Source organism: Diospyros lotus, chromosome 13, assembly GCF_014633365.1.
Source record: "Diospyros lotus cultivar Yz01 chromosome 13, ASM1463336v1, whole genome shotgun sequence".
Lineage (NCBI taxonomy): Eukaryota > Viridiplantae > Streptophyta > Magnoliopsida > Ericales > Ebenaceae > Diospyros > Diospyros lotus.
The window spans coordinates 32634736-32778914 of NC_068350.1; the positions used below are offsets into that span (position 1 = coordinate 32634736).

The window sequence follows — 144179 nt, forward strand, 5'->3', positions numbered from 1 at the left end:
ATAAACATAATCAAGAAAAAACAAAACTTGCTGGTGGGACTATTTATTAAACTCTTAGTTGATTCGCACACCTAATGTTCACCCATTTCATTTCACGTGTCAAGTACAACCCACTTTATTTTTTATTCTGCCACTTTCTCAATTGCGAAGCGCCCCAACAAAAAGCAACGTTCATATTTTCAGAGAGCTGCAAGTTGCCACCTGTCCATTTATTTCTTTTCTCTCATGGGCCAATGGGTCAAATTGTTCTCGAATCTTTCCGAATCAGCAGCACCAGGCAGGCTCCTGCAGCTCCACGGCAGAAAATCATATCGCACGCAGCCCGAGATGTCGCCACGTCATGTCACGTTGCCACTCCCATCCTACGTGGTACTGTTGACGTGTCATACGCTCCACCCTCTCCCCCAGTCCCTATTTAAATTGCTCCAACAGTCACCTTTCTCTCAATTTCCATAGCATTCCCAAAGAAAAGGCAAATCCCAGTCTTCATCTTCACTCAAACAAATCAAACCTTCTCTCTCCCTCTCTCTAGATCGATCGATTTGGTTTTCTTACAAAAAACCCATATCCGAATATCCTACTTCTTTCACAGGTATACTTGATTTGAGAAATCTGTTGATATATAGAGAGAGTACATATACATAGCAATGACAGAGAGCTGTAGTAGAAAGCTCATGGTGGAAGTCTGCAATGCCAAGAATTTGATGCCCAAGGATGGCCAGGGAACGGCGAGCGCTTATGTTATAGTCGATTTTGATGGCCAGAGGCGGCGGACGAAGACCAAGTTCAGAGATCTGAATCCGGAGTGGGACGAGAAGCTGGAGTTTCTGGTTCATGATTTGGATGCCATGGCTACCGAAGTTTTAGAACTGAATGTTTACAACGACAAGAAGACAGGAAAGAGAAGCACGTTTCTGGGTAAAGTCAAGATCGCCGGCAGCGGCTTCGCGAAATCTGGGTCGGAGACGTTGGTGTACTATCCTCTGGAGAAGAGGAGCGTTTTCTCTCAGGTTAAAGGAGAGATCGGACTGAAGGTTTGGTACGTGGACGAGAATATTCCTTCGGCGGCGCCGGAGGGGCAGGAACAGAAGTCGGAGGGTCCGCCGCCGCCTGCTGCTGAGGAAAAGCCGCCGGAGAAGGAAGAAGAAAAGAAGCCAGAGGAGGAGAAGAAGGAAGGTGACACGCCTGTGGAGGAAGGGAAGAAAGAGGAAAAGCAAGAAGAGGAAGCCAAACCGCCGGAGAACGTGAAAACAGAGGAGGCTCTGGCAGTGGCGGCCCCACCAGAGAATCCCCCACTGGCTCAGTCTGATAAGCCGAATGAGGTGAAGGGCAAGGAGATAGCCGGAAAACGGCCCGATGTGGGCGTGCACGAGCTGGAACTCCGATCTCTCGCCGGCGATCGAAACCGCGGTTCCTACGACCTCGTTGATAGAATGCCGTTTCTATTCGTTCGCGTCGTGAAGGTGAAACGAGCGAACCCAGAAGCCGATTCATCGGTTTACGCGAACCTGGTGATTGGAACTCACAGTATCAAAAGCAAGAGCCAAACCGACAAGGATTGGGACCAAGTCTTCGCCTTCGACAAGGAAGGCCTCAACTCTACTTCCTTGGAGGTTTCCGTTTGGTCTGAGAAGAAAGGCCCTGACGGTAACGTTACCGAGAATTCTCTAGGAAACGTTTCGTTCGATTTGCAAGAAGTTCCGAAGAGAGTCCCGCCGGACAGTCCGCTCGCTCCCCAGTGGTACACTCTGGAAGGCAGTCCGGAGAATTCATCAGGAAATGACGTCATGCTCGCTGTCTGGATCGGTACTCAGGCGGACGAGGCCTTCCAGGAGTCATGGCAATCGGATTCCGGCGGGTTGATTCCGGAGACCCGAGCCAACGTCTACCTCTCTCCGAAGCTGTGGTATTTGCGACTAACGGTCATCCAAACCCAAGATCTCCAGCTAGATTCGGGCACCCAGCCTAAGGTTAAGAACCCCGAAATGTATGTCAAGGCTCAGCTCGGCGCGCAGGTTTTCAAAACAAGCCGAACAATCGTCGGCTCATCCAGCTTGTCATCAAACCCCACGTGGAACGAGGACCTCATGTTCGTCGCAGCCGAGCCGTTTGAGCCGTTTCTGGTCATAACAGTCGAAGACGTCTCCAACGCTCAAACCGTCGGCCAGGCTAAGGTACAGATGGCGAGCATCGAACGGCGAACTGATGACAGGTCAGAGCTGAAATCCAGGTGGTTCAATCTGATTGGAGATGAGAGCAGACCCTACGCCGGGAGAATACACGTGCGAGTATGCCTGGAGGGCGGCTACCACGTGCTGGACGAAGCTGCTCACGTGACCAGCGACGTCCGGGCGGCGGCGAAGCAGCTGGCCAAAGCCCCAATCGGATTGCTGGAAGTGGGGATCCGCGGCGCCACCAATCTGCTGCCGATGAAGACCAAGGACGGGACACGTGGCACCATGGACGCTTACGTGGTGGCCAAATACGGGCCGAAGTGGGTCCGGACCCGCACGATCCTGGACCGGTTCAATCCACGCTGGAACGAGCAGTACACGTGGGACGTGTACGATCCCTGCACCGTTCTGACGATCGGGGTCTTCGACAACGGAAGGTACAGGCGCGACGAATCGGGCAAACCTGGTAAGGACGTGCGGGTCGGGAAGCTACGGGTCCGGCTGTCCACGCTGGACACGAATCGGGTGTACGTAGGTTCATATTCCCTTGCGGTGATCCTCCCCGGCGGGGCCAGGAAGACAGGCGAGATCGAGATCTCCGTAAGATTCTCCTGCTCGTCGTGGCTCAGCCTCATCCAGGCGTATGCGAGCCCCATGCTGCCCAGAATGCACTACGTGCGCCCGCTGGGCCCTGCCCAGCAGGACATCCTGCGGCACACAGCGATGCGGATCGTGACGACCCGGCTCGCTCGGTCCGAACCTGCTTTGGGCCAGGAGGTGGTTCAGTTCATGCTGGACTCCGACACCCACATGTGGAGCATGCGGCGGAGCAAAGCGAACTGGTTCCGGGTCGTGGGCTCCCTATCAAAAGCCGCCACGTTGGCTAAGTGGGTAGACGGGATCCGGACCTGGGTGCACCCGCCGACGACGATTCTTGTCCACGCTCTGCTCGTGGCAATCGTGCTCTGCCCCCATCTAATCCTCCCCACCATGCTAATGTACGCTTTCCTGATCGTAGGGCTGAGATTTCGCTACCGCCCTCGGATTCCGGTTACGATGGACACGAGATTATCGTGCGTCGACGCCGTTGGTCCGGATGAATACGACGAGGAGTTTGATGGGTTTCCGACCACACGATCGCTGGAGCAGGTCCGGGTCAGGTACGACCGGTTGAGGGCGCTGGCAGGTCGAGCTCAGACACTGCTAGGTGACGTGGCGGCGCAGGGAGAAAGGTTGGAGGCGCTGTTGAATTGGCGGGACCCACGTGCGACAGGATTGTTTGCAATGGCGTGCCTTGTAGCTTCGTTGCTGTTGTACGTGGTACCCTTCAAGGCCATCGTATTAGGGTCGGGTTTCTACTATCTCCGGCACCCGCGATTCCGGGATGACATGCCGTCGTTGCCGATGAACTTTTTCCGGAGACTGCCGTCGCTGTCCGACCAAATACTGTGAATGGGGTGGCGGCGGGTGGAGTAGCCGTTAGGTAGGGTGGTGGGTGTAGCACTATAGGTAATAAGCATTCAATTGAATTTATTATTATTGTTTAATTGATTGGAGGGTCGTTTTGGGGGGAAAGTTTGGTGGGTGGGGACTGGCAGCGGAGGAGAGAGCCTTCGCCTTGAATTAAGGAAAGGTGAGCGGTGACCGTTGGGTCGTGTGGGGCCATTCATGTATTTACTTTGAGTACATCGTTTTCCTACAAAGCTGCTTCTGGATGAATTGAATGGAACGGAACATTCTTTTGTTGAGATGAAAAGTTACCGTTTGATGAATGGTGTGATGGTTACGCAATTTGGATCGGGAAAAGGCGTCTCTTCCCGGAAATCCTATCAATAATAGTTCAAAAGGCTTTGCTTCTTTCATTTCGTGACTGTGCCTTGTGAAGTTTGTTTTGCTTTGGAGCTGTGAATGTTTTTTGTCTTCGCTTATAAGCTTCTCTATATAATCGACCATTTTTGCTTATATGTGCGTGAATTGGGTTCATGTCTTCTATTATGCAGAATTTTGGATCTTCATTACATTCCCTGTTTGGATGTTTTGATGTCTTTATGTTGGATGTTTTTAGTTAGTCAGTTTGTAAGGTAGTGCATCCTAATCATATCAAAAGCTTAATTGATTGTTAATTATTTGGTAAGAAGGTTGGAGAAACATACCTTTTTGTCTTTATGATTTGAAATGGCAAATAATAATAATAAACAATAATGAATAAAATGGTGAAAATAACTTATTTTGTCAAATATTAGTAATTTTGGTCGATTTCATACAAATAAAATTGAGGTAAATTGCCCTTACACCCCTTTAAAAATATCTCTAAATATTTATATAATTTTTTTTTTCTCTAGGGCCCATCTATTACAAATTATATTAATTAAATCTTCTTTACATTAAACTAAATTAATTGTATTATAATTAAGATAAATTTAATTTAATTTCACTAAATATAAAAGATATTTTTTGGGGGATACGTTTTAATTAAAAATTAGTATCTACTCTCTCTATATAAAATATTTTTTAAAAAATATAAATCTACAAAATCCAATAAATATATATAATATATTTAAGTATATTTTTTATGAAACTATTTTTAAGTATATATTTGAATTATATAAATAAAAAAATCACAAATAAACGGTTAGGTTGCGTTCTTTTTACTTTTTAATTTTCAGTTTTGAGTTTTGAATTCATTTTCAGTTTTCTGTTTTGGTAATTTATTTTTAGAAAATTGAAAACGTGTTCTTTTTGTCATTTTGAAAAATTAGTTTTCAAAATAGAAAATTAGAAAACGGGTTCTCTTTAAAATTTTGAAAATAAATTTTTAATGATATTTTATTCAATAATTTGATTATTCAATAAATTAGAAATATTTAATGTTAATTTATTATTAAATATATATATATTTTAAAATTAATGAATTTTGTAATATTTTTTCTCATTACAATAATAAAATATGAATAAATAAATAAATGTGATTTGAATTTAGAGTTTGTTTTGGATGAAAACACTCAAAATAACTTTTTATTGTTTTGAGTTTTCTTTATAATTTTTTTTTTGTTTTCAAAAATATATTTTTAAAAACAGCAAAGGGAACGCGTTTTCATTATTTTAGAAAATCAAAAACTAAAAATGATTTGAAAACAGTAAAGAGAACACAATCTTAGTGACTTGCCACCATCTCCCTTACTCAAAGATAGGTTGCGCTTGCAAGTTTATAATCTAGGTTACACAAAAGTGGAATTGGAAATGGGAAATTAATATTTTTTTAAAAAACAAAAATGCATAGTAAAATTGTAAATAAAGAAATACAGGGGCTTTATTATATAATTTTTAATATATAAAATTATAAAAAAAATAGTTATTTAATTTAAAATAAACATAAATTCATTTCATAATGCATTCAAACAAACATAAATTATCCCAATACAACACAATTAATTTATCACAATGAAAGCAAAAGTATTATTTTACTGTTGTTGTCAAAATATAACAATTAAAATTTGTTATGTGAGAACATCTTGGATCTCCAGAAACGAGCAAGACTGGATGAACAACTGCCATATGATTGCTCACAAGGTGGAATTCAGGTATATCTAAGAGTTCAATGAATCGCGAAGGTTCCACACCTTGGAATTGTAGAGGGTTCATTGGCTTGAATTGTAGGGGTTCCACACCTTGGAACTATGGGGATTCTATGTAATCTATTTTCCCAATGAATCTACACCCAATGACCGAGTTAGAAGGCACGCAGTGATTTCTTACCCGCATATGCCTTCCGACATTCAAGTCAACAATGGTGAGAAAAGATCTCTGGAAGAACCACAAAGTGTAAGGATTTTGTCTGATATACAATAGGAATGTATGTAGACATAATAACTGAGGTCAAAATGCAAAAGTTGGGATCCCTTACCTGAAGGAGAAATGTCCTATTTATAGGCACATGAAACGAGAATCGAGCGAGAGATACATGTCACCTGATCATAACGACACATGGGGCACGTGCGAGGGTTCTTGGAGAAACTCCCGTAGACATGCACGCGAGGGCTTTCGATAGAGCCCCCATGAGAAGCCCCGCAATCATACACGTAGGGGTACTTGAGGGAACCCACAACCTACTCACGCAAGATTAGGGGTGTGCAATCGATTATAATCGAACTAAATCAACCGAAAATCACTAACCGAATTGAACTAAATGTAATAATCGAACCAAACGGACCAACTAACCCTAACTAATCAAACTAACTGAAATCTAAACCGTGATAACCAAATCAAAAATTGAACTAATGCACAAAATAACTAAAGATACCAAATATTAGTTCGACCTTTATGTTATTGCAGCCAGTGACTTCACTGATCGAAATTGATCATTAGATTCCCACAACCACGATAATTCATATATCCAAAAATTAGTTTGATTCAACAGTTGATTTTTTGTAGATTTAAAAATTAATTTTATAGTAAAAAAACTCAAAATCACGTTTCTAAAAAAAATGTTTCCAACCACCATCCACAACTGATTCTGATGATCGAATCAACCATCAAATTTTAGTAGATATAGGTTTTAATGTAAAATAGAAGTTGCTGAAAAAAATACTGAAAGGGCCATCAACGTTGTCTCTGTCTTCGTCTCTCGCCTTTGTCTCCGTCTTCGTCTCTAGCATTAGTTGCGCTTTTGTCTTCGTCTTCATCTCCCACCTTTTGTCTTCGTCTTGGTCTTCATCTCCAGTCGATAAGCCTAGAGGCAAGGGAAGGTGTTGGTTTCAAAATGGCTTTTGAGAGAGAGGGAATGGACAAAGAGAAGATGGCAGAAAAAGGAAGGAAAAGCTGAAGGTGGATGATAGAAGCTGATAACGATTGTGAATGGTTCCAATGATGATAGTGAGGTGAGAGTTAGGGTTTCGATTTGAAATCAGACGGAAGGGACTCACTATCGCCTGTCGGGTGGGGTAGGTGACTCTGACTTAGGTGTCATGATTATTGTAGGCTATCAAGTAAGGAGGGTGAGGGTTATGCAAACATGTGCTGCTCGGTTCGATTGTTCGTTTATTTATAGCAATATAATCAAATTGAACTGAATAATTAATTTTCAATAGAAATTGTAACCGAATTGATAACTAACTTCTAAATAATTGAACTGAACTAGCAAATTCAGTAGGTTGGATTCAATTAATTTGATCTAATCGAACCTATGCTCACCCCTACGTAAGGTCCTTCTATAGGAACCCCTATGATTGTGCAAGTAGGTGTTCGCCTCAAGAACCCTTACGGGTTGGGGCACCTACAACTATGGGCACTCGCGGTGATTCCATTGAGAACCCTCGCAGTTCATTGTCTTGCTCCTATCCTTTTTTAATCTTTTCTCCAAAATCAATGTTATTTTTCTTTATGTTTTTTGCACAATAATTGCTTCCCATTCTTTTATATTACTAAAAGTAAAATGGAAGAGTAAAATTTTTCAAAGTGTATCTTATTCTTCTTAATTTCTCTTTCCTGCGCACTTTTGTATGCGTGTCTTGTGGCTATAAATGGGCCCTCTCATGATGAATCCCCACTTTCACCGCTTTGTGAGCCTTTGTTACCACTCTTTCCTGGAGATCTATCATTCAGAGTTGCTGCCATCAGTTTCCATCGGGTTTAGGTTCGAGGAGCAAGGAATTGCCACGAGTTGCTTTGGAACTCCTACGCATCCTCGTTGAACTCTCGCTATTTTCACGTCAGACCAGCCACGGATTTCACATCGAAACTCCAGCGGTCTACAAGTTAGAACTCTCGCGGTCTACTCATTGGAACTGCCATGGTTTATATGTCGGAACTCTTGCAATTCACATCGAAAATCCCATGGACTATCACAAGTTGTTGTGCATTTATCGAGCTCAAGAACTGCCGTTATTTAGGCTGTTAAACTGCCACGGTTCTGGTCTATTTGGGTCATTGAACTGTCGTGAATCTTCCTTGGTTTCCATTTATCCATAGCAGATTCAAATCGTCGAAGATCCTTTGCTTAGACTTTCTGCAGGCCTTACCGTTGTGATTCAACTTCTTTGGATTCCTCCAAATTGGTTTCATTCTTGGAGATTCCTAGACACAACTTTTCCTTCAAGAGGTAATGGGTGACCATATTTTTATTAATATTAGGCAAAGGGATAGGGAAGAATCAATTTTACTTTTAGGTAATCGCACGAGTTTACATCCGGGCGTTGCAAAAAGGATAAGGAAATAATATAATTTTCCTCCTTCATACGCAGTGAGGTTTTCCTATCATGATGAGACATGTACAACTAGGACCCAGAACAGATGGTTAACGGTGCATGAGGATAGTTTAAAAAATGGGTTGCGTTTTCTCTTTCACCTATTTGCCCTAGAGTTTTTGGATTGAAATAGTATGGCTTCTTCCCAACTTCATCCTAATGGCTAGGCACAATTAGTGGGCTTTTTTATTTTATGTCGGGAAAGAGGGATAGATCCTTCTTTCAACTTGTTTAATTGTTTCTTTTGCTTACGAGCCATTGACAACCAAGTTTGTTGTTTTCACTATTCAAAGGTCGTGTGGTAGGCCAAGGCTATTTATTGATTCCTCGCCAAAGATAGGTCAGTTTTGAGTCTAGGTGGGTTATGGTGAAGCCATCTTAGGGGGGAATGGAATGCTCTTTGCTTGTGGTGCTTCGACGAGTCCTCAATGGGTAGGCCAGTCATGTTCAAACTTAAAGACAATCTTAATGACCTTTTTTTAAAAGTTTCGCTCACGTGAATATTTGGTTGGGTTCTTTGTTAAGGGGAGTTTTTTGGACTAACAAAGGTACCTGCCTCGCTTTTACAGTCAGTGAAGCCTCATGAAGGCGAGTTTGAGAAGAAGAGAGGCAAACAATCCCCTCACAGGATGAGGCAACTCTTGAGGGTTCGCACTTTGTCTCATTTTCTCTCTTTCTCTTATTTTTACGTGTTCTAGCTTTTTGGATATTAACCTTTTAATCTTCCTAGTGTATGGAGGAGGCACTTCATACAAGTGATGAACAAGAGAGTGGAGGAAGATGTCGCGCCAATGCCTCCTCCACCACCACCACGAGCTGAGGTTGCAAAAAGTTAGGGAGAAACAAAGAGATCACTAAAAAGAAAGAAACAAGGAAAATAGGTTGAAGAATGGCCATTCGTGTTTGTAGCACCACTTGTTTTTTCAATTCTACTTCCAAGAAACTCGGTCATATCGCCTCCTCCTCTACTAGCTAAATATGTTCATGGTGTTGGTAGTGTGAATGTTCTTCTTACTTTTAAGGCAGTTCAAGACCATCCAATTGTGCCCGAGAATAAGGATACTTCACACCTTGACGAGAAGACCATTCGTGCAAGTCACAAGATATGAAGGGCTTAGTGCCACCAGTCTATAGCTAACCCCAATTGATGCGATGACATATTTTGAATACCGAGAGATGCCTTCCTCATCTGACTTTATTTCTAGAGTTGCGAGGGGGGGGGGGGGGGATTATGCTTATGAGGGATGAGTCACCGATTGAGAGATGAGAACTTCCAGACCTATCTTGAGCTCATTGATATCAATATGGTGACAGATCTATTTTTACCTAAATTTAATTTATATGAAATTGATCAAAATTATAAATATATGTAATTAATTTATTAGAAGGAATTCAGTATATATTCCAAAATTGACCTTTTACCATATAATAACCAACAACTTAAAATTTTACTAATGTCTATCACTAAAAAAATCAAATAGAAAACCCTTACCAAACAAAAGTGAGTGGAAATAGAAATTAGGAGTGTTTGGCTTCAAATTCAGTTAAATCAGAATTTGATCTCTTTAATTAATTAAGTGTTTGGTAAATTAAAAAATAATTTTATAACCAAACTAAGCCCTCAACCACCAAACTGAATTCACCTCAGCTGGGCTCAGTCACCTTGGCGGAGGCGGTAACTTCGAAGCAGTGGATGGGAAAGCGCATTGTAGATTGGAAAAGCAAATTGCAACTGCAAGAGTTGGAGATAGCGACAAATGGAGGCCCTTCCTTCCAAGTAAGGTATCCCCACTCTTCAAGTCATCTCACACTCATTTACTTACACTCTTCGTCTTCTTTCATTTACTCTCTCTCTCTCTCTCTAATGCTATGCACAGAGCTCGTACTCTGCCATGGCATTGACGGGCGTCAAAGCTTTCACCCTCTCTTTCATCCTATCTTCACTCCTCTTCTCCCTCCTCTACCTCCCCACCTACCTCAGAACCACTCCACTCCCCATTTTCCGGCCAACCAAACCCTTCATTGCTCCCAAATCCGGCGACCCATATCCGGCGACCTTCGCCTACTTGATCTCCGCATCCAAAGGCGACGCCCAGAAGCTCAAGCGCTTGCTACTCGCTCTCTACCATCCCGGCAACCACTACTTGATTCACGTGGACTTCGCCGCCCCTAAGAGCGAGCACGCCGAGATTACCAAGTTCGTCTCTGGAAACCCAACTTTCCGGCGGGTGGGCAATGTCTGGATCGCTGGGAAACCCAACCTGGTGACCTACAGAGGCCCGACCATGGTTGCCACTACCCTCCAAGCAATGTCACTGCTTCTCAGGATTTGCAGATGGGACTGGTTCATCAACCTCAGTGCCTCTGATTATCCCTTAGTTACTCAAGATGGTATGGGGAGTGCCCTCCTCTTCTGTTCATTCCATTTCCCTTTCAGTTTTCTGGAGAAAAAATAAAATCAATTAATCAATGATCCTTGTTGATGTTTAATCTCAGATCTGATTGATGCTTTCTCTGGGCTGCCAAAGGATCTGAACTTCATACAACACAGCAGCCGGCTGGGATGGAAACTGTGAGAGATTTGATTTGATTTGCTGTGAAATGTTTGATTTGATTATGGTTGGATTGTTTGTTTGGTGGGAAAAAATAGTAATGTTTTGGTGGTTGTTGATTAAATTGGGCAGGAATAAGAGAGCAAAGCCAATAATAATGGACCCAGCTCTTCACAGCGGCAATAAATCAGACATCTGGTGGGCTGTCAAACAGAGGACTCTTCCCACTGCCTTCAAGCTCTACACTGGTATTTTCTTCCCTGTTCTTGCATATTTTATGCCCTATTTTAGATTTTATCTTATTTTAATAAGCAATTTACATGAGTATTATGAAGATTGACAAGGGTATTAAAACACAAGTATAAAGGCGAAATTGACAAATGAACAATATGAAGAATAAACTATGAAGAAGCATAAGCAATAGACATAAGGGAAATTCTATCCCCATCCATGTTATTGCTCTCCACAATCCTAACTTAATATCCCTCAACTATCTTGCATTAAAAATCCTTTATTACCCTTCTGACATCCATTTTTCCTTCCTTTCTTATTTACTCTCGATAGTCATTTTTCCAATCACTTGTAGTCATTTCTCCTCTCTTTCTTATTCTCTTTTATTTTTCTCTATACAATAGATGATTATATAAAAATGTTGATAACATGAGAAGAGTTTTATGAAGAAGATGATAATGAACAACAACAACTCGTAGATGACAATGAACAACAATAGCAGTAGCTTGTAGATGTTTTGGTATGCTATTTCATTTGTAATTTTGGGTTCGTAAATGAAATGGATTATCGATGCCGTTGGTTGCCTCGCAAGAAAATGCTTGGAAACGGGATCGCCAGATCTCATTGGAGATGGGCGGGTTCTCAACCATGGGGGGTTGGGGTAAAGGGAGCCAAGGTTCCTCGATCGCCCACGATGCGGGCAGTTGGGAACCCCTTGGGTTTCCCCATGGTGGGCTGTCAGGGAACCCAGGCTTCCTTGACCCAAGAATCTGACCCCGCGATTAGCCACTCGTCGCCAGTTCTCCACGGTTCCTGAGCTTATCATCGGTTCTCGACCCTGACCCAATGTTATCGGTTGGGAATCACATCGGGAAAACTTAGATACTTCCTTGTTTCTGTTTATATCTTGTTTTTAATTTTTAGTTTATGTCTTATTTTTGTTTTGATAATGGGGGAATAATCATCAAAATTTAGAGAATGAGAATCCTTTGACGTTTGATGTTAGCCAAGTTTTTATTAGTAATAGGGTTTTTAGTAATAGAGAAGCACTTATTGAATGAGTTAAGACAGTTGAGAAAGAAAATAGAATGGTTATTGTGATAAAGAGTTCTGAATCTAGGGGTACACGAAGAAAACTTAGAGTTTGTCTTGCTTGTGAATAAACTAGGAAGTATAAACCATTAAAAAAAAGAGATGAGGCAAAAAAGAAACAAAACGTAGGGCAACAGGTTTTAAAAAGTGCAGTTATCCATTTGAATTACTTGGTGTGAAATTTTCAAATGAACACTGTATGTTGAAAGTTGTATGTGGATTGTATAATCATCTACTAGTAGCTCAACTTGAGGGTCATTCACATGCTGACTAACTTACAGAGAAAGAGAAAGAAATTATGATAATAATGTCTAACAATCTTGTGAAGGCTAAAAATATTTTGATGACTTTAAAGATAGAAGATGAAAAAATTGTGAGTACCATCAAAATTATATATAATACACGACAAAGATACAGAGTCATAGATAAATGTGGTTGATCACAAATACAATAGTTGATAAAAAAAATTGAGAGATTGTAATTATATGGAGTGATATAAAAATGATAGATTATCAGATTGTATCACAGACTTATTTTGGGTTCATCCGATAGTTATAGAGTTATTTAAAATCTTTCCACATGTGTTAATAATTGACTGTACATACAAAACTAATAGATACAAGTATCCAATGCTAGAAATCGTTGGTGTGATATCGACTGAGCTAACTTCTCTAACGGTGACAAAACATATTAAGAGTCATCAAACTTTTTAATTTCTCAATTGTCCATGTGTAATTATCCTCATATTCATGATCCATAAATACAAATGCAACAAAAAAAGTTTGATGACTCTTAATATGTTTTGTCACCGTTAGAGAATTAAGATTGATAAATGCAATATCGACGACGGTTGGAGAGGGTTCCTGAACCCTCGATCGCTGCTCGTCGGGGGTGCAAGGAACCCTCGACCTTAGGAGCCCCCAACTCGTCGGGGGTTTCTCGAGTCCCTAACTGCCCAAGGTCGAGGACTTTTGGAGTTTTTGACTGCGAGCTGTTGGGGCCTCGAGGAGCCCTCGACTGCCCGCTGTAGGGTGCTAAAGACCTTGGGTGGTCGGGGGCTCTGCCATGACGACTATGATGGTGGCGGTCGCCCTAGACGCCACTAGTTTGAATTTTTTTAATAAAAAATATATATTTTTAAAATATTTGAATTTATTTAAAATATGTGAAGTTTTTATTTTTTAATTAATTTTTTAAATGTTTGATATTAGAAATGTTTTTTAAATAAAATTTCTGATATCTAGAAATGTTTGATATTTAAGAGGAAACAATGGTAATGACTCCTTTCTTGCTCTTCCCCTTGATTTGGGTTTGGACTTTTGTTAACAGGCTTAACAACTCCAAAAGTGTACGCACAATCTTGTTCATGGCTGGCAGTTGTAGTGAAGTCATCTCTAGATTAACTATTTCTCTTAATTTTTGTTTTAATACTAGCTTCCTTGCTTTTGGTTTTGAATTAAACATTTTATATATACTCTCAATCTCTGGTTTAATACTTACTTGGGATGACACATCATCATAAGTTGATTGCACTACCTGCAATCTTGTCTAATGAGGATGCACAACTGACAAAGGAATTGGATGTCCTTGTATCATGAACTCTGTAATTTCATGTGCACAAGGTAAACTATATGTGCTTCTAATCACACATCTATATGAAACCATATCTATTCCAATTTTATGAACCAGTTGCGATTGCTTTAGCACCATATTCAATACGTTTCTCGATATAACATCTCGCAATTATCTGAAAATTGCTGGCTTGAAGTTATGTTGCACCAACATTAAGCTTTTCTCAAACGACCTTTTAATTTCTATATGTTGCAACCCAATAAGAGTGTTGATAATTGATCATGATGACTAAGTCACCTTGAGAATATCCAAGATGTTTCTTCAGCATTGCATGCATGCATTCTCAGCTCTAGAATGAAAACAAGTATATTAGATTGATTAAAAATATTAAATTAAAAACAAGTAAGGATATATGACATTTGAATTTAAGAAAAATTACCTATTCATAGTAATATTGCCGAAATGCATTATTTTATTTGTCCATACTGCAACAAACTTTTTCTTATAATCATTCAACCATGTCTTTCTCACATAATTAAGTGCGCCTTCATATGCACGGTACTCAACTATTAACTCGTATAGATAATGTTCATACTCATTCTTAGTCGACGCAAAAACAAAAATGAATAGAAATAATACATATAAATTAAAAATTTTTGATTATCATTCCCTTATTATTAAAATAGAAATAAGACATATAAATTACAAAATTAAAAATAACAAGATATGAATAGAAATAAGGAAGCATCTGAGTTATCCTAATGTGATTCCCAATTGGCCACATTGGGCTGGGGTCGGGAACCGTGGGGAACTGGATAGGTCGAGAATTGTGGGATCGAATGCTCGGGTCAGGGAACTCGGGAGCTCGGGGAAGCCTTGGGTTCCAGTACCCCAACCCCCCACGGTCGGGAACTTACCCATCCTTGATCGAGGTCTGGCGATTCCAATTTAGCCGAACATTTTCTTACGAGACAGCCAACGACATTGGTAACTCATTTCATTTACGAATCCAAAATTACAAATGAAATGGCGAACCAAAACATCTACGAGTTGTTGTTGTTGCTGTTCATTGTCATTTTCTTCATAAAACTCTTCCTATGTTATCAACGCTTTTATATAATCATCCATTGTATAAAGGAAAATAGAAGAGAATGAAAAAAAAAGGAGAACTAGTTGGAAGTAATCGAAGAAATGGCTACCGAGAATAAATAGGAAAGGAAGAAAAAATAGCTACTAGAAGGGTAATAAAGGGTTTTTAATACAGGGTAGTTGAGGGATGTTAAGTGTAGATTGTGGAGAGAAATAACGTGGGCTGAAGATAGAATTTCCCTAAACAATATGAAGCATATGTTGGAAGAGTATTTTTTGTTTTGTCGGTGGAATTTACCTTATTGAAAGAGACTAATAATCTATAACTGATATATTTGTTAATCAAGATATGAATTAAAAAATAAGATATAAAAAATATTTTAGATATATTTATTAAATATATCTGATAATTCACTACTGAAGAGAAGTCATTTAATTTCTTATTTATCAAAAATTAGATATTCAAATCTCTTCCTCTATTTTACAAATAAGATGAAAAGACCTATATGCCCACTCATCTTATAAACCCTCATGTTTTTTGATAATGAGAGAGATATTTTAATAAAAAAAATTATATTGATGTTTATTATATGTATTTTAATAAATATATGAAAAAAAATACAATTTTTAATGTATTTAAAAAAACTTAACAAATAATATGATATAAATCTTAAAATACTCTTTTGAAGTATTTCATATCTTGATTTAAAAAATATTTTAATCTTATCTTATATTATCTTCCTGATTTTAATATATATATATATATATGCCAGTAGGAAACTGAACTTGTTTGGTCGCAGTTTGCGTCAAAGAGCCCTTCTCAAATACTTTTGTTGCCACCAAAGGCCAAACCATCGGATCCCTAACTAAGTTTCCAATGTATTGGTTGGTACAATAAGCCATTTTTTCATGAATAGTGATATAATAGTGTCCCATTTGTCTAATCAAAATGATTGGTTGGCATGCTATTTTTACGTTATTGCCCCGGGGGGGCAAGATCGATAATAACGTTGTTTCATTAATATTTATACAATAACGAATTTATTAAAGATATAATAAATGGAGTTGTTATTTTATTTTACTATATTTTTACGTAACAGATACTAATTAAATAACTTGATCAAGATGTGTGCCATTAAAGGCATTCCCTTGTTGAAAGTGGGAGAGAGCCATAGCAATCCTATGATTGATGGGGGTGTTGGTGGCTCTTGGCTGCATGATGAAGCAAATGCACATGCGGCGTTTGGGCGCACGTGCATGGGTTTCTATATTTGTACGAATGCAAAATTTAGGAATTTTATATAATAGAAAATGTTACTTGTACAAATTTAATTACCGAAAGGAGAATTGCGATATTGTGAAAAATGTGATCTTTTGACAATGCAAAATATTGTGATTTTTTGATTGTTTTGAAGGAGTGATGAAAGAGAATGCGTCAATTTTTGTCTAAAAGTTTCTCTCCTCGTTAATCTCCCATCACCTACTATCTCTCTATCCACCACGTCTTGCCATCGTAGCGTCTCCAGCAACTAACTTTCTTCTCTAGAAATTGCTCGCAACTAATAGCTCTAACGTGCTTTCCCAACACTTTCGGTCGCCACCACCCGCTGTTGTTGGTATGACCTAAGAAAACTTGCTTCCTTTATTTCTTTCATACATAGAAAGCAGGTGAAAATGAAGTTCGATTGGAGTTCATACATGGATGAAGTTCAATTCATACCTAATGAAGTTTGATCGAATTCTATCCAATTTTTTGAATTTTAGTAGATTAAATTCTTGATTTGGAATTCAATAGGTTAATGAATTTGTTTCGTAGAATTTATGTATTTTGGCGAAGAGAATGTAGTGGTTGTTGATGAGATTAAAGTAAGGGTGGACAATGAATGCACATCAGAGGTAAGTGAGATCATGCCTACGGTTGGGATGAATTTTAGGGACCATAATGAGGTTTTTCAATTTTACAAAAAATATATTTATAGTGGGTTTTCTTGTCAGAAAAAGAAGTTCAAGAAAAGGTGATGATGGGTTGTTGAAATATATGACATTTGCTTGTAGTTGAAAATGTCGGAGAACTAGTGGTACACGCATTTCTTTGAAGCTTCAACCAACCATTCAAATAGGGTGTTTAGCTAGGCTGTTAGCTACGACAAATTTGACAGGAACATGGTATGTTACCAAAGTCATCTTGGAGTATAATCACCTTACAAGTGTAACATTTCGCTTTTTCAGACATGTTATAACTTGAAAAATTTTGGGCTAAACTATTCCAATATAACACAAAACTTCCAAAATTTTCAACTATCATTCATCTATCTCGAATGAAAATCATCATAAATATCAAATGCAAAAGTTTAGAATCAAACCTCAAAATGACATAGAATTATAACGATATTACATGATCGTTTTTTAAACATAATTCGTATTACATAACATTCTTTTATTTTACAAGACTATTTATCAAACAAAATATAAGTTTCTCAACATGACTAAAACATAACCAAATCTTTATGAAGAAACAAAAAACAGGAACAACTTGCCAACCCCATCGAATATGATATCTCGTGTTGTCACGTCTCAACCACTTCATTGCCTTTACTGCAAGGTCCAAATGAAACGTTTGAATGTTCCAAGGGTATAGTCTAAGTTAGATCTTGAATTAATTATGTAAGGTTCTATTTAATAAAATTCCATGCATGACATGCCAAGTGCAAAATGCATTATCTTTCCTTTCATCATTTCATGCTAATTATCATTTATGCGACCTTACTTTCAATGGTGGGATGAGCTTACAAGATCTATGATAGATTAGCGATATCATCATTCCACATGCGATGCATGCCAAGAAATGTTAAAAATGTACATATGCATTGCAACATATCATATGAATGCATTTCTAAATGTGTGAGGGATTATAACACATGACAATATGACAATTAAAACATTTACGTATTATTTTAGAAAACAACCCTTACCTCAATTTCGACTTAAGTAAACCCTTAACGATTAATTGACCCTGACCTCGAAACGTGTGCCTGAATAATTTATTGGTTTCGGGTATGCTCCTCTAGCCTTATAATTTTTCCCAAATTTTTGACTATTTTTCTCTGTTTTCTCTTTTATTCACAAAATTCAATCTACCTATGCCACCAAAACCTTTCCCAACTGCCTCTACACCATCCCATTGGCCAAAACTAGCCCCAAGGGGTTTATATAGGCATGAAAAAAAGTTGGGTGGCATTCTGGACACGTGGCTCGTCGCCGTGCGCATGGGCGCTCTAAAACGACGTCATTTTGGAGCCTGGCTGGGTTTAAAAAACTCTACATTTTTCCTTGCTTGGTCGTGGGTTTGATCCCGTGACCTCCCGCATGCGACCATCTCGCTTACCAACTCCCTCATTTAATATTGCGCGCAACTTATATTTAAGGTGGTTGGGCCACCAGTTTCCAAAATTACACTTTAATCCCAGAACTCTCGAACACTAGTACTTTCACCCCTACATTAATATTTGCACTTTTGTTTGAATTAACCAAATATCTTCCTATTTCTTCAAAACATTACAAATTAATGTTTTCATAAATATTCCAAAATTAATTATCTTAATTGCCCATTCCCTCAAACCAATATAAATTATTATTTTCTCTTAAATCTCCAAATATTCCATAATTAATAACTCAATGTTACTCGATAAGTACGTTTTTACCCCGATGACCTAACGTTTCGCCCTATAACCACTTCATGATTGATTTTTACATAAGATCAGAGCCTCTTCAGGGATTCGTTGGCTATTCGAAAGTCTCTTATGATTATTCGATTTTTGAAATTGTATTTTAACTGTACCAGAAATTGTTCTTATTTTAATTTATTTCAGCGTTATAAATCTTGTCTCAAAACATTCATCTTTTTTTTAGATATTTACGTTTCGAGGTACTCTCTTCAATTGACTCGACTGGTTAAAATTATTAAACTGTCTTCTAGATTTTTGAACTAGACTTTTTAATATCATGAAATATGAGATATTTTGATATATTACTTATTTTAACTTGTGGTATTACAACAGGTCCTTCAAAATTCAGGATATATTGATGTAATCAACAATTGAGTCAACAAGTGAAACAAAGGCGTGAAGTAAACGACATAATTGGTATTTCAATGCATAAAAGTTATAACTCAGCTGTCGTTGAATATAAGGACCTGTTTATAAATATAATTTTTAGTATAAAAATTTATAAAATATAGTTATATTTAATATAAATATAAACATAAATTCCATAATGCATTTAAATAAACATGAACATAAGTTCTAAACAAGCAACCCAAAATTGTTTCAATATTAGTGTGACATTAAGTTTTTTTTTTTTTTTAACTTGGCATCACCCGAAGGTAGTGGTGGTGGGCAAACATTGCCATGACTTCCTTGTGTTCTTGGGCTCACATTGCCATCATTTTCTTATGTTCTCGGGTGCGAGTCTTCTCTTAGGCTTGCATGTTAGTGCGGAGCACATCCAAGCAATAGTTGGATTTGTCTGGCATTCTCCTCGCGATCTTGCTGCATTCGGATCTAAATGGCCTCCAGAATAAGGCCAAAGCTTACCCCTTCTGGTCTCCGTCTGGGTGGCAACCTCATTGCGGGTTGCGCTTCTTGCTCATTTCCTTCCTTCTCCTCTTTATCAAAGAAACTAGCCACATGTCGGTGCTAAGTAATTTGAGGATAAGATTGGCGAATGGTGTTGTAATTGATAAGGCTAGGTTTTGCTTTTTCAAGCTTGGACGATGATATCGAAACCCGAGCTTTCTTACACAACACGAAAATCAGGGACGAGAAGTAAGTCGGTTTCTTATTGCCTCTAGCAAGGGCAAGGACCATTATTTGGAGGAATATCTGCTCTTTGAAATTTAAGTCATGGCTCTTGGCGATTGCATAGAGTAATTGCATCTGTGAAGGGTAGATTCTGTCATAAGGGAGGAGGGGGCAACATTGTAGGCGAGGATATAATGAAAGATCTTTAGCTTCATGTTTAGCACGTTGTGTAGCACCATGTTGTGAGGCCATTGTGGTGGAATTTTGTCACTAAAATAGAAGTGGGCAATGTGATTCCAATCTGTAATATCAGGCATATTTGTCTCATCCCAGCCTCTACCTGAAAGAAATGTTGGATCTTCTCTGGGCTGAATGGTACCCATACTCCTCGAACGTAGGTGTGGAATGAGTGATTGTTGTTGTGATCGTCAATGTTAGCTAGAAACTCGCACACCGTTGGTGTGTAGGTCTTGTGTGGTTTAGCGTAGATTTTGTTCCACTTCTTTGCATGTATCACATGGGGGACTTTAGTGATTGCAATGCTATTTAGATTGACTTCCCTTTCCTGATTGAGTGTCCATGTGGCAATAACTTTTGCTCGTTCCTCACCATTGACAGTGAGGTAGGTTTCATACGGTCCAACATCGACTCGTACTCTTTTGGAGACATTTGAATTTTTGGCGATTGCTTCGCCTTTATTAGAAACTGGTACATGGTAGGTCATGGGTGGCATTATTGCTTTTGGAATGTACCTAAAGGTGCCAAAAATGATATAGAGTTTTTATGGATGCCAATAACTCCCCTAAACTTAAGCAATCAGATTTCCAAACTAAAGCTATAAGTTGTAGGAGAAACATTGAGTGAGACATTTTATCAAAACACGTGGTATTCCTAAACTAAAGCTCCAACTTATAGGGAAACATTGATTGGAAGATTTTATCAAACACTTGTATCCCCAAACTAAAGCTCCAAGTTGTAGGGAAAACATTAAGCAAAACATTTTATCAAACACCTGATATGCATATTATCTCTACACACATGAAATAGGACATATAGGGTGTTATATACCCTCATATGAAAAAATCACAACATCCATTACCCCTTCACATGCAATCATGGCTTAACTCTATCCCATCCACCATCTTAGCCTAAGAACTAATAACAAGGCAAATATTTCACAAAAGATAAATTTTGGACCATACATACCTTCTTAATCAGAGATTGCAAGGGATGAAAGGCACGATTTGTTGTGATTTGGGGGTGAAATATCGATTTCCTTCTCTAAATGGATGATGCCTTAGATGGAAGATAGATGGTTTGGGTTGCGAGGATTTGGGGTGAGAATGGCCGAAAAAAGGGGAGAGGTTGGGTGAAGGGTTAGCTTTTAAATTGATCCTTACTGCAACAAGGCTGCGAGCCATAACAAGGTTGTGGTTTGTGGTCTTGTTGTAGAATGCATGTTGCGGCATGGACGCGAGCCACACTTCTTTGTTGTGGCTTGTAGCCTTGTCGTGACTGGCTTATACCAACATGTGGCTCGCATGGCCATCGACATGGATGAAGTCCGATCTACCTTGATAGGACTTCATGATCTACCTTGATCGAACTTTATTCATGGATAAAGCTTGATCGGACTTCATCCGTGGATGAAGTTTGATCATCATCCATGGATAAAGTCCACTCGATGAAGCCTGATCGGTTGGACGAAGTCTGATTGGACCTCATGCATGAATTTTACCCTTTATCGGTTTCATTTTACGGATTTCATCGATTAGACTTCATCATCCACTACAAGGAAAATCAATTTTAGTGACAGAAGAATCCGTCACTAAAAATAAAAAATTCGTCACTAAATTTTTAGTGACAGGATAAAAATCTGTTGCAAAAAAAGGTGGGGTTGGACAATCAAGCTGTCCCGTTGTAGATATTTTTAAATAATAAATAAAATATTAAAATTAATTTTAAAATAAAATAATATAAAAAATATTAAAATTAATGTTAATATTTTAAATAAATAATATTATTTATTAAAATATATTTTTGAAATTAAAATATGTTTTTAATTTTAAAATTTAAAAAATTAAAATTATAAATTAAAAATATTTATTAAAATTAAAAAAATTAAAAATAATATTAAAAATTAAAATCAATATTAATTTAATATTAAAATTAATATTTATTAAAATATTTTTCAAAATTAAAATTAAAATTTTGTTTTAAAATAAAAAAATAATAAACAAAATATTAAAATTAAAAAAATAAAAAATATTTTTTAAAATAACAAGAAAGTTTTTATTTTAAAAAAATTTAAATAAAATATTAAAAAGTAACATTAGAAAGAAAATATTAATATTATCAATATTTACATTAAAAATAACAAAAAATTAACATTAAAAAGAAAATTAATGTTAATAAGTAATGAAAATTTTATTTGAAAAATTTTAAATAAAAATTTAATATTGTCAATGTTTACAACATTCAGTTACAATTAATCGTCATTATTATTCTCTCGTTTTGATCGGCTATTGGGTTAGATTCATTCGGAACAGTCGACGGTCCAGTATCTGCAGTAGATTGCTTTGTCAATTGTTGTACTACTGTATTTATTTTTGACTTCCATGCTGTCATTTGTTTTTGCCACTATCGTAGTTGTTGATTCTCAACCCGAAATTGAAGAAGCTCTTCATTTAATTGGGTGACTCTGAGTCTTATTTGTTTAAACTCTATTGACATATTTGAAAATGATTGGTTGGAGCAGTTGACAAATGTAGTTGGATATAGTAGGTTAGCTTGGGAGCCCAGGTTATACGTTCAACCTTTTTTATTCTGATTACTAACAGCTTGATAGAAGAGGTTGTGTTCATTAACTATAGGTGACGAGGACTCTTTGGTACTTGCAGATAAACATGGCCACGGTTCATGAACCGCCGGTTCCGGTTCATGAACCGTCGGTTCCGGTTCAAGAAATCTTTGAACCTGAACCGAACCGCCCAAGGGCGGTTTGGGACGGTTCGGTTCCGGTTCCGGTTCGTGCCGGTTCGGTCAACGGTTTGGACCGGTTCGGTCAACGGTTTGAGCCGGTTCGGTCAACGGTTCCGGTTCCGGTTCAAACCGAATTTTTTTAATTTTTTTTAAATATTGTTGTATTCAATTTTGGTCCTTGTTCCGTTGTTCGGTTCGGTTTGGTTTCAATTTTTAATTGTTAAATGTAATTGTAAATATAAATATTCTCAACCATATTTTTAATAAAAAAACACTACTAAAAATTGAAGAAATATAAGTAATAATTTCATTAAAAATAATTAAAACAACTAAACAAGTATGTAATACAAGTAATTAATTTTTACAAATGTGAAAAATAAAAAATAGAATTAGACTTAATTTCATTAAAAAATAATTACAACAAAAATGTAATACAAGTAATTAATTTTTACAAATGTGAAAAAAAATAAAATATGGACTTGGATCCTACGCATCTTCATTGGAGTCGGAAGTCGCCGTTGTTGAACCATCATTAACCCATTCGTCAGATGATGATGAATGGATAAGTTCTTCTTGACGTCGCATGTTAGCTCTTTCCCAATCATCGAGGCAAACTTGAGCTTCCAATGATTCTGGAGCCAATCTTGATCTTCTTTCGTCCAAAATGTTGCCTCCACTACTGAATGTTTGTTCAACGGCTACAGTTGAAGCTGGAACTGCAAAAAGTTGACTTGCAATAATTGCAAGAGTTGGAAATGTCTCCTTGTGTCTTTTCCACCACTCCAAAATTTCAAAATTTAAACCTGTATCATTACCAAACTCAAAAACTGTGGTTAGATAAGTTTCGAGCTCCGAATGTGAGCTCGATCTAGGTTTTTTCCTCCTTTGATCTAAAAATTTATGACCCCATTTCATTGGTTGGGAGGAAGAGGAATGCGAAGCCATGGATGAAAATGATTCTTCACTACTAGGAGCAATAACATATGCTTCATATAATTGATTGCATAAAGTTCTAACCTTAGAAATTATAATATTCACATCAATTTCTTCATTATTTTCTAATCCTAACAACGAATAATAGTTAGACAAACACTCAATTAAACCATCAAATTTACACCTATGATCAAATACCATAGTAACAAGAAAAATTTCAGGAATAAATTGATAATAACGTAACCATTTTTCTCTCATTTCTAAAACAGCATGACAAATTTCTTCAACATTAATTCCTTCCATTAATACACCGGCCACATTCATTGCTTCTATTAAAAATTGATGTGAAGTTGGTTTATAAACACTACTAAGTGTATGAGTAGCATCATTGAAAATTCGTAAAATATTCAAAATTGAACTACAAACATTCCACATAGTTGGAAAAATAGGATATTGTGAAATATAATTTGCTGCAAAAGAACACAATAAATCTTTATATTCAAAAGATTGATTAAGTAATATAAAAGTTGAGTTCCAACGAGTAGGGACATCTTTTGAAAAACGTTTTGGGGTTTGACCATTGGAGGTGCAAAAATGTGCCCATGCTTTTGCAGTTCGAGGGTGTACCCAAATATAAGAAATAACATTTCTAATTGGATCTAAATAAGAATTAAGTGACTTAATACCATCTTGAACACATAAATTTAAAACATGGCATACACATCTAACATGAAAAAATCTTCCACCAAAATTTGGTTGGCAAATTCTTTTCAATTCATTAATAGAAGCAGTATTAGCCGATGCATTATCAAAAGAAATTGAAAAAATTCTATTCACTAATCTATATTCTTGTAAAATTTGTTGAATTAATCTACAAATATTTTCAGCATTATGACTTTCATCAAAACATCGATACGCAAGAATTCTTTTTTGTAAAACATAATTTTCATCAACCCAATGACAAGTAATACCCATATATGAATGAGTTTGCCAATGATCACTCCAAATATCACTACAAATAGAAACATTAATATTATTGTTTTGAAAATATGTTATCAATTCAATTTTTGAGTTTTTAAACAATTTTAACAAATTCCTTTTCAAAGTATTTCTAGGAATTGATTTAAAACTAGGATTAACAAAGTTTTGACAAAATCGAGTAAAACTTAATTTTTCACCAAAACTAAAAGATAAATGATCAATTGCTACCATTTCAGCTAAACTAGACCTACAATTAGCTTCATTATAATGAAATAATTGAGGAGAGTTTGAAGAGGTAGCAAACCCGGATATTTGTGTTTGATCGCGGCTCAATCCAACCTTGAGCGGGTGCTTTGTTTGCAAATGTCGGGCGAAAGTACCATATCCACCTCCTTGCTTGAATTTGTATACCTGATTACAATAATTACAAGATACATCAAATTTACCATCTCCTTTTGGTGTTTTCTTGAAATGAATATTAAAAATATCAGAAGTAGAAATTTTTCCACCTCCCTTTTGTTGAGTTTCACTCTCTTGTGTTTGAAAATTTTGAGTTTCAAACTCAACATTTTCAAAATTTCTACCTTCACTTGCCATTTTTTTGAAAAAAGTATGATAATAAAAAAATATAATAATGATAAAATAATATAGTAACAAGTAATAAATAATTAACAATATAATTGAATAAATTGATAAATAACAAAATGAGAAGATTGAAGAAATTGAAATTGAAATATTAAATGAGAGACAAAATTGAGAGAATAATAGCTTGAGACTTGAGAGAGAGAGAGAGAGAGAGAGAGAGAGAAAGTGTGAAAAATGAGTGGGGGAGGGAGGGGTATATATAGATAGGAATTATAAAATTAAAAAAAAAAAAATAAAATTGGAATTGGACCGTTGGCTGCCAACGGTCCAATTTTGGACCGTTGGGGGGGAGGGGAGGGGTGCTGCACGGGGGGAAGGGGGTAGTCATGGCCAAAATTGAACCGGACCGGCGGTTCGAACCGGAACCGGACCAGCCGGAACCCGACCCGGAACCGGTCGAACCGGAACCGGACTGAACCAGCGAAATTCGGTCCGGTTCCGGTTCAAGGTTCCGGGGAACCGGAACTGCCGGTTCCGGTTCCGCGGTTCCGGTTCCGCGGAACCGGAACAACCCCCCCTCCCCCCGTGCAGCACCCCTCCCCCCCACCACCCCCCTCCCCCCCCCCCCCCAACGGTCCAAAATTGGACCGTTGGCAGCCAACGGTCCAATTCCAATTTTATTAATTTTTTTTTAATTTTATAATTCCTATCTATATATACCCCTCCCTCCCCCACTCATTTTTCACACTTTCTCTCTCTCTCTCTCTCTCTCTCAAGTCTCAACCTATTATTCTCTCAATTTTGTCTCTCATTTAATATTTCAATTTCAATTTCTTCAATCTTCTCATTTTATTATTTATCAATTTATTCAATTATATTGTTAATTATTTATTACTTGTTACTATATTATTTTATCATTATTATATTTTTTTATTATCATACTTTTTTCAAAAAAATGGCAAGTGAAGGTAGAAATTTTGAAAATGTTGAAAATGTTGAGTTTGAAACTCAAAATTTTCAAACACAAGAGAGTGAAACTCAACAAAAGGGAGGTGGAAAAATTTCTACTTCTGATATTTTTAATATTCATTTCAAGAAAACACCAAAAGGAGATGGTAAATTTGATGTATCTTGTAATTATTGTAATCAGGTATACAAATTCAAGCAAGGAGGTGGATATGGTACTTTCGCCCGACATTTGCAAACAAAGCACCCGCTCAAGGTTGGATTGAGCCGCGATCAAACACAAATATCCGGGTTTGCTACCTCTTCAAACTCTCCTCAATTATTTCATTATAATGAAGATAATTGTAGGTCTGGTTTAGCTGAAATGGTAGCAATTGATCATTTATCTTTTAGTTTTGGTGAAAAATTAGGTTTTACTCGATTTTGTCAAAACTTTGTTAATCCTAGTTTTAAATCAATTCCTAGAAATACTTTGAAAAGGAATTTGTTAAAATTGTTTAAAAACTCAAAAATTGAATTGATAACATATTTTCAAAACAATAATATTAATGTTTCTATTTGTAGTGATATTTGGAGTGATCATTGGCAAACTCATTCATATATGGGTATTACTTGTCATTGGGTTGATGAAAATTATGTTTTACAAAAAAGAATTCTTGCGTATCAATGTTTTGATGAAAGTCATAATGCTGAAAATATTTGTAGATTAATTCAACAAATTTTACAAGAATATAGATTAGTTAATAGAATTTTTTCAATTTCTTTTGATAATGCATCGGCTAATACTGCTTCTATTAATGAATTGAAAATAATTTGCCAACCAAATTTTGGTGGAAGATTTTTTCATGTTAGATGTGCATGCCATGTTTTAAATTTATGTGTTCAAGATGGTATTAAGTCACTTAATTCTTATTTAGATCCAATTAGAAATGTTATTTCTTATATTTGGGTACACCCTCGAACTGCAAAAGCATGGGCACATTTTTGCACCTCCAATGGTCAAACCCCAAAACGTTTTTCAAAAGATGTCCCTACTCGTTGGAACTCAACTTTTAAATTACTTAATCAATCTTTTGAATATAAAGATTTATTGTGTTCTTTTGCAGCAAATTATATTTCACAATATCCTATTTTTCCAACTATGTGGAATGTTTATAGTTCAATTTTGAATATTTTACGAATTTTTAATGATGCTACTCATACACTTAGTAGTGTTTATAAACCAACTTCACATCAATTTTTAATAGAAGCAATGAATGTGGCCGGTGTATTAATGGAAGGAATTAATGTTGAAGAAATTTGTCATGCTGTTTTAGAAATGAGAGAAAAATGGTTACGTTATTATCAATTTATTCCTGAAATTTTTCTTGTTACTATGGTATTTGATCCTAGGTGTAAATTTGATGGTTTAATTGAGTGTTTGTCTAACTATTATTCGTTGTTAGGATTAGAAAATAATGAAGAAATTGATGTGAATATTATAATTTCTAAGGTTAGAACTTTATGCAATCAATTATATGAAGCATATGTTATTGCTCCTAGTAGTGAAGAATCATTTCCATCCATGGCTTCGCATTCCTCTTCCTCCCAACCAATGAAATGAGGTCATAAATTTTTAGATCAAAGGAGGAAAAAACCTAGATCGAGCTCACATTCGGAGCTCGAAACTTATCTAACCACAGTTTTTGAGTTTGGTAATGATACAGGTTTAAATTTTAAAATTTTGGAGTGGTGGAAAAGGCACAAGGAGACATTTCCAACTCTTGCAATTATTGCAAGTCAACTTTTTGCAGTTCCAACTTCAACTGTAGCCGTTGAACAAACATTCAGTAGTGGAGGCAACATTTTGGACGAAAGAAGATCAAGATTGGCTCCAGAATCATTGGAAGCTCAAGTTTGCCTCGATGATTGGGAAAGAGCTAACATGCGACGTCAAGAAGAACTTATCCATTCATCATCATCTGACGAATGGGTTAATGATGGTTCAACAACGACGACTTCCGACTCCAATGAAGATGCGTAGGATCCAAGTCCATATTTTATTTTTTTTCACATTTGTAAAAATTAATTACTTGTATTACATTTTTGTTGTAATTATTTTTTAATGAAATTAAGTCTAATTCTATTTTTTATTTTTCACATTTGTAAAAATTAATTACTTGTATTACATACTTATTTAGTTGTTTTAATTATTTTTAATAAAATTATTACTTATATTTCTTCAATTTTTAGTAGTGTTTTTTTATTAAAAATATGATTGAGAATATTTATATTTACAATTACATTTAACAATTAAAAATCGAAACCAAACCGAACCGAACAACGGAACAAGGACCAAAATTGAATACAACAATATTTAAAAAAAATTAAAAAAATTCGGTTTGAACCAGAACCGTTGACCGAACCGGCTCAAACCGTTGACCGAACCGGTCCAAACCGTTGACCAAACCGGCACGAACCGGAACCGGAACCGAACCGTCCCAAACCGCCCTTGGGCGGTTCGGTTCAAGTTCAAAGATTTCTTGAACCGGAACCGGCGGTTCATGAACCGGAACCGACGGTTCATGAACCGTGGCCATGTTTAGGGGGGGTTGTTCCGGTTCCGCGGAACCGGAACCCCGGAACCGGAACCGGCAGTTCCGGTTCCGGTTCCGCGGAACCGGCGGTTCCGGTTCCCCGGAACCTTGAACCGGAACCGGACCGAATTTCGCCGGTTCAGTCCGGTTCCGGTTCGGCCGGGTCCGGTTCCTGCTCGAACCGCCAGTCCTGTTCAATTTTGGCCATGACTACTTGCAGATAATGAATATGCCTCCATACTGAATCTATCATATATTTTCTATAAAATTAAAACATTCGTGTTATTAATTAAGAAAATATTTTAAAATATAAATTTTAATTTAATATATAAATACATTTGCAGTGATGCCCCTAGATCTGTCATTGACCCACACTTCTTTTCCTTGAGCTTATTTTCTCGTGTGGGTTCTCCTGAATAATTCAAACTCATTGTGCTCAAAATTCAATTCAGTTGACTACATAAGAAATTAATACACAATATAGTAAAATTGATAAAATTAAATTTATTATATAATTTAAATAAATTAGAAAAATACAACTTAGCATAAGTAATTACCAACCTTATTCAAGTCAACGAGAATGGAATGGACTCGCCAGTGTGGAGTGATCCACTGGTCTCGGAGGCATGATTTATTTTATTTTGTGTGGCAATTTTTTTATTGCTTTCATTTGCCCATTTTGCATCAAGTGCCTTACGCATGTCGGGGTCCATTCACATTGTCTGGTCTTCCCTGCTTTTAATTCGATGTATATGACTCCTAAAACTTCGTCTACCTGACTTATTCCATGTGAGTTATATGCGATCATTATTCCCGGGTTGCCAGAAATACGTCTTCTGCATTAAGTTAAGAAACATATATATATATATTTAAGAATTTAAATACAAACTTGTATTAATAAAGAACTATAATTTGACTTGCGCTAAATTCTTCAAGTCACATCCTTCGTATTATTTTTGACACCTTATTCCAATGAATCCATGGTTTAGTATATCGTGCTTTCCAAATCTTTGCTAGTTTGTCTGGTGGGCCATTCTTAGGGATAATGCTGTCCAACACAAAAGATATATATATATATAAACTTATAAAAAAAATATATTAATTTAAATGTATAATAATTACAAGTAATAAATTTAAAATAATAAATACGATATTCACTGATTATACTATTCATTGCAAGATAGGCATTTTTGACCATCTCCTCGGTTAGTGCCAACTAGTTCAGTTGGACTAGGTTCAAAGTGCTGTGCAAAAGCAGGCAATGAATTGGGTCTTTGCGATATCGGCATAAATGTGTATGGGGATAGCCTGTTTGGCATATGAAAAGTTCCCTCAAGATATTGACTAATTTGTAGTACAACATTTGGTGGGTGGGAAGCGGGTGAACACCTTAATAACCCCATGAGATCGTGCCACCATGATATGAAAATTGAGCCATAGGAGCAAAAGGTTGTGGGGGTGGTGACTGGAGATTGAATTGTGTGGAAGAGACAATATGTGTGGAGTCTGGAGAAGAATATTGCGAACCAGAATTGTCATCTGGTGAATCTATAGTTTTATAAGATGTTCTACTTTTACCTCTTCCCTTATCCAGAGGTGTTGAATGTTCCAACATCTATTTTAACAATTATATATATAAAAAACAAAAATATACAAACATCATGATCATCTCATTAAAAATACACAAGTTATTGATATCATACATTAAAATACAAAATGTTATTAATTAACATGCACACAAAAAAAATCTAGTCAATCATTTTTTTCTATATATTCATCAATGTCTTCCCGGTCACTATCTCTATCATCAGATAATACATATTTCTCATCTTCTTTTGAAACAGATTCTTCTTCCACATTATCTTCTTTTTCCTCAATGATATTGGAGATATCAATTTCCTCAACTGGTCTATTATTGTCTTGTAAAGTGCCTATGAGGTTAACATTTACATCGATTATAGGCAGTTGTAATATTTCATTCTCTTGGAAAACTTCTTCCATGTTAGCTTCAAGAGCATTTATTGTATCTCGTGCCTTCGTTTTAATTACAACAATCCAACCATTTTTATCGCGACAGTGGTCAGGGTAAGGCGCGTAATATACTTGTTCAACTTGTTGGGCAAATATGAATAGATCATATTTCTTGTATCTTCTTGATGATTGAATGTTTACAATTCCATATTTATCATGAATTTTAGTTTCTCGTAGACTTGGATTATACCATTCACATTTGAATAGAATCACTCTTTTTATTGGTAAGTCTACATATTCCAATTCAATTATGTTTATAATTTTTTTATAATAATTCATATGTGGAGCTCCACCCCCTAACGCAGACACGCAAACATCACAATTTTCTATTGACCTACTCTGACTACATTCAACAGTATGAAATTTGTATCCATTTATGAAATATATTGGCCAATGTCTCACGTTAGGAGTTAGCCCCCATCCTACACTCTGAATTAGTAGGTTTGCCATAATTTCGTCATTCAAATTCACCTAACCAAATATTTGTGTAACTTTTATGTATACATAATTAATATTAAATTAAGAAATACCTTAAATTTTGTAAACTTACATGATTATGGAACTAAACACAGAAATGCTCATCGATTTGTTTGTTTAATTTTTCGTCACTGATTATTGACGATAATTCACGTAACATGTTTGTGTACACGCTGAAACATTAAAGTTATATATCAACTTAATATGATAAAATTATTATGAACTCATAAATATATTAATATAAGGTTGGGGCCCAGACCTTTGCTTCGTAAGTTAAGTGTACTAGGAGAGGCTCTATTGGGTTAAACCATCCAAGCAAAAATACACGCTCCATTTTGCCTAAAATAATCGAGATGTTCTGTTCCATGACTTCAAAATGTTCAGTTCTTAACACTATTATCATATTTATTTGAAAAACTGACATAACTCAGTTATTGAACTCTAAATCTGATCCGATAATCCTAAAAATGTCGTTGGAAGTAACTGCTCTATGAGAATATGACAATTATGACTCTTCAAGCCAAACAACTTTTCGTTCTTCATATCAGCACATCTGTGCCCATTCTAGATGCATATCCCTAAGGGAGTTTTAAGTTGTTTTATCTATTTTAAAACACTTAACTTTTGCTCTCTCGTGAAAGTATATTGGGCTTTGAGTTTCCAATATTTACCCCAACACGTTTTACTAATTCTAACTCTTTCCGCATGTAATATTCCTTCAAGTCCGTTTCACGTCCATGACTGTATTGAAAAGATTGTCAAAAATGTTATTCTCGATATGCGTGACATCCAAGTTGTGTCAGATTAGACTATATTTTTAATATGACAAGTCCTAAAAAAATATTTTTTTTTGTTCAATTGTGTTGCACACCATATTCAATCATAACACACTCTTGTTGTGGTAAGATAGATGGGACATTACATACTCTACAAAATATGTTTTCTTCGCTTAAGCGATGGGGTGAACAAGAATTATCAACTTTATTTTTTAAAAATGCAATTGTATTCCTCCGAAAAGGGTAATTTATTGGTAAGAATTCTCAGTGACAGTCAAAAAATGATGTCTTTCCACTGTACTTGAGATTAAAAGTTTTTGTGTTTTTATACAATACGAACATGCTAATCTACCTGATGTCATCTAACCAGATAACATTTCATACGTAGGAAAATCATTGACGATCCACAATAGAGCTGCTTTCATCATAAAGTTTTGCTTTCTTGATATGTCTTATGTCAACACTTCTTCATGCCAAAGCAATTTTAGTTTAGAAATTAAAGATTATAAAAACACGTATATCTTACTTTTTGGATTTGATAGACTTGGAATAATAGCCGTTAGAAACATAAACTCTATTTTCAAACATAATCCAGGCAACAAATTATATGGGGTTACAATAATTGGCCAACAAGAGTATGGGCGACTTAATTAACCATACAGAATGAACCTATCTGCACACAAACCGAGCCTCACATTTCTAAGATCGACAAAGAAGTCAAGATGTGTCCGATTGAAATATTTCCATACTTCACCATTGGACGAGTGAGATAATACCCCAAACCCTCTGATTTTAATAATGTCATCTCATGTTTGAAGCAGTAATCGTTGAAGTATAGATTTTTTGCAATTTTGGTATGAGGGGCAAATACCACATTCTCTTAAAAAGATTTTTTTTAAATTTTTTCGTGTATTTTTTGTCGGTCTAAAATGAGGATGATTGCAAAACTTACAACTCGTTCCAAAATTCATCATCCTTATTATAACATACAACTATTTGAACAACAATCGATTTTTTGACAACCAAGTCTAAACTTAGAAACCAACTTCTTATTATGATAAAAGTCATCGGGCACACAATTACCAATTGGTATTGTATGTTGTATAAACTGCATAAATTCATTATAACAACATTCGGGCATGTTGTAATTAGACTTAATACTCAGTATCCTAACTGCAATAGAAAGTTCACTCTCTGCGTCATAACTCGGGTATAATGGGGATTGTGTAGCAAATAACATCTCATAAAATGTTTTTGCATTTTCATTAAGTGATTCCTCAATATTGTATGACTGATGACCACTTTCTTTAACCGCTCCTTGCATTGTAGTAGGCCCATGTGACTATCCTATCGCATCCATTACCAATTGCTCATATGGATTGAACTGATTTTTAAAATTATCTTCTCTATAATATTTATTTATAATAACACTTCGAGGCATTACTGGTATGTTTTCCCTATGGTTTATCCAGTAATAGTACTTTTTCGTAAACCCATGCTTACAAAGATCCATTTTCATCTCATTGACTTATTTGAACTTCAAGTAGTCACATTTCATATAAGGATACTTCAACATTTCTATTCTCATGAAATTTTTTTGAGTAGATGCAAGTTGAATGAACTCATTGACACCAGCATAAAATTCAGGAGTGATCCTACTCTTTCTTGGCATACACCTATTATCAATGCATCGACGATGCAATGAGACTTCAATTTTCAATTCAAAATTGTATAATGAACATGTGCTAATTCCTCACAAGTATATGATTGAATGAATATATATCTTGAAAACTAACCAAATTATATTTCATGACTCTAGACTGTCATAGACAACTGATAAATATGAACAATAAATAAATATAATAATAGACAATTTATTATTCTCTAAAATTTTGTTTATTTAATGTGCATATTTATTAATAAATAAATAAAACATTGAGATAAATTTTGATCTTTTTAAAATACTATATATTTCTAAATTAAATTAAATTTTATAAATAAGCTTGTGTAAACTAAATATTCGAAATATTTTATGTATTACTTGTCTTTTCTCACCCCCATTTCTCTTCTCTCGCCCTGTTTTCACGCCATTTTTTTAAAGTATTTAAGTATTAAAGAAAAATTTAAATAAGTATTTAAGAAAAATTCAATTCAAATATGTAGAACTAAGTAATACAGAAAATATTCTGAATATTTAGTTTAAACAAATCTATTTATAAAATTTAATTTAATTTAGAAATATATAGTATTTTAAAAAGATCAATTTTTTTTCTCAATGTAGTATTTATTTATTAAATAAATATGCACATTAAATAAACGAATTTTAAGAGAATAATGAATTATTTATTTTATATTTATCAATTGTCTATGACAGTCTGGAGTCATGATATATGATTTAGTTAGTTTTTAGGATATATAGCCATTTAATCATATACTTGTGAGGAATTATAACATGTTTGTTATGTAATTTTGAATTGAAAATGAAAGTTTAGTTGCATCGTTGGTGGATTGATAATAAGTGTATGTTAGGAAGGGGTGAGATCACTCCTGTATTTTTTGCTAGTGCCGACGAGTTCAATCAACTTGCATCTACTCAAGAAAGTTTCATAGACTATGAGTGTTGAAGTGTCCTTGTATGAAATGTGAGGATTTGAAGTTCAAATCAATTAATGAGGTGAAAATGGATATTTGTAAGCATGGGTTTATGAAATTGTACTATTACTTGACGAACCCTGGGGAAGACATGCCAGTAATGCCTCCAAGTGTTATTGTAAAAGAATATTATAGAGAAAATAATTTTAAAGATCAATTCAATCCGTATGAACAAATGGTAATAGATGCGGTAGGGCCGTCACATGGGTCTACTACAATGCAATGAGCGGTTAGCAGAAGTGGTTATCAATAGTACAATAGTGAGGAATCATCTAATGAAAATGTAAAAGCATTTTATGAGATGCTATCTACTGCACAATCCCCATTATACCCGGGTTATGACGTAGAAAGTGAACTTTCTGTTGCAGTTAGGATGCTAAGTATTAAGTAGGATTGCAACATACCCGAATGTTGTTATAATGAAATCATGCAGTTTATGCAACATACAATGTCAATTGGTAATCGTGTGCTCGGTGACTTTTATCATACTAAAAAGTTGGTTTTTAATATTGGACTTGATTGTTAGAAGATTAATTGTTGTCTAAATAGTTGTATGTTATATTATAAGGATGATGAATTTGGAACGAGATGTAAGTTTTGCAATCATTCTCGTTTTAAATAGGCAAGAAATGACATGAGAAAATTTAGAGAAATTCCTATTAGAATCTATGCTTCAACTATTATTGCTTTGAACATGAGATGACACTATGAAAGTTAGAGAGAGTTTGGGGTATTGTCTTATTCATCCGACGATCAAGCATGGAAATATATCAATCGGACACATCCTGACTTCTTTGCCAATCCTAGAAATGTGAGGCTTGGTTTATGTGTAAATGAGTTCACTTTGTATGGTCAATCGGGTTGCCCGTACTCTTGTTGGCCAATCATTGTGACCTTATATCACTTGTCGCTTGGATTATGTTTGAAAAGAGAGTTTATGTTTCTAACGGCTATTATTTTAGGTCCATCAAATCCAAAAAGTAAGATATACGTGTTTTTACAGTCTTTAATTAATGAACTTAAATTGTTTTAGCACGAAGGAGTGTTCAGCTTATGATATATCAACAAAACAAAATTTTGTGATGAAGACAGCTCTATTGTGGATCGTCAATGATTTTCCTACATATAAAATGTTATTTAGTTAGATGACATCAAATAGATTCACATGCTCGTATTGTATAGAAAACACAAAAACTTTTGATCTCAAGTATGGTAGAAAGACATCATTTTTTAATTGTTACCGATAATTTTTGCAAATGGATCACCATTTTCGGAGGAATACAACTACATTTCGATAAAATAAAGTTGATGATTCTTGTCCACCCCCTCGCTTAAGTGGAGAAAATGTATTTTGTAGAGTGTAATGTCCCATCTATCTTACAACAAGATTGTGTTATGTTCCGGATATAGTATACAACACAATTGGACAAAAAGAAGTATGTTTTGGGACTTGCTATATTAGAAAGATAATTTTATCCGACACAACTTGGATACCATGCACATCGAGAAGAATATTTTTGATAATCTTTTCAATACAGTTATGGTCGTAAAAGGTAAAACTAAAAATAATACCAAAACTAGAATGGACCTGAAGGAATATTACATGTGAAAGGAGTTAGATTAGTAGAATGTGGTGGGGGTAAATATTAAAAACCCAAGACTCAATATATTTTCACAAGAAAAGTTAAGTGTTTTGAAATGGATAAAAGAACTTAAAATTCCCTGACATATATGCATCTAAATTGGGCAAATGTGTTGATATGAAGAATGAGAAGTTGTGTTCTCATGGAGTAGTTACTTTCAATCGTATTTTCAGGATTATTGATTCGGATTTGGAATCCAATAACTAAGTTATGTTAGTTTTTCAAATAAATATGCTCAACAGCATTAAGATCTGAACATTTGGAAATCATGAAATAGAACATCCCGATTATTTTATTCAAAATGAAGTGTGTATTTTCACCTGGATAATTTAACCCAATGGAGCGTCTCCCAGTACACTTAATTTACGAAGCAAAGGTTGGGGCCCCAATCCAATACAGATGGATATATCTATTTGAACGGTAATATTAATTTTAATTATATAATTTATTGATTTTGTTATATAGTTTATTATATTTTTTTCATAAATTAAGAAGGCTTTTTAATAACTTAGGTTTTTCAACACTTTAAAGAAGAAAGTCCGAAATAAAGCTCGTGTAGAAGGATCTATCTGTGAGGCATATTTAATTGAGGAGACGACCACATTTGGTTCATATTATTTTGAATCAAATATTCAATTAAGAAGGATGAGAGCCCCTCGAAATGATGACGGGGAGAATCTTCGCATGCACAAATTTCTATTTTCAATTATCCAGGCCGTGCGACTGATCCAATGAAAACAAGATGGTTGGATGCGAATGAGTTCCAAGTAGCAAAGTTGTATGTTTTGCTAAATACGTTAGAGGTTGAACCTTATATTGAGTAAGAACTAAAAGTTATATTATTATATTTATGAGTTCATAATAATTTTATTATATTAAGTTGATATATAACTTTAATGTTTCAGCATATACACAAACATGTTACGTGAATTATCGTCAGTAATCAGTGACGAAAAATTAGACAAACAAATTGAGGAGCATTTCTATGTTTGGTTTCATAATTAAGTTTGCAAAATTTAGGGTATTTTTTAATTTAATGTTAATTATGTATACATAAAAGTTGTACAAATATTTGGTTAGGTGAATTTGAGTGGCGAAGTTATTGTTGACCCACTAATTCAGAGCATAGGGTGGGGGCCAACTCCCAACGTGAGATATTGGTCAATGTATTTCATCAATGGATACAAATTTCATACTATTGAATGAAATCAAAGTAGGTCGATAGAAAATTATGATGTTTGCGTGTCTGCGTCAGGGGGTGGAGCTCCGTATATGAATTATTATAAAAAAATTATAGATATAATTGAGTTGAAATATGCAGACTTATTAATAAAAATGGTGATTATGTTCAAATGTAAATGGTATGATCTAAGTCTACGATTAACTAAAATTTATGATAAATATGGTATACATTCGATCATGAAGAAGATACAAGAAATATGATCCATTCATATTTGTCTAACAAGCTGAACAAGTATATTACGCGCCTTACCTTGACCACTGTCGTGATAAAAATGGTTGGATGGTTATAAAAAATGATGGCACGAGATATAATAAATGCTCCTGAAATTAACATGTAAGAACCTTTTCAAGATGATGAAATATTGCAACTGGCTATAATCGATGTAAATGTTGACTTCGAAGGCATTTTACAAGACAATAATGGGTCAGTAAAGGAAATTGGTGTTTCTAATATCGTTAAAGAAGATGAAGATATGATGTGGAGGAAGAATTTGTTTCTGAAGAAGACGAGAAAAAATATATTGTTTGATGATAGGGATAGTGATCAAGAAGGCATTGATGAATATATAGAAAAAGATGACTGATAAATTTTTTTGTATGCATGTTAATTAATAATTTTTGTATTTTTAAAGTGTGATATCAATTACTTGTGTATTTTTAATGTGATGATCTTCATGTTTATATATTTTTGTTTTTCATATATATATAATTGTCAAAATAGATATCGGAACATTCAATACCTTCGGATAGGGGTAGAAGTAAAACATCTTATAGGACCACACCTTCAGTAGATGACAATTCTGGTTCGCAATTTTCTTCCCCCGACTCCACACCTTCTGTTCCTTCTACACAATTCAATCTCCAGTCACCACCCCCACAACCTTTTGTTCCCATGACTTAGTTTCCATATTCTGGTGGCACGATGCCATGAGGTTATTACGGTGTTGCACCCGCTTTCCACGCACTTGATGCTGTATCACAGACTAACTAATATCTTGGGGGAACTTTTCATATGCTAGATAGATCTTTCTCATACACATTCATGCCGACACTGCAGGGACCCAATTCATTTGCTTTTGCACAACACTCTGAGCCCAGTCCAACTGAATCGGTTGGCACTAGCCAAAGAGATGGTCGAAAACACTTATCTTGTGATAAATAGTGTAATCAATAAATATCGTATTTAGTATTTTTAATTTATTACTTGCAATTATTATACATTCAAATTAATATATTTTTTTGTAAGTTTATATATATATATATATCTTTTGTGTTGGACAATTTTATCCTTGAGAATGACCCATAGATAAACTAACAAAGATTTGGAGGGCACAATATATTAAACCGTGGATTCATTGGGATGTGGTACCAGAAATATTACGGAGGATGTGACTTGAAGAATTTAACGTAAGTCAAATTGTAGTTTTTTATTAGTACATGTTTGTATTTAAATTCTTAAATATATATGTTTCTTAACTTAATGTAGAAGACGTATTTTTAGCAACTCGAGGATAATGATTCCATATGAATCATATAGAATAAATAAGATAGATGAAGTTTTAGGAGCCATATGCATCGAAGTAAAAGCAGGGTAGACCAGGTAATGTGGATGAACTTTGACGTGCGTAAGGCACTTGATATAAAGTGGGCAGATAAATGCAATAAAAAAAATTGCCATACAAAATAAAAAAATTGTGCCTTCGAGATTGGTGGGTCACTTTACACTAGCGGGTCCATTCCATCCTCGTTGATTCGATGAAGACTGGTAATTACTTATGCTAAGTTGTAATTTTCTAATTTACTTAAATTATATAATAAGTTTAATTTCATTAATTTTACTATATTATGTATTAATTTCTTACGTAGGCAATTGAATTAAATCGCGAGCCCAATGAGTTTGAATTATTCAGGGGAACCCACACGAAAAAAAATGCTCAAGAATAAGAAGTGTAGGTCGATGACAGATCTATGGCGTTGTTTATATGTTAAATTAAAATTTTTATTTTAAAATATTTCTTTAATTAATAGTACGAATGTTTTAATTTTATAGGAAATCATAATAGATTGAGTGCGGAGGCATATTCATTATCCGTAAATACTAAAGAGTTATCGTCGCCTACAATTAATGAACACGACATTTTCTATCAAGCTATCAGTGGTTGGAATAAAAAGGATCGAATATATGGCTTGAGCTCCTAGCTAACCTGCTATATCCCACTATATTTGCCAAACGCTCCAGTTAATCATTTTGAAATATGTCACAAGAGTTTGAACAAATGAGACTCATAGTCACCTAATTAACAAAGAGTTGCTTTAAATTCGGGCTGAGAGTCAACAATTACAACAGTGACAAGAACAAATGACAGCATGACAGTTAGAAATGAATATAGTAATACAGTGATTAACAAAATAATCTACTGCAAATGTTAGATCATCGATTATTCCGAATGAATTTGACTCGATAGCTGATCAGGACGAGGGTGATGATGAAGATGTAAATGAGAATAATAATGACGATTGATTGTAATTGAATATTGTAAACATTGACAATATTTAATTTTCATTTGAAAATTTTTAAATGAATTTTTTATTATTTATTAATATTAATTTTTTAATGTTAATTTTATATTATTTTTAATATAAACATTGATAATATTAATATTTTTTTCTAATGTTATTTTTAATATTTTATTTATTTTTTAAAATAAATTTCTTGTTATTTTAATTTTTTTAATTTTTAATTTTTAATATTTTATTTAATATTTTTTTATTATTTTAAAACAAAATATTAATCTTAATTTTCAAAAATATTAATTATAATATTAAATTATTATTAATTTTAATTTTAATAAAATTAAAAACATGTTTTAATTTCAAAAAAATATTTTAATAAATAATATTATTTATTTAAAATATTAACATTAATTTTAATTTTTTTATATTATTTTATTTTAAAATATAATTTTAATGTTTTATTTTTTATTATTTAAAAATATCTACAACGGGAATACACGTCGCATATTAGCATATTACTCGTCGTAGATTTGCGACGGGTAAGATGTCCCATTGTAGATTTGTGACGCGGTACACTACCCTAGATCTGCGATGAAATTGTCCAACTTCGTTGCTGAAATTCAGTGATGCCTTTTTTGCGACAGATTTTTATTCGTGGATTTTCTCTTTTTAGTGACGAATTTTTCGTCACTAAAATCGATTTTCCTTATAGTGATAGATGTACGTTCTCCAAGGGAACGACATAAACTCTTCTAAATCCTCCATCAAGGTTGATTGAAAATCCTCTACATTTGAGCATTTATCGATGTCTAATAATAGCATGTTGACCACGGCAAGGTAACCTAGCTTTGGGACATTATTTGCATCTTGGTTATGTCTGGTATTGAGTAGTACCTTTATGTCGTCCTTGGACACAACCTCTTGCTGTGATGGGAATAGTCGCGCTTGTAAGCTAGCATCCCCAACAAGCCTCGCTCGCAAGATTTGGCTATTAATTGGCCCAAATCGAAGTCCATTAATTAAGATGAACTCTTGGTTCCCATATATAACACGCTGCCAATCTCGAACCACATTTTATCGTGATGGACACCGAGAAATTTCCCCTCCTTAAATAGCACTTGATGGATCAATTGTGGTGCACTGATTTGGAGGGACTGGGAGATCTGCAAGAAATGTCCTAGTGGGCCCTGCACGAATCTCTCCACTAGACTATACTAGGTGAGAGCCTCACGAACTGGGCCAAGGTAGTGGATCCCACAGTGAGTAATAGCTCATGTTTCGGGTGGTAGTACCCGGCTAGTATGAACATAAGTAAATTGGTTGGTCTGCTAGGCAGATGGAAAGGACATAAAGGACGAGGATGAGGGGGGGCAAGTGGGGAGGAGAAGAAGATAGGTCTGAGGGATAAAAGGGATGAGGACGAAGGTGGGGCGGGTGAGAAGGAGGGTAGGAAAGAAGATGAGGAGTCCGTTCGTAGAGAGAGGACGTCAAAGGATAGGCATGAGGCAAGACTCCCTTCGGTATGATTATTATAATAATATTTTTGTACGAAAACTAATAGTTTGTTTGTAATTGTTTTTGATTTTGCCTTTTATCGATCACCGAGATGTTGATTGAGGCGTTGCAGTTGATGCTGAGTCTAGACACACAGGTATGGCAACTAGAGGGGAGGGTTGAAAAACTGTTTACCCTTCTACACGACCCGGCTTTTCCAGATTCTCAAGATCATGTCGATGATGGTGATGATCTAGATTGAGATGGTGATGATCAGATCCAGCTTGATCGTGATGATGAGGAGGACTAGACATCTCCATCTATCGTAAGTTTCAAATTCACTTTTATATATTTACACATCATTTTATACTACAATCTTGTAATGGTTAATTTTTGTTGAGTTGGAGGAGGAAATGGGTAGGGTGGGCAGACGAATTATGCAATATCGGTTGCCATTCCAATTTTGTCATCCACCTTACACTAATCCCATTTAACAAAAGGGAATGAAGAAGGGTGTTGTGGCGGAGGGCATAGACTTGGAGATAGTGCCTCCCGGTAAACGATTTGGAGATGATGTCGTCGTTGGGAGCGGAGGGGACATAAGAGAATGTTCCCTCGTCGAACAATGTAGCACTCGGGATGATGCAGATAACAGAGGAAGTATCGAAGCATCACCCCGAGCAAGTGAGGGACGATGATCTTAACTCCTATGAGGGTTACACCGAGTACATACGTTCCTAGGATGAAATTGAGTAGGTATAAATAGTCAGTATCTTTTCTATTTATATCAGTAATACATTCTCACACTTATAATAATTTTTGCTTATTGTAGGTGTGTCATCGAGCACATGCAACATGTATTGTCGAGTCACGTTCGTGAGACAGAGGATGAGATGAAATGGTTTGAGAGGCATCACATTGATAACTATTTGTGTTTCCTCCGATCGAGAAGAGTTAAGACACTTTTGTCCTCTGTATGATACAAACTACATCATTATGTTGACTTTGCTTTTTGTGAGTGTTGAACACATTATATTACTCATTTTTCGTTGCATCTTTATTTCGTCCATAATCAATGTAAAACATTTTCTTCTAGGCGTATATGCACATATTTTGGAGTCAGAACTATGTCGACACTAATAGGAATTTTTTGCCTGGTAAGGCGATTGTCCTTAACGATTGGAAAAGTTTTGTTGCGAGGACAGTTGGCGATAATATCCCTTGGTGGACGATTCCCTACGTAAGTGTTATTTCATTTAATTGATGGATTTTGTCCCGCATAACTAACGTAATATATTACATGCAAGTCTTACTCCCGAGTGTTATATGGAATGAGCATTGGATTCTCGCCAAACTATGTTTGCAGGAGTGAAAAATTGTTATATCTCCATTGCTTGGTCTGAGGGAAGCAAGCGGTCAAGGGTCGAATCTATGAAGTCATTGGTGAGCCTCTTACCCATTCTCCTGATGTGCAGTCCATATTACAAGCATACTTAGACACTTGCACATCTATATAGAGAATGGGAGGTAGGGAGTCTTGATTCATCAAAGGTGCTTTTGCCTTAGCAACCAGATGGGTACTGTATGTATTTAATTAAAATATTATAGTCAATTGAAAACATTCAAATGTTGTCATTTGATAGTTTGACATTAAATTTTGATATTCCTAATACAAAAGCAACTGTGGATGCTTCATAATAAAGTACATCGAGAACATCTTAAGGCATACAAATAATCAATGGGTGTCCTGGCAAATGGATGAGGATGTTTGTACCTTTTGAAAGCAAATTGCAATATTTTTGTAAAAAAGTAGCATTGAACTCGATGGTGAAAAAACTTTGTATAATCGACTTTTATAGATGAGGATTTCTTAGCCAAACCCAATATAATCTCATCGCTTTTTTTTTTTGGCATTTTACTTGTGAAATTTATTAATGTTTTCATCATATGACAATTAGAGTTAAATACAATTTAGGTAAAAATTGATTAATGTGTCCAATTTAATATTATGCGTATCTAATAAATATAAAGTATCACTAAAGCTACAACACAAGAAAACATTTTAGTTTACTTATGTAACTCTAAAATAGAAATTATAAGGTTTGTTAGTTAATGATTAAGAGTATAATTCATGCATGAAGTCCGATCAACCTTCATCTGATCGATGAAGTTGATGAAGTCTGTTTGATGAAGCTGATGAAGGGTAAAATTCATGCACGAGGTTCGATTGGACTTCATCCAGCCGATCGGACATCATCTTAGATGAAGTTTGATCGGGCTTCATCGATCAGACTTTATCCACGGATGATTAAGGAGTGTGCATTCGGTTATAATCGAACTGCTAGATTTTAGCTAACCGAATTGAATGGCCCCTAAGCATATAACCAAATTGAATTGAATTGACTCGTTACACTAACTGAAATAATCAAAATCGAACTAACCGATTTTGACTTTAAGCTAACCGAATTGAAAATCGAACTAGAAACCTATTCAAAAATTAGATCGAACCGAATCTAAACAAAAAATCGAACTAATCGATTTTGACTTTGAACTAATCGAATAAAAAATCGAACTGAACAAAATCGAATCTAAACAAAAAATCAATTTAATCGACTACCCAAATTTTTTAACCAAACTGCACCTAGTCCATATGGAGGAGTATATACTTCTACCTGAAGCTAATCACACAATTACAATGTCAAAGAAATATAATTAATCTATCACCACTGTAACACTCCGTTTTTCAGGCGTGTTATAACTTAAGAAAATTTTGGAATAATATTTTTTTTATATTCAAAACTACGGCTAAACCATATCATCCTTCATATTCATCCTAAAATTTTCATTCATCTATCTCGAATGAGAATCATCATAACATCAAATGCGAAAACTAGAATCGAACTTTAATTTTAACATTAACCAATAATAAAGTTATACATCATCATTCTTCAAAACGTTTAGAATTCAAAGTAGCAGAACTTAAATACATAGGTTACATAAACGTACAACCATTATATCATGCACTTTGCTAAGTGCTATAACATTTCTCTTTCATCCTCATTTCTACTACAATCTCCATCTAGAACGCTTAAATATTCTAGGGACAAGGTCCAAGTTAGATGATAAATCATCTAAGTAAGGGAACAACTACATATTTCATGCATATATGCAAAATGCAATCTGATATCATTCCTTTTGTTTGAATCAATCGCACCCAACTGTTACTCTCCATTTTTACAGTCTCCTTACCAGGTCGAGGTGTATGGGGGTATCCTTGGTAGAGTAACGGTACCAGTCCCTAATCTCAAACCCCATGCAATGCATGACCAATAATATCATCGTGAACATATGTACATTTTATCATAGTATGTAAATGCAATACATGACATATTCATATCAAGACATGATAACATGATAAAACCATTTACATGAAACCAGGTTTAAGGGACTGCTTACCTTAAACATATATCATAATTTCTTGATTCTCGTGTCAGGCATCTAATATACTCAATTCAGAACATTAACGTACCTTAACCATCATATTTATTCAAGAATATCAATATTCTATTTTTCCTAATTTTCTCATACTTTTCTTCTATTTCTTCCTATTTTTCCTTAATAATTCTATACTAAATAATTCCTCAAATATTTTTTCAATTTTTCACTACCATAGTTCTTAAAATAATTTATGAGAAAAATCACTCATCTTGATTTAGCCTCTCAAGCTTTCTCGATATGCATGTTTTGACTTCGAAACACGTGCCCAATCAATTTCCTAGCTCTGAGCATGCTTTTTTAGTTCCAAATTAATTCTTATATTTTTTTTCAATTTTTTTGGAGATTTTTTCTTATTTTTTTTCTATTTTTCTTTATTTTTCTCCATTTTCTTTTCTTTTCTTTTTTTTCCTTTTCCTTTTTTCTTTCTTTCTTTCTTCTTCTTCAACCTCCCGCACGAACAAGGCCTCTCGGCCACCCTCTATGCTTGCTGGTCGCCGCACTGCTGGCCTTGTCGTAGCCCTCCCCGACCTTGTCAATCACTGCCCACGCCCATGCAGCCACTGTTGCAGCCGCTGTCGTGCTTGCTCCGCCGATCGTGGACGTTGCATGCTACCATGGCTGCTGCTTTCGGCCATCTCCGTCGTTGTTGCCCGCCAGACCACCGCCGACCCCCTCCATTGCAGCCCGTGCCTCCGTCGATCGTCGCCCATCACGCCGACCAATTGCTACTGCCGTGGTTGTGCCCAGTTGCTTCATTCTCCATCTTTTCTTCATTTCCTCTTTTGCTCTCAGTCTCCCTCTATTTATAAGCTCTCCACCCTTCTCCTTACTACCTTGCCCATCCTTCTTTGCGTGTAAAAGACTCCACTTGCAGCCATAGAGTTTGCAAGGCATGGCTATGAAATTGCAGAGGCATGGCTTCCCACACCCGGACATGGACAGATATATATATATATATGTAACACTATATATTACATCAATATATATATATATAGGAAATTACACATTTAAATCTCAATTTCATCTCTATTACACGTGGGCAATTCTCTAATTGCAATTACACCCTCAAACCTCAAATTAATTTGTATTACGATACTTAAAATGTAAAATTAATAACTCAAAACTTATTTGATAAGGACGATTTCGCCCCAATGCCTTCACCGGGCTTTTGTTTCATCACAAAACCACCTCATACTTGTTCCTTACATAAAATTGGAGCCTTCTCCAGGGTTCCGTTGATTTCTCGGAGATCTCATATGACGATTCGATTTTTTAGCTTGAATCATAGTTGTATCACAAATAGTCTCAATTTCGATTTCTTCTAATATCATAAATCTTATCTCGGAACGCTCGTCAATCACATATCATTTTTCTTAAATATTTACACTCCGGGCATTCTCTATAGTCGATTCGGTATCTCATAACTGTGAAAAATTATATTATAACTCCAATTTATCTAAAAATTTCACTTATGACCACTTGAGTCTTTTTAAAATTCTCGGGTGTTACAACTACTCCTTCCAAACTCAAAACCAATATTATAATTTTAACATATTTTCAACAAAAACCTAGGGCACACATCTTTCCAAGTATCAAAGATAGAGAAAATTGAAAAGTATTATAACTAATAAGAAAATAGTCAGATCCCATGTACAATTCATGCTTCCATTTATTATAAAATGATAGAAATGGCTTCAATCTAGTAGTACAAAGGCACTCAATTTTATCATCAATTTCCAGATATACATAAAATAGAATCTGATAAGCTAACATCAATATTGTCAAAGGCACATGACACACTTAGGTGCAAAGAATGCTTGAGGCCTAGGCACTACACACAATGTGAAGTGTTTGGGACCATTCTTTTCAATATTGTACTCTAATATAAAGAGATGGATGTAAACTCATAAAATCATAAATAACAATAAATCACCATTTGTGCCCATACCATTACCAAATGAATAATTATAAACCAACTTGATGAGACTGAAGAGACAAGTGTGTTTGAGTCCTCCAAATCACTATGAACACCTCCATCATATTAACCATCAAATCCATTTTCATCATCCCATGATGGCAATGGTCCATAATCATCTCTTTGTTGACCCCATTCCTCTAAAGGCAATATCAGGCACAAAAAATCAACAGAATAACAATATATTAAGTATATTTTATGTATTTCTGTCACATAGAAAGAAATGATCAACGTTTGGGAAGACAAACTGATATGGTTAATGAGCAAGAAAAGATGTCTTCTAGCAAGACAAAATGTCACAATTAGACAAATGTACAACCTCAATTGTTGTATGCAATAAGTTAGGTTAAAATAACAATCATTTTCTCAAAAGAAATTGCATCTCATGGTTACTAAAGAACACCACAAATATAGAAACGTATCGCATATATGATGCAACCAACTATTGTAGTCTTATAGTCCATTTTCTCCTTTTCAATCAATAATAGTACTTGACATATGTTAAGCAGAAAACAATGAGAAAATATTTAGCTTGATTTCTTAGCCTGCAGTTGCCATTTATCAAATGGAAGAGTTCTAAATGTTAGATTGATGACCAAAAATCAAAGGTATGCATAAACAAATACTAGAAGAGCATATGATGGAGAAGAAATGTCAAATATCCCATGGACCTTATTACAGCTACAATGACAAGCCTTAATCCCACTAGGTGGACTTAGCTTACATGAATTCTATCTCTGAAATCATTCATATCCATTGTCATATTCTCTCTAAAATCATTATATTCTATGTCATGTTCAAGAATTTCCCATCAAGTTCTTTTTGTTCTTCCTAATCACTTTTGATATGCCCTATGGTCTTATAAAGCCAACCCCCCAAAAAAAAAAATATCAATAAGCACATACTGAGAAAGAGAGCATTTACCTTATCAGTTCTCCTCATATCCTAGGCGTGCCAAATTTTCCTATTATAACTGCCCAAACAAAAATAAGCAATAATAGCTTTAGAATTACCTAAGGAACAAACAAAAATAAGCAACCCATGGGCGTAGCATGGATGGTTCTAGGGCAGCAGATTGCATCCAAGGATGCAGGTTCGAGTTATGGCAGTCGCAGTGTGGACCCTTTTGTGGGGGTGACTCATTGTGGGCACTATGTACTGTGCCTCCTGCCTTGGGGGCCACCGTGTACCGTGATTAACTCCTCCCACGTGTGTGGGGGCAGTATGTGGGGGGCTCTTAAGGTGAGGGATTTCACCTTTTGCACCAAAAAATAAGCAACAATCATAAGGAAATTTTATTTTCCATACTTGTCAGTCGGGCGGAAGACCTAAGTGACTCTAATATAGTTGATATTAGAGTTAAACCCTATTTGAAAATTAGGGAATAGCAATTTGGAGACTTAAGAGGATCCGATATTGATAGGACCAGTTAATAGGAACCCCAAGTAGAGGCTTAGGGGAAAGAGACTAATGGTTCGTAATATGAAATCACTATTTGGAGATTTGAGGATTATCGGTTGAAGGCTTAGAGGTCATTGGATTTAAGTGCTGTGTAGTGGAAGTGTATGTCTAGGAAAGTTCTGGCTAATGAAAGATTTGGTATTTAAGTGTGCATTTGTGACCCATATCTCTTTTTTGAGAACTTACCTAGTGTACTATTCACGTACAGACACTATTCCAGTATACGGTTACTATTCTCAGTGAATAGTAAAAGTTTGTTAGGGACTAGTACAAGCAGAATGATCTAGCTATTGAAATTAGGATCTGATGATATGATTCGGGGGTAAGGTTGACTTAGTAACCATGATTATGGATTCGAGAGATTCAGAGACTGTTGATTTGAGATCATTAGTCGAAATCCTTACAATGAAAAATAGGATAACTATGGTTATCGAGGATGATTGAATCATTGATGATTAATTTGATGTGACATGGCCTAGCTAAAGAGTTAGGATCAAATGATAAGTATTTTAGAGGGTCATTTAGTGTCTCGAAAATAAGATGTAAAGATCAGGGATCCAACGGATTGGGTCAAGCAAGAGGCTGAAGATGGCCAAATGATGGAGTATGAGTTGCGCCAATTGATGAGGTGACGGTGGTACAACCAATGTGACTCGCAGAGACGGGATAAGGAACCCTAGCAACGTGATGGCATTATTGGTTCGGTGTTCACAGTGACAGATCTGGATCTAGGGACCCACGTGCAGAGGGCTGATGGATGGCTTGTGGTAAGGTACGGGAGACCCGTCGACCAAAGCATCATAAGGGACTGCATGGGAGACGATCAGATGCTGAAGATCTGGGACAACCCAGTAGGGTTTGTACCTTGTATGGGTCTAAGTCCCAATGGTCTAGGGTGCGAGGTGTGTCACTAGCTGAGGTTGAAAAAGGCCAGAAGCTTAGGGAATTAACCTAAAATGAGATAGATTGAATATGGACTGGTGTCCTATTTAAAGAATTGTATCGGGGTTTGCAGTCATCTTGGGAGAGGGTGACACGACGAACAATGCGATGCTCGAGGAATAGAACACCTTGGTGTCTAGTATGGCAATAAGATCATGAGATGGTCGTGTTTGCAACTGCCTCAAAGAAAGAGATGGGTGGCACAAAGGAAAAACTACCTAACGTATGAAATGAACATGGTAGATGCATGCTCGTAAGCCATTTAGGCGCTACCTATGAGGTGATGAAATCACCGGCCGTGATGAGGGCCAAGAATAAATGTTTTTATAGAAGGAGTTAGACTCGGGACAGCGACAACGAAAGATAGTTCTTGGAGGACTACGATGAGACCGTGTAGTTTTCACCCTGGCTAGTCCAAAACCTCGACGATGAGTTGTGAGATGACAATCTCGATTCAAGGGAGGGTTCGGGTACCAAAAAGGCGAGAGTTGCTTGATAGGTCGTATTGACCCTAAAAGAATGATAAGGAGACCTAGTCAATAGAAGTTGTGATTACGGTTCAGTATACTAAATAGATTTGTGGAATCATGTAAAGTTGTTGGTGATTGACCCGACGAGGAGAACTCGGAAGCACCATGATGAATGGTGGATTGAGAGTAATAGTCGCAAGGAAATAGAGTTCACGAAAGATGATTGGAACCAGATATTGTGATCTGATTTGAGATTTTGGAGATAAATCGGTTTGAGATTCTTGAGGAATTTCTTGGAATAATTGATTGAGAATCTAAGGATTCGTGATGAACCTTTAAAGTTTTAAGGAAAAAATCCAGCGAAGATTGGAGTACCGTAGGTGACGTAAATACGTATCCATTCTAGCTGGTAGTATAGTTATGGATTATCGTCTTAAAGATGGTGCGAATCTTGGACGTGATCGAGAGAATCAAGTCATGGCAGATGTGCCGCGATAACAGGTCGTAGTAGGAGAAGTTGTAGACCTAGATCGTTTGAAAATCCAAGAATTTCGATTTTGGAGAATGAAACTCTCGTATGGCTAGACGATTAGTCTAGGTAGCTTAGTGGGCAAATTGGGAGATGTATCGCTGAGTGATGTTAGTAAGTTATAGAAATAAGGAGCCTACTCTGATATGGTATAGGAACATGCGGTCAGTGAAAAATTGTAAAAAAAAATGCGAAATAATAGGATATATTCTCGGAAGATTTATCGGGATTATTTCTTAATGATGATTGCCAATGATAGCTTAGCTTGAGGATATTGGATGCTTAGTTATAAGTGGCTTGATTGAGGACGTAAATTATCAGGCTTTGTAAGAGGAGATAATTAAGAATCAATATCTTTTATCTCGAATTTGATGAATTATAAAACAACGGCAAGAGGCTGGGATATTTATGATTGATGTGCGATCGAGAAATGAGGCATTCCAGAAATTGGCAATGGAGTCATGATTTGATGATTTGACCAAAGTACCATCTGCATTGAAGTCGCGTGGTAATTGTGTTTATTAATGATATTGGTGTACTCCTCGGATAGGGAGACGCATGAGGAACATTGAGGATAATGTTAAGGAACATCATGATAGATGTTGAGAATGGGATTGGCTTGTTAGGTCGTAAGCTAATCGTGAAAAAAATTATGAGAGCACGAGGCTCTATGTTAGTGAATGTGAAATCAAAATTGATTGTCATAAGCACCATGAGGATCGGAGTTTTGAAAGGTCAAATGTCCTGATAGATTTCAAAAGTTGGACCAAAAGTTTTGAATAGAGGTTAGGTTCGAGCAAAGGTTGGTAACCTGAATCAGTGTAACTCCGAAAAGAGGATCGAGGATTCGTGAGAATTGGCGATTTAGACTGGTCCTGAGAAAAGTATCAAAAGTGACAAGAGTAGGGTCAATTACAACTCTCAGAGACGGGACAATGAGGCTCTAGAATGACGATAACACCATGGGTGTGTGCTGTTAACAATAGATTGTAGCCTAGGGACTAAGACAGAAGGCTAGTAATAAGCTTGTGGCTAACATGCCAGAAAAGCTTGTAGGCTGTCTCGCGGTATGGGTTTGGGACAACAGGGTCTGAGTTGCTTAGTGAACTGCCAAGGAGACGGTCAGATGCCAAAGTTTAGGTAACATCGTGAATGTTATGTTTTGACTAGGATCTAAGTTCCAAGGGATTGGAGTACTGTAATAGGATCCCTAACTATCTATGAAATGGTTGAAAGTTTTTGAGGTTGACAAATTGTTGTCAGGGGTTTGTGAAATGAACTCTTTGAAATAGTTGTGTCTATGATAGGACTCAAGAGAGTCAAAAGAGAATGATCTACTAGATGTAATGAGAGCTTGTGATAGTTCAAAGGATCGAGTTGTGTGTAGTGCAACATGACTGAATGTTTGCGTGTGGATCACGCTAAGGCACTGAGTGAACTACCTGATGTAAGATTTGGAGCTGATAGCTCGAGTATGTGCTCTCAAGGTTCTAGAGACACAACCAGAATGGTGAGAATTTTGAGATTTAGAACATATAGGAAGGGAGAATGTAAGAACTCATATTTTCGTGAGGCTGCCATGTAATTTAAGCAAGTTTAAAATGCCAAAAACTTGGCTTGATAGTAGTTATCAATACCGAATCAACTGCAGGGAGTGCCCTGAAACCGAGATGCCAAAGGAAAATAATACGATATTGATGAGCATCTCGAGATAGGATTTATGGTATCGAAAGAAATCGAATCGAAAACGATTTTCGGTACAATTAAAATGCAGCTGCCATTTAGGCAATAAAACCGAATTATCGTAGGGGACTTCCAGAAAGTCAACAGAAGTTTAAGGGGGTTTCAGTTTTTTGTAATGAACAATCATTTAGTGGTTTCGGGATGAAGCGATAGCCCGGTGAGAATACTGGGGCAGAATCGTCATTATCGAGTAATCTTGGATTATTAATTTTACGTTTTCCGTATTGAAATGTAAATTAATTGGTTGTTTGAGGGTATAATTGTAATTACAAAATTGTCCGAGTGATATAAAGATGAAAATTGGAGTTTAAAGATGTAATTTTCTTATATGTAATGTAATATATAGTGTTATATGTATATATATATATATGTAATGTGTGTCTGTGCACACAAGAGAAATGGCCATGACTCTGCAAATGGCTGGCCATACCTCTGCAATCCGAAACCATACCTCTGCAAGAGTTATGGACTAATTCTCACGCCAAGAGGGATGGGTAAGGCAGGCTTGAGGTGGTGGTTTCGGCTATATAAAGGGAAGTGAGCAAGCAATGGTGAATGAGGGAAGAAATGGAAATGAAAGACGCAACCTAGAGAGAGTTGGGTTAGAGAGTTTGAGGGAGGCCGAGAGTTCGCCACAGAGAGAGAGAGAGCACTTGGCTGTGAGGGTGGTCGAGATAGGCCGCGGCAAGGGGCAACAACCATGGCCGCAAGTTGCGGCCATGGCAGCTCGTTAGTGAGCTGGACAATGAGCGAATGGTGGCCAACAATCAGAGCAGCACCTACGGTGGTTCTGAGGCAACACGGGTGGGCTCGATGGAGGCTCGAGAGGTGGCCGTGGGAAGCAGACGCGGCCATGGCAGCCATGGCCGTAGGCGGTTGTGCTGAAGCAGCAACTAGCCGCGGCCAAAGCTAGCTGCGAGCAACTGCCGGCGATGCTGTGCCAGTACCAGGGGTGGCTGACAAAGGCGCTAGTAAGTGGCAACGAGGCTGGCAGGCGGCGAGTCAGCCATGTGCACAGGCGCACCGTGTGCGTGTGCTCAATGAAGAAGATGGTGCAAAGGAAGGAGAAGGAAGATGAATATAAAGGAAGAAGAAAAGAAAAAGAGAAAAGGAAAAGAAAAAAAGAAGAAGAAAAGAAATAGGAGAAAAATAGAAAACAAATAGATAAAATTTTTGAAAAATAAGAAGTGGATATTTATTAATATTCCAGATATTTTAGGCGAGAAAATGGTTTGGGCATGCGTTTCAAGGATATGACACGCATACCGAGAAAGCTTGAAAGACTAAGTTAAGGTAAGTAAAATTTCTTAAAAAATTTTAGAAATTCAGAAATATTATTTTATGAATTGTTATAGTGAAATATTTGAGAAAATATTTAATTTGAATTTATTGAGAAAAAATAGGAAGAAATAGAGAGAAAAATAAAGAAAATATAAGAAATTATGAAAAAAATAAGTTTTAATGCTTATTTAATCAAATATGGTGATTATGATACTTTGAGACTTAAAGTTAAAGTAACTTGTGCGAATTTTGAGGTTAGCACGTAAATTGAGATAATGTATGAATTTCAAGACAATGCGCAAATATCGAGGTAGTTCGATAAGTTTGAGAAGGTAAGTGATACTTCCCAACTAGATTTAATTTTATGAAAAAAATTTGGTTTGTAAGTGGTTCAACCCAAAAACTCAATTTTAAGTAAATGATTTTATCATGCCTTAATATGAATATACCATGTAGATTGCATTTACATGTATTGATGATGAAATGTGTATATGTTCACGATAATATTATTGATCATATATCGCATAAGGGTTTGGGATTATGGACTGACATCGCTGCTCTGCCAAGGGTGCACCCATACACTTCAACATGGTAAGGAGGTTGTAAAAATGGGGAGCAATAGTTGGGTGCGGTCGACTCAAATCGAAATGACATGAAAATAACATTTTGCATTTTGCATTCATGCATGAAATATGTTTATTATTCATTTACTTAGATGATTCATCATCTAACTTGGGCTTTACCCCTGGAATATTCAAACGTTCCAGATGAAAATTGTAGTAGAAACGAGGATGAATAAGGCATGAAATGGTATTTAGCAAAGTGCATGATGAATTGAATGATAAATGAAATGTATGTTATGTAGCCCATGTATTTAAGTTCTACTATTTTGAATTCTGAACGTTTTGAGGAGTGATGATGTATATCCTTATTAATGGTTAATGAAGATGTAATAATTGATTTACGATCAATGTTAAGATATTATATTCGATTCTAGCTTTCGCATTTGATGTGCCTAATAATTCTCTTTCGAGAAAATGTATGGAAATTTTGGGATAGATATGAGGAATGATATGATTTAGCTTTAAGTTTGAAAGAAAAAATTATTATTCCAGAATTGTCCTAAGTTATAACACGCTCGAGAAAGTGGGTGTTACAAAATCTCTCAAAAGCCCTCTCAAACTTTTGCGCGGTCTCTAACATCAAGTATGTGGAGTTCCATCTAATTGCAACATCTAACGACAATAGGCCCTTAGATTCGATTTTTTTTACTTCCACACATTCTTCAAATTTTCTTAGTCTTCTTGGAGATTGTCTAATATATTTAACTGTATCCCTAACTCTTGTTATTGATTCATCTAGCTCTTTCCATCCATGTTGCACAATCAGATTTATTATATGAGTCACACGCATCATGCAAATAATAGCCACTCATAATGCTAACATCCCATTTTGCCATTTTTTTTCCCCCTAAAGTTACCCACAACAACATTATTTGAACTAACATTATTTACTGTCAAAGTAAAAATTCTATTGAGTTTCCATCCTATTAGACACTTCTCAATTGCCATAGCGATGCATCACCCTTGTGACTAGATATTGGACAAAAAATTAAAAAAAAATTCTTCAATATCCAATTATTGTCAGTATAGTGCATCGTTAAACATATATAATTAATCTTTTGAATGGAAATCCATGTGTCAATGGTCAAACAAACTTCTTGACGTAAATTTTTTACCTCATTTATTAATTTTAACCTTTTTTCGTTGAATAATTCAAAACAATCATGAGAAATTGTCCAACGTAAAGGAATCCAAAAATTTGGGCAAATCACATTAATGAAGTGCGTAAACCCCTCACGCTCAACAAATAGCTAAAGCCTTTATAGCAAGTACTAGATCAAATTTTCAATTCACCAATCCTATACTCTCCCCTTTTCTCATACCCCCACTTGGGTCAAAGTTGGTTGTAAGTTTAATTACATTTGGTGGGATTCCAAAGCATGAGGGTATTTTTTTACATGTTCCCATATGATTTCTTAGAGTCAATAGTCTCATTTTTTTTTTTATATCACAATAGAACTCCCTAGAACAATAGTTGCATCTCTCTTTAATTTGACTCGTTGAATTTGTAAATTTAATAAAATGATCCCACACATTTGACCTATCTCTTATTGTTTTTTTCTTTGCATTTTCTAGTGATGTTGCATCTCTATCATCTTGAGATTGGCTATCTTGGCTTGGTACTTATGAAACTATCATCCATACTAAGAATGTTTGTGGCGTGACTAGTGTCTTCTTCTTTTATCATTTAAAATTAATACAATTGTTATTAATGTGTATTGTATTTAAAGAGTGAGTTTAAATATTTTCTAGTTATTGTTGTCATTTGATTTGTCTTAGATGATGAAAAAATCTCACATCATTTATAAGTAAAATAATTGGCAGATCAGGGAATATGTATTTTCTTTAATTGAAACCTCTTAAGTAAACTATCCATTGAGTAAATCTACTAATATTAAGAATGAGATGTTTATATAGAAACTAGGGAGATATACAGTTGAGTAATTAAGAAAATCGAAGATGAAAGAAAGAAAAATCTAAATTTGTACAAAACAATTTTAGATGAGTGGACGAACAAAAGGGAACAGTAAAGAATACAAGTGGTTTAAACAATCTCAAGCAATCTTTTTCTAACACTTTATTCCTTCAAATGGTGCATGAGACAATTTTTTGTCAAATAAAAGCATTTACACAAAAAAAGGTTGTGAGTCATCCTAAATGGATAAAATATATAGAAGGTAAATGAAACTTGATCCAACAAGATAACACTTTTTTATGTTAGTTTCTCCCCTTCATATACTTTTTTTTCTTAATGTTTCTTGATCAACAGTTCGAATATGGACAACGCAAATTTTAAACATAATGAGTTACCTTTTAACCTTTCAAGAGTGGACAGACAGCTAAAATCACTTTAAGAGGTGGACAGATGTCGTTGATATAGTGATATCTGCATAACTAAAAAACTAAAATAAATACAGAGAAATAGAGCAACTAAGAGAGAGAGAGACAGAGATGTGATGACGGAAGAACTACCAAAACTTTCTAACGAATTGACCTATATTGACGCCTGAAGGCGAAGGGAAAAGCGACGGACGACGGAGGCGACAAAGGACATATGAAAGCAACCGACGACGATAGTAGGGGGTAGGGTTTCGATTTCGACCTTTCTCTTATCAATTGGAAATTCAGGGAGTCTTGAATGCCTTTTCCTCGATAGCACGGTGTGTTTAGCCGATTTATATAATAAAACAACATCGTTTTATGATATACAAAATGACGTCGTTTTGACCATTGGTCGATTTAGGTTATTCAGTTAATTGACCAATGAAATCGAACTAATTTTGAATAATCGAACCATTATTTGTTAATCGAATCGATAAGTGGTTAATCGAATCGATAATCACGCTCAAATTGACCGAATTGAACTGGCCAGTTCAGTTTCCTTAGTTTGGTTTAATCAAACCCTTGCACACTCCTATGAATGAAAAATTGGACTTCATCCGTGGATGAAGTCCGATCAAGATAGATAATTAAATCTCATCAAGGTAGATTGGACTTCTTCAATGGATGTTGTCTGAGCAAGCCATATTGGACTTTATCCATGTCGATGGCCATGCAAGCCACGCGTTGGTGTGAGCCATGCTGCGGGCTCGCAGCCAAGCTGTAGCATGGCCGTGAGCCACACTTCTTTGTTGTGGTTTGTGACGTTGTTTCGGTAAGGGTCGATTTAAAAGTTGACCCGTCACCTAACCTCTCCCATTCTTTTGACCATTCTCACCCCAAATCCTCTCAACCCAAACAATCCATCTCCCATCTAAGGCATCATCCATTTAGAGAAGAAAATTGATATTTGGCTGCATTCTCACGCTGCAATTAAAACACAATAAAATTTTTATATATTTTTTTCTTTATTTTGGTGAAAGGTTTATAGTCGTCAGTGTACGAATGCAGTTGTAATCCAAATTTAAATTTGTATTTTCTAGATAAATCCATGTCGTCTATTGAGAGATTTATTTATGGCAAAAGAAAAAGAATGTCACACACACACATTTAGATGAATTGGCAACGGGATTTTTTTATGAATTTTCAAATAACGGATGCTAGGAAATAAAACAAGCTAAAAGTTAAAATAAACATTGATTGTGAGAATATAAAATTGGATAACACTTGAGTTAAGATAATTTCAGCACCAACTCATTGATCCCCAATTTTTAGTAGGAAAGATTAGCAACATTAATTTAATTTCAGATATGAGGGTTTGTTATTAAATGTAATTAGAGATAATGATAGTTCTAGTTTAAGCAATTTTCATACATGATATGCGGGATTCTAGTTTAAGCAACTATCATAAATCCAATTGTAATTAATACACCAAAACGACTAAATTAATCATCCGATTTGAGTATGATAGCGTTTCCAATTCTAGTAACTCTCATACGTGGCATGAAAGCTCTAAGTTAAACTCACGTTCCAATCCAAACTTAGTGATTTTTCAATAATTAATACACACTCATACTGACATTTAAATTAATGTCACTCATTTAAAGCACATCTTTTTTAGAAATCATTGGCATTGGACAGTGTCCTTGCCTTAACCTAAGATTGAATTTAATTATTCATCTTCATTCAAGAATTAATTGATAGGAATTTAAATAGCGTAATTTAAATGACAGTAATTAAATTAGCAGAAATTAACTGACCATTTAGGCGATGGATAATAAAAATACGTGAATTAAAAATTACAGAAACTAATCGGTCATTTAGGCGATAGATAATAAAGTAACAATAAATAACATGAGAATTCAAGAGAAAAAAGAAAAGAAGAAAAATCACAAGAGAGAAAAGAAAAGAAGAAAGAACAAGAGCAATTCTCAAAAAAAAAATTCTAAGAACATAACTATGCTTTCATTCAAGAATAATAATCCCCTCACAAATGCACCAAAGTGAGCTATTTATAGCTCACAAGATGCAATACAAATCACATAATTTAAATTTATTCAACTAAAGATAATTATATCTCATGAGCACTCACAAAACATTCACCTAACTAGTGGAAGAAAATTAGTTAAAAGACAAAATATAAAAGACTTTAGATAGTGGAATACTCATAAGAATACAAAAGACTTTAGGTGGTAAAACACTTATAAAAATACAAAACAAAGAAAAGTCTTCTATAAGTTGGGCTTTGTTGGGCATTTGATTGGTCTTGGGCTTTTGGTTGGTCTTAGGCCTTTCTTATGTTGGATTCCATTTGATAGTTGAGCCAAGTGCACTTGAAACATCCTCTATACTCTATAATTGACCATTGAATTTGAGTAACAATAATGGGTAATCCAACGTCTTCGATTTATTCCCCTAATTAATTGTAGAAGTCAACTTCCTTGCTTCATCCTGAAATAATATGTAATGCGAATAATTATTTATTTTAAATATAAATATAAAGCCAAAATAGAGATATAATTTATTAAGATTTAGGAAACATTGACCCCTCATCAATATTTCACCCCAAAATCATAATAAATCGCACATTTCATCCCTTTCATTCTCTGATTAATAATGTATGTATGGTCCAAAATTTATGCTTTGCGAAATATTTGTCTTGTTTTTAGTTCTTAGGATAGAATGGTGGATGAGATAGAGTTAGGCCATGATTGTATGTGAAGGGGTAATGGATGTTGTGGTTTTTTCAAATGGGGGTTTATAGTACCCTATATGTCTTATTTCATGTGTGTAGATATAGTATGCATACCAAGTGTTTGATAAAATGTCCCACTCAATGTTTTCCCCATAACTTGGAGCTTTAGTTTGGGGATACTAGGTGTTTGATAAAATCTCTCACTCAATGTTTCCTCTACAAGTTGGAGCTTTAGTTTGGGGATACCAGGTGTTTGATAAAATGTCTCACTCAATCTTGGAGCTTCGTCAGAATACGAAAATTCTACGAAACAAATTCATCAACCTATTGAATTCCAAATCAAGAATTTAATTTGCTAAAATTCAAAAAATTAGATGAAGTCTGATCGGACTTCACTTTCACCTAATTTCCATGTATGAAGGAAATAAATGAAGCAAGCTTACCTAGGTTTGACATTGTAGTATGTCGTCAGTGGTCTAGATCTTGTCCCACTGTAGATCTGGTTTCTTCAACAGTGGGTGGTGGCGAGTGATGGCCGGAGGTGTTGGGGAAGCATGTTGAAGCTACTATTTGCAAACGGTTCCTAGAGATGCAATGACAGTGGTGAGATGCAATGGAGAGAGAGAGAGAGTGTAGGTGAGGGTAGGTGAGGGGTGGTTAATGGGGGAGAGAAACTTTCAGACAAAGATTGGCGCCTTCTCTTCATCACTCCTTCAAAACAATCAAAATATCGCGATTTCTCCTTTCAGTGATTGGGTTTGTACAAGTAGCATTTTTCTACCCTTATATAACACCGAAAAAGGGATTTAGAATATGAAGGGTGATATGCGTTTGCTGTACATTTTTAAGACGTCTGCTTCTCATGCACATAGGATAAGATTGCTTTGCTTCTAATTAATATTAATTCCATGAAACACACCATATCTTGTAAAACTACACCATTTGTGTGCAGGTTCAGCCTGGACAATCCTGTCCAGATCATTTGCCGAGTACTGCATTGTGGGCTGGGACAACCTGCCCAGAACTCTCCTCCTCTACTACACCAACTTCGTCTCCTCGCCGGAGGGCTACTTCCAGACGGTGGCATGCAACTCTGCCGACTTCAGGAACACCACCCTCAACCACGACCTCCACTACATCACTTGGGACACGCCCCCCAAGCAGCATCCCCGCTCCCTCGGCCTCAAGGACTACCGGAAAATGGTCCTCAGCAACCGCCCCTTCGCACGCAAGTTCCGGCAGAACGACCCCGCCCTCGCTAAGATCGATCGGGAGCTTCTCAAGAGGCGCCCGCGACAATTCGCGTACGGAGGATGGTGTTCCAAGTCCAACGATGGGGTTAATGGCCGCGTACGTACTAGTAGGTGCGAGGGCTTGAAGAGCTACAAGTATGGCGTTTTGGAGCCTGGAATTGGATCAAGAAGGCTCAAAACCCTGCTTACAAAGCTGGTGTCTGCGCACATTAACGACTCCAATAAGCGGCAGTGTAGATGATACCATTTTAGGTTATGAATCATCCAACATCGATGCCAGTGTAGTGTGCATTAGTATTCTATATATATATATATATATATATCTAGCTAGGCTAGCTATGACTATGACGGGCAATAACACACTCCATATAGTTATTTTATATTTTTTTAACTATGATATGTGCAATTATTAATATTTTTGTTAAAGTTTAGATGACAATAAACCTTTTGAATAATCAGTGCTGTACTTGGTTTTAGTTTTTTTAGAAAATAATTCAAAATGATACAAAGTGATGGGGGTATAATTATTTATATAATGTATATGTAAAGCAAGAGGTATAAAATAGTTGACATATATATGTAAAGTAATGCAACAAGATGTACCATATTGAATATTAGTTGGCTCAAAGTGAAAGAACTTTGTTTGGGTTCACAAGACATTGTGGTCTTATAACATGTTATTGGGTATGGGTGTTCAAAAAATTTGCTAAGTTATGAAAATTGATCGCACCGTATCGCTCTGTTTTTTTAGGGGAATGGTTTGAGAAATTCATAAATAGTGCAATTTGCAATTTGATAAAAATATTTTTAGTTTTTAACTGAAATGCCTGATTAGTCTAATAATATAAAGATTAAAAAAAATAAAACCCTAAAAATACAATAGAAATCTATGGGTTTAATTGGTTATGCTTAGTACTTGAACTTTAATAATTAGTAGTAAGTTGATTATGCTTGGTTTTGGATTTTAATAGTTATGACATGTTTTGAAAATATGTTTAAATTTTTATTTTGATTTTTGATTAAGTTGTAGTTTGTTTAAATTATTTATTAGTATAGTTTCTCTCTTTCTTTCCTTATAAAAAAATTAATTTTGAAATGAAAAATTCAAAATATGTTAAAATGATTAACCAAAAAAGCTTTAGACCCAATTTGTTAATTTACCAAACCCAATAGAAAGCCCACTCAATCATTGAGAAAATCACACCGAATTGTACCATATTTTGTGATGCGATTTATGAAAATCAAATCAGAATGCGTGGTTTAAAATAATAAAAAATTTACACATATGATTTGACGTATTAAAAAAGGTTTAGACCAATCAAACTTTATCGTAAATAACCTTATTATTAGGCCATTTTTGGAGTGCAAAAGCCATATGTTTTGAGTTCTAGGCCAAAATTAATTTTACAAATACAAAATTTAGGAAAATGTTAAAAAGTAACGCCACAAATTTATAACATTGCTTGTTTTTAATCAATATTAATTCTTTCTTTCTTTTTTCTTTTGAATTAACTTATAATTTTTTATTTTATAGATGGCACAAACTAATAAAGGTACCCCATGTAACACTAAAACTACAACTCAAACAACTTTTGCTTCAAAGGATAAGAAAGAGAATTATAAGAGAAAAAACATATATTTAGAATCATTTCACAAAGTTTGATACAATAGACGATGAAAGTGTAATTATTATGCTCAAAGTTATAAATGTAATTTTACGATTCTTGTTACAGGTACACCTAGAGGTCATTTGAGCAGATGCAAGGTGTATCAAAAACAAACTTAAGCACACCTCATCTTCACAAAAACAAATTAAATTAGAAACACTTTGGATGGCAAAGTTGAGAGAGACCAAAAGGGTATTGACTTGATATGTTGGAAATTTGATGAAGATCAGTCTATTAGAAAGACTTTAGCATATATGATAATTGTTGATAAATTTCAATTTAAATCTATTGAAGGTCAACGTTTTCGATATTTTTGTAACCAAATGCAACCAAGATTTTATGTTCCTAGTAGCAAGAGATTGCTTCGAGAGGTTTGTAGAAGAAAGATTGAAATTAAAGAATTTTTTAAGAATGCAATTATAAAAGAATTTGCCTCAGCATGGATACATGGACTTCTTTACAAAGAATTATCTACATGGGTTTAACGACTCATTTCATTGACAATGAGTGAAAATTGAACAAAATAATTATCAACTTTTGTTCAATTTTCAATCATAAAGGTGAAGCCATTAGTAAAGCAATTAAGAAGTGCTTATATACTTGAGTAGGGTATTGAAAAGGTTATGACCATCATGGTTGATAATACGAGTTTTAATAATGTTGTTAATAGATATTTAAAAAGAATAGTCCTTCATTGGAAGGGTAATGTTTTAAAAAGAGACTATATTCACATGAGGTGTGTTGCACTTATTATGAATTTGGTTGTTAATGATAGTTTGAAACTTGCAAATGATTCTATTATTCGTGTTCGAAATGCAGTTAGTTATATATGTGAGGCAGTCTCCAACTAAATTGCAAAAATTTAAATCCTGTGTTGAAGAGGAGAAAATAGAAAGTAAGAGCTTATTGTATCTAGATGTACCTACTAGGTGGAACTCAACATATTTAATGTTAGAAGCAATTCAAAAATTTCAAAAAACCTTTGATCAATTTGAGGAGTCTGACCCTTTTTATGTAACTAATATTATTGAAGTGGACGTGGTAAAGGAAAACTATTGAAGAAAATTGGGAGAAGATTAGACAAGTAACGAAATTGTTAAAACATTTCTATGACCTCACCAACACTCATGTTTCGAGTTTATTTTATATCACATCTAATATTTATTTTCGTGATTTAAGTGATACCAATTATCTCTTGAAACAATGGTGTGCATCAACTAACTTAGAATTTCATGCCATGACTAAAAAAAGTTCAAAAAAAAAGTGTGACAAGTATTAGGGGAATCTAGAGAAATTCAATGTGATGTTTTTTTTATCCCGGTAGTGCTTGATCTTCGTTACAAATTTGAATATGTGGAGGTTGATATTAATCAAATGTTTGATGTTGAAAAAGAAATGAAAGTAGTTAAACAGGTAAAAAGGGCTCTTAATTCTTTGTATGATAAGTACATGCATTTGAATTTATCTCCTAGTGGATCAAATAATAGTGCTCAAAGTAGTAGCTCAAGTGACATAAATGAGGAGCCAAGTTTGCATAAAGCTAAGCCATTAATGGTGTCTATTTTCAAAGACATAAAGCTCAAAAAGATGTTGGGGAAGTTAAGTCGGAATTGAATAAGTATTAGAAGAAAATGTTGAAGATGTCAATGGTTCATTTGATATCTGGGCGTGGTGGAAGGTTAATAGCTTACGATATACCATTTTTTTTGTTAGAAAGGGAGGTGCTATGGTACACACCAAGAGGGAATGAATTGGTTACTTTAAAAATTTGATATAACTTTGAAATCATTTTGATTGAAAATAAAAATTCAATGCAAGTGAGGATAATGAAATGCTAGCAATGATAAACAAATCAAATAACATAAACAAGAGAGAACACAAAGATTTATACTGGTTCGGCTTAATCCAAGCCTAATCCACTACCTTAGCTCTTCACTAAGAAATTTTCAAACTATCCAGTAAAACCCCCTACTTAAACCAAGTAGATCCTCTAGTCTGAGACTAGGAAAATTACAAAACCTCCCACTCAAATGGGCCGTTTAACTACACAAGTTAGGAAAATAAAAATTATACAAATCAAAAAGAGAAGCTAAGAGTTAACACTCTTAGTTATAAAATCTCTTACAATAAAAACAAGGGTTAAGAATATATTAACAATCATAGAACAAAGACTTTGAGAGAAAAATATAACAATGAAAGCACAGAACACTGTAAGTTCGAATAAAATGATTTGCAATATTTAGATCATCTCGTTTCCGTCCATTAGCTGTCTCTTGATCCTCCTTGAGTTGTATATATAAGCTTCCCAAAAGATTGAAGAGAAATGTAGCCGTTTGTGACCGTTGGGATTTGAAAAATTAGCCATTGGAAGCTTTCTACGAAAAGAGATAGTCGACAGAAAACAATAGATAATTGACAAATTCATAAATAAAACAAGGCATAGTCGACAGACAATAAAGCATAGTCGACTATTGTTTAACAAAAACATGTCATAGTCGACTAACACATTCACATAGTCGATAGATTTGAAAATATGAAGAAAATTTTGAATATCATATACAAATATAGTCGACTATCCTTACACAATAGTCGACAGAACAATAGGCATAGCCGACTATTTATGGGCATAGTTGACAGATTGAAGCACACAGTCGACAGATGAAGAATATAATCAACAGAATGCAGCTTGAAAACATTCCAACATATTTACATTTCTTTAGTTTAAGTAAATGTCCTCATTTTGTTTAATTTATATTTTACATTCCATTTACTTTAATACATAAATGTAAATAAGAAAGTATATCTATTTTAATAAAAATATCTAAAAAATCAAAATTCATAAGAATAAGAAAATGGAATTTGGGTTTTAGACAAATTTAGGATTTTGCGGTTTTACCACCTCCAAGATGTACATTTTCTATTTCTTAAAAAATTCGTTAAAAATCATTTTATCACTAATGAATGTTAACTATTGAAATACCGGGAGTTAGTTTTCTAAAAAAAAAGTATTTTCATATATATCTCCTTATAAGGTGCTAACCTTCCAAACTTAGAAAAATATGACTTTGAAATCTCGATACTTGAAATTCATTTGGTTTTCATTCTCACAAAGTAATACTTGATATTGAAATTGATTTATGTTGAAAACCACAACCTTAATTCATAACTTAGAGATTAAATAAAATATTATTTTTTATCATCAAAACAAAATATACAAAAGTAAAACAACATCTTTCACTAGTTGCAGGTAAAGTATTAGCTATTCCCGTCTCCACAATTGCATTAGAATTGCATTTAGCATTGGAGGTCGTGTTCTTAACTCGTTTAGCATGTCTTTTAACTCCTAAGTTGGTGGAAACACACTCATTTGTACCTAGTTTGTTATATTCCTTATTTTAGTGAGGAATAATATTCCATAATACTCCTAAGTTGATTGATACTATACTTTGCTAAGTTACATTCCTTAATACTCTAATAATTTGTTAAAACTTATTAGCAATTTTAACTTTCTTCTTTTGGTTTATGATTTATGATAAGTGACATCCTTTACATTAACTTGATTAAACCATTTTAAACCTCACCAAATCATTATTCTTCAGTTTAGTTTGGTTCGATTTATATTTTAAAATGGTCTGATTTGGTTTAAAAATTTAAAAGTCATTTACATTTAAGTTTGGAGTGGATTACTATACAAATCATTCCAAACCATTCGATCGTGCCGACCCTTACTCTCTACCCCCACCCTGTGCATGTTATTTGACGGTGATTAGAAATTGCATTTAGTTTTAAAGTAAAATTTGGATGGGAGATAAAATTTAATGTTGTAATAAAATAATTTTATTTTAAGTTAGATATTGTGTTTTGAGAATAGGGGTGTGTATGATTCAATTTGGCCAATTTTTTGACATTTTTAATACGCCAAACTGCATATGCAATTTTCTTATAAAATCAAATTGTACAGTCTGGTTTGGTGAGGGGAAACCACACCGCATTTTGCGGTGTGATTTGGTGTGGTTTTCGCGATTTGTTGAATGCTTAGTTTTTGTAGTTTGGCGTGGTTCGACACAGTTTGGTTTCTACAGTTCGGCATGCACTCAGCAGAATGCACCAATCACCTTCTGGAGTACCCCAAAAATCAAATGAATTTATTACTTTCTGTTAAAACAAGATACTCTAAGAACTAAATTCAAAAATTTAATGGACGAGATTTATATCAAATGAAACAATATATACACTGGCACACTTTTTTTATATTTTATCATTTATTTTTTAATTATTAAAATATTACTCGGTGATTCAATTTTGAATCGAACCACGAAATTTTCAAACCGCAAACCGCACAGTTTGTGATTTTCTCAAATCGTACCGAAGAGCTCACCCAAAAAAATCATGCAATTCGGCCAATTTTTGGAATAATAAATTGGTAGTTTTCATATACCAAATGATTTGTTCTCATATTCAATAGAATATATTACAACAGATTAGTAATATAACTATTTTATAAAGTCATACGTAAAATAATATAATTATCAATTATTATTCATTTATTATATTAATAATATAATTATATTTTAACATTTGAGTACAAACGCAAATATTAAAAGGTAAAATGCCAAATTAGTCCTTATACTTTGGTTTAGGGTAAAATTAGTTCCTACTTTCAAAAGGCTAAATAAGCCCTCATATTTTTAGACGTGGGGCCATATTAGCCCTTTAACATTATATAAACATCATCTAACAGTATTTGTATTTTATTAACAGGGTGAAGTCTATCCCAGATAAAATCTCTAACCCCTAAAATTAGACCCAAATCAAAGCTCTAATTAAATTATACATATTTTATTGCTAAGGTACTTCCTTTTAATTTGGGCAAGATAAGGTTTTCATATTACAAATGACTCAAAAAATGTGATTAAAAAGTGCAATTATGACTATCAATTTGATTTTCTCATGTCATTATTCTCTATTCAAATACGAGTCTAGACTAGGGTAGACTAAGAAATTAAAAAAAATTAAATTAAAATAGTCGATCTAGTCTAGGACCATGTGCATCCTTGTGGCTTGCAATTGGCGAAACCTATTGCCCACCTGCCCCCAAGTCATCGAACTTAATTGTGTGTGAGTTTGATAAATAAACCACCATAATAGTTAAATTATCTATATAAGATAACAAGTTAAAACTAAAAAGCTATAATCTACCTAAAGCTCACCTTAAATCCATTTCCACTTTTAGCTTTCTGTAACGATGCTGCAGAGGATGTGTTCTTCAATGACATTATTCAATAATCAAATGATCCAAAATCACTTTTTTGGCAAAGAAAGAATCATAGGAAAATATTATTATTATTATATTAGGGGTAACAAGAAGAGCAACATTGAAGGAAAGACCTTTCACTTTCAGAGATGAACCTAACAACTACACAGTGCCATGGCACCCAGCTTACATGATCCGTCATTCCATCTCAACACTAACCTGGTTCTTCAAGTCAAACATGAACAAACAGGGCTTCCCAACATTCAACACCCACAAGAGGAAAAAAATAAAATAAAAAATCAATTACCCCCGTCGTCATTCTAATAAATAGCTGCTGCTTCCTTTCCTTCCTCCCGAAAGATCGAAATTTTAGTACAAGTCAATGTAAGGTTATATGCTTACACCAAAATTGAGACGCACAACATAGGGCATCGCCTGAGGTTCAATCTCAAGTACACAAAACTAATAAGATATCACGCAACACCTTATGTTACTGCTAATTCATCTTACTGATTAGTTCGTTGATTTGGTCTTCACGATTCCCAGCATCTCCCCCATCTTTGTATGGCTTCTTCTTTCCATGCAATGCTTTATCAGGCTTGTTGAGTTTAAAGGGACACAGGAAGCGAGTGACCTCTTTAAAATGTGGACCTACTGTAGCAATCTCATTTACAATGTCTTCCATGCATAGAATGCCATACTTCCCCAGAGTCTGAAAATAAGGCCAAAAGTAAAATGTAGTATTAGAAACTTGCTAATGACAAGACAACAGACCGTGCAACAATCTAGCAAGGTCTTTGATTACCTGTTCAATGATGTTATTGTCGGTCAGGGGAACAATCTGCCTGTTAACTTTTGCTAAACCTTTCTTGTAAATCAGATCCCTCACGTTCTTGAGATTTGGGTATCTTCAAACACAAAACATAATCCCATTAAAACATTTATCATTCAACCCAAAGCCAAAGCCAACAAGGATTGGTTATCATTAGCTGATGTTCTCTGCATTGGGTATAGAAATATTACACGCGTTAATGCAACACCATGACATGATAAAACTCTCTCTATTAGTTCTTCCAACAATGAAATTCCTTTCAGTTTGTTAAATTTGCCTAATTATAATTATTATTCACTTCTAAGAGTTTAGTCCATAGTTACCTAGTTCGTGGAATGCTTGGTACATGGAACGCGGACGTGGTATGCCACTTTTCCTAGGACGCGATATGTAGGGGTAGGTTTCATCGGTTCGCCACTTGGGGTCATGGTACGCTAAAGTGGAACGTCGATGAATATATAAATTTTTTAAAAAATATTTTAGATTTTTTGACCATATAAATTAGGAAATAGGAACTAATACAAATGATTAAAATAGAGAAATGATGAAACTTACATGCAAATTGGGATTAGAAGTTAGGGACTTAGGAGTTTAGGATTGAAAACAATGAAGACATCAAACAAGATCAATAAGATTCATGAAGACATCAAACAATATTTTATATTTGATATTATTTTACAGAATAAATTTTATTCTTTTGTATTTAATTTATAAACTTTATATTTGATGTTATTTTAATGTGCAATTCCCATGTGTATTTCTAGAAAGTATTATGGGATGTGAAGTCCCAATAAAAACTTGAGTCTTACTACAGAGCCGAGCCAGACGCACTTATCGAGCGCCTTATAGAAAGGGGGCAAAAAGACAAAATTGCGCTCTCAAACTTTGCAAAGCACTGCCCCTGCTCGCTCTTCTCCCATGGCCACGCCTTCGCTGCCTTCTCCTCTCCGCGGCGCCTCATGGCTGTTGCCTCGCCTCCATCGCTGCCTCTCACCTTGCCGACCGTCACTGGAAGATGTAGTGACAGTCGGCGAGGCAACACGAGGCGGCGATGGAGGCGAGGCGACGGCCGTGAGTCGACGAGGCGCCGCAGAGAGAAGGCAACAGAGGCGCGGCCATGGGAGGGGAGCGAGCAGAGCAGGGGCAGGGGCAATGCTTTGCAAATTTGCAAAGTTTGAGGGGGCAATTTTATCTTTTTGCCCCCTTTCTGTAAGGCTCTCAATAACCTTCTCGGGCTCCCAAGACTTTTCCTAAAAACTTTAGCCAAAAAATCAAAAAGTGAAGCACAACTCACGAGAGGTAGCTGTGCCTCTCTGTAGAGCAGACCCACTAGCTGCTCTCCACCAGCTACTACAACTTGAAGCCTCACAGTGGAAGAAGGAAACCTTATCTTCATCTTTTGCAACTCGAAGTACTCCATCGTTGAAGAAGCTTGAAGGATTTGTTGTCCATCTACATCCATATTTCGTAGTCACCTCTATTTGGAGATGAGAAGCTCGAATAGTGGGAAACTTGTTGCAACCTCTCATCAGAACTTATATAGTTTGATCCTCGTCGTTGCTTCCCCTTCTTGACAAAAACCATGAGCTGTTGTAGAGAGAAAGGAAGGGTTGTTGCAGAGAGAAAGGAAGAAGACAATATCGACACAGAGAGAGAGGAAGAAGATGGCAGCAAGGACCTGATGGGTCTCCATTACTGGAGAACTGGGACGCGTTCCCAAGCGTTCCAAGACACAAACGCACCGCGTTCCAGTAATGGAGACCCATCGGGGGGGGGGGGGGGGGGGGGGGGCGTATTAGGTAACTATGGTTCAGTCTCCCTAGCAATTAGAATTGATGAGAGAAAGAAACATATCTAACTGTTTCCCCACCATATTGGAAGGAGGATCTCCTGTTGCATGATAAGTCAAGCTGTGATGAGTTCAAAGCACAATAGATAAAAACAGTCTGCTTAAACCTGCAAAGGCTCACATTCAACTGTTATATAGAAAGTAGGCAGCAAAGAAGCAACCTCAAGATATCCTAGACAAATGTCAGCTAAAGAGGAAACACAGGAGAATTTTGAGATAACAAAATCCAATATTTGACCAACTTTTAGTTTTTATTCTTTAAATTAGTTTAGAGTTCATTCTTTAAAAAAAGACAGTCATTTTAACATGTTAAGCTCACGTAGGATGACAATCAGGTTTCATTGTTTCAAGTTCAATTGAGGTGAGAAGTGAGGAACCAATTGACCACCCAGATCAGGTTTGTTGTTTGGGGTAGGGTTAGCATGACCAGTTTGGGTTAAAGGTGAGTGCAATCCATTTCCTCACATAAGCATCAAGAAGAAATTTGTAGTAAATAATAGCAATAAGAAATTGTTTGTATTACCCATATGTAACGTAAGGCTCCACACTTTGTAGAATCCCCATCATCCTTTCATTTGCCTTGACAAAAACACCACTGAAGATTTTCCTGAGTCCGAGAGAGTATAAAATCTTTCTAGTTTTCATGTGCATGTCAGTTTTTCTGGAAAAAAATTGGTGGAAATCAGACATGGAAATAGAAATATCAACAACAAAACCAAAATCAAGGTACTGATTACATTGTTAACTTACCCTCCAATGCGGAGTATGAAAAGCAACTTGGACTCTGGTGTCAAAAGTGCATGTTTCTTCCGCTTAGCTCTGTGTTTCATCTGGATTAGGTCCAATTCCTGCGTCCAACATGTCAACTATGAATTGAACTGGATATTTTATACAGCAGTTATACATGAAATGAACACAGTGTTGGCCTTATGAATATCAAATCAATTGCAGTTTAAGAGAACAGATGTTTCTTAAGTTGACATACAAACCAGGAAACAATACAGCACCGTTGTGACATGTACCTAGGGTTCAACCTAGGGTTTAAGAGATAATTGGAAGGAATTGGGGGAGATAGATCAGAAAAAATGGGAGGGAATTCAAGAAGAACAGAAACAGTGAGAGCGATTAGGGAGAACCGAGAGAAAGAGAGGGAAATTGAGAGGAATTGAAATCAGATTTCATTCAATAATATTCTTGTATGTCTTTACTTAGATTGGACCAGACTTATATACTGATCGCAGCTTAGGATTGGCGCCAATAGGGCTGCCAAATATTCAAATCAGTACAGTTGAAGGCAGTTGTCCTTAGGTACAAACCACTACAACTACTATACAACTAAAAGGAAATTCATCTATTATCCAATTACTACCATGTCCTTGGGTCATAATAAGTTTCTGCCCCCCCCCCCCCCCCCCCCACCTCTCTTAGAGAGAGTTCTAGTCCCCAAGAATTGACTGGAATTGATCTCATTTCTTCACCCAATCCCGACTTGCTCTTCTTCTCCTTCTTTTCCATCCTCCAGTCCTTCCATATATAGTAACTGTTTCCTACACCTGTGACCTGAGCTAGCTTGTTCTCCACACCTTTAGCACAACCCCGCTTATCTCCTTTGTTCCATCAAAAGAGACTTGGCTAAATTAGAATTAGTATAAACCTTATGATTTGGATTTCCTTCCAGCTGCGAACTATTTGCAGAATGAATTTCGATTAGGGGCTGGTGTTTCTTCATATGGGCTTCAACAGTCATTTCCTATAATTGCGCACTTTCTGCAACATGTTTGACGGACTGTGGCTGAAGCATCTCAACGGTAGGTCTCAATTCTTCGCTCAAGCTGCTGATGAAGCTTGAGACGAAGTACCCTTTCGTCAGGTGGGGATTAAGGATCAACATAAGCGATGTAAGCTCCTCGAACTTAAGCTGATATGACTGTACCTTCCCTTATCGCCTCAGTTTGTTGAATTCTTCCATGTCCATCATATTCCAATTTCCAAAATGCTCGCACAAGTCCTCACGAATTCTGCCCATTGATAACCCCAACTCCACCCCTAAAACCAGGCATCTCCAATATCATTAAAGTAAGCAATGGCTAGACTGACCTTTTGTTGTTCGGGCACATTATACATGCTAAATAGCTCACAACGCCTCACCCACCATCTTGGGTTTTAGCCATCAAACAATGGAATCTCTAGTTTCGGAATGGGGAAACCAGGCTAATTAGGGATAGTCGGAGCTCCCTACCTCATTTCAAAAGTATTTTCTCCTACCAATGGTGGATCCACATCAAATTCAGACAATCCCTCGAATCAGTGGGTCATTCCATGCCCAGGAAGGATTGGCTTTGACCTCTCTTTAGGAGGGAATTCGAGAGAGAGCCTTATCGGATTTTGGCCTGTGAACATCATCATGTTGCATCTATTCGTGTATTTGATTGCGCAGCAAGTTATGCTGATTGCGACTCTCCTAGCGCCATCGTTCCATTGCTCCTATCCTCCTTTCCACCACCGATTCCATTGATGCCTCCAAAATTCCCATCCGGACTTGTATGTCTGCCACCATAGCCATCACTTGCTGTAATTGCGACTCCATTTACTTCATCCTAGTGTCGTCAACCATTGTGAAAAGGTTGCTGATGAGATCGCCGGTCGAGGACCTTGCTCTAGTTAGTTCTCCAAAAGATCAAACAACAATTGCCTAGGGTTACAAGGTCATTTACAACAATCGCCTAGGGTTACAAGGTCAATTCTCTAAAATGTCTCCTGAAATGGCTTTGCCTTCCTTGTTTAACTGCGATAATGCCTGGAGTTACAGTCGAAATTAGCCTTTAATTCCGATCCATTTGTTTTCTCTCAGTTTCAATCGATCGTTGTTACCTCCGGGATTCGATCAAAATCGATGATTGCACTCATCTATCAAACCCCGAGGCCAATTGAAATTGTCGGAACTCTTGAATTTGATGGAATCTCCTAAAATCACTGCTCAATCGGTTCTGCACCAACTACCAAGTCATTGAACTTTGCCGGTCCTAACCTACTGTTGAGATTGCTGGAATTACAGTTGGAACAGCTTGGCTTGTTCGTCTTCAATTCTGAACAAAATTACCAACACTCTTAGCTTAGAGCCAATCCTCCTTATCTCCTTCAAAATTCAATCCAAGAGATGCTCGCTCGTTCCGAATCTGCTACTGGAGGTTGCAATAAAAAATCGACGATATATCACCCGGAATAGTCAGAATTGCACAAGCAGAAGAAACCAAAGGCTAAGGAACTGCTCTAAATGTGATCGCAGCAGAATCAAAAGTCGAAAATCTGCTAGTTTGCCTCACCTTCACGTTCCGAATAAGAATTGCCAAAGTTCACAACCTAGAATTGATTGGAATCACAACCGAGGATTAACTGCTCTGATATCAATTGTCATATATCTAGGGTTTAAGAGATAATTGGAAGGAACTGGGGGAGATAGAAGAAAGGGGGGGGAGAGGAATTGGGGAAGAACAAAAATAGTGAGAGATTAGGGAGAACCGAGAGAAAGAAAGGGAAATTGAGAGGAATTGAAATCAGATTTTATTTAATAATATTCTTGTATGTCTTGAATTTGATTGGATCAGTCTTGTATACTGATCCAATAGCTCAGGATTGGCACCAATAGGGCTGCCAAATATTCAAATCAGTACAGTTAAAGGTAGTTAGTTGTCCTTTAAGTACAAACCACTACAACTACTATACAACCAAAAGGAAATTCATCAATACAACTAAAAGGAAATTCATTTATTATCTAATTACTAGTATGCCCTTGGGTCACGACACATTGAAAGGATATTTAGTCCTTTGATGTATTAAAATTCAATTTTTTTAGATTTTAGGTTGTATTTATTTATTTATTTGTATAAGCGTAATTAGAGTATTTTTTTTCAATTGAACTTCACCTATAAATAAGCTTAGGATGTAACGAGAAATTCGTTTTGACGAATTTGCATAAAGAATTGTTTAATATCCCCTTCCTAAAATCTTTCTTCTCTCTCTCTTTTGAGTTGTCTCTGTTCACCTACATTATTCTTCCTCTTCCCCAATTTCTTCTCTTCTTCTTCAATCTCTTGCAAATTTCTAAACATCCTGCATCAAATTTTGGTATCGGAGCTATTATTGGCAATTGGTGCAATGGGGAGAACCAAGTACCAATTCCTTTGGCCGTCTCAAACTAAGCATCTCAACAAATTTCCTAGACTATAGTTGCCAACCTCAGTTTGTCCATCCATTTGAGGATGATACACAGTGAAAATTTTCAACTTAGTGCCTACCAAATGCCATAGGGTTTTCCAAAAATTACGAACGAAGTGAGCATCTTGATCTAAAACCATGGTCTTTGCCTCTTTGAAAGGCCATATAATTTGACAATCTCACTAAAATATATCTTGATAATCTTAGAGGCATTAGAAGTCTTGCTACATGAGATGCAATGGACCATTTTGGAAAAGCATTCCACAATCAAGAAACTGAGACACGTTTTCTTAGTGATGTGGGAAAGCCGAAAGCCCCAAGACAAAATCCACACCAACATATTGCCATGGACAACTAGGGATAGGTAAGGGACTGTACAAGCCACTATTTTTTTTATTATCTTTTTTACAATATTCAAAGTGCAACAGACTAACCATCTTGGCTGCATCTCTTTTTAGACTTGACTAGTAAAATTAGCATTCTACCTCTTTGTCACAGCCCAAGGGCTAGTATGTAATTAGAAGGGTATCGCCAGGTATTAAAGGCTGTTATAACTATAATAATCCACTTGGCACATGGCAGCCTAGTTGGCACATGGCCACTTGGAGATTCTAGAGAGTTAGTTAGAAGAAGTCTCTAGAGTAACCAACTCCTATAAATAAGAAGCTGCTCATGAGGATGGGGATATGTGAAGATTAATCCACAAGTCCTTTCCCTCCAATTCAATCTCAATTCTCTATCTCTCTCATTCTCTCTCCCTCTCGCTCTCATTTTCTTCTTCCCGCCACTTCCTTCCCTAAAATTCTAGAAGAACTTCCGATCAGATCCCTAGATCTGACATTTGGTATCAGAGCCAACGACCTAACGGAGAGTAGAATGGTCGACGGAACGCGAGCAAAGCAGGCGAAGGCGTGAGTGAATGCCATGGAAGCCGAGTTGCGCCAGAACCAGGCACAAGTAGAGGATCACCTGGAAATTCTGGAATTAGGCATACGGAATACCCAGGAAGAGATTAATAGAAGTCGTTCAGAATACACGGCCAATTTGGACCGGGTAGCGGGCGAAATTAGATCGGAATTCGCGAGATACGCGGCCAACTTCGATCGAGCCATTAATGGAATCAGGGAAGAATTCGCAGGATTAAGCCAACAGCTAAGCCAGCAAGTAAGTGCTGCTTTGGGCATTTTTGCTCGGCAACCCCAAGCCAGTCTGCCGACTAATTTTCCCCCGAGGGCCTCTTCAGTGCCAATTCTGACTACATCGCGAGCTAGGCAAGGGTCGAATGAAATAGTGGAGGTAAGGGATCGAGGAGAAACAGAGGACGATACAACGAACCGAGGAAGGGGAATCAACTATTCCAATCCTCAAGGGCCGAGGATGGACATTCCCATATTCGAGCGGGATCGACCCAGATTCTTCTACCAATACCGGGTGGCGAAGAGGGATAGGTGAATATGGTTGCGGCTTACTTGGATGATGTGGCCGATGCCTGGTTCCAGAATTGGAGCAGGGGCAGAGAAGAGCTGAGTTGGCCTAGGTTTGTGAACGACATATGCAATCGGTTTGGGGAGAAGATAAGAACTAACGTCATAGAGGAATTCAATAAACTTAAGCAGAAGGGATCGATGGAGGAATACTTAGTGAAATTTGAGGAGCTGAAATCGTTGTTATCCTTAGCTCACCTCTCTTTGGATGAAGCTTATTTCGTATCCAGCTTCATCAGCGAGTTGGACGAACAAATCCGCCCCACGATTAAGATGCTCTATCCTATTTCAGTGGGACAAGCCACTGAACAAGCATACTTGCATGAGATGGCATTGGACGCCTTTGTCAAGAGGCATCGGTTATTCCCTAAAGGGAGTAGGGAGGAGAATTTATATGGGACTTCCAATAAGGGTAGCAATCCACCATGGCAAAAGACCGAGATGGCAGGAAGACTTAGCCAGCGCCAAACCAAACTAAGGATCTCACTCTAGATCAGAAGCGGCAACTGAGATTATGTTTTCGTTGTGGAGAGAAGTTCGGCCCAGGACACCAATGCAAACGTATGTTACTTACTATGGAGGGCCACCACGGAGACGAGAAGGAACAGGACGGAGGGGAGGAAGAAGACGAAGGAGGGGAAATATCAATGCATGCATTACAAGGTCATGCATCGGGCAGAGTATTGAAGGTAAGGGGAACAGTAGGAAAGAGGAGCCTGGTGGTACTCATTGATAGCGGTAGCACCCACAGTTTCCTTAATGAGGAAATAGCCTCCACCCTCCAATGTGAAATGCAGGCAACTACCCCTTTGTCGGTGATGATTGCAAATGGAAGCAAAATGGTAAGTCACTACAAGTGCAAGGAATTCAAATGGAAGATGGGGGGTCATGAATTTGTAGTGGATTTGAGAATTCTCAGGCTTGGGGGATGCCACATTGTGTTGGGGGTAGATTGGATGAGGACGGTAAGCCCTTTGGTATTTGATTTCAACACCCTAGAGGTAACCTTTGATAAGGAGGGTCAAAAAATCACCTTAAAAGGATGTCAGGAGACAGGGGAGTGCAAAGCAGTATCAGGCAAAAGATTACAGAAGCTGCTGGATCAAAGGGGAACATCAGTAGGACAGTTGCATTCCTTATACGCCCTGGAGAAGGGCAACTACCGCGGAGAGGTCATGCTAAGAACAAGAGGCCAACCTATAGTCCACTCAGCTGATCTCAGTCACAACCAGGTACATTCTCTAGAACCCTATTCACACATTGTTGATGGAGTTTGAGGATTTGTTTGTCGTTCCTACTAGCTTACCCCCACATTGATTCCTTGACCACTCCATCCACCTCAAACCCAATGTTGAACCAGTTAACCTAAGAGCCTACCGTTACTCACCTGTTCAAAAGGCAGAAATTGAGAAACTTATTAAAGACATGCTGAACAAATCCCTCATTCAACCCAGCCAAAGTCCATTTGCTTCTCCAGTCCTGTTAGTAAAGAAAAAAGACAGATCATAGAGGTTTTGTGTCGATTACCAACAGCTAAACACACTCACCATCAAGAACAAATTCCCCATTCCTATCATTGAGGACCTCTTAGATGAACTAACAGGAGCAGCCATCTTTTCAAAGCTAGATCTCACCTCGGGTTACCACCAAATCAGAATGGTCGGGTTACCACCAAATCAGAATGGACCCAAATGACTACTATAAAACAGCCTTTAGGACACACCAAGGACACTATGAGTTCTTGGTAATGCCTTTTGGTCTTACTAACGCCCCGGCCACCTTCCAAGCTCCCATGAACCACATTTTTGCTCCCTACCTTCGAAAATTTGTACTGGTTTTCTTAGATGACATATTGATCTATAGCCCCAGCCTACACCAGCATGTCAACCACCTAAGAAAGGCATTTGAAATCCTCAAAAACCATCAACTCTTTGTGAAAAAGTCTAAATGCACCTTTGCAGAGCCAAGAATGGAATATCTAGGCCATATAATTATTGGTCAGGGGGTCAGTACGAACCCCCAGAAGGTGGCAATTATGGAGAACTGGCCTAAACCAAAATCACTGAAGGAATTGAGGGAATTCCTAGGGTTCACTGGCTATTATCGGCGATTCATCAGGGGCTGCGGGGTATTGAGCAAACCCTTGATAGTTCTACTTAAAAAGAATAATTTTCATTGGGGCCATGAGGCAGCTAAAGCTTTTGAAGCATTAAAGGTAGCCATGACTCAAGCTCCAGTACTGGCCCTTCCCGATTTCTCAAAGGAATTTGTGTTGGAGACGGATGCCTGCGATGTGGGAGTAGGCGCTGTCCTAAGTCAAGAGGGCAGACCAATATCGAACTTGAGCCAAGCCCTTGCACCCAGACATTTAGGCCTCAGCATATACGATAAAGAATTATTGGTTGTACTGATGGCAATGGATAAGTGGCGGTACTATCTAGAAGGCAAGCGGTTTATCATAAGAATAGACCATGAAAGCTTGAAATTCTTGTCTCAGCAAAGGGCGAACAACCAACTGCAACGTAAAGGGATTACTAAATTAATGGGATATGACTATCTCATCCAATACAGAAGGGGAAAGGAAAACTTGGTGGCAGATGCGTTATCCAGGAAGGAGGAACTGGTGAGTTGCCAAGCCATTTCAACTTTGGTACCAGATTGGGTGCAGGAGATAACTAACAGCTATGAGAACACGACTTGGATTAAGGACAAAATAACCGGGCTGACAATACAACCTCAAGGAGACACGGGATACTCCTTCCAGGGCAGCTTGCTAAAATACCAAGGCCGAGTGGTCATAGGAAACGATGAGCAGTTGAGAGGCAGAATCTTGCAAGCACTACATGACTCTCCCATAGAGGGGCATTCCGAGTTACATGTTACATATCGCCGGGAAAGACAGTTATTCTATTGGCCAAGTCTAAAGAAGGACACCACTCAGTATGTGCTGCAATGCCCTATCTGCCAAAGGTGCAAGCATGAGCAAGTTCCATATCCCGACCTTTTACAACCATTAGAGATACCCTCCCAAACTTGGGAACAGATCTCGATGGATTTCATTGAGGCCCTACCTAAATCGGAAGGATTTGACACCATCCTGGTGGTCGTAGATCGACTAACTATGTTCAGTCACTTCCTCCTCCTTGCTCACCCTTTCGCAGCCACTGAAGTAGCCAGAAAGTTGATGGATGGCGTCTTTAAAGTTCATGGGGTACCAAAAGCTATGGTTTCAGATCGTGATAAAATATTTACAAGCCAATTTTGGAAAACATTGTGTCAAGGGCTCGGAATAGGGCTGCAAATGTCATCAGCTTACCATCCGGAGATCAATGGGCAAACTGAACGCGTCAACCAGTGTTTGGAGACTTACCTCAGGTGCCTCTGTTTTACAAAACCCAGAAGTTGGAGCCATTGGTTATCATTGGCTCAATAGTGGTATAACACCAACTTCCATACAGCCCACAAAAGAACCCCATTTGAGGCTTTATTCAGCTACCCTCCTCCTATAATTCCTGCTATCATGCACAAAACTCCAGCAAAAATATCAGCTGACCATTACCTACAAGCACGACAGGATGCTCTTCATGTGATAAAGAGGGAAATCAGCATGGCCTAGCAAAAGATGAAACAACAAGCCGACAAACACCGCACTGATCGGACCTTTGAGGTGGGTGACGAAGTATTTTTGAAGGTAAAAAGGTTCCAACAACGCTTATTTCAAAAGGAATCTATCTCTAAAATTAGCCCCAAGTACTATGGTCCCTTCAAAATATTGGTTAAGATCGGAATTGTTGCCTATAAGTTGCAATTACCTAACGGTGTGGGCTTACATCCAATCTTTCATGTGTCTCTTCTCAAGAAGGTAATAGGAACTGCGACTGATGCTAGCAAGGATTTATCGGAGCTACATGATGATACGGTAATGGAAGTCAAGCCTAAGGCAGTGATAGATCAGCGGGTCATTTACAGAGATTCCCTGCCCATTACTCAAGTCTTAGTCCAATGGACGCACCTACATCCAGATAACACCACCTAGGAATACCTTCCAGAGCTCCTTCAACGTTACCCCCGGATGGCCAGCTTCCTCTAATTTCTTGGGGACAATAAATATTTTAAGGGGTGGGGAGTGTCACAGCCCAAGGGCTGGTATGTAATTAGAAGGGTATATCCAGGTATTAAAGGCTATTATAACTGTAATAATCCACTTGGCACATGGCCACTTAGAGATTCTAGAGAGTTAGTTAGAAGAAGTCTCTAGTGTAACCAACTCCTATAAATAAGAAGCTGCTCATGAGGATGGGGATATGTGAAGATTAATCCACAAGTCCTTTCCTTCCAATTCAATCTCAATTCTCTCTCTCTCTCGTTCTCTCTCCCTCTCGCTCTCATTTTCTTCTTCCCACCACTTCCTTCCCTAAAATTCTAGAAGAACTTCCGGTCAGATCCCTAGATCTAACACTCTTCAATACTCTTGTTATGCCCATTGTGTCTTGAAGACCTCCTGCATAAGTCTCTCACACTAAGAAATCTCTTACTAATGTTTGTGGGATACAAAGCCTATTGACATGAAAAAGGTAACCATCTTGAAGGAGAAAATCACCCAAGGAGTTATATTGCCCTTCCTTTAAGGTTAGAAATATTTCTCCAACATCTGGGCAATATCCATTTATATGTGGTATGGAAGTTCAAAAAGAAGAAAAGAACAAGAAAAGAGAAGGGCAGCCCAATACAGAAAACCCATGCACTGTTGACAAGTTTAACATGCAAGCGTTTGACAAGGTCAACTCCAATATTCAGCAATAGGATCAACCTGCTACATTCATTATCACATTTTGGTAAAGGCCGACTTTGGTAATTATTTAAAAAAAAAAAAAATTGATCTCTAACCACTCTCATTTAGAAAATTATAAAAAGAATAATTTCCTAGATTTTAAAATTCTTTATTATACAAAAATAAGAGTAAATCAATGAAGATATGACAAAAGACAGAAATACATGGAAGTCTAGAATTCATGTAGCCGACCTCACATAGTGGGATAAAGGCTGGATATGTTGTTGTTGTTGTTGTACAAAAATAAGAGTAAATGAAAAATAAATCTGCCTCAAAATTTTCAGAATTTGCAATTCTGAAAACAAAGAAAACAGAGTCGTAGTTTCCAATTAAAATGAAAGGTCAAACTTCATAATCCACTTTACATACCTTGCTACTCTTAATTTAGTCATAAAACAAATTATATATCTAAACCTTCATGCTATTAGTAGAATAATGAAATGAACTTATCCAACATAGAACCATGTTATGCATTAAGTGCATTAGGAAACAAATGGCATCAGCACCAACTATAGAAGTTCATATAACTGCGAAGCAATCAGTAAGTAAATGCGCAAGCTATCTGAAAAAAACATCACAATCCACATATCTTAAGCAACTACAGGGGGAAACATCAAAGTAGTTACCCTATCTCGGTACTCTCTGATGAATTGCTCAGGCTTCTTAATGACAAAATTATCCCTTTTGCTTTTCCTAACCCTCTGCTCCAACTGTTGCTTCCTTCTAATTGCCCACTCTTCATTGTTTCTCCTTTTCTTCAATATCACCTCGGGTATATAATTGAGGGGCTTCGGTTCCTCCGCCATGTTCCACAACTCTAGAAAAACAAGAACCAAGTTAACAGTGCGCATCTAAATAAAATCGCAATTGATTTCAGTACCACAAACAACCAATCAGGAGGATATCCAAGGAAGCACGGACACGCCAGCAAGGAGCCGAATGCAGTGTCCGACGCGGCAATTTAATAAAAAAAATTCAAAAAATAAAGAATAAAAAAGGACACGCGTGTCCCATATCGCGAAAAAAGATGGCCGTTCTGTCGCCAGTCGCCGCCCACCGTCCATGGCAGATTCCGACGATTGGAACGACCATCGGAATCGCCTTGGTCTTGTGACCCACGTACCCAAAAACCAACGCGTTCCAACGGTTGGATCTCACTAGTTCTGAAAATTATTTTTTTCTAAAAAACTTTTAAGTGCTTACCTTAAATCGGAGAACTCCGGTCGCCGGAGTCTGGGATGGCAGTCAGTTGGCCGGTGAAGAGAGAAGGGACTGCCAGACGAAAGGAAGAGAGGGCGTGCCAACGGACAGCGGCTGCTGGCCGGAGAAGAAGAGGACACGCAGGCGAAGGCGACTGCTAGGGTTTCCTTCAGCGGCACCCCCGCCCTCCCTGCCATTTTATATCTCAACACGGAGGATCGGTTCCGGGTCGGGTTGACCCGGAAAATGTCCACGGTTCTGTGAAATCCTTCCCGCCATATATATATATAATAATAACAATAATATGTGTGTATATATATTGCTGTGTATTCGTCTCTTAATTTTTAAAATTTTTGTTTTATAAGCCTGATAAAGAACTAATTTGACAATTTACCCAAAATTAAGTGATGTTTTGTGTTTTTATTTATAAATTGGTAGCAATTTACAATAAAAACTAAATGATACGTTCAATTTTCATTTTTTTAACAAACCCTAAGAATTAACACTTAAAAAACTAACAACACATTTCATTTGAAATGAAACATAGATTCATTATTCATAAAGTTTGAAAAACTTAATTACAAAAAGTAAACCCAACTATATGAGAAAGGCAAAATTAAGTAAAAAGAATAACATATATGCAAAATAAAATTATATTCCATGGGCTTACAAAAATTTTTATTAAAGAAACACAAGTAACACAAATAGATTTAATTTGTTAATTTTATTTTTCTAAAAAAATCAAATTAAACCACTTTGTTAGTTTCATATTGTGAATTTAAGTTGTGTTAAAAGTTAAAACTCTAATAAATGCTTATGTTATTGTCTAAATATAACAATAAATTTATTTGTAACAAGAGAGTGTCTCGATTAGAGTCTACCCTTGATTTGCAAGAAAGAAATTGATTAGGGATAGGGTGACCTCTCGCATGGGTCCTTTGATACTTAAGTCAGTACTTGATTTGAGAGTAGAATGCATAAAAAGTAGAGTTGCAATTAGTGTAAAGTTCGTAGTGTACCTCGATTGGAAGAAAGTATTCATATATTACAGAGAGATGGATACTAGAAAGACCGCATTATTCAACAGGCATATAAGATGTTCTTCCAAATTTGTAAGGAGGCACATTGAATGTAAATTTGACTCATTTTTCATGGTCTCACATATCTTTAAAGATCAAATCTCTCAAGGTCTATAGTTTTTCGAAAGAGTCTCTTACATTGTTTGAAGAGAGGTTTTGGATTTGGGTGGCTTATGAGAGTCTCCCAAGTATAGATCTTTTTATTGTCAAGTGACCATTGTTGTTAAAATCCCGATTTTATGCGTACGATTTTACGATTTTACGATTCAAAGACCCCCAAACGATTCAAATCCAATGTAAAATCCAATTTGGGATAAAATCCTATAAAATCTCGATTTTACATGTACGATTTTACGATTTTACGCTTCAGAGATCCCCAAACGATTTTACGATTCAAAGACCTCCATTGATTTAAGTTGTAATTTAGAGGATGCTTCCAACGTCTCAATGTTACATAGCATCTGACATTGGAACTTATGCAATGAATTGTTATATTTTGCCTCTAAATTGGAACTTGATTTAACATTGATTGCATAAGTTCCAATGTCACATAGCATCTAACATTAATTGCATAAATTCCAATTTACTTGATTTAAATTATAATTTTTACTTGATTTAACATTGATTGCATAAGTAAATCAAGACAAACAAGTAATTAATTAATGGACCACCCAACTCCAAATCGGGATATTACTTGATTTAATCAATGTTAAATCAAGAAAAAATTGCAATCTAAATCTAATGGAAGACGTTGGAAGCATCCTCTAAAGAATTTTAAGCTATATTTTACCTCTAAATTGCCTATACCAACCTGCTAGTTTTTGAGCTATATTTTGGAAATATCATCTTTTGAATTATAATAAGGAATAATTAGGTTATTAAATGATATTAATTCATTTTCTACAAAATTATGTTATTATAAACATATATTTACAAGAATTAAAGGGTATTTTTAATTATCTCTAAAATCTTACGATTTTACGATTCGATTTTACGATATGATTTTATGGACCCTTTGTCGATCCCACTTAAAATCCCGATTTTAACAACCTTGCAAGTGACTAATGAGGTCCTCCCAAAAGGGCTCCTTGGTGATGTCAAAAAAGGCTTCCAAAAGGAGTCACTATGGTCTCTTGGTATGAGTTCAATAGATCTTCTCAGTCTCTTAGCCATATTGGTCTCTTGACCATATCGGTCCCTCAACCAAGTCTCTTACTTCGGTCTCTTGCAAGTTGTAACATCCCAATATATTAGAAAACTAATAAGAATTAATTTCCACATTTGAAATGATTTATTTATGATTATTTATTGATGATTTGTGGATTTGAGGAATTATTGGAGGAAAATAAAATTCAATGAATTTTGAATAAGAAAGTGATTGGAAGTTTTGAAATTTCTAGGGTTTAAGTGTAATTTCAAAAACTGGGAGCTAGGATTAGTATAAAATTAATAGTTACATATAAATAAATGATAGAGCCTTCAGCCTGGTGGTCACGCATGCGTGAGGAAGGGCTTGGGACACAAGTGGTGCAGGTTCAAGCTTTGGGGAGGAAAATACTAGAATTAATACCAGCGATGGGGTTGAAATGACGTCGTTTTGGGGGCCATGTTGCTACCTTGCGGTGCCACTTGTCGACTGCTAGGGCTACTCAGCCATTGCTCGTTGCCAGCATCACCTAACACACAAAGCAATTTCAAGGGAAGATTAAGTGGGCTGAATGATGGACTTTAGGGGGGGGGTAAGGAAATTGGTTTTAGTGGAATTTTGAGCTGTGATATTAGTGACTATGACGCTCTGGAGACATTTTATTAAAGAGGCTATCAAGGATTAATTTGGTAAGGGTTAATATGTTCTTTGTGCAAATTGCATAATCATAACTTACATATGATGGTAGGGGAGTGCCTAGGCATAAAACTGTGGATTTTGAAGACGAAACAAAGCTCATGTTAAGGTTCAGAAAAAATCATATGAGGCCACCAAGAGTCCGAGATGGGTAAGATAGGCAGGCCTGCATGCATGATTCATTCTATATTTTTCTGTGATTGTCATGAGTTATGATTTGTTGTTTTACGTATTGCTTTTATTGAATCTTAGGAATCACCCCCCCCGATAACTAACCTTATAAATAGCCCAAGACCTTGCAAGGGAAAGGCGGTGGCGGTGGATGCATCGTTGTTGGATGCTGATAAAAAGCCGTGATGGTATCTTGTTCTGAGCAGCATAGCTACTAGTGGTTGAGGTTCTGTATAATTGTTTATTTTGTCATTTGGGAGATGAGTTATACAGTTGTATTTTGGTGTGTAATAAGTCTGTTTTATGTGAGGTGAACGAGTTCTAAGCATAAGACTGGGATTTTGTCTATTTGCTGGAAAATAATGAGTTTATATAAGTTTTGCTCCTATGATCTCATCATGCCTCTAAAACAACTCTAAGATTCCAAGCATGTTGCTTGACTGGGTTTTGAGTGCCCTTTGCTACCTATTTTTCTTTTGAAACTTGAGTTCTCGACGAGCAAATGTGGTGAAACCTGGATCCCACCTAAGGCGCCCAAACCTATAAGGGCATAACTGACCTTTAAATTCGGCCAGGGGCCATGGTTGTAACCATGGGTTACAATGGCACTCCGGATGTGGGATTGAGGGGTCACACAAGTCTCTCGCGAGCCTCTAACAAGTCTCTTGGGAGTATTTTGCAAGTATCTCGTAATTCTTTCACTTTAGTGTATCATTTAGGTCTTTTGGCCACTCTTATGGTCAAGTCTCTCGATCACTCAATGGGCTTGTGGGCCTCATTTAGGCTTGGGCTCATCCTTGGACATAACAATTGGTCCCTATTCTTTCTTTGGGGCATCATAGAAGGAAAAGTATATGTCCATCTCATTATGTTGTTTTCAAGAGACAACCCTATGACCCTCTTGATGCCTTCTCTTGAAAGACGGTATTGTTACTTTCTTAAATTCTTGAGAGACTATCTTCTTGGTAATTTTTGTTTTAATTAATTTTTGAGTTTTTAGATCACACAACTCATATCTTCCAACTCTTCACCTCCCTCGATGTTGTACAACATAGATTCATCAATTATTCAGCTCTTGGGGTCCTACTATAAAAAGGGACCCGGGGGTGTTTGAACAGTTATTAACCTTTGTGCGAGTTCTTAAGCGATTTTAGTCACCCGTTGCATAGTCTCTCGGTGGTCCTTTTTCGTTCTAACAAGCACTTGGATACATTATCTTGGTTTAGTAGGCACCCGAAGACACTCAATACGGTACATAGTCCCTTGGTGACACTTTCTCAGTCTAGCTAGTCTTTGTGGTGACCATCTTTCGGATTCTATTTAGTTTTTGGGTGACTCTTTCTTGGCTTTAACTAGTCCTTAGGTGACCTTTCTCGGCGTTTCATGCTTAATCACTTGCAAGCTGCCTAAGGTACTCCTTATGATTAGAACCAAGAATGGTAGGCTCGAGACTCTTTCTCTTCAAGTTCAAATTCTTCTTGGAAGGAGCTCCCGGTTGGAGGTGGCAAACATAGGAAGAATTCACTATTTTTTTTGATTTCCTCCTACCTTCATAGTTAGACTTCCAAGTGTGGGAGGAGACCTGCATTGCCAATGTTGTTAGGGATAGCATTGGGATACATGAAGCCTTTTTTTTTTTTTTTTTTTTTTCTTTAGGCTTCATTTCCTACTTCTTGATTTTACCATGTAATGGTTATGGTCCTAACACATTGTCCCGGTCTAGCTTCATCTCAATGGTTGGGCCCAACTAGTTAGCTTCACAATTTTATGCCATTAGAAGGGTGTATTCCCTTCAGTCCTACTATTTAGTTGCTTTTATAGGTTAAGGAGGGTTGACCAATGGCCTGTTTTCTTTAAGTTGCAAAGGATTATGAGACTCTAACAATCTATTTCATGATTTTCCCAACAAGGTTGACAATTTTGAGTCCCAATGGTTTGTGGTCGAGCCTCTACCGAGTTGGAATGCCTTGCTCTATTGGTGTTGGGACAACAAGTTGGAGATTCAAGTGGAGGCGCTCCCTAAACCCAAAGACACCCGGGCTATGTATAGGCAACCCATCAAAGCTTTAATCTATTAGGGGCCTTGTCACCTACAAGACTTGTTAACCCCTGATAACATATTGGCTACAAGATGGGGCGTCTTTTCTGAGAATGTGCTCGGGTCATCCTATCATGGCCCCTTGCTTGCATCGACTTCACTGAGTGAAGACCAAGATGATGAAGGCAATGGGGAGGAAGACATAAAGGAATTTTTAAAAACCTTAACCTCTTCACTCACATCTATAGCCCCATAGGTGCATTCATCTTCTGAGAGTACTGTAACGACCCGCTTCCTGGAGCTCTCACTAGTAAAGGAGATCCGTGAGAGAGTCGTCAAAGATTAGGTACATAAACATAATCCAATAAGAGCCAACCGCATAAACAATATAGAAATCATAAAACTTCACTTATACATATATACATCTTCGAGTCAGTACAGTGTTCTGTTCGGGCTTAACTGCCCATACACTACAAAATATTAAAGGGCTAAAGGAAAGTACAAAATAGAACTCGACTCCCTGCCCTCAAACAACCCCCAAGGATCTACAGGTTGGGAAGACATCTGTACACAACTAATACAAGACTCACCAGTGGCCATACCCGTTACTTTCCTTAGCTTTTCATTTATCTTTACTTGGAATGGCGTAAGAAACAATATGAGCCACAAGACTTGACAAGTTTATGAAACAAGTATGGATCATAACAAAGTGGGGCCATAACACAATAACCACAATTAAATAAAAAGGTAATCATAGCGGCCAATAGAAAGTATAAGGTCACATGAGTAAGAATAGCACAAACACATCATTTGCAAGATCATCTCACCAAGATGGAACAATAGTGCAAATAATATGGATATGATAATGTCAAGGGTTCTCTACCATGAGTGGAAATGTCAATGGACTCACCCCCATGGTGATATGCGAATATACTGCCAGCGGACTCACCACCATAGTGTCAGCGGACTCATTGCCATAGTGTCAACGAACTCACCGCTCTAGTGTTAGCAGACTGACCGCCATAGTGTCAATGGATTGACCGTCGTAGTGTCAACGGACTAACTACCATAATGATAACGGACTAACCACCATAGTGTGAATGCACAGACACACCGCCTTGGAAATCCACTGCACACCGCCATTATATAACTTGCACGCATATGCCAATGCATGAAATATGTATTCTAATTTCCGTCATAACATGCAACTATCCATTCTCATAGTATTGGTGATCATTGTCTCATTCAAGGATGATTTTATAAGATATTCTTCATATAACATGTTTATTTTTTATGCATTTAATGCACCCAAGTCCCCCATGTGCAAACATACTAATAGTTGTACACAAATTGGCCGAGAACATCTAAATATATTTGGAAATAATATAAGACCACTCAAAACTTGTCTAAATGGTTTTAAATATGAACCAAATTTAACCCTATCAAGTCTAGTTTACAACGCAATAAACGGTTCATAAATCCGATATTTCTACAAGAAGTTATGCCCAAAACAATAGAGCATGTGCAGTCTGTAAAGGCTAAAAACGATCGATCGATGGGAAGAAAACTGTCGACTGACATAGTCTTTTTCACCCAAACTGTTGACCGATTAAGGCAACGGTCGACTGACAGAACCCTTTACACCAAGATTGTCGATAGATTATAGAAAACGGTCGACCGACAGTACCCTTTAAGCCACGGACAACCCACATAACACCAAAAATACATGCAAGCAACACCAAATTCTTACATACAACTACACCCTAGCAATAAACACACCATTCCTCTTAGAAATACGAGGTGAATCAAGTCCCTGTTCAAATGATGGGTGTGGTATATAAAAAATACAAGAAAAACAACACAAATTGCAACCAACCAGATTTGTACAAAACCTCATTCCAACGAAGAGTTTTATGGAAACTTAACCCGAAAACGGTTAATTTAAGAATTACGAAGGAGGAAAAGTATCAAGACCCACATCAACAAAAGTCCAAGAGAGGTACTTTCTATAGAAAAGAGGTGGAATAGGAATTTGCCTTAGTAGTTGAAAGAATCCGAAGGAAAAGACAAGCTAAGAACCGAGCTTTCGAGATCAACTAACAGCCCCTAACTTTAACAACCGATCTCCTCTTTGCACAACCAAGATGGAGATGAAGAAGAAGAGTCGGTGGAGCAAGAAAAGAAGAAGGATCGAGAGAAGGAGGAAGAAAAATGAAGAAGATTATACACAAAGTTATATATATATATATACTTCTCCCATTTTCCCATTTACCCTTGCACTTGCAACTATTTACATGGTTGCCATTCCCCCTTTTCCTCCTTTAAATTAAATTGAAATAGTTATATATATATATATCCACACACACCCAGCTGACAACCCCATTTCTTCTCAATTCTCAAGGCTTAATTTTGACTTTTCCACACCCTTTGCATTTGACTTTCCACCCATTTTCATTCCCTTTGACTTTAATTATTCAACTCTTATAAATTTCATTTAATTTTCATCTTCCACAACACTTACAATATTTCAACCACCTAAATGAGTCGTGGCAAAATGTAACACACACCAAACAAGGCCAACCTACTCTAGACCCTTTGTCGGGATGTTACAGGTACACTTCTTGCATCACCCTTGATCTTTTTCGTTTAGGTAGCATTTGTTAAAATAAGTAAGATAAGGGAGTATCAAGATAATTCAGGAATGGTTTTCGAACCAAGTTATGGAATGGACAAGATAAAGTTGGAAAGCATTCTAAGATTTTTATCAAGCTGTTTGTTAAATTTTTTAAAATGCACTAGAGGACACAAATGTCATTTTTTTTCTTATCTATAAAGACCAAGATATGCTTATCTTGAGGGAGGGGTGAGGGGAGGGGGGGGAAGGGGAGATAAGCATATATTGAAAGATCAAGATAAGTGGTCATTAATGATTTTTTCAAGAATGGTTAGATAATCTTAACAAACATGTTGGAAAGGATAGAAGTCTGGGATGTATCCTATATCTTGACTTTTCCAACTCATATCTTGATTAACAAACGCCCCTTAGTATTTCCCATAGCTAACTTATTTCCTCTTTCTTGTTTTGCACAGATGGATTTTATGAGGGCAGTTGCTTAGCCAAGGCGTGAGGCTGTATCTTGCGTGCGAAGAGGAGATGTTCATCTCCTTCAGCTCGGAAATGTCTTCACCTCCACGATGATGAAGTGAGTACTTTAACTGCCATGCCATTTGCCGAGCCATCTACCTCCATGGCAAACATTACCATTCAAAATCCATTGCCACCACCAAAAGTTGTTCCCCCTCCTCCTCCCGAAGCCAATTATGCAAAGATCCATTTACCCGTTTTTGGTCCTCAATTTGCTAAAAAAGCCACCTCGCACTTAGATTTGGATGAGCATCATTGTAACGATCGAGCCGAGTGCAACTGACCATTCATCCCCTCTTGAAAGGACCAAGGAACACCAGAGGTGAAGTCAAGCATGAAAAGCCCTCTTATTTTCCTAGACTCTAATTGGTTTCTAAAGGTACAATTAGTCTCTAATTGGTTTTTAGAGACAGAATGTTATTTCTGTCTCCAACTAGATTAGAGACAAAAATGAATTCCATCTCTAAACTCCAAAATGGATTTTAGAAACAGAATCCATTTCCTCTAAATTAGCCTAATTCCTAGATTTGTCAAAGGGCCTAAAAAATAACCCAAAAAATGATCGATTCAGAACCTATTAACAAGTAATATCCACAATTCCTACACCAAACACACTAATAATGTACAAATACACAAATTTGTCAATTAAATAAAGTATCATATATTCAAAATACATAACAAATATGTAAAGTTCCATCTAACATGACTGATCATACTGGTATAGTTGATCGGTTTCATCATTTGATGCATTTGGAGCATTGACCATATTTCAACCCTTTGTCTTGATAACACATAGCCACCTTTGATGGCAAGAAGATATGGGGTGCAATAAACTTGTTTTGCAAATATAAACGGATCATACAACCTGTATCTCTTGTTTGCTTTGACCTTAACAATCTTATAATTTTTATCAATCCTTGCCCCTTGATTAGGAATTGGATCAAACCATTCACATTTGAATAAAATTAATTTCTTTATAGGCCATCTAGTATACTCTAATTCTACAACATCATTTGATATTCCATAAAAATCATTTTGTGACTGCCCATAGTTAGAACCTCAAACACACACACCATAATTAGAAGTAGACTTCCCCTCATTCTAGTCTTTTATATGAAACTTATAGCCATTCACAAAGTACATAGGCCATGTCACAACTATATTTAATGGTCCCCATGCCAAACTCCTCAGAAGAGGGTCTTCAACCCTATGTTCTGAATTGAGAACTGTTGTGGGATACCCTAACAGGCCTTAGCCAAACATGCCCTAAGAATCATCAAAGAAGTTCGAAGATCTGAAAGACCCTGAAGAGTCTTTTGGGTAAGCTCATCAGATGACCCCAAAGACCCAAAGAGTCTTCAGATAAGTCATCTATATCCAGTAACCCCATAGACCCAAAGAGTCTTTAGAGGAGTCATTTGCATTCAGTAACCCCGAAAACCCAAAGAGTCTTTAGGGTGAGCCCTTAAATCCCGAAGACCTGAAAGGTCTTCGAGGGAGTCTCCTTTTGAAAGATACTCTCTAGGGCATTTGGTCCCCAAAGATATCTTTAGGCCTTCCAACCTCATTTGCAGACTTCTAGCCCAATGGGTCAATCCACCCGTGTATGCCACATCCCTGATTTTCCACGTGACCCAGTCTTTAAAGCCTATAAATGCCACCTCTTAACTGCCTCTATTGTCGATCGCTTATTTGCCTTTAACCTCGCAACTGTCAGCCTTTCTCCTCTATTTTGGTCTTCCCTTCCATTGACCTTCTCCCCATTAGATGTCTTGCACAACTTCGTGATTAACCACTAGACTTCCCCATCATCGACCTCTACCATCACTGCTAACGACTATTGCTTTGTCTTCTTCGGTCGCTTTATTCACCAACAACCACTCCCAAGCTCTTTGCCATCACTAACGACTGCTCACTCCTTCCTCGTTGATCAATCTCTACCACTATCGCCTGTTTGCCTTGTAAGTGATGGCTAGCCGTCATCGATCGTCTCCAGCCATCACAATTACTTGTCTTCTCTAATAGATAATTGTCCTTTTACATCGCGATTATTAGCCTTCCCCATCATTATCGTTGGTTCTCCATTTAGTCGTTTGCCTGCATCCTCTTTTGGATGCCTTGACTTCATCCTTAGTTACCTGGCAACCCCCATCATTGCCGACGATAGGTTCTCTTTCTTTCACCATTGTTGGTTATTTCAACTTTACCTAGATCTACCCTCCTACCAGATCCAACCAAATCTGGTCTAAACCCAATCCATAAAGATCTGATTCGTTTTAGATATGTTAAGCTCCAATTTGATCCAATAGACTAGATCCAACCCGCCAGATCTGTTTAGCCTAAATATTTGCCCAGATTTGCTACCAGATTGGCTGTCTTGATCTGTTTTCTATTAAGGTTTTATTTATCAATTGTTTGGCATTATTTAGGGTTATGATTTTCATAATGGCTACCTTAAAGTATGATATTCCATTATTAGACCGAAATATTAGATTTTCATTATGACAGGTTAAGATGCATGTAATTTTGGCATATATGTATTTAGATAAAAGTGGAGTTATTAAGGTGGATTTATAATGGTGAATGTGGAGTCATTAATGTCAATAAAGATATGTTGAGATTGATCTTGTTGCCTATACTTTGAGTGTGGTTGAAGATATCCATTACAATAACTGTTGTGTGGATTTGGTTAGTATTTCTCGTGGTGTGGATTTAGTTGGTATTTGTCAGTGAGATTAATTCTCCGCGATTTTATTGGAAGAAAAAATTATGAATATATAATTACATATTTGAATTTCGTATCAAAGTAGAGCTTGTTATAATTGTAATATGAAATTCAATTTTGATTGTGATTGAGACTTCAAATTTGACTACAATTAGGACATCAAATTTAATTGTGATTAGGGTTCATCTACAATTGAAGATTTATCTTCTTCATGCTCATATTCTAATTAGAATATAGATTTGTTTAAATCCTTTTTTGTATACATTTATAGATGAGTGGTAGATCTATAAATATGTATCAAATACCTTAGAATATTGCAGCTATATCACTATTATTGTACCAATATCATCATAGTGATATTTTATTCTTTTTGCCCATTATTTTTTTAATTTGGGTTTTTCACATTAAATTATGTGTTCATTTATGTGGTTGAGGTTTGATTATGGTTTATTTTCGATCCAAAATCATAACAGTTTCTCTTGTGACAGTCACAATTGTTTTTTTTTTTATTTTCCTACCACAAGTGATTCTTATACTAAGTAATTTGCTTTGTTAACCCAAGGTCTGTAGAAAGGAACTTACTTGTCTTTTTCTTTATCGCCACAATTTTTCTCAAAATTTGGAAAAAAATTAGCATGTCATCAAATGAAGAAGATTATCACCTAAAAACTTCTTATAAATATACAATGATCTGAAGTAGTCTTCTGATAACCATACTTTTCCATGAAAGGTTCAAACTTCTTATACCAATATTGAGGTGTTTACTTTAAGCCATAAAAACTTTTCTTTAATCTACAAACCAAACCTTTCTTACTTTTAACCTAAAAAATTTTAATGGCTCCATTATTTCTTTCTCCAAAACACCATGAAGAAATATTGTTTCAACATTTATTTACTCAATCTCTTGATCTTTGCTAACAGTTAGACCAAACATGACTATAATGAATGACATTTTAACAACTAATAAAAGAATTCTTCAAAATCTAATCCTTATTGACTAAATCCTTTCACCACAATGTTATATTTAAGGTAAACTTCACAAACGAACCCTAAGATTTGCTTAAATTGCAATCAACCACCCCTTTTGTTTTTAAAAATGGAATAGACCTCCCTTAACCGTAACAAATTCTAAGAATTAACCAATTTGCCTTTATATTTAAATTATTTTTTCTCTTTCTCTCTCTCCTCTCTTCTTCCCTAATCTTCCACTCATTTCCTATTAATGGTGATAGTTCGATGATAGCCGCTAAACAATCACTATTGTATTTTTTTCTTCTCACCTCTTTTTATTTTTCTCTTTTGTCTCCTATCTTTATCTAATTGAAAATTGGGTTCGATTTTATACGAACCCAAATTGGGCGATGTTTAGAACCTAAATCCTTTAATCTAGGTTTGGAATACACAAAGTGAACCAAAATTGGATTTGATTTGGAATATAAATTGTTAACTCTAGGTTCAAATAATGAGTTCCAATAATGAAGATGCAAATGCAGATTTTATTTTTTTCATCGAAAACCAAAAGCAACAATGGTTTGTCAAACTAAATAAGTCTTTCTCTCTATTTGACACACACACACACACACAACCTACTATTGTGGTGGGTTCAAGACCGAAACCCACCATAACAATGGAATTTGATGAAACTATTAGTGTGTTCATTAATCAAACCCCATTGATGTGGTGGGTTCTTAAGACAATTTTTTTTTTTTTTTGTAATTTTAAAAGAAAGAAAGGTCAGGGTGCTTTATGAATTTTAAAAAAATTAACTAATGTTAGTGGCAAGAGGGTACATGTTGTGTGAGAGTTAACTTCAAGGGAGGTGTATGTCATTTTTAAAAAGACAAAGGTGATCAATGCAATTTAGGAAAACCTAAAAGGTGATGTGTAAGATTTACCCTTATATTTATATGGGCGTGTCTATTATCTAATAATAATCAAAGTATATATGTAATAAATATGAAGAAAAAAATGAGTGAGGAGATGCAAAATTTCAAAAGTGTAATAGCTCAGAATTTCTTGAGGTTATAAATGATATTTAATGAAGGGCATAAATGGAATTTATGAAAAAATGAGACTATAAGATATACTAACGCAGCTTTAGGCAACTAAATCAGTCGGAGGGAGTACCCTGGACCCTAGGTAGCCAAGGAAAATGGTACATTATTGTCGAGTAATACAAATTATGATTTTTAGTGATGAAAGAAGTGGGATAGGGAACAGTTTTCGGTACAGTTGTCGACCGGGCTGAGAAAACTGAATCGACGTAAGGATCGTCCGAAAAGTCAACGAAGTGTGTCAAGGACTAATATTTTATGTATAAAACAACCCTTAAGTGATTTTGGGTTGAAACGAATGGATTTAAGGTCAAAACGACCAGCCAGGCCTAAGTGTAATTTTCTAATTTTGCCCGAGGGAGGTCAAAACGATAATTTTTGAAAGTTTCAAGGGTAAAATGAAGAGTGCTAATCTTATGGGTCTTAGTGATGGTGTTGGGAAGATCAGGGGTATCATGGTAAGGGCAAAAATGGCACTTGAAGAAGTTAGGGGGTGAAAATGCAATTTAACCAAAAATTGCAATGTGAACACAAAAGGAGAAGACGGCTGCCGCACTGCCACCGCACGTGGTTGTTGTTTCAGGCGATGGGACGACCGAGGATGGCTTGGGGACCAAGCCATGGCCGGCGATTGGTTGAAAAGAGATTGGATTTTGGGTATAAATAGTGGCCGAAACTTCAAGGTTTTTGGCATTAAATTGCTTACGTTTTGGTGAGAATCGAAGGCAAGGGATAGAGGGCTTTTGGTCTCCAGGCATCAAGGATCATTTTGGGAGCATTTTGAGGCATTTTTGTGTTCGTTTGGTGGCCAATCGAAGCTTGGCCGGAAGCGGGTGGTAGACGCCTAGGGCCGACCTGCAACATGCCTTTTGAGGCATTTTTTGGTGTCCTTTCGGCCTCAAATCGGTGCCAATAGGATCGATTAAACGAGGGCTTCAAGCGGGTGTCTTCATTTTGGTCATCGGAGCAACCACCGACAACTGGCTCAACGAAGAAGACGGTGGCACGTGCAACCACGCGCCAGCCTTTACTCTCACACACGCACCGAGCGTGTGAGGGCGCGTGAGCGGGGGCTTTTTGGTAATTTTGATTCCAAAATTTTTATTTAATTATTTGAGGGTTTATTGTGTTAAAATATTTGGGAAAATGGTTGAGGAAATAATTATTTTGGAATTACCAGGTGAAAAATGGGAGAAAATAAAGGAAATTATGAAAAAATTGAGGAAAATAGATTTTGATACTTCCTTAATTAAATGTGGTGTTTAGGGAATATCTTGGCTCAAGGTTGAGTATAAATACAAGTACTTGTGTGTTTGGCACGCAAATCGAGGTTATGCACGAGGATCGAGACAATCTGAATACGTCGAGGTGAGTGTTCGCCCCCAAAACTTGATTTATTGTGCTTGTTCTATCTGAACGTGTTGAGAATTCATACAAAATGGTTTTGTTGCATGCAAATGATAATTGGTGACGGTTGGTTTATGAGGGAGGTTCGTCCCTAAATGTTTTGAAATTGTGCATTGCATTTTATAAAATTGTTGTTTATATGATGCATTGAATTATGAAATGTGGCATTGTCTTGAGTTTTGTGTGTACGTATGGAATGTCAGTCTCGGATGTTGTTTGGATAGTGTAGCCATAATTCTCTAAGAGCGTGACGGAATAATAGGGGTATCTGATACTGGTGTGCATGTTAGGATAGCCGCCTTGGTTTCCGTGCCAGGCCGTTTGGCCAGAGAAGTTGCACTAGGATGACTAGGTGGTACTTGTGAAATTTTGGAGTTGGGATTGTATGGTGGTTCCTAGATGCTTAGAGTGGAAGCGCGATCTGGGGAGATGCGTTGGCCTGCCCCTCTTAAGCTAGAATCGCGTCGTGTCGTTGAGTCGGTATGGTGGCATGGCTTTTAAAGAGATTGCTCTTTTCCCGTGGTAGGGTTAAGCGCGTGAGATTCTCTTGGGCTAGGGTTTACCGGGTGTATTGGTTTATTTCATGTCTTGCATTCATTCATGAAAAATGTGTTTTGAACTCTCACTTAGATGATTCATCATCTAATTTGAACTGTCCCTGGAATATTCAAACGTTCCAGGTGAAGGCAGCGGTGCGAAAGGGAAAAGAATTGCCGAGGAGTGACGGCGATTGAAGGATGTTTTATATTAAGTCTTTTCAGTTATGTCGTTTATTTTGATGACGTCATGTAAACGTTAGTGCAACTTTATATTATAAATAAAGTGGTTTCGGTTATGATCTGTTAAGGTTTCGATTTAACTTTCGCATTTGAGTTGGAGAACCTGTCTTAGTTTATTAATGGTTCATAATTGATATACCGAGAAGGTGTAATGGGATCTTCGAGGAATGATTTTTTTGATGGGTTTTTATTTAAAAAAAAATTATATCCCCGGAATCTTACATTACGTAACGCCCTCTTCAGAAGTGGGGTGTTACACTTGGTATCAGAGCGAAGGTTTGAAATTTAAGGGACTCTGATTAGGGTTTGAACTTTAAGGGACTCTAATTAGAATAAGGGTTATTTGAGGATTATAGATTTCGTTAGAAATTTAGAAACTATCGATTTGAGGTCAATAGTTTAAATTCTTACGTGGAGTAATAGGATAACTGGTAGTTATCGGGAATGAACGAGATAGAAATAATTCGGTTGGATCAAGGATCCTAGGGATATTGAACTTAGGATGATTCGATAAGTGTTGTGGAGAATCAAGTTTAAGGATTCTGAGGATTGATTTTGATGATAGGGATCTCAAAATAAATGTTGTGAGGATCGAGGTAGGGTTACCTCAAGGAAACAACTCATGGGAATGAGTCAAGAGTGTTTGGTTCAAATGATGATCTAGAGAATGAAGTGGTCGGGATGTAGGATTAAAATCCCGTAAAGGTTATTAGAGATTAGGAATTTTGATTATTCTTGATTTGGATTTGGATCGAGTACCTTTGATGGTTGTGGAACCCGAAAGAACGGTTAGCAAGATAGAGATTATCTTTAAGTGAGATTAGCACTGATTAAGAAAGTGTTTTTCTTTTTCAGATGGTGAAAACTTGGAGAGTCACGGATCTCAACAATCGAGGCGAGAGTGATAGTAGTAGCAGTTATCGCAGTCGTTCTGCGAATCATGTCTCGAACGATGGACGATAAGAAGAAGGATCAGGTCCTAGTGAGAATAGACTTTGACTGAATGGAAAGAATCTTGGAGGGCATGCTGACACATGTAACGAGGAACGAGCCGCCGAAGCATACTACTCATGTGTTGGATCAGCATCGCTGACAAAAACCCCTATGTTTGGGGAAAAAGCAAAAGACAACCCCTGTATGGCGGAGTTCTGGATGGAGCAAACCGAGAAGCTGCTCCAACATTTATAGTGCAGTGACGAAGATAAAGTTAACTGTGCTACGTTTATACTAGAGGAAGAAGCCACACAATGGTGGCAATCAGCCCAGCGAGCTTTGTAGAGGACACCTAGGCAAGTTGAGTAAGATCCAAGGCCGAGGCAAGCTCAACCTATGACTTAGGCAAGATTTAAGGAAGCGTTTGATGCAAAATATTTTCCTCGGAGCTGGAGAGAAGAAAAGACTTGGGAGTTCATGAAGTTGAAGCAGATTGACGAGATGTTGGTAACTCAATATGACGTCAAGTTTACTCAACTGATAAGGTACGTGCCTATGTACGAAGTCGATGAGTGGTAGAAGGCATAGAAGTTTGTGAGTGGATTGAAAGTGGGATTGCAGCAAGCTCTTAGTTCGTGGACTTTGGACACCTATAACGAGGCATTGGATAGAGCCTTATCCACGGAGACTAATCTACTGCGAGTTAGTTTGATTAGATTGGACGAGAAGAAGAAAGATTCGAAAGGTGGGGAACATAAATCAGATGGAAGGAACTCCAGAAACAATGAGCTGTGTCCCCAATGCAGAAATAATGTTTCCAAAGACATGTTCGCTGTTTTACATGCGGTGAAGAAGGACACAAGGAAAAAGGACTGCCCTAAGAATAAAGAGGCACCTCTGACTGGGAATCAAATGAGGATCATATGTTTTACGTGTCAACAACTCGATCATTACTCGAGCGAATGTCCAAAGAGACAAAAGGTGGAGCAATTGGGAAAAGCAACTGAGGCATAAAAACCTTGCCCTGGACGAGTTTTCTAGCTGTCAAACGATGACGAAGATATCTACCCGATAATGGAGAAAGGTACGCCGAGTTGGTTCAATGTTATCAATTTCTGTGTGATTATGAAAGATGAGTTAAGTTCAATGTTATCAATTTCTATGCAATCATGGCATATGCATTAGTATAAGAATCGGTTGGGAGAATTAGGAGTCAAATAAAATGGATTTTGAGGACACGATTAGAAGTGATATTAGGTTTTACAAATTATTTTGGAATTCGTGCAACCGCTTGTATAGAGCTAAAACGGGATATTCTGGAAATAAGAGACATGTCTGGTAAGCTCGAACCGTATAGAGATGTAAGTTAAGAATGATTGCCAAGGATTAGGAATGATATTTAGGACATTGCAATTGGGAGTCATTAGCGATAATAATGATACAATTATCACGGACCAAATTTCGAGGACTAAATTTATTAAGGGGGGAGAATGTAATACCTCGAAATTTCTTGAGGTTATAAATGATATTTAATGAAGGGCATAAATGGAATTTGCGGAAAAATGAGACTATAAGGTACACTAACGCAGCTTTAGGCGATCGAATCAGTCGGAGGGAGTACCTCGGAGCCTAGGTAGACAAGGAAAATGGTACAGTATCGTCGAGTAATACAAATTATGATTTTTAGTGATGAAAGAAGTAGGATCGGGAACAGTTTTCGGTACAGCTGTCGACCAGGTTGAGAAAATTGAATCGACGTAGGGATCGTTTAAAAAGTCAATGGAGTGTGTCAAGGACTAATATTTTATGTATAAAACAACGCTTAAGCGATTTTCGATTGAAACGAATAGATTTAAGGTCAAAACGACCAACCGGGCCTAAGTGTAATTTTCTAATTTTGCTCGAGGGAGGTCAAAACGATAATTTTTTGAAAGTTTCAAGGGTGAAATGAAGAGTGCTAATCTTGTGGGTCTTAGTGATGGTGTTGGAAAGATCAGGTGTATCATGGTGAGGGAAAAAATGGCACTTGAAGAAGTTCGGGGGTGAAAATGCAATTTAACCAAAAATTGCAATGTGAACGTGAAGGGAGAAGACGGCCGCCGCACTGCCACCGCACGTGGCCGTCGTTTTAGGCGATGGGACGACTGAGGATGGCTTGGGGGAGGTGGTATCCAGTAGTGTGAGGCTTGGGGACCAAGCCATGGCCGATGATTGGTCGAAAAGAGATCGGATTTTCGGTATAAATAGTGGCCGAAACTTTAAGGTTTTTGGCATCAAATTGCTTGCGTTTTAGTGAGAATCGAAGGAAAGGGATAGAGGGCTTTTGGTCTTAAGGCATCAATGATCATTTTGGGAGCATTTTGAGCCATTTTCGTGTTCGTTTGGTGGCCAATCGAAGCTTGGCCGAAAGTGGGTGGCAGACGCTTAGGGTCGACTTGCAACACGCCTTTTGAGGCATTTTTTGGTGTCATTTTGGCCTCAAACCGTTGCCAATAGGATCGATTAAACGAGAGCTTCGAGGGGGTGTCTTTATTTTGGTCATCGGAGCAACCACCGGCAACCGGCTCAATGAAGAAGACGGTGGCGCGTGTAGCCACACACTAGCCTTTACTCTCACACATGCGCCGAGCACGTGAGGGCGCGTGAGCAGGGGCTTTTTGGTAATTTTGATTCCAGAATTTTTATTTAATTATTTAAGGGTTTATTGTGTTAAAATATTTGGGAAAATGGTTGAGGAAATAATTATTTTGGAATTACCAAGTGAAAAATGGGAGAAAATAGAGGAAATTATGAAAAAATTGAGGAAAATAGATTTTGATGCTTCCTTAATTAAATGTGGTGTTTAGGGAATATCTTGGCTCAAGGTTGAGTATAAATACGAGTATTTGTGTTTTAGCACGCAAATCGAGGTTGTGCACGAGGATCGAGATGATCCGAATACGTCGAAGTGACTGTTCGCCCCCAAAACTTGATTTATTGTACTTGTTCTATCTGAACGTGTTGAGAATTCATACAAAATGGTTTTGTTGCATGCAAATGATAATCGGTGACAGTTGGTTTATGAGGGAGGTTCGTCCCTAAATGTTTTGAAATTGTGCATTGCATTTTATAAAATTATTGTTTATATGATGCCTTGAATTGTGAAATGTGGCATTGTCTTGAGTTTTGTGTGTACGTATGGAATGTCAGTCTCGGATGTTGTCTGGATAGTGTAGCCATAATTCTCCAAGGGCGTGACGGAATAATAGGAGTATCTGATGCTGGTGTGCATGTCAGAATAGTTGCCTTGGTTTTCGTGCCAGACCATTTGGTCAAGGAAGTTGCACTAGGACCACTAGGTTGTCCATATTATGTTGTTCATGTGGGAAGTCAGTCTAGGATGTTGTCTGGATAGTATAGCTATAATTCTCCAAGGGCGTGACAGAATAGTAGGGGTTCTGATGTTGGTGTGCATGTCAGGATAGCCGCTTTGGTTTCCGTGCCAGGCCGTTTAGCCAGGAAAGTTGCACTAGGATGACTAGGTGGTCCATGTGAAATTTTGGAGTTGGGATTGTATGGTGGTTCCTAGATACTTATAGTGGAAGCGCGATTTGGGGAGATGCGTTGACTTGCTCCTCTTAAGCTAGAATCGTGTCGTGTCGTCGAGTTGGTATGGTGGCATAGCTTTTAGAGAGATTGCTCTTTTCCCGTGGTAGGGTTAAGCGCGTGGGATTCTCTTGGGCTAGGGTTTACCGGGTGTATTGGTTTATTGCATGTCTTGCATTCATTCATGAAAAATGTGTTTTGAACTCTCACTTAGATGATTCATCATCTAATTTGGACTATGTCCTTAGAATATTCAAATATTCCAGGTGAAGGCAGCAGTGCGAAAGGAAAAGGAATTGCCGAGGAGTGACGGCGATTGAAGGATGTTTTATATTAAGTCTTTTCAGTTATGTCATTTATTTTGATGATGTCATGTAAACGTTGGTGCAACTTTATATTATAAATAAAGTGGTTTCGGTTATAACCTGTTAAGGTTTCGATCTAGCTTCTGCATTTGAGTTGGTGAACCTGTCTTAGTTTATTGATTGTTCATAATTGATATACTGAGAAGGTGTAACAGGATCTTCGGGGAACGATTTTTGTGATGGGTTTTTATTTGAAAAAAATTTATATCCCCGGAATCTTACGTTACGTAACGCCCTCTTGAGAAGTTGGGTGTTACAAAAAGGTTGGTTATAAATGTAGTTATGGTTGGTTACTAGTAACCACCATAAAATTTAAATGAATAGTTAGTTACAATTATACCTGTAAGTAACTTATCTGAATGGACACATACACACTTATTCAATGTTTATAAATATAAGTTGTGTTTTTCATATTGAAAATGTGAAAAACTTTTTCTCTCTTCTTTTTTTCTTTATTCTCCTACGCTTGATTTACTTTTTTATTATTAAGCTGGGTTGAGTTATGATCGAAGGAAAAAGTGCAATCTTCTTTGATCTAAGTTGCTAGGCATTATATCCTAGGGTTAGAATTTTTATGTTGTCATTTGCACTATGGCAGGGAAATTACTATCCGAAAGATAGCTTCTTGGAAGTGTCTTCTATTGCTTTTATACTAAAATTATTCTTTAACAATATTAGGATGGTAATATTCCACTGGAACTGATGTAGTAAAGATTCACATGCAACACATTGAGAGGTTTGGGATGTTTAATAGGTTGGATTACAAAAGATAGAGCATGAAGATTCTTTATCAACTGACAATTGCAAAAATTGTTTATTTCATACATCAAGCATATTGACAAGATAAATAAGGAAATCTAGGAGGAAAAATTCATTAAAAAAAATGGATAATTTATGATTGTGTTTGCAGATTCATGATCATGAATTCCATGACCTCAAATCAAATTAAAAGGGTTAATTACACAAGGAAGAAAAGTTTCAAAAATAAAAATAAAAGTAAAATTTCTCAATGGGGAAACTAGGGAAAAAATTGAAGACCATATGAAGGTGGGGAAGGGGTAATCTCCCACCATTTATTTAGAGAAGACAAGTGTCACTTTGTGAGCTTGAGGGGAAAGAGACAAGAAGAGGAGTGAAAGGAGAAGGAAGAAATAAAAAAGAGAAATAAGCTAGGCATCTCCACTATGACATCTCTCTGTTGGGTGTTCTTCTTCAATGGTTATTGTTGTTTTTGTTCCCTAATAAGGCCTGAGGCCATGACGATTTTTCGGGCGGGTCTTCATAGGCTTCGGCCCGGGATTGAAGGACCAAAGACTGTCACCATTTTCTTTTGGTAGCCAATTTTAGAAGTCGAGCCACAAGCCCACTACCCACTTTAGAGGAGAAATGGGCCTTGGCCCATTTGCTCAAGTGGGGGAAGCCCACTAAACTTAGCCCATCAGCTCTCATATAAAATGGTCTCTTTGCCCTCTGTTTGGCATATTCTCTTCTCTCGGCCGAACCTTAGCTTTCCCCCCCTTCTCTCTCTCTCTCTCTCTCTCTCTCTCTCTCTCTCTCGTGTTTCCTATCTTGGCCGATTGCTTCATCGCTTCTGTCTTTGTTCATCCGATAGCAATGGAGGCATTCTTGCCTTCTGTGGATGCTGTTTCCTTTCATGTATTCAGCCGCCTTTCCTTGTGTGAGAAAGACGGTCCCTCTAATGTCGATGGAAGCCTCTTATATATTTAAATCTGGGTTCTCTTTTGGGGTAAGCTCTTTCTCTTGACTTTGTGCTTCGAACCCACTATCTTTGTGACCGATCTACCTTCTATGGTAACCTACTTTGTGTTGCTGTGATCGTTTGGGTGAGAGAGGGTTTCTTTGGTGTTTCGGCTGAGAGGTGTTAGGGATTTTCTGGGCCATGGTTTGAGAGCTTCGTTTGTGGCTTGTGGTTCCTATTCGTTGGTGTTACTAAGAGTGGTGAGTGGTCTTTCAGATCTGAGCCTTGAATCGGTTTTAAACAAGGAGTATTTTTCTGTTTGCTTTCAATCTTGAATTAATCTATATTTTGGTTCGATTTATTGCACTAACCCCTTCTGTTTTGAAGAGATATTCCGCAACAAATGGTATTAGAGCCTTGTGTGGCTCCTAGGTAGTGCTTTTTTCGAATCAGATTTGATAAGCCCTATCGATTTCAGATCCTATCTCATGGTAAGTTTGTTCCATATCAGATCTGATTTCGGTTCTATTGATCCTTGTAGGTTGTGAGGACCCCAGATCCGGATCTAACAAGTCGTGGGTATTCTCTTCGAGCAGCACGTGGCTACTCACTCGCTTGTCGACCAGCGGTGCATGAGCGTGTAGGCGGCAGAGCGTGAGGTAAAGCGTGGAGGCCGGGGTGCCCCTCTTTTGTTCCAGATCTGAGCCTGCATCATTTACAGATCTCAGTCCTGAGATTTGTACTGGTAACTTCTCTGATTTCCTTTCTTTCAGCAACTAGCAGGTCATCGTCTAGGGGTGGCCATTAGGTTTGGAGATTATCTTGTGGTGGTAACCATTGCTTGTTGCTAGGTCTAGGATTATCTGTGATTTTCTTGTGCTAGCATAAACTGTTTTGGTACGATTAAGTCTTGCTTAGAAAATCAGTGTTATTGTGCTGTGTGAGAAATCTGCCTTATTTATTCCTATCTGTTTAGGTTAAAATTGAAACCCTAAAATTATTCTGTTTGTGTGTGTTAATCATATTCTTTTGTGTGAACATGTCTCCACATCACTTTGAATTGGGGGTTTTCAATGGAAAGGGGGATTTCTCAATTTGGCAACAAAAAATGAGGGGAATTTTGGTACAACAAAAAGTTTCTAAAGCCTTTGATGGAAAATACCCTGAATCATATACTGTTGAACAAAAAACTGAGGCTGATGAATTGGCTTATACTTTTATTATTTTACATCTTTCCAATTCTATTCTAAGAAAGGTAGGAAAACTTGATTCTATAAAAGAGTTATGGGAAAAATTGGAAAAACTCTATGTGAAAAAATCCACACCCAACAAACTTTTCTTGCTTGAAAGCTTCTTCAGTTTTAAGATAGACTCCTCTAGGGATCTTGATGACAACCTAGATATCTTCAATAAGTTGGTGTAAGATATAACTAATTGTGGTGAAAAGGTAACTGAAGAATACAAAACCATAATTCTTTTAAATGTAATTCCAGATGCATATAGGGAAGTTAAAAATGCCATTAAGTATGGTAGGGACACCTTGACACCCGAAATAGTCATAGATTCCCTTAGGAGCAAAGATATGGAGTTAAAAAGTGAGAAAAGACATGGAGAGGTCCATTTGATGAGAGGTAGGTCTCAATCTAGAGGACATGAGGGAGGTGGTAAGAAGAAAGATAGAAGTAGGTCTAAGTCTAAGGCCAAAGGTAAGGGTAAGGGTAAATGTTTTGATTGTGGGAAAACCAGACATTACATTAAAGACTGTTATGCCGAGAAAAATAAGCGAAAAGAAAAATTAAAAGATCAAGAAGAAGCAAATACAGTAACCTCATTTGACCCTAGTGAAGTTTACATGCTTCTAGATTCTAACACTGCTAAAATTAATGCTACACTTAGGGCACATGGGCAAGAATGGATTCTTAACTTAGGTGCATCATTCCATATCACATCCCAAAGACATTGGTTTGAAAATATGCGCGAATCCGTGGGTGGTCATGCCATAGTTTGTAGTAATATAGCCTATATGGTTGTAGGGATTGGAGACATCACTCTTAAGTTAGAATCGGGATATGTCTTAAAGTTGAGAGATGTTAGATTCATCCCTGAAATGGCTAGAAACTTAATTTTAGTAGGAGAGTTAGAAAATAATGGATTTACAGGAAAAATAGAAAATTAAATGATTAAAATGTTTAAAGGGGCAATGGTTGTGTGTAAGGGAGTTAGAAGAAATGGGATATATGCCTTAACTGTCGAGGTAATGAGTAGCTCAGGCTCTCACATTGATTCAATCAATTCTGATGTCACTCAAAAATGGCACAATAGGTTAGCCCATGCTAGTATTAATGGGCTTAAGTTCCTAAATGATAAGGGAGTCTTTGGTAAGGACTGTAATACCCCATGTTCGTATAAGGATGCCACATAATTTCGACGAGTTTAGAATACCGAAAAATTGGTTTGATCGCAGTTATAAGTATCAAATTGGCTGCAGGAGTACCTCGGAGTGAAATTATCTAAAGAAAATTATATGGGCTCGACGAGCGTATCAAGATAGGATTTATGGTATCGAAAGAAATCGAATCGGGAACAGTTTTTGGTACAGCTAAAATACAGCTACTAATTAGGCTGTAAAACCGAATCGTTGTAGGAGGCTCCCGAAAAATCAACGGAACCCTAGGAAGGCTCCGGTTTTGCGTAAGGATCAACCCTTCAGTGGTTTTGGGATCAATCGATAGCCTGGTGAGGACGCAAAGGCAAAATCGTCTATATCGAGTAAAATTTAAGTTATTAATTGTGGATTTTTAGTATTGTAATGCAAATTAATTTGAGGTTTAAGGGCATAATTATAATAAAAGAATTTTTCCTAGTGATATTATGAGAAAATTAAAGATTAATATACAATTTTTTATATTTATTATTGTAATATATAGTATATATATATAAATGGATGTGTTGTGTGTGCGTGGGATGGCAGCAACCCATTCCTCATCCATATCTCTATCACCCCCATGCCTTGCAACTGAAATCAACCACGCCCCCTGCAAGATTGAGTCACGTCTCTACTTGATTTGGGAGATTTTGCACGAAAGGAAGATTTTGCACGCAAGGTAGAGAAATGGGAAGAGGGTTGGCGTTGGCTATAAATAGAGGAGAGTTTGAGAGGGTTGGGCAGAGCAAGCAACAAAGAGTTGCAGAGAGAGAGAGAATGAGAGCCATGGCCGAGCGAAGCAGCAAGCATGTCGGTAGCAGCGGGCAGCTTTAAGCTATTGATCGGCCAAGGGGGTGACGCGAGGAGGCTCAAGGGACGATCAGCGGCGGTCGAAGAAGCTCAAGCCAGTCGCACAATTGCAGGCGGCCATGGCTGCGAGCTTCGCGGCTGGACGCGAGGAAGCTGCCGCGATGGCAGCTCGTAGTAGCGAGCGCGGCGCGGCCGGTGGAGGCGCTAGTGGGCAGCGAGGAAGGCGACGCCAGCAATGGTAGTGGGGGGCTGGCGGTGGCGGGCAGCCATGCGTGAGTTGCAGGCAGCCGCGGGAGAAGAAGGAAGAGAAGAGAAGAAGAAGAAGAAGAAGAAGAAGAAGAAGGAAGAGAAGAGAAGAGAAGAGAAAAGAAGAAGAAGAAGAAGAAGAAGAAGAAGAAGGAAGAAGAAGAAAAGAAAGAAGAAAGAAAGAAGGAAAGGAGAAGAAAGGAAAAAGAATGAGTTGCAGGAGCAGGGGAGGCGGGAGGAAGAAGAAGAAGGAGAAGGAAAAAAGAAAAGAAAAGAAAGAAAAAAAAAGGAAGAAAAGAAAAGAAAAGAAAAGAAAGAAAAAGAAGAAAAAATAGGAAAAAATTCTAGAAAAAATCCAAAAAATAGGATTTGGTGATTTATTATTATTCCAGAGATTTTGGCAAAGAAAAATTGTTCGGGCACGCGTTTCAAGGTTAGGGCATGCATACCGAGGAAATTTGAGATGCTAAGTTAAGGTGAGTAAAATTCCTTAGAAAATTTCATAAATTCAAGAATATTATTTTATGAATTATCGTAGTGAAATATTTGAGAAAATATTTTAGAAATATTTAATCTGGATTTATTGAAGAAAAATAGGAAGAAATAGAGAGAAAATTATAAAAAATGCCAGAAATTATGGAAAAATAGGTTTTAATGTTTATTTAAATAATTATGGTGATTAGGATACGTTGAGGCTGAATTTGAAGAGACTCGCGCAAATTTTGAGGTTGGCACGCAAATCGAGGTAAGACACGGATATCGAGGTAGCCCGATAAGCTCTAGAAGGTAAGTGGTACTTTCTCGAAAATGTTTTCATCATATTGACATGCCCTGATATGTATCCATCACATAGATTGCATACATGATTATGAAATACATAAATACACGTTGATATTGTTGATCACACGCATATGAAGCCGTAGGGAGTACGAACTGGCACCGTTGCCTTACCAAGGGTGCACCCTTACACCCCGACTTCGAAAGAGGTGACCACTAAAATGGTAGGTAGCATGAGGGGTGCAGTTGACACCTACGATGAAAGACATTGCATACACTCATAACATTGCATTATGTACCCTTACTTAGATGGTTCATCATCTAACTTGGGTTCGCCCCTGGAACATTCAACATTCTAGTCGGGACTTGTAGAGATGATTCTGAGATTGGTGATATGTAGTGACGCGAGACGTCAAGAAGCGAGTAAATGTACCATGTTATGTTGTAATATGAGTAGTTTAAGAATTATGTACATTGTATTTATTGTCAGACGCTTATGAATTAACTTTGTAATGAATGTCATGTATAGTTATTATTATATGCATTACCATGAGTAGGTTCGATTCAGCTTCCACTTTGTATTTATTTTCTAGTGTAGATATCTCGCACTAGATAAGGTCTTAGGGAATTTCGGGATAATGTAAAGATAAAAAAAAAAAAAAAAATAGACCAAATTTCCTAAGGCATAACACGCCCTGAAGAAGTGGGCTGTTACAAGGACTGTGTGTCTAATATCCCCTTTTGTGACCATTGTGTGTTAGGAAAACACCATAGATTATCCTTTTCTTCAAATGTGCATAGAGCCTCAAAGGTTTTAGAGTATATCCATTTAGATTTATGGGTACCAGCATCAAATCCTACATTTGGTGGGAATAGATATTTTTTTGTCTATTATAGATGATTTCTCTAAGAGAGTGTGGGTCTTTCTCTTAAAAGACAAAATATAAACCTTTAAAAGTTTCAAAACTTGGAAAACTCAAATAGAAAATCAAACAGGCAAGATAATAAAATATTTAAGAACTGATAATGGTTTAGAGTTTTGCAACAAGGATTTTGATGACTTATGTAAAGAATGTGGTGTAACAAGGTATAAAATTGTCCCTCACACCCCACAACAAAATGGGGTGGCTGAGAGAATGAATAGAACTCTCCTAGATAAGGTTAGGTGTATAATGATTAGTTCTAATATACCTAAATCATTTTGGGGTGAAGCAGTGATGACTGCTTGTTACTTGGATAACTTAACCCCATCAGCTACATTAAATGGTGACACTCCTTATGAGAAATGGCATGGAAAAAGTGCAGATTATTCAACCCTTAGAACCTTTGGTTGTGCTGCCTATTCTCATCAGAATGAAGGCAAATTGGAACCTAGAGCAAGAAAATGTGTTTTCTTAGGATATCCTGAAAGAGTAAAGGGTTATAAGCTTTGGGATAGAAGTCAAAAGGGAGTAAAAATAATTGTAAGTAGAAATGTCACATTTAATGCATTAGAAATGCATTGTTTACAATCAAACAATGACAAATAGCAAGACAGTGAGGGTGAGGATTCCCTAGAAGAATCTAGGAATATCAGTACCAACATTCCCACTACCTCAAGTGAGGTGGAGATACAAAACCAGACTGAAGAAAATGAGGAGAATGAGATAGTAAAAGAACAGCCTCCCATAGAACAACCACCGCTATCTAACTATCAGTTAGCCCGAGATAGGGAGAAGAGATCCCATAGGATTCCTCAAAGGCTAGAATCTAATTTTGACTTGGCCTTTGCTAGTTATCAAGATCTAGATGATAAAAAGCCAAAAACATATGAACAGGCCATTAGAAATGAGTATTCTAAAACTGGATAGAAGCAATGGGAGAGGAGATGAGTTCCCTAAATAAAAACCATACATGGGAGTTAGTACCTAGACCAAAAGATAAGTCCATTATGGGCTGTAAGTGGATCTTTAAGGTTAAAGAAGGTACAAGTGAAAAAGACCCCATAAGATCTAAGGCTAGGTTAGTAGCCAAAGGTTTCACACAAAAGGAAGGGGTAGATTATAATGAGATTTTTTCACCAGTTGTTAAGTATACCACCATACGTATCATGCTTGCATTTGTTGCATATTTTAACTGGGAACTTGAACAACTAGATGTTAAAACTGCTTTTTTGCATGGTGACTTAGATGAAAAAATCTATATGTTTCAACCCAAAGGTTTTGAAGATAAGAAAAAACCAGACTTTGTGTGTTTCTTGAAAAAATCTTTATATGGTTTGAAGCAATCTCCTAGACAATGGTATAAACGTTTGATTCATTTGTTAAATCAATTGGTTTTAAAAGAAGTGATTTTGATCATTGCCTATATTTTTAGCACAAAAATAAAGATGACTATGTATTTCTTTTACTTTATGTTGATGACATGCTTCTTATTGGCCCTGATGTTAAAAGGATCAATAGCATAAAATCTGCTTTAGGTGGAGAATTTGACATGAAAGACCTAGGTATGGCTAAGAGAATCTTAGGTATGGAAATTGTAAGAGATAGGTTAAATTCCATGTTATTCTTGCATCAAACTTCATATGTGTTAAAAATTCTAAAAAGATTTAGCATGCATGAAAACAAATTAGTTTCTTTACCCTTAGAAGCCCATTTCATATTGTCAAGAGAAAAATCTCCAGCTAACAAAGAAAAAGAGGAGTACATGAGTAAAGTCCCTTATTCTAATGCAATAGGATCGGTTATGTACCTCATGGTGTGTACTAGACTAGACCTAACCCATGCAGTTAGCACATTAAGTAGATTTATGACAAACCTAGGTCCTGTCCATTGGGAAGCTTTGAAATAGTTACTTAGATATTTGAGGGGTACTTCCAATGTAGGTTTAGTGTATAAACACCATTCAGATAAAATGAGTCTAATGGGGTTTACAGATTCAGATTATGAAAGTGATAGAGATAATAGGAAATCAACATCATCCTATGTGTTTACTTTATGTAATTCATTCATTAGTTGGAAGTCTCAACTCCAACACATTGTTGCTTTGTCAACTACTGAATCTAAATATATAGCTGCTATAGAAGCAATTAAAGAAGCCTTGTGGCTTAAAGGTTTGCTTAATGAACTATGTGTTCTAACAGAAAATGTTCGTGTCTTTTCTGATAGCCAATCAGCTATTCATTTGTGTAAAAATCCTATTTTTCACGAGCGCACTAAACACATTGATGTAAGACTGCACTTTATTCGTGATATTATATCTCAAGATGTTATTAGACTTGAAAAAGTGCATTTAGATTTCAACCCCTCTGATATGGGAACAAAAGTGCTTACTACTAAAAAATTTAGAAGGTTCCTAGACCTTCTAAGCATTGGTAAAGTTATGTGAGAATTGGTAAGGTTTTCTTTCTCCAGTTGCCTACTGATTATTCTTTTGTTTTTGCTGCATGTGTGTGCTGGCCTTATTAGGAAACAAGGTGGAGATTTGTTATTTTTTGTTCCCTAATAAGGCCCGAGGCCATGACGATTTTTTAGGTGGGTCTTCATAGGCTTCGGCCCGGGATTGAAGGACCCAAGACCGTCACCATTTTCTTTTGGTAGCACATTTTAGAAGTTGGGCCACAAGCCTACTACCCACTTTAGAGGAGAAATGGGCCTTGGTCCATTTGCTCAAGTGGGGTGAAGCCCACTAAACTTTGCCCATCAGCCGTCATATAAAAGGGCCTCTTTGCCCTATGTTTGGCGTATTCTCTTTTCTCAGCCGAACCCTAGCTTTTCCCTCTCTCTCTCTCTCTCTCTCTCTCTCTCTCTCTCTCTCTCTCTCGTGTTTCCTATCTTGGCCGATTGCTTCATCGCTTCTGTCCTTGTTCATCTGATAGCAATGGAGGCATTCTTACCTACTGTGGATCTGTTTCCTTTCATGTATTCAGCTGCCTTTCCTTATGTGAGAAAGGTTGTCCCTCTGATGTCGCTGGAAGCCTCTTATATATTCAGATCTGGGTTCTCTTTTGGGGTAAGCTCTTTCTCTTGACTTTGTGCTTCGAACCCACTGTCTTTGTGACCGATTTACCTTCTGTGGTAACCTACTTTGTGTGGCTGTGATCATTTGGGTGAGAGAGGGTTTCTTTGGTGTTTCGGCCGAGAGGTGTTGGGGCTTTTCTGGGCTACGGTTTGAGAGCTTCGTTTGTGGCTTGTGGTTCCTATTCGTTGGTGTTACCAAGAATGGTGACTAGTCTTTCAGATCTGAGCCTTGAATCGATTTTAAACAGGGAGTATTTTTCTGTTTGTTTTCAATCTTGAATTGATCTATATTTTGGTTCGATTTATTGCACTAACCCTTTCTTTTTTGAAGAGATCTTTCGCAACAGTTATAAACCAAAGGTGAGGGTTAATTGTTAATTTCCAAACAATGTTGCATGACATCTATATGTTATTGACTACATGTACATCAAAACATGAAATATATGAAGTTAGGATTCTTAAATATTGCATAAAAAAATAAATGAATTTTTCTTTGTATACATGATTGTTATGACCAAATGGTTAACATAATGTTATGAGAAGTGGTACATCTTTTACCATGATTGAGTTGTTAGATTACACCCTAATTCTAATATTGCACATTGATCAATTTGGTAAAGTTCTGTATGTTACCCTCCATAAGTCACTGAAATGTCAAGGGAAATTTTTATGCACATAACATGAATCATGCACGAAAATAGTTTTCTAACCCTTACTGTATGGTTCATCAATTACCTTTGCACATTCAAATGTGCAGTGCAACCAAGTTAGACCAAGGACAAGAAAAGAGGTTGCTGACTAAAATAAAAATGATTTTTGAATATGAAGCATGGGTACACGTTTTATACAGTTTTGGGCTACACATTGCAAGTTTATGTTCTTGTAAGTTTTTAAACTACATAGTTACATTTTGGCAAGGTTTTGTATATATGAAGATGAATCCTAATGTAGTATTATGTAAAACATTGAAATGCTGAGATGTAAGGTAATTTTGTCATGAATGTTTGGGATGACAAATTAACATATGGCCATATTATTTTGGCTGAAACAAGGATCCTAGTATATGTTTATGTCTTTAAATATATTTTCTCTAGAAACTAGTTTGTGTTGCAATCTTTTGGAGCAAGAATTATTGAAAAATGATTTTTTACATTTAATAATGAATTTTCTCATGAAAACTGTCTATACAGTCTAAAACATAACACTACTAAAACCGACACGTTTTAATGGCTTCTTGGGAGTAGTAGATAGCATATTAAAAGTGTGTCATAGGAGCTAAACTATACCCAATTGACTTTATATAATTTTTTGAAGAGTCAAATAATGTTATTTGAAATTGATATTTACACAAGTTTAGTATGAGTGTTCTAGTTACTATAAGATTTTCATAAATTAACCTGAAGGTTTGGATATTTTAAGGATTTCACTTCAAGGGCGAAACGGCTTGTAATTTCTCTTTCATTAATAAAATCCATTAGTTGAAATTTTTGTGAGAAATTGAGTATTCAAGGTTATCCCAGTGATATTTTGGATCATCAGGCGAGGTCCAATTAGACCAAATGGGCCTACTAGGTGTTTAGATAGGAAAACATAAGGGAATTCATGGTTTAAGATGGGCATGAGAATGATCAATGGTAAAAAGAAGAAGTGTGCAAGAATGAGGAAAAAAATACCCTAGAAGGTGTATTCAATCGACTAAAATTAGAAGATCGAAACTTGTTCTGCTCATTAGACAATTTAGTCTACTGAAATGGGGCTGGCATAGATCAAACTAAATAATGTTCTTTGGAATGATAAGTTTTGTGACCAATTCAAATTAAAGCTAGGTCTTGGACCAAGGACTTGGGGATTTGGAAACTTGTCATTAAGATATTAATAACCATCTAAGAGGGCATTTCTAAAGTTAGAATTATGCAATTAAGATGGTTCATAATTAGATTAATTGTTGGGGACTAATGACAAAGAACTTTCCCAATTATTGTCTCCAGGAATGTTGGGTAGACTTAAGCAATGAAAGAATAGGGAATGGGGGAATTGACATGCAAGAGGCTAACCAAGGCAGGAGGACTAATGCAAGAAACTAATTTCAATTTGAAGAAAGCTATTAGGCTTGATGTGTAACAGTCCTAAAGTGGGTCTAGATGTTTTAATACTTAACATTAGTTTAATGACATTTTAAATGTGGGTCTAAGTATTTTAATATTTAATGGTAAATTTCTTTGAGGGCGTAGAAATAGTTTTAGATTGTATAATTTTATTTTATAGTTCATGTGATCGGAAAATAAGTATATAGGTTTAAATTTTTAAGAAATTTGGAAATAATGTAATAGGTCACAATTGAATTAGTTAATGAGTTCTTGGGCTATCAGGTGGGGTATGTAAATTCTGGTTTGGGCTTAGGCCCAAAGGTAATAGGATTTAAATTCTATTATGTGGGTAAAAAAAAAAATCAAAAATGGAAAGTAGCAGGCTGTCTGCTTGAAGTAGCAGGCGCCTACAACTCTTTCTCCCTCTCTCTTTTGATTCTCTGCTCTTTTTGCGCACTAATTTTGTACTATTTTGATGATTTGGTGCTTGATTCTGTCTCTTATTCCATTGGCCATCACTTTCGTTCCTCATCTCCCGTGTTCTTATACTTCATCTTCTCCTTCTTGTGGTACTCTCTGCATATCTCTCTCTCTACCGTTGAAGCCCAGTAAAGAGAAGACTCATTCAACCTCAGGCAAGTTTCTTCTGCCTTCTCATTCACGTTCTATAATTTCTGTGTATTTCAGCTCTTCTTAGGCCATTATTCATTGCCTCTGTAAATGTATACACACACATATGTATATATCCATACCCCTGCCTCTTGAGTAACTTCTTCTCCTTCTTCCTCTTGCTATAACATCATTTACTTTTCTGCGAATGGCTGCCCTTGTTTCAATAGATAGCCATATAGATATATGCCCTCATGTGAATCACCACTTATATATATATAAATACACACTCACAGCCATGCCCTGTTCCAGTTGAACAAACTCATTTATACACACACACACGCATGTATATATATATATTGTATATGTGACCAAATAGGCCATTGTTGGGAGGCTCTTAATCGTTGCCATTTTTGAGGAAGCCTCCCCTGTTTCGATCAGATTTTTCCTCACTATGTGATCAAATGAACTTTGTATATATATATATTCATATATACATGTTGCGGGCAGCCCTTGTTTGAGCTTCGCATATATATAAACTCACCCTATCCGTGTGACTCTCGTTCCATTCGAATAACCCATATATATATGAATATGCACATAGCAATGAATCACCCACTTACACACACATATATATATACATATATATGCACGCCAAGTTATTTGAATGCTCTGTTCCAGTCAACCACCCACTTATACTTATATATATATATATACACACATATGTATGTGTAACCAGAAGGGCTGCAATCAAGTAGCCTCTTATGAAATTAGATTGCCAATGTAGATGTTTTAATGGCCTACCTATATATACATATATATATACCCCTTACCAGATTTGGATCCCTCACGAATGTATATATATGCTTTCTGGCATCACTATAAATTTTATATATATATATACATACATACATACGCATGCCCATATAAACTATTGCAAGCCCATTTAATTATATGTATATATATTCAAAGCCCATGCCCATATAAAATAGTGCAAGCCCATTTAATTATATATATATATATATTCAAAGCCCACGCCCATATAAACTATTGCAAGACCATTTATTTATATATATATTCAAAGGCCATGTGTATACATGTTTAGCACTCACTATAAGTTAAAAGCACCGAAGTAAATAATATATATATATATATATAAACACATGTTGAGCACTCATGCACCCACTGTAATTTGAAGTCTCACCCAAATAATATATATAAACACATGTTGAGCACTCATGCACCCACTGTAATTTGAAGTCTCACCCAAATAATATATATAAATATATATATATACAATAATTCCCTCTCATAATCATTTTTGAAAAGGGGAATTTTTTTTATAAAGAAGTTTTTTTTTTGATTTTTTTAATTATATTTAATTATATATATATACACATTAGAATACATTCTATCTGATTTTAATGTCTTAAATCGAATAATTCAAACTATATGTAAAGAAATATACATATATAAATACTTGGTATGCATACAAATAAATTGTAAAGAATTCATTAGTAAATTGATTAAACTAATTCTTGAGTAAATTATTATATTTCGTGTGCATATTTGATATGAGTAGAAAAATTATCCAGTATTGTGAGATGGACATAAGATATATATATATAGGTATGGCAACAGCTTGTGAGATGAAATTCATGATGTTTATATATATATATATGTGGAAGTGAATGCATGACATGTTTCACACACATTCAATATGATCATATTATGTGGCACATTATTATTTATTTTTGCGCACCTAATATTTTGCGCAGAGGGAAAGGGTACTCTAGAGCACCTAGCGCGGGACGAGGTGGCCATAGCCCGATAGGTTGGCTCCATATTTATCGTGAGGTTTTGTTTATGTGAAACACTTTGGCATATGTTGATTGATGGCTTGCGAACCTATGAGATTGGATACTAATATTAAATTTATATGCACATTTGCATACTGGTACATGGTAGTATGATATATTTAACTTGGAATTGATCAAGTCTTAAATTATAAAACTTGTATACAACTGTTGAGTTCTGGATTACTCTCTTTTGGTGTCACCTTATTCTTGATTCCTGTTCATTGTTTATTGTCCTTGAACTTCTGAGCCTTGTGGCTCACTTGATCTTTTTTGTCATTTCATGTAAAGGGAAGACTATTATTGGGGGTGAGTCCAGTGGGACTAAGGCCTAAGGATAGTGGTGTACGGGGACGCATCCTAACTTGAAGATCCTGTTTAGCATTTTGGTGAGGTTTGAGATGAAATAATTTTTATTTTGTTAGTTAACATTAGAGCCTCTTAATTATTTGGTATGGCCTTCGAGCCTCAAACTTGTGAGATATTGGAAGTGTAACTAAACCTTAATTTAGTTTCTATTGCTAGTAATGAATTGAGTTGTTTATTTTATTATCGTTTGTTCTATATCATCTCTGTGATGACCTCCTTTCGAATATCCTATGCTAGCGGGAATATTTGAAAATGGGCACTTACATAATGCTTGCCTTAGAACTAACTTAAGACAAGACTAAAAAGGCTAGAATAAAAGGGAAGACAACCCAAAAATTTGCAAGGGCATATATGTAGTTTAGTCTTCAAAACTTTGATGGACTAAAATGCCTTTATAAAAGGGACATGTTTCTTTTTTAATGTTTTGATGATAAAAACTTTATATTCTTGACATTTGAAAATAAATTAAAGTTTATCTTTAGAAATGAAAAATATTCATTTTGAAATGAATTTTGGGTATTTGGTTGAAATCAAATGTTTTAAGAAGTGTCAAAATATTTTCCGATCAAGAAAACTCATTTTGTAGCCAAAGCTATCAAAGCTAAGTTTTAAAATCTCACTACAAAAAAAGGGTTATTTTGCCACAGTTTAAAAACTACCGCAAAACATGGTATTTTGTAGTGATTTTTTCAACATTTTGTGACAAATATATATTTTTTAAAAATTGTCACAAAATTTAAAATTAAATTTTATGACATTTTTCAAAAAAATTATCATTAAATTTAGAAAATAATTTAATAATTAAAAAGTTAAATTAAATTAACATTTGTGACAGTTAAGAACTACCATAAAATTTATTAATTTAATCATTACAAAATTAAATTTTGCGGCCATTTTTGAAAAACTATAGCAAAATTTAGAAAATAATTTAATAATTAAAAAATAAAACTAAATTAACATTTGCGGGAGTTCCTAATCGTCACAAAATTTATTAATTTAATGACTAAAAAATTAAATTTTGCAAAGATTTTGAAGAATTATTGCAAAAAATAATCTAATATTCATATTAAAAATATATAAAATTTTGATAATTGATAAAAAGAAATTTTAAAAAAATATGCTAACTCTTCTTTTTATTTTTTAATCAATTAATTTATTTATTTTAATTTAAATAATTTATTTTTAATTTATTCCATTATTATTTTTATTTTATTTAATTTGGGGCCCAAGTGTAATTTTGAAAACTTGGGGGGTCGAAATGTAATTGTGGAAACTTGAGTTTATGGGTCCAAATGTAATTTTGAAAAATAGTGGTTGGATTACTAGATAATTAATATGCACAAGTATATGACAAGGAGGCTTTGTAGATCTACTGGCTTCGCATGCGCACACGCATATGAGATGTTTTAGGATTGAAATTGGGTAAGGCATTGTTGGAATTTTTACCACGTGGCGAGCAGACGTGCGGCCATGTGGCGCATAGGGGCGAGCTGTCGTGTGCGCGCGGGGGCGCGGGCACAGTGTACAGGTGGCAAGGCAGTGGGTGCGGACGCGCGCGACCGATAGCCTTGTGCGCGTATTAGAAATAGCGACAGTTGTTTCTTAAACAACCTTTAAAATCATTATTAATTTAGATTGAAATTGTGCAACGGCTTTCAAACAGCCACTAAATGTTACCAACTACCGCAAAATAATAGATTTTGCGACGGTTCTAAAATTGCCGCAAAAAATATAACTTTGCGGCAATTACTCTAATGGTTGTCAAAAACGGTCACAAAATGCTTCGCGATGACTATATCTATGACGATTTTGAAACTGTCACAAAATGACCAAAACAAATCGCCATTAAAATCTAATTTTTTTGTAGTGTCTAAGGCCAAGAAGCAAGGTCGTACATGAGATTTTGGGGCCCTAAGTTAGAAATGTAAAAATGGGCCCTTGAATTGTAGTGTACATTCAAATTTTATTTTTTTTATAAAAAAATTAAAAAAATAAAAAATAAATATTTATATCATATCAAAGAATAAAATAAAAAAATTTCAAAATGATCAATTAAAAACTACTCTTCTTACAATTTTAAAGGAAAAAATATCAATCAAATTAATATAATCAAATTGTTTGAGCATTTTTTTGAAAGATAACAGAGTCTATCCATTCAATCTGTCATGTCACACAGTATATCCCAAAGAATTAGCTATTACGTGTGTGTGTGTCTTAGTCGATTGTCTGATCAACTAACACAATATTTTAATCTATTTATGTATTGTAATTAATTCCAACTTTTAGGTAACACTAGATTAGTAGGATCAACAAATATATATATATATATATAATGAGTTTAGGGTTGAGCATGAACCAAACCCAATTGGTTGTGGCATTATAAAAGTGTTAAAACAAAAAAAAAAATTATTGAGCCTTAACTATAATAAGGAAATGTAGTGATTTACATAGGTGTTTTTGAGAGAGAGAGAGAGAGAGAGAGAGAGAGAGAGAAAGAAATGTTAGGCGTTATGAAAATTTTGGGGGAAGAGAGACTTTATACAAGGGCAAAAGTGTCACTTTAAAATAGGGGCAAAATGGTCAATTTATCCTCAAATTTATCGGCTCCCTAAATTGATAGAATTTTTGGGCCCTGAGGCAACCGCCTCTTAGACCACACTGTAGGTCCAAGCCTGCCAAAGAGTCAATCGTTTTTGAAAATGAGTCAACTGTTTTCCAAGCATGTTGACCGTTTTTATGCATGCTCCAAACCAAACTCAGTTGACTGCAACTGCATCATTTTTGATCGACTGTTTTGGACTCAGTCAACTATTTTTAGTCTCCTGTGGACTGCATCTTTAGATATTGCTCTATCCGGTCGACTATTTCTTTGAACCCGTTGACTGTTTTCGTCGCAAGTCTTTTTAACATTTAGTTTTTTGGGCTCCAACGGCTAAATAATGACTAGTTTTCTTCAAGCATTGGAGAAACCTATAAATACAACCAAAGGAAGCTTTGGAGAAGGCTAATGAGCTAGAATAAATTCATTTGAGCTAACATTTGTATTTTTACTTCCCAATTGTTCTTGTGTTTTCATTTTTCTCAAAAGCCTGTGATATTCATTTGTATAATTTGTTCCAAGCCTTGGATTTAATTTTGAGAGATCATTGTAAATGAGAGTGTCTATTCTCAGATTTTCTCTTGTATATCATTCTTGTAATGACCCGTTAGGGGGTCTAGACGTTTTCAAGTATTTTATTTTGGGTTCAAAATTTTTGTTTTAATTAATTGAAGATTGAAAATATATATATATATATTTTTTGGAATGAAGTGTAGTGGAAATAAGAATTTGGTAGCCCATCCAATTGGGATTCAAAATGTGGGGAAGGTCCAAATAAATTGGGCTATTGAGATGTGTTTGGAATTTTAATTATATTATGAATGGGCTTGGATTATGATAATTTATTTGAGTTAATGAGTTAGGCCATGGAATGGCCACGGCATGGGCTGAGCCTAATTGAGAAATGAAATTTGAAATTTTTAAAAGAAAATCATAATAAATTAAATTGACCAGCAAATGTCAATAGTGTCCTTAGTCTTCCTTTTGACCATTGTAAAGGTGAAGAGCAATTAGGTCATTTCGACCAAGTGGCAGGTGTAGACTGCACATTTTCCTTCTTTGTGTTGCACCTGCACTAGCAACTTTCTCCTGAGTGAATCCACAATTCCTATCTATGGCCTCTTCTTCTTATTTCTTTTTTTCCCTCCTGGCTGCTTGTATTTTTCGTCTGGGATGATAGCAACTTCAGGAATGGAGGATTTTTCTGCATAGCAAAATTATCAGGCAAGTTCTTCTTGCACTCCCTTTTTATTTTCAGTGCAAGCTCGTTTATACATTTCGTATTTCATTTCCTTGATTTCTTGCTTTCTCCTTTATTGTTCTACAAGTTTTTCTTACACTCCCTTTTAATTTGCAGTGCAAGATCTCTTGTACATCCTTGTATATCCTTGTGCAAGCTAGCTGATGCAATTTCTGTATTCATTTTGTCTTACTGTGATGGTTATGAATGTATATATATATAAATATATATATCTCCCTCTGTTGTTGTGCATTACTTCTTCTTCTCCAGTTACAACATCATTTTCTTTTGAATCTCCTTCCTAAGTATATTAAGGCCCCTTTGATGTTTCGAATGGGGATTGCTTTACCCCAGATTTATTTTCTGCGAATGGCATATGTGTGGTTTTAGTTTAGATGTAGAGGTTCTGTTCGCCTCTATATTGAGCTATAGGTTGTATGCATATGTTGAAATAAAGAAGCCCGTTCAAATAACCCTTATTAGAGGCAGACAGATCGTGGTTATACTCCCTGGTGTTGAATAAACCCTCACATGTATATATTATATATGAAACGAACAGCTTGGTGTAGACATCTTATGTTTTAAATAGCCGACGTATATCTGGCTGCGAGCTCTTTGAAGCGAGCTCATGTCTATGCCCTCTGACCATAAGTATAATCGTGAGCTCTTTGTTGCGAGCTCATACCTGTATGCTCTCTGACCATAAGCATAATCGCAGGCTCTTTGTTGTGAGCTCATACTTATATGCTCTCTAACTATAAGCATAATCCCGAGCTTTTTGTTGCGAGCTCATACCTATATGCTTTCTGACTATAAGCTTAATCGCAAGCTCTTTCCCGTGAGTTAATTTCTCAAGCTCTTGTCTGCGAGCTCGTTCAGCGAACTCCTGTGCACCTCCTAACCTCGAGCTTTCTCTCCGTAAGCCGCTCATGACCTCGAGCTCGTCCCATAATGTAATACCCTTAGATATCGTAAATAATAAATCAAAATTTTAGTATTTTAAGACCCTAAAGAAATTATTAGAATTTTAAGTGTTTATCAAGGGTAAGTATAAATTTATTTATTTAGTTTAAGTCATAGTGTAAAATGTAATTAAGATATGCTTATGTACCAAAAAGTATATAGTATGCATTTTTCTTATTGTTATATGTATATATGTATATAAGGTATATAGTACAAATATCATAATTTTGTATTACTGTATGTATATTATATAAACTCATATGTAAGTATGTATGTATATATGTATAAAAAAAAAATCGCTGAAAATCTGGAACAGGCGCACGGCCATGCTCTGGCCGCACCTGCAATCGGCCACCAGAGGTAAGGGGAGCTTTAAATGCTTCAAAGGACGTCGGGATGGCCTTCTAGGGCACGTGGGTGCCTCGATGGGACGTTTCGCGGCTAGGTTTTGGCTATAAATAGCCGCGTTCAAGCATTCCCCTTCATCCGAAAGTTTTACTTCATAGATTGGGCTTTTGAGGCAGTGTTTGAGAGTAGGGTCTTGGTCCTTGAGTCGTAGGCAAACTTCTTAGTGAATTTGGTGGCCAACGGAGTAGAGGAAGCGGTGGAATGAAGCTTCGTCGGAAAATCGCGCTTCGCCGGAGCCGAGGTTTCATCGCACAAATCAAGGTATTTTTGCTTTGTTTTTCTAAATTTTAAGGGTAAAATCGAGTTCGGGAGGTCGATATTGAGGGCAGGAGAAGCTTTTTTTTTAAGCTTTGATGCCCGGCGGCGTCTGGACCACTGGAGAAGACGACCTGAAGGGGGGGTCGGGTGCGTGGCCCGCCTGCGCCGACCAGAAAAGAATAAAAGAAAATAAAATAAAAAATAAAAGAAATAAAATTTTGCAAAAATTTTCATTAAATCTGGAATTTTGTTTAAGCTTTATTTTTTGAAAAATATTCTGGAAAATGCTAAATTAATCATTTATTTAAATAGTTTTGCTATTATGGAAATGAGGAAAAATAGAAATTTAATTTAGAAAAATTCCAAGAAAATTCCAGAAGGGTAGAAATATTATATTAAGGAATATTAGTAAATAAAAAATTGATTATATGAAAGTTTAGATAATTATTATGTAATTTTAAAGAAATAAGGCTTAGAAATAAAGAAATTATGAAAAAATAGTAAAGTAATATTCTGAAAATAAATTTAATGTTTTAGGAGTCCTCGAGGGCAAGAAGATTGGGAAATAGTCCGCTCGACACGATTTTTGAGGTCGATACACTTTTCGAGACAAATTAGTTGTAAGTGGTACTTCCCAATTAAAGTTAGTTTTATGGAAAATGCTTGATTTGTAAGTGATTTATGTTCCTCGAAAATGTTTTCATCATATTGACATACTCTGATGTGTACCCATCACGTAGACTAAATACATGACATGACTATGAAATGCATAAATACACATTGATATCATTGATCACTCGCATTGAGGCCTAGGGAGTACGAACTGGCACCGCTACTTTACCAAGGGTGCACCCATACACCCCGACTTTGAAAGAGGTGGCTGCAAAAATGGTAGGTAGCATGAGGGGTGCAGTTGACACCTACGAGGAAAGACATTGCATACACACATGATATAACATTATGTACCCTTACTTAGATGGTTCATCATCTAACTTGGGTTTTGCCCCAGAACATTCGACGTTGCAGTCGGGACTTGTAGTGATGGTACAAAGATTGAAGATGTGTAGTGACGCAAGTCGTCAAGAAACGAGCAAATGTGCCATGTTATGTTGTAATATGAATAGTTCAAGAATTATGTACGTTTTAATTTATCTTCAGAAACTTATGTATCAACTTTGTAATAAATGCTATGTTCAATTATATATGTAATGCCATGAGCAGGTTCGATTCAGCTTCCGCTTATAAGATTATATTTATCTCTAGTATATGAAATATTCTATCAAGCACTAGATAGATCTTAGGGAATTCAGGAATATTATAATTTCAAAAAAAATAAAATAAAATAAGACCCAATTTCCTAAGGCATAATACGCCCAGGATAAGTGGGGTGTTACACATAAGCCTTGAGCGCAAGCTCTCTCAAGCTCTTTTTGTGAGCCTTTACCAGCGAGCTCGTCCCGAGCTCATCCCATAAGCCTTTGAATGGGAGCTATTTGCTCACACCCTATCTATTTATCTTTCCTTAACTTTTACCTTTCATTTACTTTAATATATAAATGTAAATAAGAAAGTGCCCCCCATTTGGATTTAATAAAAATATCAAAAAAATCAAAATCCATAACAATAAAAAAATAGAATTTTGGTTTTAGTACAAATTCAAGAATTTGCAATTTTACCACCATCGAAATACATAGTTTCCATTTCTTGAAAAATTCATTAAAAATTATTTTTACAACAATGAATGCTAGTTATCAAAATACCGGGAGTTAGTTTTTTAAAATGAAGACATTTTCAAAATATATTCTAATTGGTCCTTTGCCTTAGAAAAATTTCAGGTTTATGTTTGGCCAGCAATTTCGCTTGATGTGGTCATTTTATTACATGGGGACTAATCATGAATTTGAGCTATGAGCACGAATGCAAGTAAATGCATATTATCACTGGTTAAATGAAATTAACAATCATATGATGGGAAAAATAGTTATTAAATTTATAATATTCTTCAACTAGTGAATCGAGATTTAATATTAAATAACATCTCTCCAAAATTATTCCCGTGTTATAAATTACATCAAGCATTTCTGTGTCATAAATTACATCTTGAATGTGGTAAACGTTATGAAGTAAGATATGTTGAATTTATCTGATGATGGAAAAATACCCAGTATGAGTAAATGATGTTGAAAGTATGAATATCGCAGAAACAAGAATTTAAATACATGTTGTTGGCAAATGCATACATGTACATGTTACATATATATATATATATGTTTTGCGCACCTATTATTTTGCGTAGGGGGAGAAAGGGTACCCTAGAGCACCTGGCATGAGACGAGGTGGCCATAGCCCGACAGGTTGGCTCCATATTTATTGTGAGGTTTTATGGAACTTATGCACTTTTGCATGCATCGATTTATGGCTTGTGAGTCGGGAAAATTGATATTGATAATGAAATGATGCACTCTTGCATGTATTGATTGATGGCTTACGAGCCTATGAGAATTGATAATGATATTAGAATTTTATGCACATTGCATAGTGATACATGGAGACATGATATATTAAGTTGAATTGATAAATTCATGAATTATGAATATTTTATATAATTGTGGAGTCCTTGATTACTTTTCTTGGTGTTATCATGTTCTTGGATCCTATATATTGTTTATTGTTTCTCGAACTTGCTGAGCCTTGTGGCTCACTTTATCTTCTTTACCATTCCAGGTAAATTAAAGATTGTTATTGGGGGCGAGTCCAATAGGACTGTAAGCAAGGGATAGTGGTATACAGAAATGCGTCCTAACTTTAAAGATCCTAGTTAGTGATTTGGTGAGGTTTATAGTGATGAGGATTTGTTATGTTTATGAGAATTTGAGCCTTTTATTATTTTGTATGGCTATCGAACCTAGAGTCATGAGATTTTGAAAATGTAATTAAATCTTATTTAAATTTTCGCTGCTAGAAATGAAATGAGTTGAGTTCAGTTTTGTTCTATATCATCTCTGTAATGACTTTCTTTCGAGTATTTGGAAGCGGGCCTTACAATTCTTGTATTTCATATCTTGTGAGTTAAAGGGTCTATCAGGTTTTGGTAGAAGGATGTAATTCCTAGCGGTTTATGTTAGAAGACCTACTTGTAAAGTAGGAGGTTTTAGTGAACTATTTAAAATCTTTAGTGGGAATGTAAGGTAGTAAATTAGGTTAGGTTTAGTCGAACCACTCAAAAATTCTTGTGTCTCTTGCATTCATTTTGATTGTGTTTTTGTTTACGATTCACTATTTTGTGTTTTATCTTTTAAAACCTTCTAAAAAGTTTTCAAACTCTTAAACATCCAATTTACCTCCAATCTTGGGTGTGTGGTGCCATTTATTGTGCCAACCCAACAGGACCACTAAGGCATCAAGCAGAGGAAATTGAGTAATTTTAAGGGCAACATAAAAGACTTGGAGTTCTCTCTCATTTCATGTATGTAAGTGCAAAGAAATTTTGAGAGAGAGAGAGAGAGAGGAAGAGTAAGAAGAAGTCTTGGGAGCTTGAAGGAGACAAACCCTTCCAAGACAAGAGACTAAGTAGAAAAGAAAGCACCAGCTTGGGAAATACCCTTAGCACTCGAAAGCATAATGGCAAAAAGTTTTCCATCAAATCCTTACGATGCCATGACATCAATGGCATGTGGTTTAAGGTCTTAGCACACGAAAGCATAATGTGTAACGCTCCGCTTTCCTGGGCGCGTTATAACTTGGGACAATTTCGAGACAATAATTTTTTTTCTTTCAAACACTAAAGCTAAACCACATCATTCCTCGAATTCGTCCCAAAATTTCCATACATTTTATCTCGAAAGAGAATCACTATACACATTAAATGCGGAAGCAAAAATCGAAACCTGATATCTCAACATTAATCATAAATAAATTCTTACATCTTCAACATTCTTCAAAACGTTCAGAATCTAAAGTAGCAAAACTTAAATACATGAGCTACATACATTTCATTCTTCATGCACCCTGCTAAGTGCCATTTCATGCCTCATTTATCCTCGAATCTGCTACAATTTCCACCTGCAACGTTTGAATATTCTAAGGGCAAAGCCCAAGTTAGATGATGAATCATTTAAGTAAGGGTACAGAAAACATATTTTGTGCATGAATGTAATGTCTTTTCTCGTAAGTGTCAACTGCACCCCTCATGCTACCCATCATTTTTGCGGCCCCCTCTTTCAAAACCGAGGTGTATGGGTGCACCCTCGGTAAAGTAGCGGTGCCAGTTCATACTCCCTACGGCCTCAAATGTGAGTGATCAATGATATCAACGTGTATTTATGCATTTCATAGTCATGTCATGTTTGCGGTCTACGTGATGGATACATATCAGGGCATGTCAATATGATGAAAACATTTTCGAGAAACATAAACCACTTACAAACCAAGCATTTTTCATAAAACTAACTTTAATTGGGGAGTACCACTTACCTTTTCAAGCTTATCGGACTACCTCGATATCCGTGCATTGCCTCGATTTGCGTGCCAATCTCCAAATTTGCACAAGTCACTTCAACACAAGGCTCAAAGCATTCTAATCACTATATTTATTTAAATAAGTATTAAAACCTATTTGTTCATAATTTTTTTACATTTTCTTTATTTTTCTCTCTATTTCTTCCTATTTTTCCTCAATAAATCCAAAGCAAATATTTCTAAAACATTTTCTCAAATATTTCACTACGATAATTCATAAAATAATATTCTTGAATTTCTAAAATTTTCTAAAAAATTTTACTTACCTTGACTTAGCCTCTCCGGCTTCCTCAATATGCGTGCTACATTCTCGAAACGTGCGCCCGAACCGATTTCTCGCCCAAAATCTTCGAGATATTACTGAAATATAATTTCCTATTTTCTAGAATTTTTCTAACATTTTTTCTCTATTTTTTTCCATTTCTTTTTCTTTCTTTTTTTTTCTTTTTCCCTTTTCCTATTCACCTTCTTCTTCCTCTCTTCCTCCCTTGGGTGTGATCAGCAACTCCTTCTTTCTTTTTTTTTTTTTTTTCTTTCTTTTCTTCCTTTCTTTCTTTTTTTCTTTTCTTCTTCCTTCTTTTCTTTTTCTTCTCCTCCTCTTCTTTTTCCTTTCTTCTTCTTCTTCGCCTGCATCTCTCGCCTCTACGTCATCTTCTTCCTGCGACCACCGCCGCTGCTAGCGCCACCGTACGCCTCCACCTACCCCTCCACCGACAGCCTTGGCCTCGTCGAACCGCCGTACCAGCTGCTCCGCTGCCCGCCGCCTGCTCCACTTCGCTCGGCCATGGCTGCCCGCAAACTCCTGAGCTTGCTGCCATGGCCGAGGCTATGGTTGCCGCTTGATGAGGCAACCCATCCCAATCGCCTCCACTTACATTGGAAACCTCCCGGGGCTCCACCGAGCTGATTCAGTCACGACCCAGCTCCGCCAAGCTTGCTGCCGCGACCATGGCTGCCTTCGACCACTCTTCCTCCATTGCCAAGCTCTCTTTCTCTCCTTTCATTTCCTTCTACTTCCCTCAATCTCCCCCACTCTTCTATTTATAGGCTCATAGCGTAACCCTCACACCTGCCTCGGTCATTCTCTATTGCGTGAAGATTACTCAAAAGCATGGAGATTTCAGAGGGTATGGGATATGGGATTTGCGTGGCATGGGTTGCATTTACAGAGGCATGGCCTCTGCAATGCGTGTACACATAAATATATAGTACAACGCTTTTAATTAATGAGAGATAAATCAATCTCTTAATTCTCCCTACCCCATATCCTCTTGCAGATTATCTTGCAGCCCGCGATTGATTCTGTGCTTCCATTTGCACAAATTTGCACCCACTGCTTCCATATATATACATGTACATATATATCATATATTACACTATAATAATAAAGAAATAATATTTTTAAATCTCAAATTTCATCCCTATTTTACCTATGCAATTCCCTAATTATAATTATATCTTTAAACCTCAAATTAATTTACATTACAATAATGAAAATCCATAATTAATAACTTTAAAGTTACTCGATAATGACGATTTCACCCCAGTGTCCTCACTGGGCTATTGTTTTATTCTGAAACTATTGAAGGGTTGTTCATTACGAAAAATCAGGGCCCTCCTAAGGTTTCGTTGATTTTTCAAGACTCCCCTACTACAATTTGGTTTTACAGCCTAAATAGCAGCTGCATTTTAGCTGTACCGAAAACCATTTCTGATCCAATTTCTTTTGATACCATAAATCCTATTTCGAAATGCTTATCAAGACCATATAATTTTTCTCAGATAATTTCACTCCGAGACACTCCTTGCAGTCGATTCGATACTTATAACTACTATCAAATCAATTTTTTGATATTCTAAACTTAGCGAAATTACGTGCCAACCTCATACGAACATGGGGTATTACATAATGACAAAAAGTTTTCCATGAAATCCTTACGATGGCATGACATCAATGGCATGTGGTTTAAGTGTGATGCATTTCATTTTGTGTTATATGACTGTCATGGACATTTGGGGTGCATGGATAATGGTACGAGAAGGATGTCCATGGGGTACTTTTGCCATCACAAAAATGGGTGTTGTCTTGGATAAAGACGCCTTGAAAATGCGAGAATGGGAAATGGGGGGGTCGCATTCATGGTATATGCAAAATTCTTTTAAAGCTACGGAGGCTCATTACGTGCATTCTTTACATAATCCAACAGTGCTTGCCCACTAATGGAGGCCATTAGAGTAACTTCCAAGCCAAGATGTTTACAATACAAGAATTTAGGGTTTTAATGACGGAAATATTCCGTCACTAAAGCCTAAAATTCATCGCGAAAGTCATCGTCGTTAAATTTTTTTCTAACGGATCTGTTGCCAATTTAGCGATGGATTAGAGACAAAAATATTTTCATCACTGATACTGTAATTTTTTTATTAAATTTAGAGACGAAAATTTCCGTTGCTAAAATATATACAAAATTAAAAAAATAAATAAATTATTTTATTAAAAAAATTAAAAAATTAAAAAAATATTTAGCGATGAAAATTTTAGTTACAAAAATATATAAAAAATTAAAATAATTATTTTATTAAAAATAATAAATAAATAAATAATTAAAATAATTCATTTATTAAAAAATAAAAAAATATTTTAACAACAAAAATTATTAAAAATTAAAAAATTAAAACATTGAGACTATTGAATTTAACTTTACCTTCATGAAGCTACATAAAAAATAATAAAAACTTCAGAAAAAAAATCTAAATTATGAATATTTCTTGGTCAAGAAGACTTACTTGCAAAGATCAAGATGAGACCAAGTAATCTCGAAATTAATTATATATAAACTGCAAAGTAATAATACAAGAAAAATAAACCATTCTTATTTATTCTTTCTTTTTCTCACCACTTTCCACTGACACAAATTATATATGAACTGCAAAGAGAAAAATACAAGAAAAATAAATCAAACAAGGGGGTGGAGCTAATTGGAAAGAGCATTTCCTCTTAGTCGGTACCTTAAAGGAATCATTAAACTCATTTATTTGAAATTGGAAAAAAAAAAAAAAAACTCTGCCTCTGTTCTCTCATTTTAAGAATTAATAGAATTCATCTCACCTGTTCCATGTGACCTTGAGGAAAATAATAGCCTCGTTCTCCTTTACGAGGAAGATTAACAAGAGGCCCAGCACAAGCGTGCCACAGTTCACTGTAAGTATTGCAGGAGGACTGAAATTTCTCAATAATTTCATAGCAGACAGATTTGATGGTGATCCAGTAAGTACCAAAGGCGTGGTGTTGTAATATGGAGATTCTGACTCATTTGTCATGCAAACAAGCTTGGTTCAGCCTCTTTACTTTGCTCTTTTCTTTATGTTTTTTTTGTAGTAGCAACAGGATTGTTACATAGCCAAACCTTTATGCATAGTGTGACCTAAAATACTAACAAAAATGAAAATTATCCTTACACCAATACCATTCATGACCTTCGCCCCACCTTACAAAAATGAAGAAGCCTCTCTCCCCATTCCATTCTTCAATCTGCCATCATTCAGTTATTTACAAGTTTGGTTTTCGAGATTCGACAACCTCCCCCTTCAAGATTAAGTTTACAGTTCCACTATTAGTGAAAAATCTCTACTTTTTAATAGAATCTAAGTAACATTGATACAATTTCTACCTTTTACATGAAATTAACAGCCTTATTTATATCTAGCTAGCACCCTAATCCAACTCTTTACTTTACAAGAACTTAAACTTGTGATTAAAAAAAATAATAAAAATAATTGTGAGTAAATACAACTAAAATAAATTACTTACAACACTTCTTCAATAAATTAAAGATGAAAATAGAAAAGCTTTTGAGCACCAATACTTTTCCTGTTTTCTTTAACACATGAGATAACTAGTAAGCCAAAAATCTCACTTACTTCTATTAGTTTGATTTTGATAGTGTTTTGATGATAAATGTTTCAACACAAAACTTTAATAAATTATGACTAAATCTTAAATTACTCTGAATGATATTTAAAAATGGCTTTTAGAAATTATGAGCCAAGGATTAATATATTTAAACAATACTTGAAATTGATAGATTACAAAATGTAGCCAAAGTTTAAAATGCAAAGGAAAAATTGTTGTCTGTAGGGGATGTCAAAGGCTATATAAATATAAGACCCTTGACCTATAGAAAAAAAAAAAAAAAAAGATGCATGAATTCTTTAGGAAATCATTCATGTGAGTTTTCAATGTCTTCCTCATTATTTTAGTGTCTTTCTCATTAATTTTAGAACTTCATTTATAAATTTATCCTATAGAAGATTTATTATAAGAAAAAAAGTTGTAAACCTTGTAAACTAAACTTCTATCATTGCATTGAGTAGAGTACTAAAGAGCTAAAGGTATGGCTCTATCTTGGTTATTAGGTTTGCTATTTCCTAGTGAGAGAAAAATTAAGAAGGTTGAAGGTTGTGATTTTTTATCCTTGTAAACTAATACATATATAGTGAGAGAAAAATTAAGAAAAAAAGCTATAAGCCTTGTAAACTAAACTTCTATTATTGCATTAATTTTTTACTTCGCAATTGAGACATATATACACACACATAATACATATATACATATATACACACACAGAATATATATACACACATAGAATATATATATATATACATATACCTTTGAGGCGGCGGAGGCAAATCTCACAGCGGGTGATGGCGAGGCAGCAGACAAGCTGCGAGTGCAAGGCCGAGGGCGAGGCAGCGGGCGAGCCACTAGAGCGAGGCCGAGGGCAAGGGCGAGCCAGTAAGCGAGATCGAGGGCGAGACAACGGGCGAGCTGCCAGAACGAGGGTAAGGGTGAGCCGTGAGAGGCAACGGTGAGGGCGAAGGCAAAGGGTGGGAAAGAGGGAGAGAGGGGGGAGAAGGGTTTTTGGGAGGGAGGGAAAGAGGCGGGGTGATTCTCGCCTCTTTAATTTAATATTTAATATTAAATAAAAATAATATAAATTATTAAAATTATAATTTATTGTAACGTTTAAAATGTCATAATAAAATAATTTAAATCATTGCATTTCAAATTAATATTCATTTAAAATTATACTTATATTATAAATCTAATAATTACAATAAATTAGTTTGTATATTGGATTATTTATTATTAACTTGTTACATCAAATAATTAATTTTTTTATAAATAATATTTACATTAAACTAAGTAAAATTAATGAGACAAAACTTATAAAAACATCTACAGATTAAGGATAGATTTCCAGTCTCACAAAAAAAAAAATGAGACAAAATTTGTAACAAAAAAAAAAAAAGTAAAATTAAACACTGAAAAGAGAATAAATTTCAAAAACTAATGATATACAACATTCATACAAAGAAGTCAAACGATTATTAACCAAAAGATGAAGAGCTTGACGCACGAATATGAACATTTAGAGAGTTTATAAATGATTTTCATAATATTTTCGTAAAAAATAAGGAGACATTTCGTGAATTTATTTTAAAAATAATTTTTCTTTAATAAAAATTGCATGTTCAAGTTAAGTTTTAAGAACCATTATTATATGTTGAATTTACACTATTATTGTTAAGATATAATAATAATTTTCTTTTATGCGAGATAATGTCTCAATCAAGATGCAAAAGAGTTATCTCTTGGCATCTCCGAGAGGCTTGCAAACAGAAAAATAAGTTAATGGCAGAACCCATATCTTGATTCGAAAATCATTTTGGAATTATCTTCATACTCTCTTATCTTGTTCATTTTAACAAACTTTACCTAAATATATTAAATAAATATTTATTTATATATTTTTTTATTTAATTGTGTTACAATGTCTACATATTAGATAGTGATATATGATATTGTTATAAAGTATAAGACACAATATCATTCATATATTATGGTTTTTAAACTTTTTACCTTAGCGAAAAATTCTCTTATTTATAGAGGGAAAGAGATTGACAAGATAGCTCTAAGATTCATTTCTATATAATATAATCCCTCAATATTATTTTATTTTTATGATTTCTAAAATTTAAAATAATGAAAATTTTAACAATATATTATGATTTTTAAACTTTTTATTTATTTTCCAAATATAGTGTTTGTTTACATTTTGTACACATTTAATAAATATTACAAATAATTAATTATTATACATTTATTATATTTTTTATTTTATGCACATGAAATATATTAATTGATATATTTAGAATTTAACAATATTATGATTTTTAAACTTAATATATTTATTTAAATTTTATAAATTAATTTTTTTATATTCATCTCATGTTTAAATGTATATTTAATTTTTTATAAAATTTAAATATTTAAATATTTAAATATTCACCTCAAATTTAAATATTTATAAATTAATTGAATAAAAATAAAAAAATAAAAATTAACGTTAGCAACAAATTGAATATTTTGCTGCTAAATCAGCGACAGATTTGGCTAACTTTAATTTTTTATTTTTTTATTTAAACTAGTATTAAATTTAATTTTTTTTATTATTTAAATTTAATGACGACTTTCCGTTGCTAATGTTAGTGATGGAAAGTTATTTCTATTGCTAAATTTAAATAATAAAAAATTTTAAATTTAAATTTTATTTTTTAGCGATGAAAATAATTTTTCGTCGCTAAAATTAGCGACAGAATATTAAATCCATCATTAAAATGAATTTTTTATTTTTTTGTTATTTAAATTAATATTTAAATTAACTTTTTTATTTTAAAATTTAGCGACAAAATTGATTTTTCTTCACCAATATGTGTGACGGAATATAAATTTCGTCGCTAAAATTAGTGATGGAAAATAAATTCCATCACTATATAAAAAATTAATTTTTATCTTTTTATTATTAAATTTTAGTGACGAAAATTTTAGCGACGGATTATTTTTTTTCTTGGCTAAAAAAATTGATTTTTTTATTTTTTTTAGCGACGAATTTTTTTTTCCGTTGCGAATCTCGCAATCCGTCGCAATTTCGTCGCTATTCCGTCACAAAATAGTGAGAGAAATTTTCATCGCTAAATCTTGAATTTCTTGTAATGTAATTAGAGAGCATGTTATCCTGTGTTATGTATCATATTTTGATAGGATAGACCTTTTATTGTTAGAATGTATTTTGATGTATTGTGGACATATTGTCCTATATAATGGTTGAAAGACGGTACTTTTTTGGGGTTTGACAAATATTAATATTGTGAGTTTTGATTTGAGGGTAAAAGAAAGAGTTTTATGAAAAGATGTCGTATTTGATAAAAAAAAAAAAGCTGCTCTAAAATGGAAAATGTGACCCATCTTGATTTTGAAAGTGGTCATCAAGAGTTTTGAGAAAAAGAAGTTTTACACAGAAATAAATAAAAATTAAGATGGAGTTAGTCCCTAGAATAAAATTATTCTTGGACACATGCAGATTAATAAATCAGGCGTTTGGCTAGGCAGATGTTATTGAATCTCAACCCATAATGTGTTACTGAAAAGCCCACTTAAAGAGCTCTAACATAGCCAAAAATTGTATAAATATGACATTATTTAACCCTTTAGATAGTAGAAAGAAGTCCACTATATTTTGTTAATTTCTCGAAGGGAACAGTCTGGACATCTTAAGTCAACTGAAGTTGACCTTATAGTTAACTGAAGTTCAATATAAAGTTATTAGTGGGAGTAACACTTGTGACTATAAAGTGTCAAGGTTGGTGGGTTCGAGTCATAGGACCTTAGGAAAATAAAATAAGATAAACAAGAGATTAATTAGCAACGCTAAAAAGCCATTGTCCCAAACTCAAACAATGGACTTGCCTCACTTGCAAGCCGAGTAACCAAGTGGCGCAAAATTTCTTATTGGATAATTACTGCCATGTCAACTCGATTATATATGTTTTGTAGAAATAAATAAATAAATAAATACTTTAGAAATTTGGTAAAAGTCAAGGGATGTGACAACGGAAATGTTGAGTAGCAACTATATAAAAGAAAGACTCTAAACAATAATAATATTTATGAGATTGATCTAAACGTATTTGCGTGTATTATACTTCTAGTTATCACCCTTAATCATGATTTTAAAATAAATAACTATATTTTTAAATAGATTAAAAGTAAAAAGCTCTCTAATCATCATTGGGTGAATTTAAATGAGAAAAAAAAAATAGATGAGGCAAGGGAAAAATAATTAAATTAACAATGAAAGTTGATTTAATTATTTTTTTCAAAAAAAAAAAATCTCCTAATTTTTGGTTTAATAATATATTCGAAATGGGATGTTAAATTATTTATAATAGGGTAAATTATTGTTTCTTCCCCCCCAAGATTAGGTGAAATTTGTGTCACATTTATAATGTGTTTTGGAAATACCCTTGTTACCTCCTTATGTTTCAACTTCGTCAATATCATTTAATAAAAATTAGGAAAAGACCGTATTGCTTATTCTTATTAACAAAGTATATATGATTCATATAATTTTATATGAATTGTATGATAATTATGTATTTATGAGATACTTAATTTTATTGTATCATCCTATAGCATAATATTTTACATTTTTTATCAAAATAAATTAATTATATACTGTAGTAATCAGAATATGTATTGACTTACATAATTTTCATATAATTAATATCATATTTAACTGTTTCTCACCAATTTTCTTTTTTTGTTTTGTCTATCTTTTTCTTGTTAAGAAAAAATATTTATTCCATTTTGTGAAGATTAAATTTTAAATTTTAAATATATTAGAAGAAGTTAAAATAAATTGTGTAATGTTTAAATATTGTTAATATAATTTTTTGTCTAAATTTTTATAACTTTTGTTTTTTGGGGGTTAAAAATAAGGGCACTTGTAGGATTATTGGCAAGTTATTTTGGGACACATTTGCCTTGTCATCAATTTACTAACCGATACTAATAGAATTGAAATGTAGGAAAATATAAGGGGTATTTCTAAAACATAGGGATGCGATCACTAATTTCACTTAATCTAAAAAAAAAAAAATTTATCCTTAATAATATTATTTTAAAAAAATATGTTCAATAATTTGATAAGCATTTCGAAGCAACTTCAATTAATTTGATGTTTAATTAGTTTAGATTTTTTTTTATCTGTTCGACTTTTTAGTCTTTGTGCCGCTACATATGCCCTTCCTCTACTCTTTTTAATTGGTTTTGCTCTTTTTACTCTTTCGTGCTCCTTTGTTTTACTTCTTACTATTTGTTAAGTTAATTTTCACTCTTAGTCTTAGAGTGTTGATTCGTTTAGATAACTTGTTTAGGCAAAAATTTTATAAAAGTTTAAAATAAAATTTATTTGTGAAGTGGCATAGAAAAATTAACAAAATGCACATCTAAGAAAGCCAATCTAATATCGCCACATATACTAAGATCAAGCCAATAAAGATAATGATACGTGGCACCTTTTTCAGTCCAGATCTAAATTCAAAGGAGTAACCATAATCTAGCTTTCAGATCTCAATTTAGAAGGACCTGAGTCAGATCTAATAGATTTATTCTCATTTAAATTCAAATTAGAGATTTTGCTACCTAATAAGAGCTAGCCCCGAGATTTTTCAATAAAACTCGATTCCCAACCATCTCGGGACTAATCCCAAATATCTTGCCTCCTTTAATCTATATAAAGGAAAGAACTTTTATAGGTAAAATCATCTAACTACAAACTTCTTCTTATTTTTTCAAAATTTTATTACTAATTTGAACATTGGAGACCATATAAGGGGACCTAGCCCCACCTCACTCTTTTGCAAGTGCAGCTCCCATTGAGTCAATTCTGAGATATAAATCTTGAGACAGTAAGTGGTGATCAGGCCTACCATCTAGTACCAATTTCTATAATTCATTTTTATACAAATTTTTAAACAAAAATTGAAACCAAACCATAAAACATTTTTCTTAATTCCAAATCAATTGAAAGAAAAACCTTAATCAAACAAAACCAAATTAATTGGTTTGCTTTGGAATAGTTTGGACCAAATTATGCACACCCATACCTCCAATTGCTACTTATAATGGTACGTCAATCTCTTAAACACTCAATATTTCATATATATCTCTCTCCCTCTTCTTTTTGACCTTGCAGTCATATATAGACATGTATTATCTACTCTTTTCACCCTTTTATTTAAGCATCAAAAAGTCCTTTTTGGATACCTATCTAAACAATTCTTCACTTAGACGAAGAATGAATCCAACTTAATCTTGCCCATGCTCTTTCATTGGTTAATTTAAACGATTTAAGATGTCATTTGATTATATGATAATAGAAAGAAGGAAAACCGATTAGTATTAGTTTGGGTATTAAAAATTTATGATGAATTCGTATTTTGACATTAACCATTCGATATATGCATATATATTTATGGAGTTTTGATCTTCTAAATAACATTACCTAATTTATATTAAGTAAAATTGATATGTCAAACTCAAGTATAATTATTATGTGGGACCCACCTTATATAAATTAAGCAACTTTGTTTAGAAAATTAAAACTCCAAACTTATATATATATATAATATATGTATATGTATATATGTATGTGTGGGCTTCCTTCAAAGATCGTTGACCAATAACATCTCCCTTGATGACTAGGCTCTTCCACTCACCACTGGTGGGTGAATCTCTTCTTCTCAGATCCGATTGGTGCCGTAGCCAAACTTGGGGTTGACTTCAATCATTGAAGCTCTTAGCTGATGGTGCACTCCCGCACTAAATCTCATTATTTTCTATTCTTTTTACTATTTTTAAGTTATTTTTTTTAATTTTTAATTTTTTAAAATAATAAAAACACATTCTCTTTATTATTTTTAAAAATAAAAAAAATTATAAAGAAAACTCAAAATAATAAAAAATTATTTTTGAGTGTTTTTATTCAAAATAAACTATAAATTCAAAATACATTTAGTTAATTATTTATTCATATTTTATTATTGTAATCAGAAAAAATATTATAAAATTCATTAAATTTAAAATGTATATATTTTTTAATAATCTAATAACATTTAATATTTTTAATTTACTGAATAATAAAATTTAGTGAATAAAATATCATTAAAAATTTATTTTCAAATTTCAAAAAGAACACGTTTTCTAATTTTCTGTTTTGAAAAATAGTTTTTTAAAATAATAAAGAGAACGTGTTTTTAATTTTCTAAAAACAGACTATCAAAACAGAAAACTGAAAATGAATTCAAAAATCAAAACTGAAAATTGAAAAGTAAAAATAACACAACCTAAGATTTCTAGGGAAAAAAAAAATTGATCTCACCAACAAACAAACCCAAACACTAGGATCCAAACATGTAAGTTGAGAAAAATAGACACATATCAAATGAAAAAATAAAGACAAATAAAAAAAATTAATTAATATAGTCGACATAGCCCATCACAAGAAAATAATTTACTAACTAAAATAAACAAACATACCTCATATTTTGATTATCAAGTTATGAAACACACGTGACATACAATGGCAATAATTTAAATATATCTTTTTATAAATTATTAGGAGTGATCTATCAAACACTAAATCAAGATTGCTTATTTATAGGCTTGAAATCACAATCATAGCAAGATTAAATTTGTCAAACTTATTTGAATCTCATAATTGGAATCATTATCAAATTAGTCTTATTAGATGAAACAACACAATTTCAATCAAATTAGAATTTGAAAAGTTACCTCAACATTAAAATAACTCAGAGCTGCCCAAAATACCAAAAATAAAATGATAAAGGGTGTATGGACCCAATGGGATTTTTTACTTAAACAAGGGGATATTTGAAAAATAGTAAAATATAAGAACATAAAGTGCTAAAAGTGAACCATAATTCAAATCATAGGGTTCTAAGTGAAATTTACCCAAATTAAAAAGTATCACTTGACAGCCTAGTGCAAGTGGTAGCATTGCAAGTGACCCGTGAGTTCGAGACCCGTGAGTTTTGGATGTTACTCCGCTAAGGTCCCTATGGTATGCCAATATTCAAGTTCAAGGGAGGAAGCTAATGACTTTGTTATGGAAATTTAACAAGATAGCTAGCATGCATTGAACCCAACTTAATTAGGGTGAATGTTGCCCAACTCTATGAATCACTTGAATGGGGTTACTAATTGCATTATATATGTCTGAAATGGAGTAAAGAGTTGGGTAGGATCCACACATCTATGGATCTAAGCTTATCTTTAACCAACAAAAGGAAATGAAAAAAAGAAGAAGAAAACCACCACTTGACAACTACAAATTATTAATCTAATCAAATCAAATGGGCCTTGTATAACTGGTTCATGAAAATGGTCTAAAAAACACTAAAGAGAAGGGACAATGTTAATTATTTTGTCCTTTTTGGGACATAACGTGGCTGAGCAGAAGAAGATGAGGAGATGGTAATAATAATATCCTATATATCCTTTGGGGGCAACTCATAATCTTCTTACAGGCCGCCCCTCGATTGGTTTCTATTGCTTGGTTGGATTGAAAACTCTGCAGTTGTTTCTGATCTCTCCGGCGCTGCCAACAAGCACTTCAATGCTCCCCATTTTCACCATCGCCGCCGCAAAACGCTGTTGGAATCCACCAGCATTGGATGCAAACCCTGACACAATAGGAGCGCTGGCTTTATTCAAGGTAAGCTCCTGATCAATCCGCATCACTCCTCTCTTCAAAAGGACTTGGTTGTAAAACTGGTTGTCGAGAACGAAGCTCGTGTTCTGATCCAAAAACGCGGTCGACTGCTTTCCACAAGTTTGCTGGAGCTCTGAAACAAGAGCCGGATCCATGTCCGGATCAGGCTTTCCGGTACCTCGAAAATTCGAGAGTCGGTCCTGGAAGAAATTACAGTGTGCAACTCCGACGCTATGGCCGCCCAGAAGAGTCACCATGTCGTTGAGGTTGAGGCGTTTGGCCGTGAAGAATCGTAAAGCCTGTGGAACAGTGAGATCTGGACCGGGCAACCGTACAAGGCTGGGGTCGGAAACGAGGCCGTCGCGGCGGCCGGTTGGGACGTTGTAGCTGGGTCCTCCGGCGAGAGCGACAGAGTCTCGAGTGGCCAATGTTATGATATCGGCGCAGGAGACGGTTCCGGGGCAGGCGGCCTCGAGGTTGGTCTTGGCGTCATCGATGAGGTCGAATTCCCGGACAGTGAGGTTTGGTCCGGCGTCTTTCTCGGAGGACTTGCTCTGCGTCGAGTCTATCAGTATGGATGCATCACAGCCCTGCCATGGTTCACCACCCAAACACAATTAGAATATAATTCTTCATTTATTTAAAAAGAACTAAACTAATTAAAATAACAAACTTGATAATTAAAAGATTTTTGAGTATGACATGAAATATATGCATGGCCACCATATATACTTCATCACTTCATTAAAAGGCTTGTAGTAAGCATAATAATGATCTTAAGCAACATCATGCACATCATGAATATGGGTTAGTTGGTCCTAATACTAAGATTGATTCATGGTAATGAATCATGTGTGCGTGTGTGTGTTACCTTGACGAAGCAGTCATGGAAGTGCATGCGAAGCAAGGCGGCGGTGATGGAGGGGTCAGAGGCGAAGCGCTTCTGCACCACTTGTTGGATAATCAGCTCTGCGCTCGGGCAGCTAGCGTTGTAGAAACCAACTCGGAGTTGGCCGGCGACGGTCGGGATGACGACGACGACAAGGAGGCCGATGATCACAAGCAATGATATTAGCGACGAAGACATCTTCGCTACTTACTTAGCTATATATATATATATATATATACGTCTCCTTCTTCTTTAGCTAACTATTGGAACTAATTATTGGGAATGAAGTGCAAGTGTAGGTCGATGGATTTGCCTAAGTGTGTGCATGTGTATTTATAGAGGAAAGAAGGGGGACGTGGTGGGGTGGTGGGCTGCGGGCAGGAGGTCAAAGTTCGCCGTGGGAACATAGATTTGAAGAAGAAATATATATGGGTAAGAGGGGGAATCTCGGCATTATAAAATGATGGAAGGCGACAAAGTTGTAGACGCGTTGATTGAGAGCACACCGGAGAGAGAGAGAGAGAGAGAGGATATATATATATATATATAAAAGAATAAAGAAGTAGTAGTTTGATCTGGAGATGGATAGAGAGGGCAAACTTTGTTCTTTTCTACTTAATTTGGGAAGAATAAACAAGTACTTGCATTAATGGTTGGTGAAGGATAAAAAGATCAAGAAGATTATTGGTCACCCATATTTGCTTGATTTTCAAACCCATTTTAAGTGTCTATTGTAGAGTTATATGTGATCGAGTTGTGTAAATAATTTAGTTATAAAATAAGAATAAGACACAATGTACTATCTCTTTCACGAGACAAGCCCAGATCTACTATCTCCTCCCGTGTCCCCTTGCTATCACACTAATGAAAATACGTCACCTCATTAAATTTATATACATCATCAAATTGTAATTAGTTCAAATTAAGAGCAAAAAACTTAAGGTTGTTCTTTCAAAATTCATCCTACAATTAATTAACAAGAAAAAATTTATCTCTTCTAGATGAAAAAACTCATCTATTTTGTTTGAAAATATTCTATCGAGAAATATTCTAGCTGTCTAAAAAATACTCATCTCTTTGTCTGGAAGAGATGAGTTTTTTCCTATTAATTACAGAATGAATTTTGAAAGAAGAATGTTAAGTTTTTTACCATTAGTTTAGGATAATCACTATTTAACGATGTGTATAAATTTAATGAGGTGGTTTATTTTCATTGGTAGGACAACCGAGGTGACAGTAGGAGCGACAGTTGATCTAGGCTTCTCTTGACATAGGAAGATATGACGTTACTACATATTTTTTTATAATAAATTGCATATATACTCTATAATTAAATCAATTGTGAAGGCATCCCCTTGTATTTTAAAATTGGTTGGGAAAGTCCCACATTTTTTAAATTTTTTATGCACACACCATCTCCGCCAACCTTAAAAGGTAACTTAGTTTACTTTATATAAAAACGACGTAGTTTTAAGTTAAAAAAAGAACTAAAAATTAAATTTAACTAAAAATAAAAACAAAAAAATTAGGAAAAATGAGTTTGTCTATTGTTGGTGAAGAACCCATTGCCAATGAACCCATCAATCGATGCGTTCTCTATAATCAATGTAAGAAAGAGAAAAGAATAAGAAAAAGACAAATCAAGGAAAAAGAATCATTGTTTGTTGTTGCTAGTTCTTCTTTATCTCCAATGTCTCCAATGTCGTTGATTTCTTTTGATTCATTGTTACTAGTGTTGGTTATCTCTAGCATTAATGATTTGGTCTTCTTAATAGAAGAGAGTTGTAAAACAAAAGTTTTTGAGATAGTGCTAGTGACATACAAATCCACAAATTGTTGTAAATGGTTACTAGGGTTTCGCAAACAAAGATCTTCTCTCCTTTACTCCCTCTCTACCTCATACTATCCAAAGCACATCAAATCGCAACTATGGTTTTTGCCAATGAGGAAATGTGACATTAATAGTCGAAATGACAAAGATTGAAAACTAAATATGGAGAAAATGATGACTAAAGGAAGGGTAGTACCGAACATTAAGACGCATCAACGAATGTGGATTTAGCGACGAGAGAAATATATATATATATATATAGAGAGAGAGAGAGAGAGATGAAAAATGATGTTCTAGATAATACAATTATTTTTGCTGATTTCATTGAATTATCGAAAAGAATGACGATAGAACTATTAGTTTCCAACAAACACCACCACTCATAGTGACAGTCCCAATTCAGCAGCTTGTTTTTTCTTTTTTTTTTTTTCTCTATTTTAAGTTAATTTTTAATTTTTTATTTTAGTTAAATTTATTTTAAATTTTTAATTATTTTCTCATTCAAAATCATGTCATTTTGAAAAATCAAGTAGCTAGACAATGTTAAATTTTAAAGTTGGCAAAGGAAAGAATGTGCGCAAAGAATTGAAAGAACAGACTTTCAAAACTAATTTTAAAGTACAAAGGGTGTATTCGCAAATAAGTCAAACTACAAGGGATGTGTCTGCAATTTATCTTATTTTTTAATCTTGTAAAGCTTGTAGATTATTTTGGATAAACTACACCCATACCTCTATTAGTTTGGACTATTTGCAATTAGATATTTTTATAATTTAAAAATATCTTTAAAGGTCCTTATAGTTTTTTTTTTAAACACAAACCCCCTATAAATTAAGTCAATATTTCAAATAAGTTATTATTGTGTTAGATTTGAATTAAAAAAATTTAACTCATAAAGGGTTGGTGTGAAGAAGGTCACAAACACTAGGATCCAAATAGGGCTTTTGACTTAGGGGGATTTTGTGCAATAAAAGAAAATCATGCACACCTTTATTGAAATTTTTAAACCATAGGGTCTCCTTACGCTATAATTTAATGATATGAAGGGTTTATTTTTAATAGAAATAAGATCTAATTGTGATGATTAAATATATATACTTTAGCCCAACTTGCCAAGTTATCCCTATATCCTTTCAAAAGCGTCAATTAAGCTGAACTATTATTAAGCTAAGGGCCACATTACCCTTTCATAGAAATGGCATTTAAAGGCATCCAACAACATTCAATGGATGTATACACTGAGCCCCAAATCAGAATTCTTCCAATAACGATCAATTCGATCGAGTGATAGTCTTTGTGAATGTGATGTGTGATTGCAAGTATGATGGATGGAAAGTTAGGGGAGCACAATTTAGGGATTGAGGGTAAGAAATTAACATTATTGTCGATGTGTTGGTATAGTGTTAGTCAATTTCTCTACATTCAAATTTATTTTTAAGAGGTTGGTTAATTCGCATACCTCTCTTAATACCTAAACATCCTTCGAAAGGCTATAAATAACATTGGACACCGTTTAAACACTATCTAGGTGAAGGGCTAACATAGCCTTTTTTTAAAATTAAGAGGCTTAAGTCAATTTAATACTTCACCCTTTTATATTTTGACAAACTATAAATAACGTTCGATGTAATTTAAACCTCAATACATGCGAAAGGCTAATGGGATGTTCGTGTTTTAGTTTTTATTTTTAAGTTTTGAATTTATTTTCAATTTTATATTTTGAGTGCCTGTTTTGAAATTGTTGAAAACGCGTTCTTTTTATCTGTAGTATTTTTCACATTTTGAAAATTTTGAGTGTATTTATGATAAAAACAGTTAAAACGATTTTTTGTTATTTTGAATTTTTTTACAAAATTTTTTCTTGTTTTCGAATATATATTTTTGAAAATATAAAAATAAACACTTTTTTACTATTTTGAAAGCTAAAAATTGAAAATGACCTAAAAATAACAAAAAGATGAGAGTTACCTTAGTTTAAAAATAGAAATACTTAATTGGCACCCTTAATGGCAAAATATAAGGGCAAATTTAGCACTTGATTCTACATTGAG

The 144179-nt window shown here is 35.8% G+C and overlaps 4 protein-coding genes across 6 annotated transcripts; 2 read left to right on the plus strand and 2 right to left on the minus strand.

The window, feature by feature from the left end:
* Positions 1-462: 462 nt before the first annotated feature.
* On the plus strand, positions 463-4045 carry LOC127787918 (FT-interacting protein 7). Its single transcript, XM_052315991.1, has one exon. It carries the CDS (start codon positions 648-650, stop codon positions 3624-3626), a length of 2979 nt encoding a protein of 992 aa, XP_052171951.1. The 5' UTR covers positions 463-647; the 3' UTR covers positions 3627-4045.
* A 6103-nt stretch (positions 4046-10148) lies between these two features.
* LOC127788534 (beta-glucuronosyltransferase GlcAT14A-like) lies at positions 10149-60961 on the plus strand. Of its 3 annotated transcripts, none has more exons than XM_052316947.1 (5): positions 10149-10807; positions 10913-10988; positions 11101-11216; positions 42970-43046; positions 60152-60961. In XM_052316947.1, exons 1-5 carry the CDS (start codon positions 10309-10311, stop codon positions 60575-60577), a joined length of 1194 nt encoding a protein of 397 aa, XP_052172907.1. In that variant the 5' UTR covers positions 10149-10308; the 3' UTR covers positions 60578-60961. The 3 variants fall into 3 exon arrangements, with proteins under 3 accessions (XP_052172907.1, XP_052172906.1, XP_052172905.1); XM_052316946.1 differs by lacking the exon at positions 42970-43046 and adding an exon at positions 26383-26489 and having other exon boundaries at positions 10154-10807; XM_052316945.1 differs by lacking the exon at positions 42970-43046 and having other exon boundaries at positions 10162-10807.
* Positions 60962-67660: 6699 nt separating this feature from the next.
* Positions 67661-81973, minus strand: LOC127789117 (60S ribosomal protein L7-1-like). The gene is made up of 6 exons (XM_052317905.1): positions 81788-81973; positions 81211-81401; positions 70805-70902; positions 70578-70715; positions 68179-68281; positions 67661-68085 (listed from the first exon to the last, which is right to left on the minus strand). The coding sequence occupies exons 2-6, from the start codon at positions 81388-81390 to the stop codon at positions 67870-67872; spliced, it is 735 nt and encodes a 244-aa protein (XP_052173865.1). The 5' UTR covers positions 81391-81401; positions 81788-81973; the 3' UTR covers positions 67661-67869.
* A 57120-nt stretch (positions 81974-139093) lies between these two features.
* Positions 139094-140617, minus strand: LOC127788852 (peroxidase 57-like). The gene is made up of 2 exons (XM_052317501.1): positions 140280-140617; positions 139094-139998 (listed from the first exon to the last, which is right to left on the minus strand). The coding sequence occupies exons 1-2, from the start codon at positions 140493-140495 to the stop codon at positions 139243-139245; spliced, it is 972 nt and encodes a 323-aa protein (XP_052173461.1). The 5' UTR covers positions 140496-140617; the 3' UTR covers positions 139094-139242.
* Between the last annotated feature and the right edge of the window lie 3562 nt (positions 140618-144179).

Coding starts and splice junctions, on each gene's coding strand:
- LOC127787918 (XM_052315991.1), top strand. CDS start 648: ATGACAGAGAGCTGTAGTAGAAAGCTCATGGTGGAAGTCTGCAATGCC.
- LOC127788852 (XM_052317501.1), bottom strand. CDS start 140,495: ATGTCTTCGTCGCTAATATCATTGCTTGTGATCATCGGCCTCCTTGTC. Junction 139,999..140,279: donor TCCATGACTGCTTCGTCAAG/GTAACACACACA, acceptor GAACCATGGCAG/GGCTGTGATGCATCCATACT.
- LOC127789117 (XM_052317905.1), bottom strand. CDS start 81,390: ATGGCGGAGGAACCGAAGCCCCTCAATTATATACCCGAGGTGATATTG. Junction 70,903..81,210: donor TCAGAGAGTACCGAGATAGG/GTAACTACTTTG, acceptor TGTTGGACGCAG/GAATTGGACCTAATCCAGAT. Junction 70,716..70,804: donor TTCATACTCCGCATTGGAGG/GTAAGTTAACAA, acceptor ATTTTTTTCCAG/AAAAACTGACATGCACATGA.
- LOC127788534 (XM_052316945.1), top strand. CDS start 10,309: ATGGCATTGACGGGCGTCAAAGCTTTCACCCTCTCTTTCATCCTATCT. Junction 10,808..10,912: donor TCCCTTAGTTACTCAAGATG/GTATGGGGAGTG, acceptor GTTTAATCTCAG/ATCTGATTGATGCTTTCTCT. Junction 11,217..60,151: donor TGCCTTCAAGCTCTACACTG/GTATTTTCTTCC, acceptor ATTTGTGTGCAG/GTTCAGCCTGGACAATCCTG.